At 42.9% G+C, this 144179-nt stretch overlaps 1 protein-coding gene, 1 long non-coding RNA gene and 1 pseudogene across 7 annotated transcripts; 1 reads left to right on the forward strand and 2 right to left on the reverse strand.

Annotated features, from left to right (window-relative positions):
* Positions 1-25383: 25383 nt before the first annotated feature.
* LOC125459038 (zinc finger protein 229-like) lies at positions 25384-54608 on the reverse strand. 5 transcript variants are annotated; one of them, XM_059651521.1, is made up of 4 exons: positions 54013-54521; positions 53738-53780; positions 47006-47247; positions 25384-28165 (listed from the first exon to the last, which is right to left on the reverse strand). In XM_059651521.1, the coding sequence occupies exon 4, from the start codon at positions 28055-28057 to the stop codon at positions 26933-26935; it is 1125 nt and encodes a 374-aa protein (XP_059507504.1). In that variant the 5' UTR covers positions 28058-28165; positions 47006-47247; positions 53738-53780; positions 54013-54521; the 3' UTR covers positions 25384-26932. The 5 variants fall into 5 exon arrangements, with proteins under 5 accessions (XP_059507504.1, XP_048400903.1, XP_048400906.1 ...); XM_048544946.2 differs by lacking the exons at positions 47006-47247; positions 54013-54521 and adding an exon at positions 54540-54608; XM_048544949.2 differs by lacking the exons at positions 47006-47247; positions 54013-54521 and adding an exon at positions 54534-54558.
* Positions 54212-64692, forward strand: LOC125459039 (uncharacterized). Of its 2 annotated transcripts, none has more exons than XR_007248943.2 (4): positions 54212-54441; positions 54552-54805; positions 56914-57088; positions 59972-64692. It is a non-coding gene; the product is annotated as an uncharacterized LOC125459039 (long non-coding RNA). The 2 variants fall into 2 exon arrangements; XR_007248944.2 differs by having other exon boundaries at positions 56914-57082.
* A 1454-nt stretch (positions 64693-66146) lies between these two features.
* On the reverse strand, positions 66147-79152 carry LOC132210556 (NACHT, LRR and PYD domains-containing protein 3-like; annotated as a pseudogene).
* Between the last annotated feature and the right edge of the window lie 65027 nt (positions 79153-144179).

A 144179-nucleotide genomic window follows, 5' to 3' on the forward strand; every position in this document is an offset into this window, starting at 1 on the left:
CTTGGGTGGTTGGGTCGGATTGTAGACGGCGGAAGTGTCGGAAGATGATGCGTTGTATCCGGAGGTTGGTGGAGTGGTGTGTGAGAACGAGGGGGATCCTCTTAGGGCGGTTGTGGCGGGGGCGAGGTGTGAGGGATGTGTTGCAGGAAATGCGGAAGACGCGGTCAAGGGTGTTCTCGATCACTGTGGGGGGAAAGTTGCGGTCCTTGAAGAACTTGGACATCTGGGATGTGTGGGAGTGGAATGTCTTATCGTGGGAGCAGATGCGGCGGAGGCGGAGGAATTGGGAATTGGGAATAGGGGATGGAATTTTTGCAGGAGGGTGGGTGGGAGGAGGTGTATTCTAGGTAGCTGTGGGAGTCGGTGGGCTTGAAATGGACATCAGTTACAAGCTGGTTGCCTGAGATGGAGACTGAGAGGTCCAGGAAGGCGAGGGATGTGCTGGAGATGGCCCAGGTGAACTGAAGGTTGGGGTTGAAGGTGTTGGTGAAGTGGATGAACTGTTCAAGCTCCTCTGGGGAGCAAGAGGCGGCGCCGATACAGTCATCAATGTACCGGAGGAAGAGTTGGGGTTTGGGGCCTGTGTAGGTGCGGAAGAGGGACTGTTCCACGTAACCTACAAAGAGGCAGGCATAGCTGGGGCCCATGCAGGTGCCCATGGCCACCCCCTTAGTCTGTAGGAAGTGGGAGGAGTCAAAAGAGAAGTTGTTGAGGGTGAGGACGAGTTCGGCTAGGCGGATGAGGGTGTCGGTGGAGGGGGACTGGTCGGGCCTGCGGGACAGGAAGAAGCAGAGGGCCTTGAGGCCATCTGCATGCGGAATGCAGGTGTATAGGGACTGGACGTCCATGGTGAAGATGAGGTGTTGGGTCCAGGGAATTGGAAGTCCTGGAGGAGGTGGAGGGCGTGGGTGGTGTCACGGAAGTAGGTAGGGAGATCCTGGACCAAAGGGGAGAAGATGGAGTCCAGGTAGGTGGAGATGAGTTCGGTGGGGCAGGGGCAGGCTGAGACGATGGGTCGACCAAGGCAGGCAGGTTTGTGGATTTTGGGAAGGAGATAGAAACGGGCCGTGTGGGGTTGGGGAACAATGAGGTTGGAGGCTGTGGGTGGGAGGTGCCCTGAGGTGATGAGGTCATGAATGGTGTTGGAGATGATGGTTTGGTGCTCGGGTGTGGGGTCATGATCGATGGGGCGGTAGGAGGTGGTGTCGGAGAGTTGGCATCTGGCCTCGGCGATGTAGAGGTCAGTGCGCCATACTACCACTGCGCCACCCTTGTCTGCGCGTTTGATGGTGAGGTTGGGGTTGGAGCGGAGGGCTGCCCATTCTGCAGGGGAGAGGTTGGAGTGGGTGAGAGGGGTGGAGAGGTTGAGGCGGTTAATGTCTCGACGGCAGTTAGAGATGAAGAGTTCGAGGGAGGGTAGGAGGCCTGGGGGTGGTGTCCAGGAGGAGGACTTATGTTGGAAGCGGGTGAAGGGGTCAGTGGAGGGAGGGTTGGGCTCCCGGTTGAAGAAGTAGGCATGAAGGCAAAGGCGGCGGAAGAACTGTTCTATGTCTAATCGTGACTGGTATTCGTTGATGTGTAGTTGTAGGGGGACAAAGGTGAGCCCCTTACTAAGGACTGACCGTTCGTCCTCAGTCAGTGGGAGGTCTGGGGGGATGGTGAAGATGCGGCAGGGTTCAGTGTGGCTGTCTGTGTACAGGGGTTTTCTCAGTCGGGAGATCAGGAAGGCAAGGACAAGATGTGAGATAACCTTATCTGCATAAGCTAAGGATAATCTACTGAGATCCTCCAAGTGCATATACAGCAATATAGCAACTAGAGAGAGAGCTGGATAACGTAAAGATCAAGGAAGTCATCTTTGTGTTGAAACTCAGGAAGTAGGCTTGAAATGAAATGAATATTTCAATTATATTTTACTGTGGAGAAAGCTAGCTCAAATGTTCACTCTCCATGTATGCTGGATAGTTCCTGTTGCCAAACTATTTGACCAAGGGCCAAAGAAGTAGAGTCTAGCTGATGTTTCTCGTGGCTGGATTGGCTTTCTACTGTGTGTGGCTTCATACTACACTTAGAGTCTAGAGGCTACCAGGACTGGAGGGTTTTGAGTTATGAGGAGACATTGGAACTTTTTTTCGCTGGAGCAAAGGAGGCTGAGAGGTGACTTTATAGAAATGTATGAAGTCATGAGGGGTGTAGATAACCTGAACTGCAAAGGTCTTTTCCCTTGGATAGTGGAGTCCAAAACAAGAGGATATATTTTCAAGATGAGAGGAGAAAGATTTAAAAGTGAATGAAGAGTCAACCATTTGAAACAGAGAGTGGCTTGTATATGGAACGAACTGCCAAAGGAAGTGGTAGATGCAGGTACACTTACAACATTTAAAAGACGTTTGGACATGGACGTGAATAGGAATGTTTTTGAAGGATATGGACCAAATGCAAACAAATGGGACTAGTTAAGTGTGGGAAATGTAGTGATTAGAACCAGGTGGACCTCTTTGAAAAAGATGTCCTTGATTGGTCCAGATTAAAAACCCCAATCAGGAAAGCCCTGGCTGACTATTACAAACGGGAGATGTGGAATCCCCTGTGTTTAGGGGACTAACACCAAGCTGGCTGGCGAACACAAGGAAATAAATATTCATTGCAAGAGAGGATGAGCTTGAAATCGTAAAAAAAAAGATAGATAAATCTCTGGTACCTAATCAAGTGTATCCCAGGACATTGTGAGAAGTAAGGGAGAAAATTGCCAGGTTCCTCACAGAAATATTTGTATCATCCATAAACATAAGTGAGGTGCCTGGTAACTGGAGAGTGACTAATGTTATGCTTTTGTTTAAGAAGGGATGTAGGGATGTAGGGAGTAGCCTGGAACTATAGAACTGTGAGTCTGACTTTGGTGGTGGATACATTGTTGGAATTGATCCTGAAAGATAGCATTAAGAGAGGTAAGGAATGATTGGAGATAGTCAGTATGGCTTTGTGTGAGGGAAATGATGACTCACAAATTTGATTGAGTTTTTTTGTAAAGTAACCAAGAAGATTGATGAAGCCAGAATAGTAGACATTATCTACTTGGACTTTAGTAAAGCCTTTGACAATGTTCCACAAGGTAGACTTATTAGTAAAGTTAGTTCACATGGGATTCTGAGTGATCTTGCCAATTGGATTTGCCAATCTGACAGGAGACAGAGTGTAATGGTAGAGGGTTGTTTTTCTGACTGGAGGCCTGTGGCCAGTGGTGTTCTTCAGGAATTGGTGTTGATCCATTTTTATTTGTCATTTATACAAATGATTTCGATCAGAATACAGAAGGCATGGTTAGTAAGTCTGCGGATGACACCAAAATTAGTCATATAGCGGGTGGTGAAGAAGGTTGTCTAAGATTACATTGAGATCTTGATCAATTGGGTTAATGGTCCGAGGAGTGGCCGATGAAGTTTAATTTGGATAAATGCAGAGAATTCTATTTCAGTAAAACAAACAGGACTCATACAACTAAAAGTAGGGCCTTTGGTAGTGCTGCAGAACAGAGATGCTTCAGGGTTCAGTTGCCTAATTCTTTGATGACTGCATCACCTGTAGACAGAGTGGTTAAGAAGGCATTTAGTGTGCTTACTTTCATTACTCAAATTCCTATCCTCCAGTAAAAAACAAGTCCCAGACTACCTACCCTCTGCTTATAACTCAAACTCTCCATTCCTGGCAACAGTCTGGTAAATCTCTTCTGAACTCTCTCCAGCTTAAAACAGAGACCAGAAAGGACACAGTACTCCAAAAAAGGCTTCACCAAAAGTCTTGTACAATCTCTTTACAGCATACTCAATGGGAAGCATTTCCAGATGATCAATTCCAACCAGCTATCACAGCAAGATCTAACAGAGTTTTCTCATTTATCAGCACCTCACTCTCATCAGCTGTTCACAGTACAAGGTAAAACTTTATCTCTTGTGCCTGTGGGAAAAGATTTCTGAGATCAGTGTCACTGGAAAAGCTCTCAGATTTTCAAAAACATGTGCAGCCCTGGAGAATGATCCTGGGTACCACAGTCAAGGAAGAAAAAACTGTAGCTTTCTGGGGGAGCAACACAGATTTATCTCATTGATTCCTGGACTCAAGCGTTATGAGTAGAGGTTGCAGAAATCAGTCTGAGGTGCATTATGGCACAGAAAGAAGTAATTTGGCTTGTTTCATCAATGGCAACTTTCCCTTGAATTGCCCTGCTCCCTCCCCAAAGCCCTGCAAGTTCATTTCATGTAAATACTTATCTAATTTCCTTCTTAATGTCCTTGATTATCTTCATTTCCACCTGTAAGCTGAGAGGGCTGTGTAGTAACACTCATTCTGGGGAAGAGAGCTTTATTCCCACGTATCTATCATTGCTGAAATAGCTCAGTTCAGAGTAGCTTAGCCTGACGATATAAAGGTTCCTATTTCAAATTCAGGTTTCAACAGTCAATTTTGGGCAGCACAGTGGCTCACTGTTTCACGCTGCTGCCCCATAGCACCAGGAAGCTGGATTGATTCCAGCCATGGAATTTGTACATTCTCCCCGTGACTGAGTGTGTTTTCTCTGGATGCTTGGGTTTCCTCCCATGGTCCAAAGATGCGCAAGTTAAGTGAATTGGCCATGCTAAAAAATGCCCCATAGTGTCTAGGGATGTGCAGGAAGGTGGATTAGCCATTGTAAAAACTCTGTGCAGGGCTACTGGCCTGGAATTGGTGGTGGTGTAGTGCAGAGTCCGAATGTCATGGTCTTTGGAGGGTCAGTGCACACTTGATGGGCTGAATGGCCTCTTTCTGCACCATAGGGATTCTATGATTCTAGCTTTTGCCCATATTGAAAGTGATTGGGCCTGATGCACTAACCAAAATTTAGAACTTACATAAATTACTTGGTTGAGGGCATTGAAGATAAGGTAGCTAAAAGATAGATAGAAAACTATGTTGTGGTGAAGACATGAGGTAGCAGGCAGCTATAGATAGGTTTAGTGTGTAGGCAAATGTAGTCACATGTAGACCAAGTAAGGACAGTAGTTTGACTCTCTAAAGGACATTCGTAAACCAGGTAGCTTTCTCCTAATGTTCAAAAATGGTTTCATGGTCATCATTAAACTCGTAATTCAAGATTGATGGTGAGAATTTAGGAAAGATAAATTTAGGGTCTCCTGCAATCAGAAACAGGGGAATATATCACAGAGTACAAAGAGATGTCTTCATGTCTTCGAAAGGACACAAATAAATTCTCAAAAAATAAGGAGGTTGACAGACTCGAATGGGGAGGAGGAACTGAAAGAAATTAGGATTAGTCAGAAAATGATATTGGGAAAATATTGGGATTAAAGGAAGATAAATCCCCAGAGTCTGATAACTTTCATCCTAGTGTACCTCAGGAAGTGTCCCTAGAAATAGCAGATGCACTACTGGTTATCTTCCAAAATTCTGCGAAGAAAGTTCCTTTGGATTGGACAGTTGTTAATACAACTTCAGTATAAAGAAGAGAGGCAGAGAGAAAATAAGGAATTTGCATGACATTGGTCATGGGGGGAAATCGCTACAGTCTGCAATAAAATGTGTAATGACAGAGTACTTGGAAGATAATGACAAGATCAGAGTCAGCAGAGCCTTTTCCTGTGCAGCAGATCTCTGAGATTCCTGTAGGGCATGAATTTCCCTCCAAGCTAACCCCACCCTGACTTGGAAATATATTGTCATTCCTTCAATGTTTTTGGGTCAAAATTCTGAATTCCCTCCCAAGCAGTATTGTGGGTTTACCTACAGGGTATGAACTGCATTGTTTCAAGAAGGCAGCTCACAACCACGTTCACAAAGGCAACTAGAGCCATCCAGCGTCGCCTGCATTGCATTAGTAACTTCTTTTTTAAAGGGAAGCATTTTAAGGCATTTTTCATGAGGTATTGAAGCATAAATCAATCAGTTATGACATTTTTGAGACTCAAGGGGCCAGATGGACTGCTTCTGTTCGTATTTCATATGTTCTCTGCCACTTCTACCAAAAATGCATCATCTCATCAGCCATGTTGTATATGCTGAAATTTAGATGATTGAAGTTTAAACAATGTCAAATGAAGCTGGTCAAGTAAGATAGAGAGGAACTGTTTCCACTGGGTGAGCAAAGTGGAAGCTCAAACACCCTCTTCAACCACAGTAATCAGACAATACTTGAGGTTTTTTGTTCAACGATTTATTCAAATATACGAACAAGAAACAAAAGTAGGCCATTCAGTCCTTCAAGCCTGCTTTGCTATTCAATAAGTTCATGGTTGGTCTAATTTCAACCTCAACTCTATGGGCCTACATACCCCTGATAATTTTTCATCATCTTCATCATCAAAAATCTGTCTGCCTCTGCTCTAAAAAATTCTGCATCCACTGCCTTTTGAGGTAGCAGATTTTAAAGACTCTCAACCCTACAGAAAAGAAATGTTTCTTCATCATTTTAAGTGGCTCCCCTTTATTTTTAAACAATTAACCCAATATGATCTCCCACAAGAGAAAACATTTTTTTCAACATTCACTTGGTTGGATCCTATCAGGATATTTTATGTTTCAACTTAGTCAACTTAATGTGTCTGTGCGGGTGGGGGACAGTTGGGAGGTGAAGGTCAAAATGGTGGTGACGGGGTTTAAAGAATCAAAACTGGCATTGTGATTCCGAGTAACTACACATTTTCTCTCTCTCTCGCTCTCTCTCTCTCACACACACACACACACACACACACACACACACACAGGCAAAACACTCTGATACCTTCATCCACATGCAAAAGAAACTGCGGCTGTCACAGTCTACTTTCAATACCATTAGGTCTGTCACTCAAAGATTCCTCTCCACCTAAATCCCAGCTCATCTCGTCAACCTCCAGCTCCCTCTGTCCGGAACACTCTCTCCAGGTATGGAACAGTCCAAAAGGCATTGTCATGAGATTAGAGGAAGGAAGTGTAAGAGAAAGCAGCAGCTTTGTCCATTCCTCTCCTCCCCCACCTCTTTGCCTCACACATACTGGTTGCAGATTTAAAATTCACAAAGCTGCAGTTTCAAAACAGCAACAGCCACAATACATTTAAACAATGGGACACAGGCTTCTGCAACCAATGGACACAAATTTATTTTACAAGTGAATACAGGATTTTCATACAAATCAACATAAGATGTATGTGGGACTAAAATGTACAAATAAAGTCAGCAGGTTTACTTTTAATGAATTTCTAAGAATTCTAAAACTGAATCAATCTATTTTACAAATGAACAGCGTTTACTGTACACACCAACTTGAGTTTATTAGACAGATCAACCTTGACAATATACCAAGGGACATTATGGGCATGTGTGTATCTCCATATGGATGTGTTTGAGAGAGTATATCTTTCTCCGCATAGGTCTGTTTTTGTCTGCAATGAGACACACTGTCTGGAAGGAAGTTAGAGTGTGGCTGTGTTTGCCTGTCTACATGTGCATCTATGAGTCTGAATTTATGCCTCTCCGAGTGTCAGAGAGTGTGTGTGTGTTTGTGTGTGCATGTGCATGCACATGCACACTCAGCTCTGCCTGCAATGGGACACACCGAATGACTGAATAAAACATGATGAATCAACATCACACAGTCTCTCTGCCTGTCTCTTTAGCAATTAAAGTCCTATGATGCCACATCTGCTGGCCTTCCCCCATGACATCACAAGCACCACATATTTCCCTGTGCCACTGCATTTGCTTCCTGGTCCTCTGGCGAATGGATCAATCCTCCATCATATCAATCAATCATAAACAAAAACAGAAATTGCTGGAAAACCTCAGCAGGTCTGGCAGCATCTGTGGAGAGAAATCAGAGTTAGTGTTTCAGGTCCAGTGACTCTTCCTCATGAATGGAGAGACGGATCAATCCCCCATCACATTGATCAACCAGTCCTCCAGTGGGGTTGTGCGCAAGAGAGTCTAAAAACGGTTGAATTCTGTTTTCTAAATTTCTATCTCGGACCTACAGTGACACCTTTGACAAACTCTTTTTCTCCCCCAGTTACTATGAGGGGAGGATTGATAGACATGAAACCCAACCCAAACTTCATGCCAAGATCAGACAGTCACTCTTTACAACCTTCATATTATTCGCATTTGGATGACGAAGGACAAATGTTTGTCAGCAGAAGATTTCAGATATGAACCTCACTGGAATGGCATAGCATGACACATGGAACCAACTGACAGTGTTCTGGTGCACTGACTGTGCAGAGAATTTGAACTGGGTTGGATGACCTAAAGAAACATCACAATGTTTCCAGCAGAGAGAAACAGTGTATGTGTTATACTGATTAGGTAAGTGTGAGTACATAAGTTCACCCTCCCCTACTGCTGAATTGGATGATTAAGACTTGATACAGTGCATTTAACACAAAGTGTATTTCGTTCACTGTCATCCAGAATGGTAGTCCCTTTAACTGAGCTGGAGTTCATTAACTTCAGCAGAAACAGGCCCCAATGGACATCGTTCATTCAATGATTAAGAAGTATGAAAAAAAATCAAATCGCTCCAACACTGCTCCATAACAGGTGGGACTTGGAACCAGAGCTTCTGGCTGACAGTTAAGGGCACTATACAGAAGACAGGACACATCCAGAGAGCAGTGATCAAACGATATAGAACCTTGAACTTCATAAAATTGAGATATTGAGGAGTAAATCGGGAAAAGATAAAAAAAGGTTTTCTTTCAGAAACAACTAGAGTCCAGTTGTGGTCACCATGCTTCAAGTGTACGAGTTTTTGACAGGTTTATTTGAGGCCAAGGAATAAAACATTGCTTCTATTCTGTGATGGTGCAAGGATTAGTGGGGCGAGAGACAAGAGTTTGGGAAAAGAGATGCAGGGGTGATGCGAGGAAAAGTTTCATTAAGAACAACAGAACTGATAACTGCCCTGAAGTCACTGGTGAACTTTCTGGTATCTAAGTAGGTGGAATGACTGAGTAAATCCTTTCCTACAGAGGGAGCAGGTAACAGCTTCTCACAAGTGTGCACTTGCTGGTGTATCAGAAGGTCTTTTGAACAGACAAATCATGTCCCACACACAGAAGAGGAGAATGGCCTCTCCCCAGAGTGAATGCATTGGTGTATCAACACTTCACATCTGTGTTTAAAGGTGCTCTCACAGTGCGAACATTTGAAAGGTTTCTCATCAATGTAAAACAGTTGATGTTTCTTGATGTTGCATAACTTGAGAGAACACACACAGCAAATGAATGATCTCCCTCCAGTGTGAACTTCCTGGTGTCTCAGTAGGTTGGATGAGTTCCCGAATCCCTTGTCACTCCTGGGGCAACTGAACATCCTTGCCCCAGCGTGAGTGCGTTCATGTTTCAGAAGATCAGATGACCAAGTCAATCCCTTCTCACAAACAGAGCAGTATAACGGTATTGATGAGGTTCCAGCAGGGATGGGTATTTGAATCCCTTTCCACAGTTACCACATTTCCATTGTTTCTCTACAGTGCAGGTGTCATCAAGTCTCTCCATATTGGATGATCAGCTGACTCCTCACCCATATACAACGGATATAGTTTCTTCCCACTGAGAATGGTGTGATGTTATTCAGGCTGGTTCAAGATCTGTTCACAGGAACACTGACATGGGTGGATGTGTCTTGGTACATTTCCAGTCATGATGATATTTGAAATCTTTTCCCACAGGCAGAACCAAAGTTTTTCAAGGCCTGATGAATTGAATCACTTTCTGATCTTGATGGGATGCTTGTTTGAAATTCTTGCTGATAAATGTGCCTATGTGATTCTGTGTAAAACAAATTTAACTCAGGAAAGGGTGGGTATGAGAAAGACAGCTGTTTAAGACACTAAAGGACATTATGAAAGGGAGTTCATTGAATCATGTAATTGTTGGAAAAGACATTCAGAAACAGTGACCATGAAAATTTACTGGATTGTCATTAAAAACTCAATTAGTTCAATAATGTCCGCAGGGAAGGGGGCCCAATGCCTGTCCTGGACCTCTACAAAACTCAGCCCTCAAATGGGAGAAGACAGTGAGAGTAGTGGGATACTTAAGGGCATGGTTTCCTCCATCTACATCACAGGAATAACTTTAACTAATCCTACCTCCCAGAAAATCTGACAATCCTGTAACTCCTCACTGAACAGCACTGTGGCAGAACTTTCACAGCAGTGATTGCTGGCCTCTTTAGCCTTGCTCTTGTTACAGTAATAAAATTAGATGTAAAAATTAGATGTATTATGATTCTCTTTACTAACTCACTCACAAGCGCTCTATGTTTATTATACCATGTCTTTTAATCACTCATGCATAAAACCACATTTTATAGTACATTTTGCTCTTACAAGATAAACTTAAGTTAAACATCCCTTCTAACCCATTACTGTTTCTTTACACCTTTCAATTATATCGACCCCATGCTGCAAGCAGTGTTTAGACTTGTTTCCATATCAAAGGCTACCACTGAATGTGTTAATACTGTAACCTACTCAGAACAATGCCATCTCTGCCATCGTATCTCCATAACTCACTCGAAACTATGGAAAAATTATAATATTAATTAGCTCGCAGCAACCATCTCACAGGACCTGAATAGGTTGCAGAACATCAAACAGTTTCCTCCACTAATAAGTACTCTATAAATACATACTAAATGGGGCCGCAACCCCCTTTAAGAAACTTACTATCAAAACAGCGCCTCTGTGAAACTGCATGAATGAATGTGTAAGAACTGTCAAAACTGGCAGTAATAAATGAAATCTCATGGCCCAACTGTGGGAGATCAGTTTAATATCTTTTACACTTTTATTTAGTTCTCACATATCTTGATCATATAGGTCTAGTATTTTGACTAACATTGCTAACATTAAAGGCAAAAGGATTAACATTTCTTAATTATGCCAGCTTGGATCGGACAGACATTCTAATCCATCTGGAGTAAGGGCCAGCATTTAACAAGTGCTTAAACCTTCTCCTGCTTCCCCAGGACAGATGTCATGCAAAAGTTTTTGAACAAAAGCTACAACTATGTAACACCATAGAGCATTTTTTTTACTGTGTATAAAGAAGCTATTGTGAAAGTGTACTTTGAAATCTATCACCATCTCAAATTGTGCTACTGCAGTTGCTCAATAAAGAGGCTATTTTTACCATGCACCAATCTCAGTCAATTATCAAACATGATCCCGTTACTTGGAACAGTCGGCAGGATTGCTGGGGAAACAGTTGAAACTGCTCAGGTCACTAACACTACTCTGAAGGTAAGGGACCTTCCAATGGTGACCTCATCCCTGAATGCAATCCTGAACCTCCCATGAGTTGGCCATTTTTTGAATCCCCAGTGTCCAGAACTTAAGCACTCCAAATCAGTTGAAATTACCTCCGACATGAGTATTTGGGTGGCAACGAGTGACCCCAGGACGCTGCAACTGACCTCCAAAGGCAGGCTGGCCCCTCCTGACATAACTGAGGAAGAAATGCTGTGGCAGTTACAAAACTACCTTGCAGTACAGTTCTCATTAATGAAAACACTGAACAAAATCAGGCAAAAATACAATATTCTCAAAAGACAGTGGGCCCTGGATGACACAAAATGGGTCTGGGAGAAAACCACCTGTCAGAAAGATAAGGACAGAACTAAATGGTCCCTTCCGTTCATGGAAAAAATCCATCAAAGGAATGAAACTATGTCTCAATCAGCCCATGGTCGTGAATTAAACCATCTCAAAGAGCAATTAAAAGCAATGCTTGAAAAACTGCAAAAGGAGAGATCAAAACAGGAAAAAGTTGCACTTAGAAATCAGGAGCTTGAGAAAGAAAACAAGAAACTGAACGGCAAGATAACACTCCTGTCAGTTTCTTCCCTGGTTCCCAAGTCCATACAGAATTTATATTCCACTACCTGTGACATCCAGGAATTGTTTCTGCAAAACCAAGCTGTCGCCCTTGGGAAACAGAGGGATGAAAGTGATGGGTCCTGTAGCAGTGAAAGCGATGGAGGACTGTATATCAGCGGCACTATTTTTACAACCCATCAAAACCAAGGAAGTAAAAATAGGGAAAGTGCTAAGACGATGGAGCTGAGATGCATGTTCCCATAAAACGGATTGAAATGCACATTGTGCATGGACCTGCAATCCCTAAAACATAAATAGGTGGTCTAAAGAGATGCCTCGCCCAAACAAGGGGCCAATGAAGACAGGCAAAAGCCGAGTCTGGTTAAGTGATATATTTATGCTCTATCCCTGAGACGAGATACAGATTCTTAACATCATTGTTACTGAAAGAGAAGGATGGCTTCTTCACTAGGCAGTTAAAGTTGCTCTTAGAGAGTATGACCAGGAGCTGCAAGCTGGCTGGACAGCAATAAAACATTGGTTACAGGGGTTTAGTCTACCGAGCACCAATTGGACGAAAGTCACAGCTTGCGTGTCAAAAAGCAACAAAGGAAGTCCCAGAATGTGAGGAAAGATTTAGGAAAGAATATGTGGGTGCCCCAAATGTGCAGAATGATAGGGATTTTGAAGGTTGCGATTACAGCCCGCTGAGGTTTGCTTTTGTGGCCGGTCTTAAACCTGAGCTTGCTAGGATGATAAACCTCACAAAACCAGACTGGGACCAAGTCCACCAGCTTGATTGGGAAACGGGCACCAAATTGCAAGCCCTACAGACAGGACAAATGGGACGGATCCCAGAAAGACCCAGGACAAATGTCCAAGGAAGTGTTACATCTGTGGGAAGGAAGGCCAGTAGGCCAAGGGTGCTGGCAAAGTGGAAAGTTGCCCAATAAGCAATAAGGAAGAAGAGATCCCAAAAATTGGGAGTAAGACTGATCTCCTAGAACAGTTTAAAGAACTAACCACCCAGTAGCAGGAGGAGCTGCTGAAGATGACAAAAAAAAAGACCCTCACCACGTGCCCCTCTAATCTCCTTCTGGCTGTATGCCAGTAGAGGGGAGACAGACTGTATGTGACGATGAGAGTAGGTGGCCTGGACATTGAGTGTCCATTGATGTGCCTACCGCAGACGCTATAAGGGGCAATGAGAACAGCTTGTGGAGATGATGGTAGGATTGAAATTAAAAGGACCAAACTCATGCACATTGCTTTTGGCCCCCATGAGCTAATAACCTTTGTATGAGTAGTAACTGTAGGCCAGCCGTTCCTCGGAATGGATATCCTCATCCAACTAAATTCATCTTTACATTTCGATCATGGATAGATAATGTTGCCCATCAGAACTCTACAAAGGGAAGAAGTCAAAGAACACCCCACCTGGGCTAAAGAGAAAGACTGTGGGTTACTGCAAATGGAACCCATGACTTTTACAGGAACACCTCCACCTTGCACTAACAGCCCAATGTATATTGTAAGAATTTAAGGTTAGAGAAAAAAAAGGACTTTGGTTAAAAACCACAACACCCCTAACAGCCCCGTGTGGTCTGTGCAGAAGGCAAATCAGGATAGGAGACTAACTATAGATTGCAGGAAAACCAACCAATGTATCTATCAAAAGGTCCCACTGGTAGCTGGCCCCTCTACTATATTCAGTGCTTATCACCAGACCACAAGTGGTTCTCAGTCAAACATATAGCTAATGGCTTCTGGTCAGTACATTTAGCACCTGAAGCACAGTTGAGGTTTGCCTTTATTGTACGGCAACAGTAGACATGGACTTAATTCCCACAGGGATTCTACAACACCCCAACTATATACTGTTTGGCACTAAAAAAACACCTCCATGAAATACCATGCTAACCTCAGAAACAGAAAAGTGACATGAGGTAGGCCTTAAGACCGTCCTAAAGCACCTGCAACGAAATGGTCATAAGGCCACGATTGAAAGAGGCTTAGATTGCCCAAAAAGAGGTAGTCTTTTAATGACATTAAATATCCCACAGGAAAAGGGAGATCATCCAAAGTTGGGCTGCTGCCATACAGGATGCCAAACAGCCTACGACAATTGAAGAATTGAGGGCTTTCCTGGGTCTGTGTAATTTTAACCGGTACATAGCCCGTGATAGGCATCCCTAAGAGGACACAGGACTCAAAAGAATAAATTGCATTGACAAAGTAACGAAAAAGAAGCCTTCCAAGATCTAACGAGAGCACTTTGATCCAACACTGGGGATCCCCAATAAGGGAAAACCCTTTACATTATTTGTCTACTAGAAGGAGGACTAAATGACTGTGCTGCTGCCCAGAATCATGGGGACAGGTTGAGAACTGTTGGATATTACTCAGGGATATTGGACAGTGTAGCCCTCAGATGGGGGTGCTGTTTGACAGTGGTGTAAGCTACATGTATGGCGAATCTGGTACTGGATCAGAGATTAATATGTAAATGCCCACATGCCATACACACTTTGCTCTCTACAGAGTATCCCAGGTAATGCTGCTCAGCACATCCGAAGGACAGCAGTCCTAGAAACCCCTAATCTACAAATAGCTAATGCCAGTCTGGTCAATCCAGCCACATTATTACTGGTGCCTGGAGAAGGGCAAGGAGATGATCATGATTGTGCTGGAATCCTGAAGGAATTGGAGGACAATAACCAAACAATGATTGAGGCTGTGTAAAGGCTGAGGGCTGATCGACAGATCCTCTTTCGTGGAAAATGGTATAAGGTAAGCCGGATGGCCTGTCATGACTTTGGGAAGCCTACCTCTGGGGCATCGGCACAGCAAGCAGAATTATGGGCTCTGACTGAAGCCTGCAGAATAGCAGCAGATCAGTCTGCCAACATATAAACAGACTTTCGCTGTGCTTTTGGAATTGCCCTCAATTTTGGCCATCTATAGAAACAGCATGGATTCCTAACAGCTGCAGGTACCCCTACGAGAAATGGAAATAAAGTCAAGGACTTGCTAAAGGCTCTCCAGCTGGCAAAGAATTGGACATATTAAAGTGAACACTAAGTGCTCCTGAGATGCTGCTTGGCCTGCTGTGTTCATCCAGCCTCACATTTTATTAACTAAAAATAACACTGATAATGGGAACTGCAGATGCTGGAGAATCCAAGATAATAAAATGTGAGGCTGGATGAACACAGCAGGCCCAGCAGCATGCTCCTGAGATGCTACTGGGCCTGCTGTGTTCATCCAGCCTCACATTTTATTAGCTAAAAATAACACGATGGAATCCCAGAGTAATGCCCTGGCAGATCAGGCAGCCAAAACAGCCGGCTCCAATCATTCCTGCAAAGATACTCAAGCACACGTCTGCTGTCTCGACACTGAGACAGCAAATTGAAATCTGAAAACAATGCAGAATGAATATTCCCAAGAGGAGAAATGGGAATGGATTAATAATGGACACAGGCTCTGCAGGGATGGAGATTGGAGACATCAAGAATCAAATCAACTAGTCGCACCACTGCCTTGATGCTAGCACAACAAATTCACTCGTGGTACATTTGGGTCCTGAACAGCTGGCAGCCCGGTTCCAGTGCAGGTGGTGGGGATGAGGTTTTAAAAGATATGCTCAAGCGGTATTGGACTGTTGCCTTACTTACCAGAAAACAACCAAAAGAATGAGTCAAACCCTGAAACTGCAGCTGGCCAAAATACCAGAAGGAGCTAAAGTTTAAGTTCTCCAACTGAAAGCACCAGTGCCTTCAAGACCATACCAGCTGTTGCAAGTTGATTATTTCCCAATCTCATGCTGTCAAGGTTACTCAGATGCCCTTGTAACTGTGGACAGTTTTTTCCAGATAGACAGAAGCTGCTCCTGTGAGAAAGGCTACAGCCAATCACACAGCCGAAATGCTTTGTAACGATTACATACCTCATAAGATCATAAGACATAGGAGCACAAATTAGGCCATTCAGCCCATCGAGTCTACTCCCCCATTCAATTATAGCTGATAGGTTTCTCACCTCCATTCTCCCGTTTTCTCCCTGTAACCTTTGATCCCCTTGACAATCAAGAACCTATCTATCTCTGTTTTAAACATACTCAATGACCTGACCTCCACAGCCTCCTGTGGCACTGAATTCCATAGATTCTCCTTATCTCTGTTCTAAAAGGTCTTCTCTTCACTCAAAGGTTGAACCCTCAGGTCCTAGTCTCTCCTATCAATGGAAACATCTTCCCAACATCCATTCTGTCTGGGCCATTCAGTATTCTGTAAGTTTCAATTAGATGCCCCCTCATCCTTCTGAACTCTATTGAGTATAGATCCAGAGTTCTCAAACGTCCCTCATATGTTTAGCTTTTCAGTCCAGGGATCATTCTTGTGAATCTCCTCTGAACCCAATCCAGAGCCAATACATCTTTCCTGAGATATGGGTCCCAAAACTGAACACAATATTCCAAATATGGCCTGGCCTGAGCTTTATAGAGCCTCAGTAATACATCCTTGATTTTATATTCAAGCCCTCTCAAAATAAATGCCAAAGTTGCATCTGGCTTCCTAACTACTGGCTCAACTTGCAAGTTTTTCTTGAGCGAATCTTGGACTAGAACTCATAAGTCTCTTTGTACTTCAGATTTCTGAATTTTCTCCCCACTTACAAAATAGTCCATACCTCTATTCTTCTTATCAAAATGCATGACCTCACACTTTTTCACATTGTACTCCATCTGCCACTTCCTAACTTGTCCAAATCCTTCTGCTGTCTCCCCGCATCCTCAATACTACCTGTCCCTCTACCTATCTTTGCATCATGTACATAATTAGGCAGAATGCCCTCAGTTCCTCCATCGAGATTATTAATGTATAAAATGAAAAGTTGTGGCTCCAACACCTGTGGAACACTACTTGTCACCGTGTGCCATCCTGAGGCCCTTTTAACCCCACTCTCTTGCTCTCTGGCAGACAGCCAGTCTTCTATCCATGCTGGTACCTTGCCTCTAACACCATGGGTCCTCGTCTTACTCAGCAGCCTCCTGTGCGGCATCTTGTCAAAGGCCTTCTTGATGCCCAGGAAGATAACATCTATTAGCTCATCTTGGTCTAACTTGCTCATTATTTCCTCAAAGAATTCTAACAGATTCGTCAGGCATGGCCTCCCTTCGATGAAGCCATGCTGATTTTGCCATATTTTCCCTTGCACTTGAGTATTTAAAAATCTCATCCTTCACAATGGACTCTAATATCTTACCCACAACTGAGGTTAGGCTAATCGGCCTGTAATTTTCAGTCTTTTGCCTTACTCTCTTTTTAAACAGGGGTGTCACATTAGCAATGTACCAATCCTCTAGGACCTCCCTGACTCCTGCGATTCCTGAAAGATCACCACTATCACCTCCACTATCTCTTCAGCTATCTCGTTAAAAGTACATCTGGTCCTAATGATTTCTAAACTTTCAGGCCATTCAGTTTTTCTAGCACCTTCTCCTTGGTGATGGCCACCATGCTGAGCTCTATCCCTTACGCTATCAAATTTCTGGGATATTACTGGTGTCTTCCACCGTGAAGACTGATGCAAAGTAATTATTCAGTTCCTCAACCATTTCCTTGTTCCTCACTATTATCTTTCCAGCATCATTTTCCAGTGGTCCAATGTCTACTTTTGCCTCTCTTTGTCCTTTACGTATCAAAAGAAACTCTTACCGTCCTCCTTTATATTACTGGGTGGCTTACCCTCATAGTTAATCTTCTCCCTCCTGATTTCTGTTTGGCAGCCCTCCGTTAGTCTTTGTAAGATTCCCAATCCTCTGGTTTCCCACTGCCCTTCATCACATTATATGCTTTCCCTTTTCCTTTTAAGCTATCCCTGACTTCCCTCGTCAGCCATGGTTGCCTGATCGTCCTTGTACCATGCTTCTTTTTCCTAGAGATGAATTTTTGCTGTGTCTCCTGAATTACTCCTAGAAACTCCTGCCATTGTTATTGCCCATCTTTCTGGCTATACTGATCTCCCAGTCAATTCTGCTCAGCTCCTCCCTCATGCCTGTGTAGTTGCCTTTATTCAGCTGTCATACCAATACCTCTGATTCTACATTCACCCTCTCAAACTGCAGAGTAAATTCGATCACATTACGATTACTGCTTCCAAAGGATTCCTTCAGCTTAAGTTCCCCTGTCAAGTCTGCCTCATTGCAAACACTAAATCCATAGAACATAGAACATAGAACATAGAACAGTACAGCACAGAACAGGCCCTTCAGCCCACAATGTTGTGCCGACCATTGATCCTCATGGATGCACCCTCAAATTTCTGTGACCATATGCATGTCCAGCAGTCTCTTAAATGACCCCAATGACCTTGCTTCCACAACTGCTGCCGGCAACGCATTCCATGCTCTCACAACTCTCTGCGTAAAGAACCTGCCTCTGACATCCCCTCTATACTCCTAGTATAGTAGTTAGGACCTCCTGAGATGCTGCTTGGCCTGCTGTGTTCATCCAGCCTCACATTTTATTATCTTGGATTCTCCAGCATCTGCAGTTCCCATTATCTCTGATACTAAATCCAGTATGCCTGTTTCCTAGTGCCTCTACCACAAGCTGCTCCAAAATGCCATCTCATAGATATTCCACAAATTCCTTTTTTCAATCCACTACCAAGCTAATTTTCTAAGTCCATCTGCATATTGACATCCCCCCATGATTATTGTAACTTTACCTTTCTGACACACCTTTTCTACTTTCTGGTGTATTTTGTACCCCAGCTCCTGACTACTGTTTGGAGGCCTATACATAATTCCAACTATGTTTGTTTTTTAACTTCTACAGTTCCTCAACTCTATCCACACAGATTCTACACCATCTGACCCTACTTCGTTTCTCACTAGTGATTTAACTTCATTTCTTACGAATAAGACAATCCCACCCCCTCTGCCTATATTTTCCATAAGGCGTATATCTGCGGATATTAAGCTCCCAATCCTGATCCTTTTGCAGCCACATCTTGTGGTGCCCACCACGTTATAACTGCTAGTTTTGATCTGTGCCACAAGCTCATTTACCGTCTTTCTTAAACTGCATGCATTCAGATATAAGTAATATCTTCAGTCCTGTATTAACTGTCCCACATTTCATTGTCACTCGTTTATCCAGTGTGCTTGAGGTTTGATTTCTAACTCTTTCCAAACACTCTGTCCTATTTGTGTCTGTGCTGTAGTCTTTAGTAACCTCTCCTCGAGTCCTCCTTTCCTGTCATTCTTTTCATATGTTTCCACACAGTGGCATCTATCCCTACAGATGTTGGCCTGTTGCTTTGTTTCCTGCTGGGTAAAGTTTCACTCTTCCATACACCCCATCCCCATTTTCTAGTTTAAAGGTCTTTTGACCAGCCTATTCACACTTTTTGCTAGAACGTTGGTCCCAGCTTGGTTCAGGTGGAGACCATCCCAATGGTACAGATCCCTCCTGTTCTAAATCTGATGCCAGTGCCCCATGAAAAAGAACCCCTCTTTCCCGTACTAGTCTTTTAGCCACTTGTTTACTTCCCTTAATCTCATGGCCCCATGGCAATTTGCACATGGCTTGGGCAGTAATCTGGAGTTTATAACCCTTGAGGACCAGTTGTTTAATTTTGATCCTAGCTCCTGATGATGCCTGAACAGGTCGTCTTTCCTAATCTTGCTTATGTTGTTTCTTCTGAAATGGATCACAACAGCTAGCTTCTCCCCCTGCCTCTTAAAAATCTTCTCAAGCTGTCCAGAGATATTCCTTACCCTGGAAGGCAACACAACATGCAGGATTCACCAACACCTTCCACCCCAACCTTCAGTTCACCTAGGCCATCTCCAGCACATCCCTCACCTTCCTGGACCTCTCAGTCTCCATCTCAGGCAACCAGCTTGTAACTGATGTCCATTTCAAGCCCACCGACTCCCACAGCTACCTAGAATACACCTCCTCCCACCCACCCTCCTGCAAAAATTCCATCCCCTATTCCCAATTCCTCTGCCTTCGCCGCATCTGCTCCCACAATAAGACATTCCACTCACGCACATCCCAGATTTCCAAGTTCTTTAAGGACCGCAAGTTTCCCCCCACAGTGATCAAGAATGCCCTTGACCGCGTCTCCCGTATTTTCTGCAACACATCCCTCACACCCCGCCCCCACCACAACCGCCCTAAGAGGATCCCCCTCGTTCTCACACACCACCCCACCAACCTCCGGATACAACGCATCATCCTCCGACACGTCCGCCATTTACAATCCGACCCCACCACCCAAGACATTTTTCCATCCCCTCCCCTGTCTGTTTTCCGGAGAGACCACTCTCTCCGTGACTCCCTTGTTCGCTCCACACTGCCCTCCAACCCCACCACACCCGGCACCTTCCCCTGCAACCGCAGGAAATGCTACACTTGTCCCCACACCTCCCCCCTCACCCCTATCCCAGGCCCCAAGATGACATTCCACATTAAGCAGAGGTTCACCTGCACATCTGCCAATGTGGTATACTGCATCCACTGTACCCGGTGCGGCTTCCTCTACATTGGGGAAACCAAGCGGAGGCTTGGGGACCGCTTTGCAGAACACCTCCGCTCAGTTCGCAACAAACAACTGCACCTCCCAGTTGCAAACCATTTTCACTCCCCCTCCCATTCTCTAGATGACATGTCCATCATGGGCCTCCTGCACTGCCACAATGATGCCACCCGAAGGTTGCAGGAACAGCAACTCATATTCCGCCTGGGAACCCTGCAGCCATATGGTATCAATGTGGACTTCACCAGTTTCAAAATCTCCCCTTCCCCTACTGCATCCCTAAACCAGCCCAGTTCGTCCCCTCCTCACACTACACCACACAACCAGCCCAGCTCTTCCCCCCCACCCACTGCATCCCAAAACCAGTCCAACCTGTCTCTGCCTCCCTAACCGGTTCTTCCTCTCACCCATCCCTTCCTCCCACCCCAAGCCGCACCCCCAGCTACCTACTAACCTCATCCCACCTCCTTGACCTGTCCGTCTTCCCTGGACTGACCTATCCCCTCCCTACCTCCCCACCTACACTCTCTCCACCTATCTTCTTTCCTCTCCATCTTCGGTCCGCCTCCCCCTCTCTCCCTATTTATTCCAGTTCCCTCTCCCCATCCCCCTCTCTGATGAAGGGTCTAGGCCCGAAACGTCAGCTTTTGTGCTCCTGAGATGCTGCTTGGCCTGCTATGTTCATCCAGCCTCACATTTTATTATTATGCAGGACTCTCAATCTTGTTTACACAGGATTAGTAATAATAGAATCTCCTTCAACTACCACTTGTCTATTTGCTTCTCCCTCTTGAATGGCCTTCCGCACCACAGTGCAGTGGTTAGTTGGCTCATCCTCCCTGTAGCCCTTTTCCTCATCCACACGGGGAGCAATTCAAAAGCTGAGGCTCCTCTGTTCCTGAATGCAAGATCCCTCCACCTGCTGGATTGCAGTCACCCCCTGCTGTCCCTGGCCACTGACCAAATTTGATGGACTTAATCTACCAGGTGTGACAGCTTCCTGAAACACAGCATCCAGGTACTTCTCCATCTCCCAGATGTGCCGCAGCGTTTGAAGTTCATATTCCAGCTCATCAACTCTAAGCCAAAGTTTCTCGAGCAACCAACACTTGCTGCAGGTGTGGTCACCATTGTTCGCAATGGGATCAGCACATTTTTTTTGTTGATCAGAGGAGGAGGGAGGGAGGGAAGCGCTGAAGTAGCGCCCCTTGACAACACTTCCTCCACAAACTCATTTGGTCATGGCGACTGCGCCAACGTAAATGTTCATCCCAATTGCCAACCTGCACCATCGCCACCCTCTGCTGAACCCCACCCACCCCCACTGCCTCGGACCAGGGAACCCATTTCACAGGGACAGTATATCAAGAAGTCTGCCGGTTATTGACGATTGACTGGAACTTTCACTGTCCCTATAATCCACAGGTGGAAAGAACGAGTCAGACCCTGAAACTGGCTAAATACCACCAGAAGGGAATGCCCTGGCCTCAGGCTTTGCTAATAGTTCTGTGCAGTGTCAGGGCTATCCCCAACAAAATGACAAGTCTGAGTCCATTTGAAGTCGTGATAGGAAGGCCAATGTCATCTTACGAAGGATGCCCTGTTGTCTTACTGCCAAGCACTAAACAGATACTGTAAGTTCCATCTGCTCACATGTACTGGCTGCCTGGAAGGACCTACTGCTGGGGTGAAAGGGTCACAACATTGTACTAGGTGAGTGGAAACTTGTAAAAAAGATCCACAAGGAACCCTTAGGCATGAAGTCAAAGGACCATATCAGGTGCTGCGAATCACCCAGTCGGCTATCAAGGTCTGAGGAAAGAAAGCCTGGATTCATGCCTCCCACAAACAGTCATTCTGTTTTAATTTTGATCCTAGCTCCTGATGATCCCTGAACAGGTCCTCTTTCCGAGTCTTGCTTATGTTGTTTCTTCTGAAATGGATCACAACAGCTAGGGGAACCAGAAACTGACTGACCACCATTGGCGCCTACGGTCATTTTTTCCAAAGATGGTGACTGCAGTTTTCATACTACTAGGATATTCAGACTTACATGCAAATACTTATCGCTATATGTCTTACACATATTACAAAGCTTCTAATCTGTCCAAGTGTTGGATATGTTTCCACATTCCCACTTACTGTAAAGGGGGAATCCCACTCTACCCTATTCTCTTGACTGAACCTGAAATGGTAGGGTGATAGGTTTATCAAAATTTCATATCTCGTCCTTGACTAGGCCCTGAGATGCTTGCCAATGCTTACAACCCAAAGGGAGGGTAACTCAGTTCTCTCATAAACATGACAGTGAATACTGAAACCCGGAGGTCTGCAAACCAACCCTGACCCGCCTTCTCTGGGTGGTACCAGTTCAGATATGATCGTACCCATAATCCTTCATTTCTGGCCCTCACTAATACCTCAAAGAGGTGAAGACCACAAGGGTGTGTGTTTTGTCAACTCCCTCAAAGCGGGACAAGAGATGGGAGAGAGTAATTGCTCTCAGTATTTCAATGTCACAGCGTTATCCATTCTGTTGACTGATTTTGTTAGGGGTACAAGTGGAGGTTCCATCTCCATGCAATGTATCCTGAGGTTATCGCCCATTTCACCTCTTGTAATGGCGCATATTTCACCTGTGGCCATACAGCATACCTGTGGCTGCACAGCCGCTGGATAGGTTCATTGTTGCCTTGGGTATGTAGTACCCTACATATATCACTCGCCAAACCACCTAGAGAGCCAATTCTGAAACCCCCAGCATTTCTTTGCTGTTACATTTCCTTTCAATGGTAAGACCAAACTGGCCAGAGAAGCTATAACCCTGGCTTTGGTTCTGGAAAAGGTGGGACTACATTCTCCAACCTTAGCAGAATAAATTATGAAATGGTCACTATTCATCACAGGAGGCGATAGCCTAGTGGTATCATTGCTGGACTGTTATTTCAGAGGCACAGATAATGTTCTAGGGACTCGGGTTTAAATCCCGCCATGGCAGATGGTGGAATTTGAATTCAATTTTAAAAAAATCTGTAATTAAGAATTTAATGATGACCATGATCACTTGTCAATTGTGGGTAAAAACCCATCTGGTTCACAAATATCCTTTGGGGAAGGAAACTACCACCCTTACCTGACCTGGCCGACATGTGACTCCAGACCCAAAGCAATGTGGTTGACTCTGAAGTGCCCTTTGGGCAATAAGAGATGGGCAATAAACCCTGCCTAACCAGTGAAACCCTCATCCCATTAATGATTAAAAAGAAAAATTCACATGGTAGCACACCAGAACTGAATGGTCCTTGATTTTGTTTTCGTCGGGGCAAGGGAAGGGACACCTATGCTCAGACTGGCTCCAAATATTGCATTCCAAACAATTCTGCAAGTATTACTGATCTGGGTGGCCATAGGAGATCCAAAACATCAGACAACCTCCTCCCTCTACCCTGTGGAGTTGGGCTATAGGATGGCTGGGATGCTTAGGAACCTCCATTGTACAGGGACTCAAGATGTTCATTGTTGTTATTCTAGCTGTGTATGTTGTTTTCTCTTTTTATAAGGAGCAGTTGCCAACAAGCTTTTAAGAGTTGGAACTATCCCCGACTACTAATGAACACTGACACAAAGTATTCATTTTGAACCAAGCTTACATCCTCTGGTTCCACACACTCATTACCGCTGTGCTCCTTAATGGGCCTTACTCATTCCCTGGTTATCCTTTAACTATTAATGTACTGTAAAACAACATAGCATTTTCCTTTATTTTACTTGCCCGTATCAATGTATGTTCCCCCTAAAGCTCTCCTCAACTTCCCTTAAAGTTCCCTCTTGCACATTTACCTGAAAATATTCACTCCCTGAGCACTCTGGCCAAATTATACCTGGTCTTATTAAAATCAACTAATTTGGAACTTTGATTGCATGCCCATTCTTATCATTTTGCCATAACAATCCTGAATCTTTTCAAAAGAGTTCTGATAACTGTCTGCAAAATGCTCCCCCACTGATACTTCGACCACTTTGGTTACCTGAAGTGAAGTCCAGGACCTCCCTCTTCCCTTGGGGACTTCAACATCCTGGCTTCAAAAGCTTTCTGTATCTATTTTAAATTTTCTTCTAAATGAGTTTTAAGATTTGTAGCTCAGGTTGAGGTTCTGGATGCGAGTTTGCTCGCTGAGCTGAAGGTTCATTTTCAGACGTTTCGTCACCATTCTGGGTAACGTCATCAGTGAGACTCCAACGAAGCACTGGTGTTATGTCCCGCTTGCTAGTTATCTGGTTAGATTTCCTTGGGTTGGTGATGTCATTTCCTGTTTTTTTTTCCCCCTCAAGGGATGGTAGATTGGCTCCAAATCAATGTGTTTGTTGATGGAGTTCCGGTTGGAATGCCATGCTTCTAGGAATTCTCGTGCATGTCTCTGTTTGGGACAACACATCCGTCCTAGGACAAGCCAATCAAAGTGGTGTCCTTCCTTATCTGTATGTAAGGATACGAGTGATAGTGGGTCATGTCGTTTTGTGGCTAGTTAATGTTCATGTTGATGAACTCCATCAACAAACACAGTGGCTCCAAATCAATGTGTTTGTTGATGGAGTTCATCAACATGAACATCAACTAGCCACAAAACGACATGACCCACTATCACTCGCATCCTTACATACAGATAAGGAAGGACACCACTTTGATTGGGACAACACATCCGTCCTAGGACAAGCCAAAACAGAGACATGCACGAGAATTCCTAGAAGCATGGCATTCCAACCGGAACTCCATCAACAAACACATTGGCTCCAAATCAATCTACCATCCCCTGAGAAAAAACAGGAAATGACATCACCAATGCAGGAAACGACATCGCCCACCCAAGGAAACCTAACCAGGTAAATAGAAAGCGGGACATAACACCAGTGCTTCGTTGGAGGCTCACTGATGATGTTACCTAGAATGGTGACGAAACGTCTGAAAACGAACCTTCCAGCTCAGCGAGCAAACTCATATCCAGTTCTTCTAAACGTTTCACACTATGATAACCAGAGTTAGAGTTAATGTTGAGAAAGTTGAAATTCCCCACTATCATGAACCTATTACTTTTACACTTCCCTGAAATTTGCCTCCTTACTTGCTCTGCTAGTTCTACCCATATGGGTTTATTTAAAGGAATATTCCAAGTTGTAATAAATTCCCTGAGCATAACTGTGACACCACCTCCGCTTCCTCACATGAAGACCTTGTATACTAAAGTATCGAGCCTCCAATTCTGCCGTTCTCTCAAACATGTCTCAGTGACAGCCATGTCATCATGCTCTCCTGTTTTAATTTGTATTCTAAACTCATCTACCTCGTCGTTGAACTAATAGCATTAAAATCAATGGCTTTCAACCATGTCAAATTCCCTTGTACTTTAACCGGCCTGTAATGTTGATGTCTTACTTAGTCACTTGTTGATTCTTTCCTTTCTTACCCTTTTGGACATTCTCTCTGGATTACCTCCCATTGCCAAGTTAGGTTACACCATGCCTCATAGCACTTGTAACAAAATTTCTACCATTACAAGCTATATCACACTCTGGATGTGCCTTTTTCCAACTGCTCACATGAAGGCTACGCATGGTTACCTTATCTCTATGGCACTCAGAATGAGGCAGATCTGATGCAATGTAGTTTTAATGAAAAGCTGATTTGTGTATCTTTATCCCAAATAAGTCAATGAACCAGTGGTGTTCACAAACATCATCAGAAATAGGCCCAGGAAATGGTGTCTGGATACAGGCAACATCATCAAAACTCAAAACTGACAATCACTGGAGAACTCATTGCTGTTTAAGCAGGCTTGATGAACCACTAATTCATTTTACAAACAAAGGGCGGCATGATGGCTCAGTGGTTAGCACTGCAGCCTCACAGCAACAGGGACCCGGGTTCAATTCCCACCTCAGGTGACTGTCTGTGTGGAGTTTGCACATTCTCCCCGTGTCTGCGTGGGTTTCCTCCGGGTGCTCCGGTTTCCTCCCACAGTCCAAAGATGTGCAGGTTAGGTGGATGGACCATGGTGTGGACTTGTTGGGCCAAAGGGCCTGTTTCCACACTGTAGGGAAGCTATCTAATCTAATCTATACAGGTGGACAGTCTTTACTCAGTATAAATATGTTGATGCATAGCGATATTGTGATCATTTTCAAAACTTACCATACAGATACACAATTGTATCAACATTTTACTGACAATATCGGAACTTTAAATAGAGCAAGGTTTTAATAATATCAATACAAATGGTCCAATAATGATGGTTCACTGCCTGCTGTAAGTAAAAGCAGAACCCTTCACCTGGGGGTCTTCGTGAATTTTCTAGTGTATTTGCAAAAAACAAATCCTTCTACACAACAGATGCACCTTATATCATTTCACTGCTGTGTTAGCAGTTTGGATTGCAGAGTGAATGCCTTCCCACTTATGGAACAAGTGAATGGTCTCTCCCCAGTCTGAACATGCTGGTGCATCAGTAGGTGAGTTGGCTGAGTGAATGCTACTCCCCAATGTGAACTCGCTGGTGTTTCAGCAAGTGGGATGACTGGTTAAATCCTTTCCCACAATCGGAGCAGGTGAATGGCTTCTCCCCCGTGTGAACTCGCTGGTGTCTTTGGAGGTTTGATGACCGACTGAACCCTCTCCCACACAGGGGGCAAGTGAATGGTTTCTCTCTAGTGTGAACTCGCTGGTGTATGTGCAGGCTGGATGACTGAGTGAATCCCATCCCACACCGGGAGCAAGTGAATGGTCTCTCCCCTGTGTGGACTCGCTGGTGGATCAGCAGGCTGGATGACTGCACAAATCCTTTCCCACATTCAGAACAGGTGAATGGTCTCTCATCAGCGTGAACTCGCAGGTGTTTCTGTAAGCTGGATGACTGAATGAATCCCTTTCCACACACAGAGCAAGTCAATAATCTCACCCCAGTGTGAACTCGCTGGTGTTTCCGCAGGCTGGATGACTGAGTGAATCCTTTCCCACATTCAGAACAGGTGAACGGTCTCTCAGTGTGCACTTGCTGGTGTTTCCGCAGTTTGGGTGACAAAGTGAATCCCGTCTCACAATCAGAACAAGCAAACTGTTTCTCCCCAGTGTCACTGCATTGGTGAATCTGCAGACTGGACGACTGAGTGAATCGCATCCCACACTGGGAGCAAGTGAACAGTCTACCCCCAGTGTGAACTTGCTGATGTCTCAGTAGGCTGGATGACAGGGCAAATCCCTTCCCACAAGCAGAACAGGTGAATGGTCTCTCTCCAGTGTGAATCCACTGGTGGGACCGCAGGTGGGATGACTGAGTGAATCCCATCCCACACTGGGAGCAGGTAAATGGTTTCTCCCCAGTGTGAATTCGCTGATGGATCCGCAGGTTGGATGACCGAGTGAATCCCATACCACACAGGGAGCAGGTGAATGGTTTCTCCCCAGTGTGAACTCGCTGGTGTGTCTGCAGGTTGGATGACCGAGTGAATCCCATCCCACAATCAGAGCAGATGAATGGCTTCTCCCCAGTGTGACTGCGTTGGTGCATTTCCAGGTGGGACGGGTAAAGACATCCCATCCCACAGTCATCACATTTCCACAGTCTCTCCTTCCTGTGACTGCGCTGGCGTTTGGGCATGTCAGATGAATTTTTGTCAGATGAATTTTCATAGACTATTGAACATATAACAACGATATGCGTTTCTCCCCAGTGTGAATTGCGCTGTTTCCTTCAATGTTCAAAATCCTGAGAAAGTGAGGTTGTGATAAAAAGTGACTGTTAGATCTGGATGTGGTTTCATTTGAAAGCTCTCATTGCAAAACAACCTTTCAAACAAAAAACAAATGCTTCAGAAGAAACCGGAAGAACCGGTGAAACTGACAGAAATTAATCTGGTCACTTCTGGAGACGATATTGAGAAAAAATGCTGGATTATCTTTAAAACTGACTGATTCATAAATGTCCTCAGGCAAGGGAACCAGTCAGTGTTTGCTCAAAACTACAGAGAGAGATATAGGTCGGAGAGACAGGCATAAAACAGTGATAGTGTATAGATCTACAACTGAATCCTGTTCCTGTTTTCCCCCTATACCCTCCGAATGACTAAAAACAAGCGTATAGTTCCTGGTAAGTGTAGTTTCACGTGGATTGGGTGCTTAAGACAGTGTTTAGCATGCTTATCTTTATTGGTCAGTGCACTGATCAATAAAGAGACCCAGGTTCGATTCAACTCTGTGGAGTTTACACATTTCCCCGAATCTGTGTGGGGTTCTTTGGTCTGCTCCAGTTTCCTTCCACATCCAAAGATATGCGGGTTAGGCGGAGTAGCCATGGGAAATGCAAAAGTTAAAGGGAAAGAGTGGGATGCTGTTTGGATGGTTGGTGTGGAATCGTGGGCCAAATGGCCTGCTTCCATATTGTAGGGATTCTTGGGATTCTATTGTAGGGAGGTCATGTAACGGCTGACAGGACATTGGTGCGGCCAATTTAAGAATACTCGTTCAATTCTAGTCTCCCTGATTTTGGAAAAATGTTATCACGGCAGGATTTGTACACTTAATGTTAAGTTCCTGGGAGGTGTCGTTGAACGAAGAGACCTGGGAGTACAGGTTCATCGTTCCTTGAAAGTGGAGTCGCAGATAGACAAGACAATGAAGGAGGCATTTGGTATGCTAGCTGTTATTGGTCAGTGCATCGAGTCTTTTGAGTTGAGAGGTCATTTGGCAGCTGGACAGGACATTGGTCAGGACACTTTTGGAATACTACTTTCTGTTCTGGTCTCTCTGCTATTAGAAAGACATGAAATTTGAAAGAGTTCAGAGAAGATTTACAAGAATGTTGCTAGGGTTGGCATAATTGAACTGTAGACAGAGACTGAATATGCTGTGCCTATTTTCACTGGAGCTTTGGAGACTATGGGGTGACCTTACAGATGTTTATGAAATTGTGAGGAACATTGGTAGGGTGAATAGTCAAGGTCTTTTTCCCAGGGTAGGGGAGTCTAATTTGAGACGGCATAGGCTTAACGTGAGAGGAGAAAGATTTAAAAGAGACCAAAAGGGGAAACTTTCTTTACGCAGAGGGTGGTGCACGTGCAGAATGAGCTGATTGGCATGGATAAGTCAGACTGAAGGATCTATTTTCATGCTGTGCATCTCAATAACTCTACGCTGTTAAACTTGAAAGGTTTCAGAAAAGATCTACGAGATTATTGCTAGGATTGGAGAGTTTGAGATAAAGTGAGAGGCTGAACAGGCTAGGGCTTTTTCTGTGGAATGTCAGAGGCTAAGGGGTTATCTTATATGGGAGTATGGATAGGGCAAATAGCCAAGGTCTTTTTTCCCCAGGCTCAGTGAGTTCAAAGCTATAGGGCATTGGTTTAAGGTGATAGAGGAAAGATTTAAAAAGAACCTGAGGGGCAATTTTTTCACTTAGAGGTTGATGTGCGTATGGAAAGAGCTGCCAGTAGAGGTTGTGGACACAGGTATAATTACAACATTTAAAAGGCATCTGGATGAGTACACGAATTGGAAGTGTTCAGAGCCACACGCTCGCAAATGGGACTAGATCAGTTTAGGATATCAGGTCGAGATGGACAAGTTGAACTGAAAGATCTGTTTCGTGCTGTCTAACTCTCACTCCAAGTGCTTAAGTAAAATGGCGGAAATATGAAAGAAAAACAAATGTGCTGCGCAGCAGGTTTGGCAGTAGTGGTGACAGATTGCAACCTTGAAGTGTTCAGATGATCATACAAGGCACTACAATATAAGTTATACGCAGAGTGCCAGAAAATGGGACAACAGTAAGTAGGTGCTTGATGAATTCAATGGATATGATGGGGTCATTATGTTCAACAACTTTGAGACTCAGGTAGGAGTGGCAAGCAGTGAAGAATGCAAATGATACATTGCGCTTCATAGTGAGAGGATTCAAGTTACAGGGGCAGGGATATCTTTCTGTAAGGGCTTTAGTGAGACCACACCTGGAATACTGTGCGCACCTTTGTTTTCCTTTCCAAAGGATGGATGCCCTGGCTATTCAGAGTGTGAAAAGAAGATTCACCAGACTGATTCCTGGGATGTCGGGATTATGTACAAAGAGTGTCTTGATCTTTGTTTCACCCTTCTTACTTTTGTCTTTCTGAGCTGCTGACTGCATCACTAACTAACATTATACCTTGCACTTCCTGATCGGAACATGACCTATCCAAGCTACACTTTGGTTCCCATTCCCTTGCTATACTCATTTAAAACCTTACCAACAGAACCAACAAAGGTCCCAAAAGAAGATTTATCTCAGCTTTGCCCAGGGGCAATTGTTCTGGCTTGTACAGTTCCCATCTAACTCAGAAATGGCCCTAATGCTTAAGAATCTAAACGCTTCTCTGATATACCTTTCTCTAACCACACATTCATCTCATCTATTCTCTTATTCCTACTTTGGCAAGCACATGGCACTGGGAGTAACTCTGACATTATTACAATTGAGGACCCACATTTTAAAAGTATCTTGCATCTTCCTATATCCAGCCTTCATAGAATCCCTTTGGCCCAATCCTCAGATCATCCCACCCAGACCCATCCGCTATAACTCACCTAATCTACACAACCCTGAACACTACAGGCAATTTAGCACGGCCAATCCACCTATCCTGCACATCTTTGGACTGTGGGAGGAAACCGGAGCACCTGGAGAAAACCCAGGCAGACATGGGGAGAATATGCAAACTCCACGTAGAATCACCCAAAGATGGAATCGAACTCGGATCCCTGGTGCTGTGAGGCAGCAGTACTAACCACTGAGCCTATGATCCACCCTCTCTCTATCTCTCTGCAAATTAAATATTTTGGAAACAAATCTGCGCCTGGATTAAATCACTGCTTAACCTCAGAGACAGTCAGACTGCAGATTTTGGGAGCTAGAGTCAATATATCTGGAGCTGGAAAAGCACAGCAAGTCAGACAACATCCATCAAGCCCGGAAGTTAATGTTTCGAGCTGAAACCCTTTGTCACCGAAATGTTGACTTCCCTACTCCTCGGGTGCAGTCTGACCCACTGCTTAACCTTCTCAGCTCCGAGGATAATTATCTGACCTTCTGCTACCTCTCCACAAAAGAGAAACTCATCTTAATTTTAGCTTATTAGAGTCATAGAGCTGCACCACACAGAAACAGACTCTTTGGTCCAACTTGTCCAAGCCAAGTAGATATCCTAAATAAATCTATCTCGTCTACCCTACCCATGGCCCTCATGATTTTATAAACTTTCATGAAATCACTTCTCAGTCTCCAATGCTCCAGTGAAAATAGCCTGGCTTTTCAGACTCTCCTTATAGCTCAAACCCTCCAACCCTGGAAACATCTTTGCAAGCCTTTTGTGAACCTTTTCAAGTTTCAAAACATCTTTCCTAGAGCAGGGAGACCAGAACTGAATGCAGAATTCCAGAAGAGGCCTAAGCAATGTCCCGTTTTGCTGCAACATGATTTTACAACTTCAATATGCAATGCACTGACCAACAAAGGCAAGGGTACCAAAAGCATTCTTCACTACCCTGCCTACGTGTGACTCCACTTTCAAGGAACCATGAACTTGCACCCCAAGGTCTTTGTTCTGCAACACTCCCCAGGACCACTTACCATTAAGTGTACAAGTCCTGCCCTGATTTGCCTTTCCAAAATGCAGCACTTCATATTTATCTAAATTAAATTCCATCTGCCACTGCTCACCCATTTGATCAAGGTCCCATTGTACTCTGAGGTAACCTTCTCCACTGCAAACTCAGCTTCCAGTTTTAGTGTCGTCGGTAAACTTACTAACCATACATCATATTCACATCAAAATCGTTTATACAAAATGACAAAAAGCAATGGTCCCAGCGTAGATCATTATAGCACACTGCCGACCACAGGGCTCCAGTCTGAAAAGCAACCCTCCACCTCTAGCCGATGAAGGGTCTAGGCCCAAAACGTCAGTTTTTGTGCTCCCGAGATGCTGCTTGGCCTGCTGTGTTCATCCAGCTTTGCACTTTGTTATCTTGGATCCTCCAGCATCTGCAGTTCCCATTATCTCTCTCCACCTCTAGCCTCTGTCTCCCACCCTCAAGCCGATTTTATATCCAAATGGCTAGTTCTCCCTGTCTCCCATGTTATCCAACCTTGCTAACCAGTCTATTAAGTGGAACCTTGTTGCGTGTCTTTCTGAAGTTCATATTGACAACATCCACAGCTCTGCCTTCATTAATCTTCTTTGTCAGTTCTTCAAAAAACTCAATCCAAGTTAGTGAGATACTACTTCAAAGCACAAAGCCATGTTGACGATCCCTAATCATGCCTTGCCTTTCCAAATACATGTAAATCCTGTCCCTCAGCAAACTTTCTAACAAATTGCCCACAATTGACTTCAGGCTCAAGTAGTCTATTGTTCCCTGGCTTTTCCTTGCTTTCTTTCTTAAATAATGGCACCTATTTCATCTGTGGCTATTGATGATACAAATATCTCAGCAAGGCTCGAGGAATCACTTAAATAGCTTCCCAAAATATTCCGGGATTCACCTCATCAGGTGCCAGGGATTTAGCCATCTTTATGCAATTTAAGACATGTAACACCTGCTCCTGTGTAATATGGGCACTTTTCAAGTTATCACTATTTATTTCTCCAAATTCTCTAGCTTCCACATCCTTTTCCAGTAAAAACTGACATGAAGTAGTCATACAGTATCTCTCCCACCTCTTGCAGTTCCATCGACGGCCTTCTTGATTTTTAAGGGCCCCTATTCTCTGTCTAGTTACTCTTTTATCCTTGATGTATTTGTAGACTCTCTTTGGATTCTCCTTAAACCTATTTCTCAAAATTTATCTCATGACCCCTTTTTTGCTCTCCTGATTACCCTCAAGTATACTCCTACTGCACTTATACTGCTCTAGGGATTCATTCAAACCCACTTGTCCATACCTGACGTATGTCTTCTTTGTTTTCTTGACCAGAGCATCAATTTGTCTAGTCATCCAGCATTGGCCTTACCTAATAGTCTTGCCCTTCATAGGACATACTGTCTCCGTACTCTCGTCTCATTTTTGAAAGTGTATGGAGGCAATAGCAGGTGAGGACATTGAAATGATCATTATCACTAAAGAGGTATTGTTGGGCAAGCTAATGGGCTAAAGGTAGACAGGTCCCCTGGCCCTGACTGAACACATCCCGGGGGCAAAAAGAGGCAGCTAGGGGAACAGCAAATATGCCTGTGACGATTCACTAAAATTTCCTGGAGTCTAGCAGCAAAGCAGCAAATGTGATGTGACTATTTTGAAAAAAGGTGGGTAACTATGGGCCCATTAACTTAACTTCTGCACTGGGGAAAATGCTTGAATCTATCAAGGTAGAAACAGCGAGGTATCTGGATTGAAATTGTCCCATCACACAGGTGCAGCACAGAATCATTAGAAGCAGGTCATGTTTAAAATTATTGATTGGAATTCTTTGAGGATATTACAAGTGTGGTGGACAATGGGGAGCCAGAAAATGTGGTGTATTTGGATTTCAAGAAGGTATTGACAAACTGCTACACAAAAGGCTGCTGCATAGCACTACCTGTAATTTATTAGTACAGATAGGGGATTGGTTAACATACATCTAGCAAAGAGTGGGGATAAACAGATGTTTGAATTACTGTTGGGACCGCAATTATCTACCATTTACACAGATGGTTTGGAGTTGGGACCAAGTGGAGTGAGTCAGAGTTCACAGATGATATTAAGATGATTGGTAGAGCAAAGTATGCAGAGGCCACTCTAAATCTGCAGAGGGATATAGGTAGGTTAAGTGCGTGGGCAAGAGTCTGGTGGATGGAGTACAATGTTGGTAAATGTGAGGTCATTCATTTTGGTCAGAACTGCAACAAACTGGACTATTATGAATATGGTGAAAAGTTGAAGCATGTTGCTGTGTCCTTGTGCAGGAATCACAAAATGTTGGTTTGCAAATGCAGCAGGTAATTATGACAGCAAATGAAATATTGTCCTTTGTTGCTAGAGGGATGGAGTTTACAAACAGGGAGGTTATGCTGCAGTATAGGGTGCTCATGAGGTTATGCCTGGAGTACTATGTGCCGTTGTGGTCTCCTTACTTCAGCAAGGATGTACTGGCACTGGGTGGAGTGCAGAGGAGGTTTACTAGGTTGGCTTTGAAATTAAGAAGGTTGGCTTATGAAAAGAGAATCAGTAGTAACAGTACTATACTCGTTGGAATTTAGAAGAATGAGGTAGGAGGATCTTACAGAAAGCTGTAATATTATGAGGGGAATCGACAAGATAGAAGAAGAGAGGTTGATTCCACTGGTGGGAGAAATAGAGAGCAAAGCCTCAAAATAAGGGGGAGCACAGCTGAAGAGGAACTTCTTCAAGCTAAAGGCTTGTGAATCTATAGAATTCCCTGCTGAGTGAATGAAGCAGTTGAGGCTACCTTCTTGAATGTTTTTAAGGCAAAGGTAGATTTTTGAACAGTAAAGGAATTAACGGTTATGGTGAGTGGGCAGGAAAGTGGAGTCGAGTCCATGAAAAGAATCAGTCACAATCTTACTGAGTGGCTCGACAGGCCAGATGGCCAACTCCTGCTATTTCTTATGTTGCCACTTTCCAGCCATTCCCTTACATGTGAACAGGCTCCCCCAATCAAATTTTGAAAGTTCTTGCCTTGTCCCATCAAACTGGTCTTCACCTAATTTAAAACTTTGACGTTAGATCTGGTCTAGCCTTTCTCTCTACAAGCTTAGAAGCAGGCTGTTCTGCCTATAAGTCTGCATCAACGCTCTGAATGGCCTCTTATGCAATCCCAGTAACCCTGCATTTCCCATGGCTAATCCACCTAGCCTGCACATACCTGGACACTGCGGGCAATTGAGCCTGACTAATCCACATAACCTGCAAGTCTTTGGTCTGTGGAAGGAAACCAGAGCACCTGGAGGAAACGATGCAAACAGGGGAGAATGTGTGAACTCCACACAGGTAGTCGCCAGAAATTAGATTAGATTAGATTACCAACAGTGTGAAAACAGGCCCTTCGGCCCAACAAGTCCTCACCGCCCTTGAAGCATCCCACCCAGACCCATCCCCCTATAACCCACACACCCCTGAACACCATGGGCAATTTAGCATGGCCAATCCAACTAGCCTGCACATCTTTGGACTGTGGGAGGAAACCTGAGCACCCGGAGGAAACCCACACAGACACGGGGAGAATGTGCAAACTCCACACAGACAGTCATCTGACGCTGGACTTGAACCCGGGTCCCTGGTGCTGTGAGGCTGCAGTGCTAACCACTGAGCCACGATGCCGCCCTAAGGGTGGAATCAAACCCAGGTCTCTGGTGCTGAGGCAGTAGTGCTAACCACTGAGCCATATACCGTGAGATCTCTGGTGCTGAAGTGCCAACCCCTCTGATAAGCCAGTCAATTGCCCTGCCTTATTTCCCAAGAGGTGGTCACATTTTCGTCCTTCTCTAGTAGGTACATTCTACAACCTCAATCAGAAAATTTTCCTGTACGCACTGAACAAATAACTCTCCATCCAACCCCCTAACAATTTGACAGCTCCAACCTATGTTTGTATAGTTAAAAACACCTATCATTATTCTTACAGATAACTGTGATCTCCCCAAAAACTTGCTTCTCAATTTCCCCACTGACTATTATGGGGTGTCTACAGTACAATTCCAATAAAGTGATCATCCATTTCTTCTTTCTCAGCTCCACTCAAATAACTTCTCTGGGGGTACTCCCAGTAATATCCTCCCTAAGTACACCCATAATATTATCCCTAATCAAAAACACCACTTTCCCCCCCCCGCCTCATCTCCAGTCCCCCGTTGTATCTTTTTTTTAATAACCTGGAACATTAAGCTGCGAGTCCTATCCATCCCTGAGTCACATTTCTGTAAAAGCTAAGATATCCAAGTCCCACGTTCCCAACCATGCCCTGGGCTTATCTGCCTTACCAGTCAAACCTCTTGCATTGAAAAAAATGCAGTCTAACTTGTCAGTCCTACCTCGTTCTCTGCCTTGACTGTTTGACTTCTCAGTTGTACCAGCTTCAGATGTATCTCTTTTCTCACTATCTTTTTGGGTTTACCCTCACTCCCTTACAGGTTTAACACCTCCCGAGTAGCACTCTCTCTGCCTCGTTATTTTTCCCCTTCCAATTTAGGTACAATCCATCCTTCTTAAACAGGTCAATCCTACCCCAGAAGAGATTCCTATGATCCAAAAATGTGAATCCTTCTCCGTGCACCTCTGCTACACATTCATCTATCTGCTCTATCCTGCTATTCTTAGTCTCAATTGAATGTGGCACTGGGAGTAATCCAGATAATACTATCCATGAGGACTTACTTGTTAACCTCCAGCCTAATTTCCTACATTCTCTCATTAGGACCTCTTCCTTTTCTCTTCCTATGTCACTGGTACCAATGTATAATAACCTCCTATTGGTTACTCTCCCCTTTAAGAATATTCTGCACCCTCTCTGACACATCCTTGATCCTGGCACCAGGGAGGGAACACACCATTCTTATGTGTCTCTGATGGCTGCACAAACAGCAGTCTGTGCCTCTGACTACTGAGTCCCCTATCACATTCAATCACTTGGAACTTCAAGTACCCTTTGTTACAGTCAAGCTAATCTTGGTACCAGTAACCTGGCTGTCAGTGCTACATTCCCCTGAAAATCTATCACACCTGCAGTCGAAAACAGCATACTTGTTCAAGATGGTGAAAGCCACAGGAGACTCCTGCACTACCTGGCAGCCTCTCCTATCTTTCCTAAAAAAACCAATCTACCTGACTGTACATGCAATTTTTCTACGTTCTTCAAACAACCATCTATCACACCCATGGCTCCTGTAAATTGCTCATTGCCTTTAACTGCTGCTCCAACCGATCCAATAGGATTTGCAACCACACTTCCCGCTGACTTGATCGTCAGGATCACTAAAATTCTCCCTAATCTCCCAAATCTGACAGGAGGAGTACATGGTTCTATGAATGACCATCTCTGCACCTTAACAACCTACAAACTCAGAAAAAGGGACAGTCTTATTCTTCGAAACACACTACTCTGGAATAGCTTAGTACCTGTGATTTATGTTTAAAAAATGTCACTAAGCGACAGTAAGACACATCTTAAAAACAAACCTTGACCTTATTCAATGTTGTAGATTTACTGACAAAAATAAAATTAAGATTTATGTTTTAAGAGGCATAAAAATCACTGAGCTGAACCCTGGTGTGGGTAATTCTGATAATAAGATCTCTCCAAGGTCAGCAATGAAATGTTAGTTTGTTTTTCTTTTGTCCCAGTGCCATTTCCACAGAGGCATGCAACTTCAGAGCCAGTCAACGGGAAGAGTTCACCCCTCGGTTTTATTCATCAGATGTGGTCTTTGCTGACCAGATAGGTATTTATTGGGCATCATTATTTGGTTTGGAGAAAAACAGGTAGTGAACTGCCTTCTTGAAATGCTGCAGTCCACATGCTGCAAGTGCACCCACTGTGCTATTTTGATAATCTCCTGTGGTCTCACACAACCCTCCTCATCTCTGTAATGCCTGTTCAGCCTCACAGCCCTCCCCATCTCTGCGTTCCACTTCCAGCCTCTCAGCCCTCCCCAACATTGTAATCCTCTTCAGCCTCAGAAGTTACATTTCCATGGTATAACATTTTTATTTTCATTCATTTTTGGTTCTTTTGTATCAAAAACAGAAATAAAAACCCCAAAAATGTGGGTGGTATTGTTTTCAGAGTTCTGGTAACGCATGTTTTGGAGAGGACTACACATGGACGGCCGAGATCTTTTTTCAAATTATACGCATAAAAGGACAGTTTTTTTTTAAAACAAACATCGCTGCAAGGGAAGGCGATAGCCTAATAGTATTTTGACTAGACTAGTAATCTGGAGACCCTAGTAATCTTCTGGGGGCCTGGGTTTGAATCCTACCATGGCAGACAGTGGGATTTATATTCAATAGAATCTGAAATTAAAAGTCTAATGATAACCATGAAGCACTTGTTTATTGTCAGAAAGAGCCCATTTGGTTCACTAATATCCTTTTAAAAAGGAAACTGCCATTTTTACCTGACCTGACCTACATGTGACTCCAAACTCACAGCAATGTGATTGTTAATTGCTTAGAGGGCAGTTGAGAGTCAATGAGTAATGACTGTTGGCCCAGCCACTAATGTCCACATCATCTGAACAAATAAAGAAAAAGATCTTTCTAAATCACTGGGTGGAGTTTTTTTTAACGTTTTGTTTACAGAGTTTGTCAAATAAAAGGAATGATTATCTTGATGGGATTGTACCATACACCTCTAAAAAACTAGTCAGTGCAAAACTGATGAGCAAATGTGAAGAGAGATTTCAGATATGTGTCAGAGTAATAATGTTGTAATAGCAGGTGATTTCAATTTTCCAAACATTGGCTGGGACTACCATAGCGTTAAAGGTTTGGATGGTAAAGAATTTGTTAAATGAGTTCAAGAAACTTTTCTTTATCAAGATGTAAACTGTCCTAGCAGAGAAGGAGCAAAACTTGACATTCTTCTGGGTAATAGGCAGGGGCAAGTGACTAGAGATAGTAGGAGAACACTTTTAGGTCTAGTTATCAAAATTCTACCTGTTTTACAACAGTAATGGAAAATGATAAGCCTTCCATAAACATTAATTGGAATAACACATTTTAATACTATGAGACAAGAACTTTGAGAAGTTGATTGCGGTAGATTGTTTGTAGGTAAAGGAACATCTGATAAGTGGGAGGCTTTCAAAAGTGTGACAACAAGAGTTTAGAGTCACTATGTGTTAGAGTGAACGGTCAGGCTGTTAGGATTAGAAAACAATGGATGAATAAAAATATTGAGGCTGTAGTCAAGATTAAAGAGAGTCATACATTAGGTACAGACAACTGGGTTCAAATAAATCACTTGAACAGTATCGAGAGAGTAGGGGCATTCTTAAGAGGGAAACCAGGAAGGCAAAGACAGAATATGCGATAGCCTTGGCAAGTGAGGTTAAAGATAATCCAAAGAGATTCAACAACTACATTAAGAGCAAGATAGCAGCTAGAGAGAGTAGAATCCCCGTAAAGATCAAAAAGGTCATCTTTGTGTTAATTCTCAGGAGATGGGAGAGATATTAAATAAATATTATGCAAAGTTTTACTGCGGAGAAAGAAATGGAGGCTAGAGAACTCAGAATTAAATATTGAAGTTTTGGAAACAGTTCACACATTACAGAAAAGAGTGTGCTGAAAGTCTTAGAAAACTAAAGGTGCATGAATCTCCAGGACCTGATCTAGTGTATCCTCGGACATTAGGAGAAGCAAGGGAGGAAACTGGAAAATATTTGTATGATCTACAATTACGGGTGAGGTGCGGATGACTGCAGAGTGACTAATGAGGCCCCTTTGTTTAACACCAAATGCAAGGAGAAGCCTGGGAACTAAAGACCTGAGAACCTGACTTTTTTGGTGGGTAAGTTGTTAGAGGTGATTCTGAAAGATAGGATTTACATGCATATGGAGAGACATGAAATGATGAGGGATAGTCATTATGGCTTTGTGAGAGGGTGTTTCACAAACTTGATTGAGTTTTTTGAGGGAGTAACCGAGAAGACTGACAAGGGCGAAGTGGTAGATATTGAATAAATAGACTTGCATAAAGCTTTGGACAACATTCTGCATGGAAGACTAATTCATAAAGTTAGATCACTTGTGATTCAGGAGGAGCTTGTCAACTGGATACAAATTTAGTTTAACAGTAGGAGACAGAGAATGATGAAGAGTTGTTTTGCCAACTGAAGGCCTGTGACAGTGGTGCTCCACAGGGATTGGTGCTGGGTCCACTTTTGTTTGTCATTTATATGAATCAGTGAGATGAGAATATAGAGGGCATAGTTATTAAGCTTGTGGTTGACACCAAAATTGGTGGCATAGTGGACATTAACAGTAATCTCTTTGTAAGATTACAAAGAAATCTTGATCAATTGAGTCAAATAGCTGAAGAGTGGCAGATGGAGTTTAACTTGAGTAACTGCAAGAATTGTGTTTTGGTAAAACGAATAAGGGCAGGACTTACATAATTAGAAGTAGGGCTTTGGTTAGCGTTAGAAAACAGATACCTAGGGGTTCAGATCTTTGAAGTTTGTGTCACATATACATAGGGTAGTTAAGATGATGTTTAGCACATTGCCTTCATTGCGCAGACCCTGGAGAACAGGGGCTGGGACATTATGTTGAGGGTATACAGGGTGTTGGTGAGGCTTCTTCTGGAGTACTGTGGCCAGTTCTGGTTGCCCTGTTGTTGGAAGGATATTATTAAGCTGGAGAGGACTCAAAACTGACTTACTAAGCTGTTGCAGGGAATGGAGGGTTTGAGTTTAAGGAGACGTTCAATGGACTGGCCCTGTTTTCACTGTAGCTGAGGAGTAATCTTAATAGAAGTTGATAAAATCACAAAAGGGTATAGATAAGGAGAATGGCAGGTGTCCTTTCCCTAGGTTGGGGGATTTCAAGAGGAAGATACATATTCTTTAAAGTGAGAGGAAAAAGATTTTTTTAAAAAGGTATTAGGGGATCTTTATTTTTTTTTTTTTACACAGAGTGGCTCAGGTGTGTACTGGACTTTCAAAGGAAGTGGTGGGTATTGATATACTTAATGTTTAAAAGACATTTGAACAAGTTCATGAATACGAAATGTTTGGAAGGATACGGGAAAAGTGCAGGCAGGCGGGACTAGTTTAGTTTGAAATTATGGTCGACATGGTCTGGTTGGAACAAAGTTTGTTTCCGAGCTACAAAACCCAATGATTCTAACTCTTGATATCGCTTGCAAATTCCTCCAAACTCACATCCCTCCCTTGTCACCATCATCTCATCCAGCCTTACATCCCTCCCTTGTCGATGTCACCTGCCAGGGGAAAGTCATTGTGGCCAGGCCTCTGGCACTGAGCCTGGCTCTATGGCTCAGAAGGGAATGGGGGAAGAATAGGAGAGCGATAGTGATAGGAGACTCAATGATTAGGGGAACAGGCAGAAGATTCTGCGGTCCCGAGAGAAACTTCTGTGTGGTATGTTGACTCTCGGGTGCCAGGGTCAGGCACTTCCCAGATCGAGTCTACAGGATTCTTAAGGGGGAGGGTGAGCAGCCAGAAGTTGTGGTACACATTGGCACCAATGACATAGCTAGGAAAAGGGATGAGGTCCTGAAAAGTGAATACAGGAAGTTAGGTTGCAAACTAAAGACAGGACAAGCAGAGTAGTAATCTCAGGATTACTACCGGTGCCACAGGGTAGTGAGTCTAGGAATAGAGAGCAAGTGCAGCTGAACATGCAACTGCAGAGCTGGTGTAGGAGGGGGGGCTTCAGATATGTGGATAATTGGGATACCTTCTGGGGAAGATGGGTCCTGTACAAGTAGTAGGTGTTGCACCTAAACTGGAGGGCACCAATATCCTGGACAGGTGGTCTGCTAGAACTCTTCAGGAGGGTTTAAACTAGTTTGGTAGGGGGATGGAAACCAGAGCTAGGGATCAGAGAATGGGGTAGATGGTGTACTAGCAGATATAGTGTGCAGAAAGTCTGTGAGGAAGGATAGACAGTTGTAGGGCAAAGTTGTCATCAGTGCGACAGGTTAACGTGTGTCTATTTTAACGCAAGAAGTGTTAAGAATAAGGGTGACGAACTTAGAGTGTGGTTCAGTACTTGGAGCTACGATGTTGTGGCCATTATGGAGACTTAGATAACACAAGGGCAGGAATGGTTGTTGGATGTTCAGGGGTTTAGATATTGCAAAAGAAATAGGGAAGGAGGTAAGACATGGAGGAGTGGCATTGCTAATCAGGGATGGTATCACAGCTGCCGAAAGGGAGATTGTCAAGGAGGGTTTGTCTACTAGTCAATAGGGGTGGAAGTCGGAAACAGGAAAGGAGCAGCCACTTTATTGGGAGTTTTCTATAGAACCCCCAGTAGCAACAGACACTGAGGAACAGACTGAGAGACAGATTTTGGAGAAGTGCAGAAGTAATAGGATTACTGTCACAGGTGACTGTAACTTCCTGAATATTGACTGGAACCTCCTAAGTGCAAATAGTTTGGATGGAGCAGATTTTGTCAGGTGTGTCCAGGAAAGATTTCAGACTCAATAGGTAGGTAGGCCGACTAGAGGGGAGGCCATATTGGATTTAGTGCCAGGCAACAAACCAGGCCAGCTGTCAGATCTCTTGGTGGGACAGCGTTCCAGTGATAGTGGTCACAACTCCCTGACCTTTACTATAGTCATGGAGAGGGATAGGAGGAGAGAGTATGGGAAAGTATTCAATTGGGGGAGGGGGAAATTATCATGCTATTAGGCAAGAACTGTGGAGCATATTTTGGGAACAGATGTTCTCGAGGAAATGCACAACAGAAAGGTGGAGGTTGTTTAGGGAGCACTTGCTGCAAGTTCTGTATTGGTTTGTTTCAACGTGGCAAGGAAGTGATGGTAAAGTGATGAAACTTGGGACGACAATACATGTGGAACATCTAGTCAAGAGGAAGAAGGAAGCTTACTTAAGGTTGAGGAAGTAAGGATCGAACAGGGTTCTACAGGTCTACAAAAGGCACCCAGCAAGGAATTGAAGAATAGACTTGAGAGAGGTAGAAGGTGGTATGAAAAAACCTTGGCAGGCATGTTTAAAGAAAACCCCAAGGCATTCTATACTTACGTGAGGAACAAAAGCATGTCTAGAATGAAGGTAGGGCCAATCAGGGATAGTGGAGGGAACTTGTGCAATGAATTGGAGGTGGTAGGGGAGGTCCTTAATGAATACTTTGCTTCAGTATTCACCGAGAGAGATCTTGACATTTGAGGACACCATGAAACAGGCTGATATGCTCAACCAGGTTGATGTGAGGAAGGAGGACGTGCTAGAACTTTTGAAAAACATGAGGATAGATAAGTCCCGTGCCAGACGGGTTATGCCCAAGGAACCGAGGAAAGACATCGCTGCGACTTTGGCTTCCTCACTGTCCACTGGAGTAGTACCAGGTGATGGCAAATGTTATTCCACTTATCAAGAGAGGACATAGGGATAATCCTGGGAATTACAGACCAGTCAGTCTTACTTCTATGGTGAGCAAACTGTTGGAGAGGATTCCAAGAGACAGTATTTAAGATTATTTGGAAAAGCATAGTTTGATTAGAAGTAGTCGGCATGGCTTTGAGAGGATCGATAGCGTTACGGTTCATGCCACACAAGCCTTATTGAATTCTTTGAGGATGTGACAAAACACAAAAAAAACTTAGCAGTGGATGTGATGTAAATGGATTTTAGCAAATCATTTGATAAGGTTCCCCATGGTACACTCATACAGAATGAAAAGAGGGGTGGGATTCCAGGAAATTTGGCTGTACAATACAAGACAGAGGATGGTATTATATGGAAAGTATTCAACTTGGAGCTCAGTGACCAGTGGTACTCCACAGGATCTGTTCTGGGACCTCTGCTCTTTGCGTGCAAGAGAGAGAGAGAGTGTAAGTGTGTGTATGTGTAAGAGTGGAAGACAGTGTATGTACAAGAGAATGTGTAAAAAGCATGAGAGTATATGAGACAGACTGTTCTGGAGAGCGAGAGCGAGCTGTAGAGATAGTAAGGAAACACGAAACATCTTTGGTCCAACTCGTCCATGCTGACCAGATATTCTATACAAATCTAGGCCTATTTTCCAGCATTTGGCCCATCTCTCTCCCACCTCTTCCTAATCAAAAACCCACCCAGATGCCTTTTAAGTGTTGTAATTTTACCAGCCTCCTCAACTTCCTCTGATAGCTCATTCCATCAATGCACAACCCTCTATGTGAAAAGGTTGCCCATTAGGTCCCCTTTATAGCTTCACCCTCTCACCTTAAACCTATGCCCTCTAGTTTAGGACTCCCCATCCTAGGAAAAAGATCTTGGCCATTTACCCTAACCATGCCCCTTGTGATTTTATAAACCTTTGTAAGGTCATCTTCAGCCTCCAACACTCAAGGGAGAATAAGCCCAGTCTATTCAGCCTCTCCCTATAGCTCAAAACTTCCAACCCTGGCAACATCCTCATGAACCTTTCCATTTTTGTAACATCCTTCCCATAGCACAGAGACCAGAATTTCATGCAATACAGAAAAAGTGGCTGAACCAATGTCCTGTACAGCTGCAAAATGGCCTTCCAAGTCCTATACTCAGTGCACTGAACAATGGATAGAGGGGTGCAGATTTTTGGGACACTGGGACCAGTTCTGGGGAAGGTGGGACTATTACGAATTGGACAGTCTACACCTGGGCCAGACTGGAACCAATGTCCTTCGGGGTACTTTTGCTAACCCTGTGGGGTAGGGTTTAAACTAATGTGGCAGGGGGATGGGAACTAAATATTGGACAGGTTATTGGACAAAAAGGAGGCAGTAACTAAAGCCTGCAGGGAACTAGATAATGAAGTCAGTGTCACTAAAGGTAAGAGTAGGCAGAGAGCAGATGATGAACGCAAAGGGACAGGTGGTCTGAGGTGCATTTGTTTTAATGCAAGAAGTGTATTAGATGAGGCAGATGAACTTAGGGCTTGGAACAGTACCTGGGAGTATGATGTTATTGCTATTACTGAGACTTGGTTGAAGAAAGGGCATGGCTGGCAACTAGATGTCCCAGGATATTGATGCTTCAGGCGGGATAGACAGGGAGGTAAAAGGGGTGGAGGAGTTGCATAACTGGTCAAAAGACAATATCACAGCTGTACTGAAGGAGGGCACCATGGAGGACTCAAGCAGTGAGGCAATATAGGCAGAACTCAGAAATAGGAAGGGTGCAGTAACAATGTTGGGGCTGTACTACAGGCCTCCCAACAGCGAGCGAGAGATAGAGGTACAAATATGTAAACAGTTTATGGAAAGGTGTAGGAGCAACAGGGTGGTGTTGATGGGAGATTTTAATTTTTCCACCAGTGACTGGGATTCACTTAGTGTTAGAGGTCAAGATGGAGCACAGTTCATAAGGAGCATCCAGGAGGATTTTCTAGAGTAGTATGTACGTAGTCCAACTCATGAAGGGGCCATACTGGACCTGGTGTTGGGGAATGAGCCCAATCAGGTGGTTGAAGTTACAGTTGGGGACCATTTTGGAAATAGTGACCACAATTCCATACGTTTTACAATACTCATGGACAAAGATGAGAGTGGTCCTAAAGGAAGAGTTCTAAACAGGGGGAAGGCCAACTATACCAAAATTCAGCAGTATCTGGGGAATGTAAATTGGAAGAAACTGTTTGAAGGTAAATCCACGTTTGATATGTTGGAGGCTTTTAAAGATGACAAATGACTTGGAGGAGGAAGTGGAAGGGTGGGTTAGTAAGTTTGCTGATGACCCAAAGGTTGTTGAGTTGTGGATAGTGTGGAGGGCTGTTGTTGGTTGCAATGGAACCTTGACAGGATGCACAGCTGGGGAAAGAAGTGCAAGATGGAATCAACCCAGAAAAATGCGAAGTGATTTCTTCTGGAAGATCGAATTTGAATGCAGAATATAGGGTTAATGGCAGATTTTCAACAGTTTGGAAGAACAGAGGGATCTTGGGGTCCATGTCCATAGATCCCTCAAAGTTGCTACCCAAGTTGATACGGTTATTAAGAAGGCATATGATGTGTTGGCTTTCATTGGCAGAGGAACTGAGTTTAAGAGCCGCAAGGTTATGCTGCAGCTCTATAAAACCCTGGTTAGACCACACTTGGAATATTGTGTTCACTTTTAGTTGCCTCATCACAGGAAGGATGTAGAAGCTTTAGACAGGGTGCAGAGGAGATTTACCAGGATGCTGCCTGGACTGAAGGGCAGATCTTATGAGGAAAGGTTGAGGGAACTCGGGGTTTCTCATTGCAGTGAAGAAGGACGAGAGGTGTAAAAGGTGATAACAGGCATGGAGTGGATAGCCAGAGACTTTTCCCCCCCAGAGTGGAAATGAGTGTTACAAGGGGGCATAATTTTAAGGTCATTGGAGGAAGGTATTGTGGAGATGTCAGAGGTAGGTTCTTTACACAGAGAGTGGTTGTGACTGGAAGGTATTGCCGGCAGTGGTAGTGGAGTCAGATACATTTGGGACATTCAAGTGACTCTAGATAGGCGCATGGGTGCTAGTAAAGCTTAGGGTTTGCAGGGTAGTTTGATCTTAGAGTAGGATAAGAGGTCGGCACAACATCGTGGGCTGAAGGGCCTGTACTGTGCTGTACTGTTCTAATGTTCTAATGGGGCAACTTGAGGCAGCATTTTTATACAGCAAGTGGGAAAGTGCTGGAATATAATACTCACATACAATGCCAATATCCTGTTGAATAGAGTAATTCTTCAGAGTTTGGCTTTACAATTATTTTGAGATTCCCACTTGCACTTATAATAACCCCTTATAATAACCCCTTATAATAACCTGTAATACAAGTTCATAAAATCCATCACCCGTCAGCTAGGGTAGAAATTCACAACATCTCCTCCTCTGGAACAGATCTGCGGAAGGGTCACCGGACTCAAAACATTAACTGACTTTTTTCTTTACAGATGCTGCCAGATCTGATGAGTTTTTCCAGATTTCTGTTTTTGTTCCTGAATTACAGCATCCGCAGTCCTTTCGGTTTTCATCTCCTCCTCTGGGCCCAGGATGACTGTGCATTCTCCCTGCTGCATATCACCCTTTGTGGGGATCAGCAGTCCATTCAGGGGAATATTATGTGGGTTTCGATGAATTTCTGTCTTGGGTCTTCATGGGACTGAACAGAGCAGCAGATCCTTGACACATGGGACAATGTTCCAAAAGTTAGTAAGATGCAGAGAGCAGGATTTGCTCACATTTCTTTCCTTCTCTGCGGCCACTCTACCTCAAAAATAAGACATTACGTGTTAAAAGCTAATGCAGCCCAATGGACGATTTGTCTCCATTCTTAACGGGCAGCAAGCTCATTGCAGTCATTCCAAACAATGCCCTCTAAAAAGACAGCGATTACATTAGCCACCTGCTGCCCAGACCTCCCGATAAAGAGTTTAGAAGAATGAGGGAGGATCTCATAGAAAAGACCTAACTGTCAAATTCTGAGAGAGTTACAAACAGTTTAGAGAGATATTGATAGAATAAGTGGACAACAAGTTGGCAGATAAGAGTATAATTTGGGAAAATGTGAAGTTATTCATTTTGGAGGAGACAACAAAAGATCAGAGTAGTATTTAAATGGTGAAAACTGTAGAAAGATGCAACATGAGACTTGAAGGTAATTGTGCAAGAAACACAAAGCCAGGACACAGTTGCAATAGGTAATCAGGAAAGGTAACAGAATGTTGTCCTTTATTTCAAGGTGCTTGCAGTATATGAATTCGGAATTTCGCCTCCAATTTCCACCCTGCCCTCACTGTCATCTGGTCTATCTCTGACTCCTCCCTTCCTCAACATTTCTGGTTCCATTTCTGGGCTAAGACTGGCCACTAATATCCATTACAAACCCACTGACACTCACAGCTACCTGGACTATACATCCTCACACGTCACTTCCTGGAAAGACTCCATCTCTCAGTTCCTCCGTCTCCGTCGCATATATTCAGATGAGGCCAAGTTCGACAAGGGAGCCTCCGAAATGTCCACCTTCTTCCTCAACCGAACTTTCTCCAGCTCCATTGTCAACAGGGCCCTCAACCAAGTCCAAATCATCTCCCGCACTTCCGCCCTCACCCCTTCTCTTCCCTCCTACAACAGCGACAGGGTTCCCGTTATCCTTACCTACCATCCCACCAGCATCCACATCTAGAAGATTATCGGCACCATTTCCGCCATCTCCAGCAAGATGCCACCACCAGACACATACTCTCCTCCCTTCCCTTGTCCGCCTGCCGCGGGGACCGTTCCCTCTGGGACACCCTGGTCCACACTTCCTTCACCCCCAACGCCTCTCCACAGCCCTACTCACCTACCCCAGCGAAGGTGCAACACCTGCCCTTTTATCTCCTCCGTCCCCAGTATCCAAGGGCCCAAACATACCTTTCAGGTGAAACAACACTTCACCTGCACTTCCCAGAATCTAGTCTACTGTATTCACTGCTCACAATATGGTGCTCTCTACATTGGAGAAACGAAACGTAGGCTTGGTGACCGCTTCACGGAACATCTACGTTCTGCTTGCAGAAAAGGCCCTGAACTTGCCGTTGCCTGCCACTTCAATGCACCACCCTGCTTCCTGGTCAACATCTCTGTGTCTGGCTTGCTACACAGTGTTCCAGTGAAGCCCAACGCAAGCTGGAGGAATAACACCTCATTTTCCACTTGGGACCCTACAGCCCTCTAGACTCAATACAAAGTTCAATAATTTTAGGGCCTGAACTCTTCCCCTGTTCCAGCCCCCCACCCAACACCAGGCTTTGTTACCACATAGCCTGCCATTACACACACCCTGTTGTTAGTTACGAACAGTCCTCGTTAACAATTACTCACCCTCCCAGCCTGATCGTTAGAAACTCCTTTGTCTGTCCAACTGTCTTTCTCGCTCTTCAGGCTCTATCCTATCGTTTACTTCCCAACCCATCCACCTTCTTATTTTCTGCATATAAACTGATACTTTCCCAGGCACTATCAGTTCTGAGGAAGGGTCATCGGACCCGAAACATTAACTGTTTTCTCCTTCACACGTGTTGCCAGACCTGCTGAGCTTTTCCAGCAACTTTGTTTTTGTTCCTGATTTATAAAAACCACAGTTCTTTTGGTTTTTATTAAGAATTTGGAATATATGCCTTAGGACAACTGTACAAAGCATGGAGAGACCACATCTGCAGTAATATGGGCAGCTTTGGTCCCTTATTAAGGAAATATATCAATTCATTGGAGTCATTGCACAGAAGATTAACTAGGATGATCCCTGGTTTGGAGGGATTATCTTTTAAGCAAAGGCTAAACAGGTTGAGAATCTACTCAGTGACAGTAGGAACTGCCGATGCTGGAGTCTAAGATAACAAGGTGTAGAGCTGGATGAGCACAGCAGGCCAGACAGCATCAGAGGAGCAGGAAAGCTGACATTTCGGGCCTGGGCCCTCCTTCAGAAATGGAGGAGAGGAAGGGGACTCTGAAATAAATAGCGAGAGGGGGAGGCGATGACGGAAGGTGGATTGGGGAGCAGATAGGTAGAGAGAATCTACTGACTTTGGAAGAACGAGAGGTGAGCTCATTGAAACATATGGGATTTGACAAAGTAAATGCTCAGCGGATGTTTCCCATCGTGGGAGAGTGCAGGACCAGATTTTTGATGAGCCGGGGAATCAAGAGTTGACTTCCGGAGTCAAGTTTAAGGTAACACAGACTCAGGTAAGAGTTTCAGTAGTAAATGAGCTAGGGTGAGGTGGAAAGAAGGGAAGTTTTAGAGACTAAAATTTCTGGTATTTGAGATTGAGGAGACATGAGGTCAGATGCTCAACTTGGGGTCAGATATGAGAGCAATATTTTAAAAAGAGTGTAGTTCAGTCTCAGCCAGTTCGCAAGGGGGAGGGTCTCAGAAGTAAGGGAAAGTAATTTGTAATAACAACTGAAGGCAATGGATTTAACCATCGCAAAGTTTTACTGGTGGAAATATCAGCTAATCAAGTAATGATAAGCAGCTCGATAATTGAGTAACAGTGGAGCAATGGATGGGGATGGTGGCGAAAACAAGCACAATTTTTTCAGACAATGTCACCAACTGACAGTATGCAGGTGAGAAACAGGAGGGGCCAAAAATAGATCTTTGACTAACATCAAATACATGGACTTTAGAGAGCAAAGGGAGAGTGGAGATGGAACAGGTTTTTCCAATGACAGTGAGGTCAAATATTGTTTTAACAGAAAGGGTGAGAAGGGTATAACAAGAAGAGAGACAGACAAAACAAGGAACAAGGAACAGTATCTGTGAACTGGCTTTGGGGAGTGACGAGGAGGAGGAGAAGAGAGAAAGAGTTGAAACGTCTGTTGTTTATCAGGAATAAAGTAAAGGGTCGAGATGAGCTCTGAATAAGGCTTACAAAGCACTGGAGAGAGATGTAAGTTTGGGCTAAAATGAGAAGCAACTCGCGTGGCAGGTTGGCTTGGTGGGCTACAGGAAGGGAGGGAAGCAGCACAGGCAGCTGATCGGATTTTCTGAATATTAGCGACAAAGAAACTCTACGTGCCCCTCATTCTTGTTGGGGATTGGGGGAGGAGCATGGAGGAGACAGTACGATGAACAGTGTTTTGCAAGAAATAAAACCTGTGTTAGAGATATTTAAAATGAGTCAACAAACCCAATGTCTTTAACTTCTATCCAGAATTTTAAAACATATAACTGAAGTCTGGGTTTGAATCCCACCTCGGCAAATGGTGGAATCTGAACTCAAGAAAAAGTTAAGAATCTATTGACTGCTAGACATGGTCAACGGCAGAATAATATCTAATATCCTCCAGGTAAAGACACCTGTCAACCTCACAGTGGCCCAGCAAGCCACTCAGTTGTATTAATCATTGCAAAGTTTCAACAAAGGAATGAAACTGGATGGATAATGTGGCAACTAGCAAGACACCAGAAAACACAGCCAAAGAATCACTACCAACTCTGCAAAGTCTTCCTTACTAACATCTGGGGGCGAGCGTCAAAATTTGGAGAACTGACTTACAGTCTAGTCAAAAAACAGCCTAATGTAGGTATACACACTGAATCATACCTTTCAGGTAATGACCCAGACACCACCACCACCCCCCTAACATGTGCCCTGTCCCGTTATGCCGGCAGGGCAGACCAGGCAGAGGTGGAGGCGCAGGATTGATTTTCCCTGAGAGTACTCAACATTTTCCAAGCATCTGAAGTCAGTCTCATTGCTCCTACTGGTTACCACGTACCACAAATCGGTATTCAAACATGATGAACAATACTTGGAGGAAACACTAAAGGGTGTAAATGGCACCAAATGTATTACGGGTACAGGATTTCAATGTTCACCATTAAGAGTTGGATTACTGATTGAGTTGGTCAGGTCCTAAAGGACAAATCTGCTTGGCTAGATCTGCAGCACGTGGTGAGGGAACCAACAAGAGAGAAAAGCATAATCGGTCTCATCATCACAAATTTGCCAGCTGCAGATGCATCTGTCCATGACAGTATTGGTGACAGCAACCAACAGAGTCCTTGTGGAGACAAAGCCTTATATTCACATTGAGAATAGCCTCCACTGTAGTGAGTGGCACATTACCACCTTGCTAAATGGGACAGACTTGGAACAGATGTAGGAACTCAAAACATGGCATCTATGAGGCTTTGGGCATCATCAACATCAATGGAATTATACTCCAGCACAAGCTGTAATGTCATGGCACAGCATATCCCCCACTCAACCACCGCCATCAACACAGGGAATCTACCCTGGCTCAATGGATAGTACAAGACGGAGCAGCACCAGGCATACCTAAAAATGAGGGGCCAGCCTGGTAAAGCTACCAAAGACCATCTGCATGCCAAACAGCATAAGCAACAAGAGACAGAGCTTCGCAATCCTGCAAACAATGGATCAGATTTAAGCTCTGCAGTTCTGCTACAGCCAGTCGTGAATGGTGATGGACAATTAAGCAATTCACTAGAGGAGCCACCACAAAAAAAAAATCACGACCCTTACTGATGGAGGAGCTCAATACATCGACACAAAAGAGAAGACTACAGCACGTGCAACAATCTTCAACCAGAAGTGCCAAGTGGATAATCCATTTTGGCCTTCTCCAGTGGTCCCCAACATTGCAGGTGCCAGTCTTCAACCAACTGGATTCACTTCACGTAATATCAACAAATGGGCAGATAGTGCAAAGGCTTTGGGCCCTGCCAACATTCTGGCAATAGCACTGACCACCGGTACTCCAGAACTTACCCACTGCCAAACCAAGCTGTTCCAGTACTACAACAGCACTCGCATTTATCGACAACGTGGAACATTGTTCAGGAATGTTTAGCACAAAAACACAAAGTAAATCCAACGTGGCCAATTTCCCATCCTGCAGTCTACTCTTGATCACGGAAGTAATGAAAAGTATCAAAAGTGTTATCCAGCAGCAACTGCTCAGCAATAACTTGCTCAGTGACGCCCAGTTTGATTTCCGCAAGGACCACTCAGCTCCAGATATTGTTACAGACTTGATTCTCAAAATTTACTAACACTGAATTCCGGAGGTTAAATGAGAGTGACCTTCCAGTGCCACACCTAGACCATGTATTTCCAGTTCAGTGACATCACCTGACTCTACCCTAAGTAGCGAGTTGTGAGAAGATTTGTAGCTCAGGTTGAGGTTCTGGATGTGAGTTTGCTCGCTGAGTTGGAAGGTTCGTTTTCAGACGTTTCGTCACCATTCTAGGTAACATCATCAGTGAGACTCCAACGAAGCTTCATCGGCAGCTCACTGATGATGTTACCTAGAATGGTGACGAAACGTCTGAAAACGAGCCTTCCAGCTCAGTGAGCAAACTCACATCTACCCTAAGTCTCAGCTCATTTGCTGAAACTCTCATCCATGTCTATGTCACCTCTGGGCTTAACTAGCCAAAAGTACTCCTAGCCAGCCTCCCAAATTCAACATAACTGTCATCTCAAAAATATCTAAAACTTTGCTGCTCATGTGCTCACTTGTACCAAAACTTGTCAACCCATCAAAAGCCTCCTACGTATAAACATTTTAAAAAATGTCCACACTTCAGTTAATTCCTGGCTGTAATTATCCCCGTCTGCCTACACCACACAACCTTTGCAACATCGACAACAGAATTTGTTCCAGATTCCAACAATGCATCTATTCATTGCTTCACCATTATTAGTTGTTTCTACAGTTGCCAAGATAACACGGACTGGAATTCCCACCCTAAATTCCCCACGTCTGCTTTCCTCTTTTAAGATATTATTTAGCAATGCTTTTGGTCACTTGACCTCATATCTCCATCAGTGGCCTCATGTCAAAAGTTCCTCAACAGTACTTTTGTGAAATTATAAATATGATTAAAAAAACTGTTGTTGATTTTAACATTCTTTGTCAAATTTTCACTAACTGCAGGGTGAATGACCTGTTTCAGAGACAGTAGGATCTGCAGAAGCTGGAGAATCCGAGATAATAAGGTGTAGAGCGGGATGAACACAGCAGGCCAAGGAGCATCATAGGAGCAGGAAAGCTGACATTTCAGGCCTAGGCCACTGTAACTTCTTAGCTAACTACATCATGGAAGCACCGTCGCCACACAAACTGCAGTACATGAAAGTTAAACATCACCTTCTCCAAAGGCATCAAGGATTTTGGCAATGCTCGCTGGTACCTGTGGAGGAAGAAGCATAGTTAATGTTTCAGGAAGTGAAAATGGTGCAGAATTTTATGGCCTGAAATAGAATGGAAATGCACTCTCTTGCTGGAAAAGGAATTCCTGACTGCAAAAGATAGTGTGGGAAAATGAATCTTGTAAGACAGCAGCAGCACAAGATCAGTATAAAATTCATTTCCAAAAGGTCTTTGAAAATAACAGTAAAATACTGAATAGGGCTAAAATGTACCCATTATAAGAAACTGAAGAAGTTGGGTATTGACAAGAAAAAAAATTAGCTGTTATGATTCACATTCTGGGAAAGAAATCCAGAAGAAACAAACACATTCCTTGGTTTGAATCTCATTTACGCAAATCCTCCCCAAACACATCCTGCCTGGAAGGCTGCGCATGCGTCCCGCTGAAACTGACCAAAGTTAGCGACCTCGCATGTGCGCACGGATCATTTCCCTCAACAAAGATGGTGGCAATCAATCAGGTCTAACCCTACAGTTCTGAGGAATAGTCATTAGACCCGAAACATTAACTCTGATTTTCCCTTCACGGATGCTGCCAGGCCTGCTGAGCTTTTGCAGCAACTTCGGTTTTTGTTCCTGCTTTGCAGCATCGCAGTTCTTTTGGTTTGGCGTTTCCCCGGTTGCTCTAAACGCCGGACTAGGTACTTCAAACTTGTGTTTTCTGACGTGCAGAGATAGTGCACCTAGTTTTTGTAAAACATCTCAGCTCATATTAATACTATTTCCCTCCCACCTTTACCGTATTTTGCAGGCGCCCAAGCCTCAGCCACACCGCAGCGCGCAAAGATGATCAAGTGGTTTATTCTACTTCACTCCGATTGGTTGGTTGGAGGTCCAGCCCGGTCTTCCAACCCGCCCCGTCCTCCTATTGGTTCTGCGCTGACATCAATCACTAGGACCTCAAGCGTGTCACGCGCAGTCTTCCGGTATTTGCAGTTGTTCATCGGCGTCAATGCGTGTTCGTTCTGAGTTGGGAAGAAACGTGTAATTCCTGATTCAACGAATGTACGGCAATAACAAATACTGTTTGTATTCTATAGAACCTCACGTTGTCACATCTTCTAAGGTGCTTCACAGATGATCGAAATGTCGATTAGAGAGATCGATTTTAAAATATATCTTAAAGATGGATGAAGGGTATTCGGGAGGGAATTTCAGAGGCTTGTATGCTCGACAGCTCCAATCATGGAGTAATGTGGGTGGGGTGAGTCGGAAAGGGAAAATAGAAAAGTGAATTGCAGAGCGCAAGGAGTCCATAAGATCTTAAAAACAGAGGAGGAGGGTCCAGTCTGTCAGTTAGAGAGTATGGCACTGCAATGCGTCCGTGCAGGTCATGACTACAGCACAACAGGAGATTGCTGCTAGATAATAAAATGTGAGGCTGGATGAACACAGCAGGCCAAGCAGCATCTCAGGAGCACAAAAGCTGACGTTTCGGGCCTAGACCCTTCATCAGAGAGGGCTGATTGCTGCTGCTGTTTTTAAAGACTGACAGGTCTCGTATCTGTGGGCTTACAAAACGTCACCGATCCCCACCAAACAGGTCTGAGGTAGATTTGGGGCAATGATGCTGCAGGAAGGGGGACAATTCTAGTCTCCTGCTGCTATAGAAAAGACGTTAAACCTGAAAGGATACAGATTAAATGTACAAGGATGTTATCGGAGCTAAAGGATTTGAACTATTGGGAAGAGTGAATAGGCTAGGGCTATTTTCCCCTGCAGCACTGGATGTTGAGGGGTGATCTCAGGTTTACAAAATCACCCAGGGGCATAAAAAAAGGTGACTATACAAGGTCTTTTCCCCAGGGTATGGGAATCTGAAATTCAAGGGCATTGTTTAATGTGGGAGGGTAAAAATATAAAAGGGACTGAAGGGGAAGATTTTTCACCCAAAGGTTGGTGTGTGTACGGAATGAGCTGCCAGGGGCAGTGGTGGAGGCTGCTACAATTATAACATTTAAAAAGCATTTGGATGGGTAAATGAATAGGAAGAGTTTAGAGAGAATGTGAGCTAAATGCTGGCAAGTAGGACTAATTAATTAAAGATATCCGATTGGCTTGGACGAGGTGGGCTAAAGGTTCTGTTCCCATGCTGTACAGCTCAATGACTCTATAACTGCTCCACATATGGCAAGCCCTCCATCACTGGGATCATTTGTGTAAATTTCCAGTATCAACACATCTTTTTGTAAATACTGGGCTCAAAACTGCTCACAATATTCCAAATACAGTCTGAACAGAGTCTTATACAACTTAGGCTGTAAATCTCTGTTCTTGTATTGCACCCTCTTGAAATGAATGCTGACATCCCACTTGGCTTCCAAACTGCCAAATGAACTTGCATTTTAACCTTGAGAATCTTGAACTTTCGGTCCCCTTATGCTTCAGATTTCCAAAGCCTTTACCCTTTTAGAAAATAAGCTGTGCCTCTATTCTTCCTGCCAAAGTGCATTTTGTCACATTTTATTTCACCTGCCACGTCTTCACCCAATGCCCCACAGTTCTTTCATTCCAGATCATTAATGTATAATATGAACAGTCGTGGTCCCAACAATGACTTCTGTGGATTACTTAGTCACTCATTGCCAAAGGATAAAGACCCAGTTATCCCCTATCCCTGCCTTCTACAGTCAGCCAATCCTCTATCCATGCTAACATTTTGCCCCATTAAGCCATAGGCTCCTATCTTATTTAGCAGCTTCTTCTATTGCACCTTGTCAAAGGCCTTCTGGAAATCCAAATAGGTGACATCCACTAGAATTCCTTTGTTTAATTTACTTGTTAATTCTTCAAAGAATTCTAACAAATTTGCAGGCATGATCTCTCCTTGCTGAAGCCGTGCTAACTCATCCCTGATTTACCATGCACTTCAAAATACTTCACTATGTCATCCTTAATCATGAACTCTGAAATGTTACTAGCAACTGAGGTCAGGTGAATCAGCCTGCCATTTCCCTCATTTCTTAAAGAGGGATTGTATCAGCAATTTTATAGTTTTCTGGAACCATCCCTCACTTCAGTGATGCCTGAAAGATCACCACCAATGCCCCTGCAACCATCTCAGCTACCTCCCAAATGTTGGGGTTTAATCCATGCAATTTATTCACCTCCAGGCCTTTCAGATTCCCCAGCATCTTCTCCTTTTGATAGCCACGAAAGTGATCTGACTTTCTTGAAGATAGAGATATCAAGATGTACAGCTGGATGAACACAGCAGGCCAAGCAGCAACAAAGGAGCAGGAAAGCTGATGTTTCAGGCCTGGACCCTCCTTCAGAAATAAGGTTCTGGTATGCTTCCACCATGAAGATGGATGTAAAGTCATGATTTATCTCATTTGGCATTTCTTTGTTTTCCATTATTACTTCTCCTGCCTCATTTTCCAGCTGTAGAATGTTTAGTCTTACCTCTTCATATACCAAAAAATCTCTTCTGTGTTGTTCAGTTGTGTAAGTGGCTAGCTTATTCTTATATTTCATTTCCCTTTTCTTAAGTTGTCCTCTGCTGGCATTTAAACTCCTCTGGTTTCTGATTGATCTTCACCATATTGGACATATTTTCTTTTCTTTTCATTAGGTTCCTGCCTTCCCTTATTTTTCCTAATTAACCTGTTCAGATATGTTATTACGCTCCCCTGCTCCAGGTGGAAATAGACCTCAAGCCTCTCAGTCCAAGAGTAGGCACTATCACTGCATCACAAGAGACCGGCCCTGACTTCTCTTGTTAAGAAGGTCTGCATCATTCTCCCTTTAATGTGTTTCCGGTGCAGAGCTGCTGAGTAGCACTTGTTCTGCCTGCAACAGTAGATGTGCCAACTTCAAGGCAATTTTAATGGTCATTGGATAAACATATGGATGATAATGGAATAGTGCAGGTTAGATGGGCTTCAGATTGGTTTCACAGGACAGCGCAACATCGAGGGCCAAAGGTCCTGTACTGCACTGTAATGTTCTATGAGCCAATAGGAGGAAGAAGCGGAACTGGAGGGCAGAGCCGCTGCTGGTCCTTTGACCTGTGTGAGGGGCGGGGCCGGAGTCTTGCAGGGAGGGAAGTGAAAAGGAAACAGCGAAAGATTTTCCAAGATGCCATCGTTCCCTGTACATAGTAAAGTATTAAGCCTCTCTAATAAATCAATGGGAGATTTTAAGAAATAGTTGAGATGCACATCATGAAAATTTACATATTTCCAATTAATTCACAGAACTCGCATAAGAAACTTCGTCACAAGTCTCCAGAGCGAGTGCTAACGGCGGCCTTTTCAGCCAACGTTGTTTGCGGTTACGAATATTCACTTTGCACTAAAAAAAACATGTTGTGACAAACAGTCCCTGCTCACAAATTCAGCCTGAGACAAAGCCTTGGAAACAAGACAATTTTATTCTGTACGATCTTGCAAGAAAGGGTGTCTGCTAGACAGGCACACACTACAAAGCGTGTTAAACATACTTATACAGTTTCCAAGTTCCGGAATCACGCCTCCCTGCTCCCATTGGTCTTATCCTATCATTCCCTGTCCTGTCGGACAGCCCTTGTTTATTGTTCCCTTTTCTGCCGGCCGAAGGCCCCATTCCCTTTTTTTTACTGCAATCCTTATTTGGCTATCCTAAAGAGCACTAGACACGCTGGACGTGCGAATTGTCAGGTTTGCAGAAATAAGCCTCTGCTACAATACCCTTATCTCTACCATGTCCTTGTCTGCAGAAAGAATGTTTCTGGTCGTGCTAACTGCCATCTTTGCAGAACCTAATCTCTGGTTAATGATAAACTTCTGCCACAAAATCTTGTGAATTTCTGCTTTTGCAAGATCCCATCATTCATCCTTACCTGCAGAAACAACACGTTTAATCTCTCACAATGTTGAGATGCAAGCAAAGATAGTAAGAACTGCCGATGCTGGAGTCAGTGATAACAATGTACAGCAGGCCAGAGAGCATGAAAGGAGCAGAAAAGCTGACGTTTCAGGTCGGGACCCAAGACACAAGCGGAGGTTTGGGTTGTATGTGGGCATGCACAGTGTCATTTTGATCAGGACAGTGAGACTTTCTCCAGCGGCAGGTAGGACACCATTGTGTAGGAGACACATTTGGAGAAAGGAGCAGAGACACTTCACAAACACCTTCTGTAGGTCGCAAATTCCGAATTTGACTCTCCAGGCCTGTGTCAGGCGGTCCTTGTTTGTCCAAGGAAGAAGCTCAGCTTTACGGCCGCCATTTTGTTTCAAGAAGGGAGGACGGGATTCAGGGGCAGTGAAAATGGGAACTGCAGATGCTGGAGAATCCAAGATAACAACATGTGCAGCTGGATGAACACAGCAGGCCAAGCAGCATCTCAGGAGCACAAAAGCTGACGTTTCGGGCCTGGACCCTTCATCAGAGAGAATGGAATTCATAAGGTAGCAGAGGATGACGGGTGATCTCAGTTCCAGGGAAGGTGAATGTGGAAGGTGTTTTGATTGATGTCTACAGATAATAATGGAATGGATGAGAATTTCAGAAGCGTATGAGCTGAGGCTGGGGCAAAGTCAATGATGGTATTGAGATGGAAATAGGTGGTTTTACTGATGTATGGTATGGGAATCTCAGTTTGGGGTGAAATATGGCTTCAAGGTCCTGGAAAGCCTGTTTCAGAGCCAGACAGTTCCCAAGGAGAGAGATTCAGTTGGCGGCTGCTGCACGGAATTCATTACAGGGACTGAAGGCACTGACGTTCATCCTCCTAATAACTGATTAAAGCAAGACTCTGTACCTCCAGTATTGGCTGTCAAACAGGCGAGTATAATGCATCTTGGAGGGTAACTTGCTGGTAATGACGTTTACATAGATTTGCTGCCCTCAGTCTTTGAACTGGTGAAAATCCTGTCAAATCTCTGGACAAGTTTAGATATATAGTGTCCTGCTTTTTGCCCCTTACCTCTCTGACTTCCTAACCATGTCTCTCGTTTTTCTCTCTCACTTTGCTTCATAAAGTTCCTACTGTCTTGTGCAGGTTCAGAGCAGACAACAGGCTCCTTCTTTGATAGCTTTAGTTTCTAAGGCAATCCAGCACCTTTCATGGTCACTTGTCCAAAATGCTAGCCCCACGTATTACTAGGTTTACTCAGTATTACACAACCTAAACCTATGTCTTTGTGGCTTCTTTCTCATTCCATTTTTTCTGTTTAAATCAATTAATAGGATATGCAAAGAGGAGGATTTGAAGTCAGGATACTGAAACCGAACACCATGATCTGATGGCGTCACCTAATTTATCACAACCAGACTGTCAACAGATTTTAAACATAGGAAGAAAAAGCACCATTCATGGTGGCGAGAACAGATACACATGTTCTGTGCGCATAAAAGGCTTCACAACAATCAACTGACTGACAGAACCATAAATGCAGTTACATTAGGGAGAAACCATGGAAATGCAGGACTATAAGAAATGATTCAGTTGCCGCTCTGGGCTGAACATTCACCAATGTGTTCACATTGAGAGGCCATTCATCTGCTCCCTTTTTGGGAGGGGATTCACTCAGTTATCCACCCTGTGGAAACACAAGTGAGTGCACACTGAGGAGAGACCTTTTTAAATATACAGACTGTGTGAAGTGCTGTAAAAATTCTAATGAGCTGATATCCCATCAGCATGTTCACACTGACAAGAGACTGTTCAGGTGCTCCCCGTATGGAACTGGGTTCAACAGATCATCCTAACTCACTCTACACCAGTGTCTTCACAGAGATTATTCATCTGTTCTGAATGTGGGCAGGTATTCATTTAGTTCTCCAGCCTGTTGACGCACCAGCCAATTCATTCTGGGGGAGAGACAACTTAGCAACACTTAGTGTGAGAAAGGATGTTGTGAGTCATCCCTGCTCATGGCACACCAGCGAGTTCACACTGAGAACAGACCTTTCAAATGTCCAGACAGAAAGATTTTATAAAAGCTCCTGAGAGCTAAAGTTACACCAATGTGTTCACACTAACAATAGACCATTCAGGTGCTTTCTTTGTTGGCCTAAGTTCAGATGGTCATCTTGTCTCACTGTATTTCAGCACACTCACACTGGAGAGAGACTGTTCACTCCCTCCAGGTGTGCGAAGGGTTTCACTCAGAAAATACACCTCCTGACCCACTAGTGAATTCACCACTTTTAAATGCACAAAATACAGGATGTGCTTTGCAAGATCCTGGCATTTGATACACATCAATGTGTTCACTCTAATGAAGGGCTTTTTAAATGTCCAGACTGATGGAAGTGTTTTCAAAAGCTCTGGGGAACTGATGCTACGTCAATGGTGTTCACACTGATGAGAGACCATTCAGATGCACTCACTGTTGGATTAGGTTCAGATGACCATCTCAAATCACTGTGTACCAGTGAGTTCACACTGGAGAGAAGCCATTCATCTGCACTGAATGTTGTAAAGGATTCACTCAGAAACCCCACCTTGTGGTGCACCTTCAGAGACAGCCACGAGTCCGTAGGTGATTTTAGGAGCTGTAATTTGTTGTTATTTATATTCAGGTCAGAGGCATGTTAATATCTCCAGCCCAGGTTTAGGATGTAAAGCTATGGATAAAGATAATTATTTGGATTTTGCATTGAATGCACAGTCTGCTGAATCTATTTTAACATCCAGAACAATTTCTTGTGAATATAGATCAGAAAAACAAATGTCCCTGTAATACACATACTACAGTGGTAATGGGTAACTTCAATTTCTGTACAGACTGTGAGAACCAAATCAGCATGAATGCTGTGGAGGGTCAATTTTTGCAGTTTGCACTGAAGCATTTTAGATATCAGCTTCAGGTTGAGAATTCTGCAAAGAGAAGGGTCATTAATAACCTTATTGTTAAGGAGCCTTTGTTAAATAGTGACCATAATGTGGAATTTTAATCAAGTTTAAAAGTGCTACAGAGACAAAAATAGAATAAGCAGGAAAAGCTCAGCAGGTTTGGCAGTATCTGTGGAGAGAAATCAGAGTTTGTGTTTCATCTCAAGTGACCCTTTGTCAGTTCTGAGGAGTACTCCCATCTATTTTTGTCTCTGATCTACAGCATCTGCAGTTCTTTCAGCTTTGGAAGTGATATAGTTCGTTCTAGAATTATGGTCTCATCAGAACAATGGAAACTATAGAATGGCAAGTTGTCTGTGATTGGCAAAAAACAGAAAATGATTTGAAAGTACACACGTATTAGCAAATATGTGAATAAGTATTGCATAGTTTACAACAATTATGCATTTGTTGAAGAAATAAATATGCAGCGAGAAAAAAATAAATTAGATGTGGCTGACAGGCTACATTAGATCCAAGGAGGTGGTCTGTAAGATTGCAAGAAAAAGCGATGAACCAGGGGATTGGGAGTAATCTATAATCCAATAAAGGATGACCCCAAACTGATGGAAGGGGAAAAAAGAAGATGCATAGAAACTCTCAACAAATGTAAAGGTGGACTGTTAAAATTGCCATGGTGTTTGAAATGCAAAAACCGGTTGGTTTGGCACCCCCAACTATCAACTTCAACATTCACTCCATCATCACTGATGCACAGTTGCAGAAGTATGTGCCATCTCCAAGATGCATAACAATAATTCCTTCAAAACAACCTTCTGATGATTTTGAAAATTGAGAAATACAGTGGATGCATGGGAACAACACAATGCAACTTCTCTCTCAAAGCATATGCAGTGTGACTTGGAACAAAATCACCTTCTTTCAGGATCACTGGGTCAATAACATGGAACTCTGTTCCAAATAGAACTGTGGGTGCTCCGATACCCAAGGGACATCAAACATTCAAGAAGGCAGCTCCCCACCACTTTCTACTGGGCAATTATGGTTTGGCAATAAATGCTAGCAGTGCCAGCAACACCCCCATCCCGTGAATGAATAAAAATTATACGAGCAATACTTTACTGAAATTGAGTATTGTAAAGAATATTGCTAGGAAAATGGATTCAATAGCTTTTTATGTTAATATCTTTCAAAATTGTCACATACAGATAGAGCCTATTTTCCCTTTACTGCAATAAACTTCCGTTGTTTTCATAAACAAACATTGGCAACCTTACATGAATATATTCAGTGACGCAATTATCTGAACTAAATTTCAAAAATAAAGTGTGTGATTTATCAAGCCAGGTTTCACTGAGATTTAACTTGTGCACTATTACCATTATCTGGGATAATATTATTTGGAGAATGAGCAATGATTTCAATGAAACCTCAGAAATTCTTACAGTATGGATGTTGATTGGATTTCTCTTTTTGATGTTGAGCCTAGAACCAGGAGACATAGTCTCTAAATAAAGTGTATGCCATTTTAGACCAGAATGAGGAGGAACTTTTCACTCAGATGGAATTCATTGAAGATTTTCAGTCATAAAACAATAGATTTCTGAAGGTGAATGACACAATAAGAAATGGGAATACTGCAGGAAAGAAATGGTCAGCTATGATCTAATGGAATGATGGAGCAGGCTCGGGGGCAAAAGGTCCATTCCTGTTCCACGTTGAAGAGCTTTCCCCATCTCCTCCATTCTCAAGACTGAATACAAGTGTGGATCTCATGGACTAAGTCATTCAGAGTGAGTGCACCTGATCAGTTACCTCTGCCCTATCCCTCCCTACCCCGACTTTACCACCCAAAACTGCCTCTGAAGTTCTTCTATGAACATCAACTCATATCATTTTCCATTTCTGTCTTATCTAAATACTGCCATGTCAGTGCTCATCTTCTGATTGCCTGAACTTGATTCCTAGGGTGTCCTTCAAGGATCTATCAATGGTCCCTCATATTTTTCATCCACTGGGCAACATCAGCTGAAAACAGTTCCAGATGCAGATGGAAAAGCAAATGAAAACCTGTGCATCCCAGCCACTCACGATATCAAATACCACCTGCCTCGCTAATGTCAGGGATTGTGGAACCTATATTGAACTATTTAATCACTTCAACACTAGAGTGAAAGAAAATCATCCTCAATCCCCAGTGACTGTTCAAGAGAAGGATAGGATTAAAAAAAAACCATCATTGTAAGTCCAGAAAAGTCATTCAGGTTTCAGAGGGTGTGCGTGGAGTTGCTGGGAGTAGGTCTGGAATCACATCTGCAGAAAAATGAGCAAATTCACAAGTGAATATAGGTGTTTGATCAGAGTTAACCAGCAACAACATCTAGGCTGTTAGACAGCTGTTTCCAAACTCTCAAAGATTTCTTACGTACATATGGAGAAATGTGCCCCACGAAATGGAATGCCTCTTTCCTGCATCACTCCTTTAGCCTCTTGTTTACTTCTCTGCTTTTCTAGATTGCAATGCTAATTTGAACACAGGGTAAGAATGCAGAGATTAAACCTTTGAGATTGTGCTATGTAATAGTCCCCAAACAGAATCTCTTTACTACTGTTGCCATTGTTGTTGGTCCCCACATGGGCAACAACATTGGAATCCCAACCAACCTGACTGTAACATCCTTTCAAACTGGTTTAAGATTTTCCTTACCTTGGAAATAGGCAAATGACACATTATGCCTCTTGACCCTGACCATAATCACTGGCCAAATTTGAACAACTTAACCTGGTGTGTATGACTCTCTCATGGAACACAATATCCAGGTAACACTCCCCTTCCCTGAAGTCATGAGCTCAGGCTCAACTCATCACAGCACACATTGGATAGAGACCATTCACCTGCTGTGTGTGTGGGAAGGGATTCATCAAACCTTTTAACACACCAACAGATTCATGTTTAGATTTTACAGTTATTGCTGGTGTTAAGCAGACTCAGGGTTGATCTTCTGACGATTGTTTCTCCTGAAGTTAACAACCCTATAACTGGCTGGAATTTAATTTCTGGAGACGTGGTTGATTTATGAAGCTGCAATGTCCCCTTTAAAAAGCACCATCTGTGACATTTTTTCCATGATTTAACTGTTCTCAAAATGAAGGCGTTAACAATAAAATATTGAGCTTTCTCTTCTATATTGAATTCATCTTGCTGTAAAATGCAGAACACAGCATCTGAAAGATTTCACTGATTACCATCTCCAATCAAAGACCAACCTTCCAGATGTCTGGGCCCCTAACAGGACATTGGGGAATACAAGAGTGAGTGTGTACATGTGCAAGAGGCTGTGTGTAAGAGTGCATGTGTGCACTATTGTGACAGTGTGAGAGAGACTATGTGAGAGAGAATGCCTGAGAGAATGTATGTCAGAGTGTCCACGAGAGTGCATGTGTACGAGTATGTGTTTGTTTGCTTGTGCAAGTGTGTGTGTGTGAATGCCTAAGAGTGTACAAGTAAGAGTCTCTGAGAGTGTTTGTGTGCGAGAGAGTGAGTGTAAGTGTGTGTGTGTAAGAGTGGAAGAGAGAGTATGTACAAGAGTGTGTAAAAGCATGAGAGTATATGAGAGACAGGCTGTTCTGGAGAGAGAGTGTTTGAAAGAGTTGTAGAGATATACAGCAAGGAAATACGAAACATCTTTGGTCCAACTCGTCCATGCTGACCAGATATTCTATACAAATCTAGGCCCATTTGCCAGCATTTGGCCCATATCTCTGTCAGGCAAGGGCAGAAGTTGAGAAGGAGGGTCTTTCATGCTGACCTCAGTGTAAGCATTGAAACCCACATTGTGCTGTACTTCAAACCAGCCTCCATCAAAACAGTTCCAGCCTGCCATACTATCTCAGGAAGCACTTTGACTCCTTCGTTTAGAAGTAAAGTGCCACATTTTTGGTGTTGAAGAGCACGTTTAAGGGTGCAAAGATTTTCTACATATTTTGGGAGGTGGGTGCTGTGGATTTGTGGAATGGATCAAAGCAAGTTCTTTTTAATTCATTCATTTTTGGACCAAAGTTTACTCCTGTCAGTTGTGGATCAAATGAAACATAATCGCCATTTATGCACATTGGGCTACACATTAGGAACCATGAACAAATATGGAAATCGCTGGAAAAGCTCAGCCAGTCCGGTCGCATCTGTGGAGAGAAATCGGACTCAACGTTTCGGATTGAGCGACCCATACTTAGAACTGTCTGAAGAAGGGTCAGTCAACCTGAAAGGTCAACAGCAATTTCTCTCTACAGATGCTGTGTGATGACCAGAGATTTCCAGCAATTCCTGTTCTTGTCTCTGATTTACAGCACCCTCAGGTCTTTTGCTTTTCATTTATGTTAGGATTAGCAGTTGCATTTTTTTTTATTTTCGCCTTGGAAGACTGTTGGCAAACTTTCTAGTGGTTGTTAATATTCTGAATGCTAGATCTAGAAATTATGCTGTCCTTTCATGGTGGCATCCCTCTATTTTTTGAGTTAGGGTACATAAGTGATGATACTCAACAGAATTGCCCATTTTCAAACTCACTCCAGAATTTGGATTTTGAAATCTGGCCTTCTGATCCAGCCAGCAAGTTCTTTCATGGCTGAGTCTGTCAGATTGTTGGAAAGCAATCTAAAAGTGAAACAAGAAAGTATTTCAAGAAAAGGTATTGACTAGTCTGACAATATTGATATATGGAAATGTCAACAAATTGCAATAAGAACTTTTCTTAATATCACAGCTATGCAGATGTGTAACATTCTAATCATAACGCCTATAGATGGATTGAAGAAAATGATGATCCTTTGCAGACTATGTTTGCATCATGGGACTGTGGAAATGTGGATGAATATACTCTCAACAAGTTCCATCATTCACTCTAAAAAATCAGAAACATGACTAAATTGAGAGACTTTCTTAGGGTCTACAAAATTCTGGTGTGTGACAAATTTTGACAGAAGATTCATGAACACACACTAGGACAATGGAATAATAGCCTGATCGTTGTGGGGCATGGGGAGTAAGCATTTTACGGAGCGTCGTAACAGAAGCATGATTCAGCAACTTCTGAAGGAATTCTGAAATTTGCAGACTAGTCACTGATATTTCTTGACCTTAAGAGATTCCTGGTTACACAGGAGCCAGAAAAGGTGATGATTAGACTTCCCATAGATCCATTCCTTAAATTTTCTGAAGAATTCACTGCTTCAGTTCTTTGAATATCACGTCACTGAACGTGCTGAACTAAGTGAACCACATCAGACTTCATGTTATCTGGAATTTTCTGTGGGTGTTACAACATTTAAGCCATAAGTATGGTTGTATCGACAACGTACCAAAACTGTGATAACTTTCTCCAATTGAATTATATCTGTACTTTGTGTTTGAGGGTATAAAAATGGATCAGGATAATTCAAAAGATCGAACAAATCAATAGATAAAAACGTTAATAAATCACTCATTTGTTCAAGCATGCATTTACAACTCTGGAGAGGATGAGGTGTAATTGGCCAGAGGTAGGGATATTATCCAGCACTGAAGAAATAGCTCTATGTTTACTTCAACAAAGCCATTGGGAGAATGCTTTTTAGTCATAATCATGCGTGCACCTATTTGTTTTGTATTAACTGAGTGAAATGTTAGTTCCAATTTGAACCTTACGCAATCATACCTGAGCACTTTACACTTGTGTAGAATGCGAGAGGGCCGCTGAAGATCTTCAACTTGTATGTAACAATAATTAAGATCAAACTCCTCTATGATGACACAGGGATCCAAAACTGTGGCTAGCATAAAACAGTCCACTGGGGTCTGTCGTAATGCCTCTGATTCTTCGATGCAGCCCAAGTTAATTTTCAACTGCACTCTCCTGCAAACCGCAGCAGTTTATCCTGAGACTCAAACATTTAATGGAAGATGTTCATGAGTTTCCTTCTGTCTTTTTTGGACTTTGTGTTTGTGAACTGGAATTTTACCATCCGTGTCAACCAAGATTTTCCTGGGCAAGAGACTTCTTGTTGGAAATCACCCAAGAAATGTGCCAGTTGCTGGGTTGAGCTCGGCACGGAGAGGCCTGTGAGGAAACGGAAAAGAATATCAAACCATCCATCATCCTGGTGCTTTGATTTCTCTAGCAGCTCATACACATTTGAGAAGCTCTTTCCAGATAAGGTGAAAGTGCTGCCAGGTACTCTTGAATGGCGAGGTGAATGAAAGTGTATACAGCACTGATTATGGAAAAGTCTTTTTCCAGTATTTCCATCATGAAACCAGAGATGGACTTCAAAGGTTCAAGGTTGTGTTGATGGAAATGACTCTGATCGAATACAATCACGTTCCTTGAGACTCCATCAAAAGCCATCTTACCGGTCTTTAGTAACACGTCACAAGCATTGTCCACTTCCCTGGTGTGGTTGTTTAAAATGTTGTAAATGTAATTCGTGAAGAGCTGGGTTCTGGTTGTAGGGAGTTGATCTTCGAATTCAGGGCTTGGAAAGTTGGGGGCCAGTGAAGAACAGAGGATCCAGCAGTAGGCTGGGTTGTAGCACATGGTGTACAGGATATCATTCTGTTGGATCTTCTGGAACACATCTTCAGCAAGTGTTACACTTGCATAGAATTTCCTGAAACATTCCTTTCTTTCTTCAGCAAAGAAACCAAAATTTCAGCCCATAGGTTAATGTCAACCCTTTCCAACGAATCAAGTGCATGTGGTCGGCTTGTGACCAATACCAAGCAGTTCATTAAAAGCTTCTCTTGTACCAGAGATTGAACATTGTCAACAAGTTCACAGCGAGATTCTGGATCGAAGCAGTCCCGTTCTGTTTCTTTCCTTTTCTGGCAATCACTAAAATCAATATTGAATTTGAACACATCCAAACCATTGAAGATGAATAGTAGGTTCTCTGGATGTTCCCACAGGTGCTGGATCATTCCTTCAAAATGAGGGTAAGAAGCCAAGAACAATGCTTTCAGGCTTGTTCTGCCACTGACACCATTCAAGTCTCTGAACTTAAAGTGGAAGACGAAATTGAACTGGGCATATATTTGTCCAACTGCCCAATCATGGACGATCTTCTGTACCATTGTGGTTTTCCCAATGCCCGCCACTCCGCTTATCACTGTGGCACCACTGAGACCACTCTTGCCGAAACAACCTCTGAGCAGCTGGTGAATGCTGATTTTCTCCAGTTCATCCCGAACCAGCCTCTTCTGCCAGTCCTCATGGTCCCTGCCCCTGGCCCACAGTTCATGCTCCAGGAGTCTCTGTTCACGGACATCAGTAATGACTATCAACTCAGTGTAGCAGTCAGGTAGAGAGAATGCCTTCACTTCATTTCTTTGAATGCTGCTAACCGGCAGTTTCTCGTTTTGTGAACAGAGATATTCTCGATGTTCCTCTTGAATATCTTTAATATTAATGTTGAACAAAGTTATTAATGTCACAATAAAATAGTAACACAGACAACAATTTCTCACAATGCCTTCAGAGTTGATTATTTACATTATGCTATGCTTCAGTTAAACATGCACCAAATTTTGAGCATAACAGGCTTGCGAGGTCGAAGGTTCGACATCCAGGCTGCAAAAAGGACCAAATAATCTAATGAAGCACTGCGGGTCAATACTCAAGGAAATTTCTCTGCTGCATGTGCCATCATTTTAATGAGACTTTAAAATGAAATCATATTTTCCGATCTGCTGAGGATTCCTTTCAGAACACTCTGGGATTCAAAGGAATGCATTTAGAGTATAGGCAGCGTGGAAACTGTTAAGTCGGCATATCATTTACTGTATCAGCTGGAAAAGAACAATGTTTTACCACCACATCAGAAGAAAAAAATCGGCCAAAGCAACCGACTTCCCTGCAAGTAGCTTTGGGCTTTTTAATGATGCAAAGTGCACTTTGAAAGAGCTAAGTCGGTGTTACATTCCTTGATTATTCTCAGAGTGGTGTACTGTTAACAGCGCAAAGGTTCTCCTTTGAATGCAAGTTTTGCTTAATCTTCTGGATTTTTTCTGATTAACAAAAGATTACTTACCGTTGTAATATTTAGTTAGTTAACCTGCTAAGACACCAATTTCCATGGTGTATTTTGTTCATAGGTTTGAAATATAACCAAGAATGTAGGTGAACTGAACATTATGGTGACACATCACAAAAATAGAAATCGTATGTTTTTCTTAAAAAAAAATCACTCTGCTTCGCCATGAAATCTATCGACCGAGTTATGAATTTTACATTCATGCTGTTGTTTCGCGGAATGTGCAAGTATTTCTGACCTAACTATTTCAATCGCCCAATCCAAAGAGTCCATTGTTCAGAATGTGCTTTCCTTTACAGAGTATTTCATTCAAGTTATTCGAAAGAAAGAATGAAACAGGTGGGCTCTAATGTAGGTTATAACACGCAAAGTTTACGGAACATCGAATCTGCTCAATTTTTTCTCTGCATTTTCCATGCTTTTATTGTTCAGCGTCTACAGTGTTTTGTTTCTTATTCTACATATTTAGTTGCTGATGCACAGTATAATTCAAAGGACTAGCTTGATCATTCGTTTATAAGAAAAAGTAAACATAGAGCATTGATCGTGACAGAATCATTTCAATGTTTTGACGACTTTTCGAGATACGCATAAATGTTTCTTTCCATCTTTACGTTGTTCCTTCTCCCCGTTTTTCTGAATCTGTTTCCAAGTACTTTCAGGAATGTCATGCTGACCTTTTAGGTTACTGGATACCTTTGGTTCAATGGTTTGGAGCAGGATCTCCCTTGGTAAGTTCATACCTGTAATGATTTTTTTTCCTCGTTAGTGAAGTTTAATCAAAATCTGAGATAGAAATGGTACACTGTATTACATAACATAACAACTAGGAGCAGGAATAGGCCATTTGGCCCTTCGAGCCTACTCCACCATTTAATAAGATCATGGTTGATATTTTTGAGACTCAGCTCCACTTACCCACCCACTCACCAAAACCCTTAATTCCTTTACTGTTCAAATATTTATCTAGCCTTGCCTTAAACGCACTCAGCGAGGTAGCTTCAACTGCTTCATTGGGAATTCCACAGATCCACAACCCTTTGGGTGAAGAAGATCCTCCTGATCTCAGTCCTACATCTGCTTTCCTTTATATTGAGGCAATGCCCTCTCATCCTAGTTTCACCTGCTAGCAGAAACAACCTCCCTGCCTCCACCTTATCTATTCCCTTCATAATCTTATATGTTTCCATAAGATCTCCCCTCATTCTTCTGAATTTCAATGAGTGTAATCCCTGTCCACTCAGTCTCTCCTCATAATCCAACCCTCTCAACTCTGGAATCAACCGAGTGAATCTCCTTTGCATTCCCTCCAGTGCTCGTATATCTCTTCTCAAGTAGGGAGACCAAAACTGCACACAGTACTCCAGGTGTGGCCTCACCAGGAGCCTATATGGCTACAGCATGGCCTCCTTGTTTTAAAACTCCATCCTTCTAGCAATGGTAGACAAAATTCCATTTGCCTTTTTAATTACCTGCTGCACCTGCAATCCCTTCAGTGAGTCATGCACAAGGGCACCCAAGTCCCTCTGCACAGCAGTGTGCTGCAATTTTTCACCATTTAAAACATCGTCCATTTTGCTGTTATTCCTACCATAATGGATGACCTCACATTTATCAACACTGTACTCCATCTGCTAGACCTTTGCCCTATCTAAATCCCTCTGCAGACTTTCCGTGACTTCGGCAAGATTTGCTCTACCATTCATCTTAGAGCCATCTGCAAATTTTGACATACCACCCTTAGTCCCCAACTCCAAATCATCTATGTAAATTGTAAACAATTGCGGCCCCAACACTGATCCCTGAGGCACACCACTAGCCACTGAGCGCCAACCAGAAAAACACCCATTTACCCCTATTTTTTGCTTTCTACTGGTCAACCAAGCCTCTATCCATGCCAATACATTAGCTGTAATACCATGCAACTTTATCTTATGTAGTAGCCTTTGGTGCATCACCTTGTCAAATGCCTTCTGGAAATCTAGAGACACCACATTCACAGGTTCCCCGTTGTCCACCATGCAAGTAATGGCTTCAAAGAATTCCACCAAATTAGCTAAACATGACCTACCCTTCATGAAACCATGCTGGGTGTTCCCACCGGGACAATTTATATCCAGATGTTTTGCTATTTCTTCCCTAATGATAGATTCAAGCATTTTTCCCACTAACAAAGTTAAGCTAACTGGCCTATAGTTACCTGCTTTTTGTCTACTTCCTCTTTTAAATAGTGGCATCACATTGGTTGTCTTCCAGCCTGCGGGAACCACCGCAGAGTCCAGTGAATTTTGGTACATAATCACTAGTGCATTTGGTCTTTCCCCCACCACCTCTTTAAGTACCCTGGGATGCATTTCATCAGGGCCAGGAGACTTGTATTGAACAGTACAGTGTATTGAACACAATTTGAATGTGACCTTTCTCGTAGATTTCACTCAATATGTTCTTCATTTTGAGTTTGACGTCCCCGAATTTCACAAAAATAATCCACAACGCTCTCCCAGTCTCAGCACCGTGCACCATGAAAAGCTATTTGGAAGCTTCTGCTTTTCGGCCTTTCTGTGTGAGTTCCCTGACATTCTGCAAACAAACAGACGTTAAAGTTATTTATTTCTTCCTTTTCTCCTGTGTGAATTGTAAGCATTCTGTTCCATTGATCAGTATTTTTAATTAGATTTTCACAAAATCTTGCATCAGTAATTTAAGTTTGGAATTCCCTATTATCTTCAATGCTATTGACCAGATTTTGGGTGAGACTCACGTTCACGTTGTCTAATTGGCAGAATCATAACTGTACTTTGGATTATATTACAGGAATTTTGAATCTGAGTGTGTTGTTTCAAAAAGATCAGCCAACCTGATTCTCCATGTCAGTGAACATATTTTCATGTAGCAATGCTACACTGACAAATTCCACAAATTGCTCAATTGCTTCTTCCAATCGCTGGCCCATAGATCCCTGAAAGTTGCCATCCAGGTTGATAGTGCTGTTAAGAAGGCTTACGGTGTGTTGGGTGTTATTGGCAGAGGGATTGAGTTCCGGAGCCATGATGTCATGCTGCAACTGTACAAAATGCTAGTGCGGCCTCATTTGGAATATTGCGTGCAGTTCTGGTCGCCCCATTACAGGAAGGATGTGGAAACATTGGAAAAGGTGCAGAGGAGATTTATCAGGATGTTGCCTGGTGTGGAGCACAGGCCCTATGAAGAAAGGCTGAGGGACTTGGGTCTGTTCTCATTGGAGAAAAGGAGGCTAAGAGGGGATTTAATAGAGGCATACAAGATGATCAGAGGATTAGACAGGGTGGGCAGTGAGAGTCTTTTCCGAGGATGATGGTGTCAGTTTGTACAAGAGGGCATAGCTACAAATTGAGGGTTGATAGATTTTAGACAGATGTCAGAGGCAGGTTCTTTACTCAGAGTGTGTTAAGGGCGTGGAACACTCTGCCTGCCAATGTAGTTAATTCAGCCACATTAGGGGCATTTAAACAGTCCTTGGATAAGCATATGGATGATCATGGGATAGTGTAGGGGGATGGGCTTAGATTAGTTCACAGGTGCACGCAACATCAAGGGCTGAAGGGCCTGTCCTGCGCTGTATTGTTCTATGTTCTATATCTGCCTATGTGGTGTACTGCTTCTGCTGTACACATTGCGGCCTCCTCTAAATTGGGGAAATCACGTGGAGGCTTGGGGATCCCTTTGCAGAACACCTACACTCAGTTCGCAATAAACAACTGCACCTCCCAGTCACAAACCATTTCAACTCCCCCTCCCATTCCTCAGAAGTCATGTCCATCATGGGCCTCCTGCAGTGCCACAATGATACCACCCGAATATTGCAGGAACAGCAACTCACTTTCCGCTTGGGAGCCCTGCAGCCCAGTGTTATCAATGTGGATTTCACAAGCTTCAAAATCTCCCCACCCCCTAATGCATCCCAAAACTAGCCCAGCTCGTCCCCGCCTCCCTAATCTGTTCTTCCTCTCACCTATCCCCTCCTCCAACCTCAAGCCGCACTCCCATTTCCTTCCTACTAATCTAATCCCGCCCCCTTGATCTGTCCATCCTCCCCGGACTGAACTATTCCTTCCCTATCTCCCCACCTACACTCACCTCTACCGGCTCCATCCCCACCTCTTTAACTTGTCTGTCTCCTCTCCACCTATCTTCTCCTCTATCCATCTTCGATCCGCCTCCATCTCTCTCCCTATTTATTTCAGAACCCTCTCCCCCTTTACCTATTTCTGATGAAGGCTTTAGGCCTGAAACGTCAGCTTTTGTGCTCCTAAGATGCTGCTTGTCCTGCTGTGTTCATCCAGCTCTACAAGTTGTTATTTCACTGATCAACTGTTTCGTGAGAGGTTGTAGGATTGTCAGACAGCAACTTTTAAGAAACAGCAAAATGTGATTACATGAGGACAGTGTGTATCTGGGTGGGGAGTTTATAGGTGATGGTTCCCGATACATACTGGTCCTGAACTTCTTACAGGGAGGATCTTTCAAAATTATTCCTGTGATGTTGTTGGAGGAAACCATGTCCTTAAGCATCCCATTGATCTCACTTTCTCTTCTCCCATTGAGGGCTGAGTCTCGTGGAGGCCCAGGTTAGGCAATAGGTCCCCTTCCCTGATGGATATTCATGAACTAGTTGAGCTTTTATGATAATCCAGTAACTTTTTATCGCATTATTTTTGATTGTCTTTTACATAAATTACCAGATTCAATTAATTCCATTTCACAACACCTGATAGCTCCCTTCCTCATACTCACCTTTTCATAATTTAAATTGGCTTTACCGATTATCACAGAAGCACATTTATCAGCAAGAATTCCAAACAAACATCCCATCAAAATCTGAGAGTGACTCAATTCATCAGCACTTGAAGACCATTGGATTTTCAATGTTTGTGTGTGGTAAAAAAATTTCAAACATCAATTTGACTGGAAATGCGCCAAGACACATCCATATAAGTGAGGGTTCTAGTGAACTGGCTGTGGATCTAGTTCTTACCGGTTACACAGCCCAAGTGAGAGTGTAACAATGAACTGACTGGGCAGATGTTGAACCAGTTACACAGCCTGAATGACATCACACCGTTCCTGTCCTGTGCATGGGTAAGAAGTCAGCTGATTACCCAATACGGAGAGACATGAGAACACCTGCATCACAGAGAAACCATGGAAATGTGTTGACTGTGGGAAGGGATTCAAATGGCCATATTTGCTGGAAACTTACCGACACAATCACACTGGGGAGTGACTGTATGCCTGCTCTTTTTGTAGGAAGTGATTCATTCAGTCATCTGACCTTACGAAACTTGAACACACTTACACAGGGGTGAGGGCATTCATCTGCCCTGAACAGTTTCCCTCAGTCAGCCCATCTGCTAGCACACCAGTGAGTTCACTCTGTGGAGAGGTCCTATGACAAAGCATTGACTCAGTTGTCCAATCTCAGGGCACCACCCACTGGTTCACACAGATGAGAAACCTTTGAAATGTTCACTCTGTGAGAAGAGTTTCAAAAGCAGATAGAAAGTGCTGACATACCAACACATTCACACTGAGGACAGGGACTTTCCCAACTCTATGTGTGGGAAACAATTTGTCCATTCATACAACCTTCTGAGACACCAGTGAACATAGACTGGTAAGTCGTTGTTACCTGCTCCCTCTTTGGAAAAGGATTTACTCGCTCATCCCACCTGCTGAGCCACCAGTGAGTTCAGATCAGACTGCAGGGCATGTATCTGTTGCTGTTGTTGTTCTTAATAAACCATTGATTGATCCAGTCCCCTGGAGGAGTGTTTGATTAATGTGATGGAGGACTTGATCCATCTGCCTGGAAGATGATAGGGCAGATGCAGTGGAAGAGGGCAGGGCAGCAGAGGGTGGCATTGTATCACTCTGAGCACGAAAGAGACAGAGAGAGAGAGAGAGAGAGACGTTGACTTTTGATTCATCATGTGTCCCATGACTGGCAGAGTTGAACGCATACGTACATATAGACCCACAGACACAATGTCCCTTGATATTTTGTCAGGGTTATCATGAACTTATGTTAATTTATAAAATAGGTCTGTGTAATCACCATTTGTTTGTAAAATGGATTGATTCATTTGTAGAATTCTGAAACTCATTAAAAGTAAGATAACAAAATGTGGAAGTGGATGAACACAGCAGGCCAACCAGCATCTTAGGAGCACAAAAGCTGACGTTTCGGGCCGAGACCCTTCATCGAGGGTCTTGGCCAGAAATGTCAGCTTTTGTTCTCCTAAGATGCTGCTTGGCCTGCTGTGTTCATCCAGCTCCACACTTTGTTATCTTGGATTCTCCAGCATCTGCAGTTCCCATTATCTGTCGTTAAAAGTAAATTTGCTGACTTTTTCATTTCAGTCCCAATACACTTTCTGTGGATCTGTGTGAAAATGCTGTGTTCCCCTATAGGATGAATTTGTATCCATTGGTTTTAGAATCCTGTGTTCCATTGTCTAAATGAATCTGTGCAGTGGCTGCTGCTGGTTTGAAACTGCAGGTTTGTCTCTGTGTGGATTTCAAGGCTGGGGCCAATGTGTGAGTTGGGGGAGGGGAGGTTCAGACAAAGGTAGTTTGGACTTAATTATTGAGCTGCTGCTTTCTCTCTCACATCCTCCCTCCCCTCTCTAAAATCATGAAGATCCCTCTCAGTATATTCCATACTGGGTTGTGGGGGGAGGGGGGCAGTAGGCGTGCTCCAGGTAGAGAGAGCTGGGAGCTGACTGGATGAGTTGAAATTTGGCCTGACAAGGGGTTTCAAGGGGTTTCAAGTGACAGACTGGAAGGTATTTAAAATAGATCCTGGCAATCATATTCCTTTTGCCAAATGGACAGAACAGGAGGTGTGTATCAGAGGGTCTCTCTCTGTCTGTGCATGTGTGAGAGATTGTTGGAATCTCAACATCACCACCTTGAACCATCCATGAACCAAACCCAAGGAGCAGGATATGTCCCTCATGGAAGACAGGGAGTGTGAGAAACCATTGAAGTACCTGGGATCCACTAGAACAATGAATATTCCCCTTCTCAGTCTCTCCATATCTTTCCTCAACTCCTGCCTGTACTTGTGACTTTATTTCCCTTTTCCCCTTTCTCTCTCTTTGAGACCCTCTCTCTTATGTTCTGTTTCTGTCTTTTTTCCTTTTTATATTTCTGACTCTTAACTCATCTTTCTGACTTTGTCTTTTGCCACTCTTATTTTTTCTTTCTCCCTACCTCTGTCTTTAGCCCCGCATCTCTCTCTCTTACACACACACACACACACACACACACACACACACACAAAACTTCATTCTCCTTCTTTTATATTTCTGATACTTACCTTGTCTTCCTGCCTTTGGCTCTGTTCTTTCCCCCTTCATTTTGTTGTCACCGCGTTCCCCCAACCTTTGCTGCATCCTCCTGCCTCACCGTGCTCCCCCCGGCCTTGTTTTGCAGCCTCTCTACAAGTTATGCACGGCTAAAATTATGCAGTCCTCCTCCCAGGTTTTGCGTCCCAACAAATTGGTTGTCCCAAAGTATTGTACTCCAAAATATTTTGCACACGCTTAACCTTGTTTCTTCCCCCCACCATGGTTTGTGTGACTCTCTGCAATTTACAAATCCCCAAATCTTGTTGATTCCCCACCCCCATATTTTGCATCACCTCCAAAAATGAACCCCACATTATACCACCCCATTAAACTGTGCCCCAATCCAAATATTGCACCTGCCAAAATTGATGTGTATCCTCCAAATTTTTTACCCCTCACCAAATAATGTGCCCCACCCTGATTTTTCACATCCCCAATTTTAACCTCAGCTTGGTGTCCTCAAACTTTTGCCTATACCTCCAGTTTTGCACCCATGACATTGTTCCCTCTTGGAGACTCCACAATTCCTTTCAAATTATGCACTGCCTCATTTTGACCCCACATGTCTTTATCCACCCCCAATTATATGATACCCACAATTTTGTTGAGCCCCGAAAATGTTTGCTCCTTTTCTCAGGTTTTGCCCACCCTCAAGTTTAGTGTTCCTTCCGAATTTTGCACCTCAAATATTGATCCCAAGATATTACACTCTCCCATTAGTATCCCAGGCCCCACTCAATTATGCAGCCATCCCCCTGATTTTATGACCACTCAAATTATGCACCTTCCCAAATGTTGCATGCTCCCCAGTTATGCAGACTCCCCAATTTTACGTCCCCCATAACTTGTAACCCGTCCAATACTTTGCAAGCCTCAAGTTCCCCCTATTGTCATGCCACCAAATTTTGCCCCTCTCCAAATATTGGTCTTCACCTTCCCCTCAGATTTGGCACTCAGCCACCTCCAAATTTATTGTCCCTGCCCCACATTTGTGCCCATTCCCAATTTACACCTAGCCCATGTTTTGTGCTGCCACTCCGTCCATTGCGCATCCTCCCATTTTTGCCCTCTCCCAATAATACCCCACACAAGTTTCACACATCTCAAATTTGCCCCTCAATTTTTAAAACACCCCAAACCCTTTGATTAGATTCCAGCCTATAACTCACTCCAGTGTATCTGTTATTCTACACTAAAAACCACCCCAAACACCTAAATAAGATTCTAATTGCAACTCACTCTCATATATCTGTAACTCTGGACACAAACCATCTGAACACCATGATTAGATTAAAGATTGTGCTGCACTCCTGGATATCTTTTACTCTATATGTAATCCAATCAGATTCCAGTCTGTAGCTCATTCCTGTGTATCTGTATTCTATATATAAATTACTCCTGATCCACATAGATTCTGTGACTCACTCTGTGGCATCTACTGTTCCACATATAAACTATCCCAAACCCCCTCAATTAGATTCTAGTCTGTAACTCTCTCCTGGGTATCTGTGACACTGGACATAAACCACCTCAAACCCTTCAATTAGATTCCATGTTGTAACTCACTCCCTACTACTTGTTGCTCTGTATGCAAATTACCCAAATCCCTTGATTACATTTCAGAGTGTAACTCATTCCCCATCCTCTATATAAACTCGGTGAGACCATCAATGAGATTGCATTCTCTAACTCAGAAACTAAATGTTTGAATGTTAAATTGGGAGCAGGAAAACAGAAAGCTGCAGTTTAATTTCTGCTACATTCTGTTTCTCCAAAACAAAAGGTTTTTAGAATGCAGCAGTTTAAAAAGGCAGCTCATTGCCACCTTCTCTAGGGCTGATAGGAATGGGGGATAAATAGTGGCCAGCTAGTGATGTACTCATCCTATAACAAATGAAAAATAAACCATCCCCTTACCTTCCTCACCATATCTGCCCCTGCAGACTAACTCGATGTGATTCATATCCCAGGACACTCAGATAGTTCTGTATCTCAGAGTCCTGCAACATCTCCCTATTTAAATTTAAGACTGTTTAATATTTATTCCTGAGAAATATCACACTCTCCACTTTATACAACATTGGACAATGTTTTACCCATGCACTGACCATCTCGAGATCACTCAATTTGAATATCCTTCACATCCTCTTCCAAACTATTTTCACGAAGAAAATTTTTAAATCGTAGCCTGTTGGAGCTCTAAATATCCTTCTGTCCTTTTCTGTCCCTTGTTTGTCTGTCTGCATCTCTTTCCTCTCCCAGAATATCTGTAAATTAGCACATTCATCCATTAGCCTTTTTGAGCTCACGGCGAGCATGTTCCCTCTTTAATCATAGCAAGACTTAATACATTCCCTAGTCCCACCCCTTGGTAATAACTGTCAATGCATTAGTTGTCCTACTATTTGGAAATATCGTTGCATTAGGAATCAGATAAAGTTTCCAAATATCAACATTTGTTACTGCTTTATAATCCCTGAAATGCTGAACTGTTACTACTACCCAAACATTTAATTCAGTTTCATTTTAGTCCATCCTATGGCTGTCAGCAATTTAATTTCATCAAAAAGAAGTGGATCATGAAGATTTATGAAATTCTATCTTTTCATTGCAGACTCTTGGCACATGTTCTCTATAAAAATGAACCTCTGCAGTGTCCTTTGTGTTGTGTGAGCTTGTGTTTAAGGGAATATAGTTCGTTTCCAGATAATAGCTCAGATGTTAACCAGAGTTTGCAACTAATTTTAAGAGTCAGTTTTGTTTTGTAATCAATGGTTTATTTTGAAATTTTGTTTGAAGAAAGTCTGGTGAAACTCTCCTTTATTCTGCATAGTCATACAATCTGGAATTAAGTGGCTGTTTTTGTGAATAAATCAATACAATTCCACAGATAACGCAGAGTGGAGCCGAATGGACACAGCAGGCCAAGCAGCATTAGAGAAAGTTGGCTTTTCGGGTTGGGACCCTTCTTCATTTCTGAGCTGTTCCTCCAGCTACATGCTGAGTTATCCCTGACTCCAGCATCTTCTGCTCTTACTATCTTTGAATACGATTCCACAGTGTCACTGGTGGTGTCATGGGGCTCTCATGTAATTGGTTACCAGCAACATTCATCTAGTCACAGTCTAAACAACAGTTCTAAACTCCTCCCCTAAGAAGGGCTATACTTGGATTGGGAACCATTCAAAAGAGGTTCCAAAGGCCAATGCCTGGGATGACAGGATTATTATTTGAAGAATGATTTGGATGTGTATCTATTGGGGTTTAACAAAATGAGTATTGGTCTCATAACATTCTGATGGGACCTGACAGGTTAGCTGCTGAGAGGATGTTTTCTCTTGTGGGGGAATCAAGAACAGGGAAAATCTGTTTAAGAACTGAGTTTTTGGTTTTAGATAAGGGCAAAGATGAATTTTTTGCTCAAAAGGCTGTGAGTGTTTGATGAGAGATCAGTGTAGGCTGGGCTGTTGAAAATGTTCAACACTGAGGAACAGACCTTTCTTCAAAAAGGGTCAGACAGTGAGCTCAGTCATACACTTATTGGATGGTGGAACATGATTGATGGGCCAGATGGTCTAATCCTACTCCTATTTCTCATGTCCTGACCAGTCCATTGTTAACTTCTATGATGTACAGCTTTCATTCTTAATATCAGGCACTTGCCCATCTTTGGTATCATCTGAAAATTTCTAATTCAGGTTCCTACATCTCAACTGCAGAAGGATATTATTATAGAATGAAGGACCCAGGATTGAGTCCAGCACACCCTCACTGGAAACAACCATCCTGTCACATAAACAAACACCCATTGACTATCATTCATTGCTTCCTGCCATCCAGTCAACTTTGAAGTGAAGTTGTAACTTGTGCTTGGATCTTGTGAACTTTACTTTTATGCTCAGTCTACCATGTGGGCCTGTAGGCCTGGAGATAATGGTTCTACTTGACTGCAAGATCCTAAATGAAGGGCCAAGATCACAAGATTGTTCTTCGTACATCCAACAGGGAAATGAGGAGAAATGCCTTACCTTTGTGTTGTTAGGAAATGGAGCTCATCACTACAAGAAGTGTTTCAAACAATAAGCTGAGTTACTTTCAAAAGGAACTTAGACAATTACATGTGAGAAAAGGAATGGAAAGAGAAAATAAAAGGCTGAAGTGAGGCCAATGAAAAGTGGTGGATAAGCTGATGACGGGTTGGGGGTGGGGAGATGAAGAAGAGATAAAGTGGGAGCAATAGGCAGAGTAAGCAAAAGTTGGACAGTAGAAGGAACAGATGATGGTATGCCCGCGAGAAAAGAAAATGCTGATAATGGGATTATAAGTAGGTGAAAATGGGTTGGTTGTGCTGAAATGACATGGCTTGGGTTGTGGTGATGCCTAAAGGACATCAGACAATAGGAGCAGAAATATTTTCTGAAGAAGGGTTTAGGCCCGAGCCTTTCTGCTCCTCTGATGCTGATCGGCCTGATGTGTTCATCCAGCTATGCACCTTGTTATCTAGGATCAGAAATAGGCCATTTTGCCCGACAAATCTTCCACCATCAAAAGAGATTATGGCTGACCTGATAATCCTCAACTCCACTTTCCTTCCTTGTCCCCGTAATGTCCAATTCCCATTTTGATCAGAAACCTGTGAACACACTACCAAGTGCTCCTAGACAGCAGCGCTTCTAAATGTCTGATTGCAGGATGTGGTGTGAACGTTCTGTACAGCTATGCTGCCATCAATGTGTTAACACTGACAAGAAACCATTCAGGTGCTCTCACTACGTGACTGGCTTCAGAGGATGAGATGAACTCACCTTACACCAGTAAATTCAAACCGGCAAAGAACTGTCATCTTTTCTGTGTGTGACAAAAGATACAAATCAGTCATGCACCTTATTATACAGCTACTTGCTCATTTAGATAGAAAATTTTACAATTTTAAAAGCAAAATGGACTTGCTATCCATTGACGCTGGCGAGAAGCTGTTCACCTGCTTTGTTTATGGGACAAGAGTCACTCAGTTACTTCACAGACTGAGACACTCATGTTCACAAGTGACTGCAGGGGCTTGGATTCTGCTGTTAATCGTCCAGGACTGAATAGTGTCCTGATAGTTGGGTTTTGCATTTGCTGTTATTAACAATCCTTGACATTTTAGAGGCATGGTTAACAATGCAACTTTACTTAAAACGCACTTGTGGGCATTTCTTTCCCATCTGAGTGTTCCAACATCACCTGCTGGAACTCAGAAAGAATAATCTGGAAAGGATCATTGGCAGAAACAACACTTCAGCCTGGACACAGTCCTTCAGGATCACACCATGGGGGTTAAATAGCACTTGGATTTTCCTCATCTCTCTTCTCCAACAGCAAAGTCCCCATATGGGTTAATCCTGAAGTGTGTAAGAAATGTTTCTAGGCTGCGCTTTTCAATGGTTCTGAGTCAGAAACAGAACAGAACCTTCTTCAAAGTCAGGAAGAATATGAGTGAATTCTGGACATTGCCTCAGTGGTTAGCACTGCTGCCTCACAGCACCAGGGACCTGGGTTCAATTCCACTCCTGAACCCAAGTCACCTTGGGCAACTGTCTGTGTGGAGTCTTATTCTCCCCATGTCTGTGTGGATTTTGTCCGGGGGCTCTGGTTTCCTCCTACAGTCCAAAGATGTGTAGCTTAGGTGGATTGGCTATGCTAAATTGCCTGTAGTATTGAGGGATGTGTGGATTTCGTTGGGGGGTGGGTCTGGCTCGGATGCTCTGAGTGTCAGTGTGGACTTGTTGGGCTGAAGGGTCAGTTTCCACATTATAGAGATTCTATGACATTCTATGTGCTGTCAAATCATACTGGTGCCAAATGGTAATTTGTTTCTTATTGAAAGTAAAACAACAGGTTTAAATATCCAATTTGGTACTGATTACAGCCATTACAAAGTTTAAGGTTGGAGCTAATGCTTAAACTGGTTTGAACCAAGTTATTTAAAGTCTGCATGAAAATAATAGATGGAGGAGTTCACAGAAGCCTCTTAGCTTCAGGTACAATCATACATTTGGCACTTAATCTACAGATAAACCAGGGTTTACAGCATCTTTCTGTTCTTTTATGTTAAAGGCCAGAATAAGGACAAAAATTTTTTAAAAACTACAAGTCATAGCAACACAGGAGGAAACCATTCTGACAGTCAGATGTTTCTGCACATAGTTTATAGTGTACAATGGAACTAGTTTTTAATGGCATTGTGCCCTGGCCAGTCAATCCCAAGCTCTTAGAAGCTACTAGTGATATTTAGACCTGGAGGGAGGTGGAGATCACATCCAGAGAAATGGTGATAGCAGCAAGAAAATGTCTGAATCAAAAGATCAGCAGCACAGGGCAGCAATTGAAGGGCTCGGAAGCAAAACCTAGCATTTGGACTGGAGTGAAGGTTACTGTGACGACAGCCCTGAATAGCACAGAGAACGCCACAAGAGAGACAAACCTCAATTCTGGGGAGCAATGGTTTTCGCCCGACTCCACTGGGGAACTTTCCAGAAGATGATGGGCCCAAACAGGACAAATAAGAGCAGAGCACCAGTAACCATGTCAGCTCAGAGACTGCAGGACAGAAACTACACTGTGGCTGCTTAGGGAAGAGCTAATCAGGCACTAACCTCCATTTTACAATGTCCCAACTGAGGCAGCAGTAAAATCCATGGGAAAAAGGAGGCATTGGTACCAGTTAACCACCTGTACTGGGGGGAGGGATGTTTGAATGAGGAATTCATTGTGTGTCAATCTCAGGCCTTAATCCCTCAGTTTCTTCTGTAACTCTTGGGTGGCTGCCTGACTGAGAACTTGACCAAGAGACATTCCACCACCCCCACTTCTGAAGTTGATTTCCTGTTGAATATCTCAATTGAATATGCCTCCACCATCCTCTCAGAAAGCACATTCCAAATATTAAACACTCATTCTGTTCTCAAGCCCCCACTTTCCAAGTACCTTAAAATGTTATCCTAGTTTCCCATGAGTCAATGGAATGTCATTGGGAATGGAATGTTTGATCAGTGTTGTTATGACAACCTGTCTACACTGAAGTGACATTTTAAGGTTTCAAACTTTGCCCACTCCACCACTGTTTCTTCATCAGCCTGAAAGTGCTTTCCTTCAAGAACCTATCCAATTTCCTTTTGAAAGTATCTGTTCCAGCACCAAACCTTCAGACACTGCATTCTAGATTATAACAGCTCAATGTGGAATGAAATGTTTCTCGGGATATCCTGTCTGCTCTGATAGTGCAGTTTGAGATTCTAACTTCACTTACTCATGAGGAGACTGAAAAGAAACTGGGAGTCTTTTAATTAGATAAGGCAGGGTGAGAAGAGATGTGAACAGGGAGTACAAAACTAGACCAAAAAGTCAAGGCGTAAGCTATCACAGATACTTGTTCCTCAGGATCTGACTCCAAGCAAGACATTGATGGGTTGACTTCATCATCGAGGTGATATTCTCCGGTCAGACATAGTCAGATTAGATCCAGAAGAACCGCTTCACTGTCCCCAGGATACAGAGACTGAGGGACTGGAAGTGTCCAGGACAATGACATTTTGGACTCAACAAGATCAAAGCCGAACAAAAACAAAGTTGCTAGAAAAGTTCAGCAGGTCTGGCAGCATCTGTGAAGAAGAAAACAGAATTAACGTTTCGGGTCCGGTGACCCTTCCTCAGAACTGCTGAGCTTTTCCAGCAACTTTGTTTTGGTTCCTGATTTCCAGCACCCCGCAGTTCTTTCGGTTTTTATTTAAGATCAAAGCTGATCATATTTCACTTCCGGTTTATCCTGGGCTCCTTCGCCTATTCCACTTCCTGGAACAAAATGGAGGCCAGTCCTGGCAATAATGAGCAGGGCTCGGGAGAGTGGTTTTCAAGCATTGCGGTGATATCGTAAAGTGGCATCAGGCAGCCCAGCTGATCGCTTCCTTGCCCTTTCCAACGCTGAGAGTTGGGAAACTCTCTTCTCCAAACATATCCCACCCTATTCATAGGGAGATTCCCAGGATGGAGAGATGGGAATCCCTCTGTCAAAATGCATGCAGATTAATGGATACAGTTTGATAAATAATTTTGATGAGCTACAAACACAAATAGTTGCATGAGAATCTAAATGGCACTAATAACACAATTTGTATCTTAAAATTGCTTGGGGAGTGGACAGTTATTATTCAAATATAGGAAAGGAAAGAAAAGCAAACGTCAGTGGCCATACTGATTACAGCTAGTTTGTTGATTTGCACCTGCTGCACCTGCTAATGGAGTGTTTGATTGTACAATCTAAGTGAACGATAGAAGGTTGTTGTTCACATGGTAAATTATCCACCGATTAAATATGCTGTGCTTGATATACATACACATGTACATATACATACAACATCAAGGCTTATTTCTCAACTTACCTCAGAAAAATAAGCCAAAATCAGAAATTTTTGATTGAGAGCAACTGACAGAATAACTGAAGCAAGTTTCCAGTCATAACAAAGTAAAGGCCCGGAGAAGGTCAGGAGGAATGGGATACAGGGGAACTTAGCTGCTTGGATACAGAATTGGCTGGCCAACAGAAGACAGCGAGTGGTAGTAGAAGGAAAATATTCTGCCTGGAAGTCAGTAGTGAGTGGGGTTCCACAGGGCTCTGTCCTTGGGCCTCTACTGTTTGTAATTTTTATTAATGACTTGGATGAGGGGATTGAAGGATGGGTCAGCAAGTTTGCAGACGACACAAAGGTCGGAGGTGTCGTTGACAGTGTAGAGGGCTGTTGTAGGCTGCAGCGGGACATTCACAGGATGCAGAGATGGGCTGAGAGGTGGCAGATGGAGTTCAACCTGGATAAATGCAAGGTGATGCATTTTGGAAGGTCGAATTTGAAAGCTGAGTACAGGATTAAGGATAGGATTCTTGGCAGCGTGGAGGAACAGAGGGATCTTGGTGTGCAGATACATAGATCCCTTAAAATGGCCACCCAAGTGGACAGGGTTGTTAAGAAAGCATATGGTGTTTTGGCTTTCATTAACAGGGGGATTGAGTTTAAGAGTCGTGAGATCTTGTTGCAGCTCTATAAAACTTTGGTTAGACCGCACTTGGAATACTGCGTCCAGTTCTGGGCGCCCTATTATAGGAAAGATGTGGATGCTTTGGATAGGGTTCAGAGGAGGTTTACCAGGATGCTGCCTGGACTGGAGGGCTTATCTTATGAAGAGAGGTTGACTGAGCTCGGTCTCTTTTCATTGGAGAAAAGGAGGAGGAGAGGGGACCTAATTGAGGTATACAAGATAATGAGAGGCATAGATAGAGTTGATAGCCAGAGACTATTTCCCAGGGCAGAAATGGCTAGCACGAGGGGTCATAGTTTTAAGCTGGTTGGTGGAAAGTATAGAGGGGATGTCAGAGGCAGGTTCTTTACGTAGAGAGTTGTGAGAGCATGGAATGCGTTGCCAGCAGCAGTTGTGGAAGCAAGGTCATTGGGGTCATTTAAGAGACTGCTGGACATGTATATGGTCACAGAAATTTGAGGGTGCATACATGAGGATCAATGGTCGGCACAACATTGTGGGCTGAAGGGCCTGTTCTGTGCTGTACTGTTCTATGTTCTATGTTCTAATGTCTAATGGACACAGTATCTATTAAATTAAATTAATATTGAATAGTCACTTGCACTGGGGAGGAGACTAAGAAAAAAAGTGTGCTTACAATGCACATTTCAAACATCAGAGATATGATGAGTACCATAAATATCTTTGATTTTACAAAATTTATCAAGATCTAGGCAACAATAACGGGAAATTCCACCAGAATTTAGACAAATTTATTTATTTTTGTTGATTTGTAGAATTAAGATAATTGTCTCTGGGAAAGTAAAAATAAGAATAAAGTGCAGCATAGATTTTCAAAATAATGAAAGATCTTGACAGAGTTCATGGACAATAACTACTTCCTCATTCGATCGCGCTAATAACCTCAGGTCATAGCAAAAGGAAAAAAATTGGCACTCAGATTTGCAGGGAACTCGAACAGTCTACCTGAAATAATTTTGAGGATGACTTAAACTGTGAATTTAAGTGAAATTAGCTAGGCTGGTATGAATTAAGAGGGCTGTAGAACCTTGTACATGAAGAGGGCATGTTGGACGGAGTATGACTGCACTTCCAAAGACCCTCCATTAAAATTGTGAGTCCCTATAGGCCTCTTGCTGTGCCTCCTTTATGTAGATTATTTATCCTTGAATTCATAAATTTGATAAAGTGAGCTGAAATCCTTGTATTCACTATCATCCTTACCCTATTCTGCTTTACACTAGATCTCAATACCATTATTGCCTATTTGCTTAAGACGCTGGCTCGTTTTTTTTGCAACAAAATCGCATTTATCTCTACAAAATATCATGATTCGATTTTGTTATATTGCGACGTCTCTATTTTTACAGCAGTTATCGTTATTGCTTATGTTATGACAAATCCTCCCTCTGTTCATAAGATGCTGAACAATAATTAAGTTTAGATGGCAGCAGATCCTTACTAAATCAGAAATGCACTGTCCAGGACTTATTTTTGTTTCTTTCATCCTAAAACATGGCTCAGTTCGTCATTTGGCTGTGTCTATTTCGACTATTCCTTACCCTATTCCAGATAGCTCTGCAATGTTCGACCATTTTGAATGCTCTACAAGAGACTGTTTCAATCCTCCACTGAAACTTAATTCATTGTACATTAATGTGGACCTTTTCTTCGGACAACACCGCAGTAGCAATATGAAAATTGACTCCGTCTAGGACGAGAATTATAGATTGCCTGTTAATGTTATCCTTGTCTCTGTAACTACTGAATTAGATTTTGTCTCTGTTGTATTTTGTTTGTTTATTTTATTCATTTTTATTACGGCAGTCTCTGGTTGTTTCAGCTTTCATTGGCCATCCCCAGTTCCTTTTGGGAAGGGATGCTGGGCACCTTTTTGAATCACTGAAGTCCGCTTGGTAGGCGTAGACCAACAGAGTCATTGTGATGGGGATTGCCCTATTTTGACACAGCAACGCTGGAGGAATGGCAGTATATTTACAAACAGCGTGGTGAACGGCTTGAACGGGAGCTTGCAGGTTTTGGTTTCTGATGTGTCCGCTGCCCTTGTCCTTACAGATGGAAATGATCATGGGTTTGGAAGGAGCTGTTGAAGGAGCCTTGATAAGTTCATTTTCAGCATATTAAGATAGCAGACTCTGCAGCCACTGATCGACGACGATGTGAAGAGCAGATGTTTGTGTATATCGTAGCAATTCGGTGGTCTGTCTTGTTCTGAAGAGTGTCAATCTTCTTGAGTATTGCTGGAGTTGTATTCACAGTTGAGCATTCCGTTCGACTCCCAGCATGTGCCTTGTGTTTGGTGGACATGTTTTTAACAGGCAGTTGTGTTTTATTCATTCCAGGCTTCTTAGATTCTGTTCTGCTCTTGTGCCTTCAGTACAAACATGGCTAGTCCATTTCAGGTTCGGATTAATATTTACTTAGGATATTAACAGTAGGGAATATACTGTTGAATGCACATCAGTGACGGTTAGATACTTGTTTTTAGTAGTTGCGGTGCTATGGCAAGAACTAGCTAGGCATCAGAGACGGTTATAGCTAATCGGCAGATTTGGATTGCGTGTGTACGTGTGTGTGTGTGTGTGTGTGTGTAGAACATACTGGTACAATGGTCACAAATTAAATGTTGTTTGGGTCCTGCTGTATACCGGATCACCCTTTACATTGTCCTGTACCCGATGCCAATTCAGACTATATTATTACTTACTTGTTAAAATACAACAAAAGAAAGAACTTAGAATAATGTAACTGTTTTGGAAAACCTAACCGAATGGTACGTACAGTAACAATGAGAAGTTAACTGTTCCAACATAGTAATATCCCATATTCATTGGTAAAAAGGCAAATTCAGGAAAACAAAAACATATTTTGTTTCACAGACAAACCAGCAGCCTGAAACAGAACCCTCAGCTTTTAGCTGTAAGCAAGAGAGGGAATAAATAGCTTTCACTTCTTCAAGTCTGCAACAGCGACTGATAAGTTTCAAAGCTAAAAGAACTAAAAACTAGTAACATTTACTTGTGAGAGTTGACCACACCCATCCAGGCTACTTCCATTGCTTGAACTTTAAAAAACAACAAGGCTTCATTACCACAGACTGCCCTGGCATCGAGTTCAATCTCTCTCCTAATACGAAAGGAAAAAAAAACTTCTTAAAGCCACAGCATCATCACACATTCCCCCTTAAAAAAAATATCCACCAATATGCAAAGATGGCTTCATTTTAAAAAAACCCTTAATCTTACTCAGTTTGAACACTGCAATACATATACATTACATTGATTCTAAGCATGCAAACATTCATGACTATAGTCTATTTTGGTTTGTTTGTTCCCACTACCAAATGCCTCACTCTTTCTTCATTATAGTTGTGACAATAAATTTTCAATTATGTTCTGACATGTGACATGTGTAATTTCAAATTGAATGACTGCAATAATAAGCAGTCTGGAATTTTTGTCCTTAAATTTCTCCTGGCATGTGCAAGTAAAGCTTACCCTTGCAAATAAATGGTTTAAGGAGATCTAGCATTTGTGAGTATGGAAAACACCAGCCAAATTACGAAAACATTGCTGATTGACTTGGAATGCATAAGGATGCAGTTGAATTTTTGCCCGACTTGTCATACACATCAAGTAATGGAAAAATATCAGATAGTGATGGAATCAGCACTTTTCATACGCATTCTTGCATCTGAGGTACCTGAGATATCCATTACTTGATATGTATGACAAGTCGGCCAAAATTCAACTGCATCCTTGTGTAGTCTAAGTCAATCAGCAATGTTTTTGTAATTTGGTTGGTGCTGTCCATACTCCCAAATGACCTCCTATTGGTAATTCATGTGGTCCCTGCAATACCTTCTTTCTATAAGACTGGTAATGCAATTTCTGCCCATTTCTCATCCACCTGAATATGTCATAGTGTCCATTTCCTCATCAAGATGTTATTTTTTAAGATAGTAACATTCTGGAAAGCTTTTAGATTCTTCTTCTGTGTCCACTTTTCAATTCAGCTGTTTCAGTTTTTCATTCTTTGGTTTTAATTCAGTTAATTTCTCTGAACTAAAAATATCTACTTAGTCCTTCACCTGTTCTTGTATTTTTTTTTTGTTTTCTCAACTATTTAATCAAATATAGTCTCTGATAATTGAAATTAAATTTCCTTATCTTTGTTCTCAGATTTCACCTCCTGCTTCAACCTGTTGCCTCGTGACCTTGCTATCACACAGTAAGGAAAATTCCCAGGATATACGTCCTGTAATACCTCAGTTGCCTAATTTTCCATAGGCTTTTCAACTCCATTAGGCATCACTCCCACCCGTGATTCAAATATATAATTGCTGAGTCCAAATTGTATTACTGGAGCCAAGCATTTCTCCAGTGCATTTATAACCACTTTCCAATTTTCACTGGACTCTTCAACCTTGCTTCATTTAATGAAGCACTTCTCATCTACCAGGAATTCAAAATATTACCACCTTTGGCAATTGTCCTTCTGAATTACAACTCTCCTCATCTTATACCATGAAAGATTGACAATGTTCCCGTATCTTTTAAAATTGTAGTTTCTTTACCTGCTCCCCCTGGCGTGTGCGAGTAAAGCTTACTCTTGCAAACAAGTGGTTTAAGGAGATCTAGCATTTTCTTCTCAATGAACCCCTGATCAAGTTGTACATTCTGCTACAGCTTTTTATCCTCCACTGTGCTTTCCTTTACCACTTGAACAAAACTCACTGGCTTATGTTTTTGCTCACATTCATCTTCCCACTTTTCTTTTCTAAACCACCAACACTGCGACTTCATGTAGCCTATTTGCTGCTGTGAAAACACCTGAGCTTTTCTGCTTCTCTTTCCCATCATGGGTTTCCTTTTTACACTGTGTAAACAATATTGACCATCTTCAATGAGATCTCCTCTTTCCTTACCACCTGAGGATTTCTCCTTTCTACAATTGCTATCCCTCACAGACTAAAATTGATGTTGAAAGCCAAACTTTGCTTATGAAACAATTCATAATCATTGGCCATTTCCACTGCTAATCTTGCAGGTTTAGCCCTCTGCTCTTCCATGTGAGTTCTCACTACTTCAGGAAGTGATTTTTTTGAACAACTCCTAAATAATTGTCTCTCGAAGAGCATCAAATGTTTCCAGTGCCCTTTTAAGTTTACTTTCCTCTTTGATTATCATCTTCTGAAATTAAACTCTTTCTGCTTTTCTTCTGCAAAGGCTATCCTTTGCTTTGCTTTTACCTCTGTTTCCATTTCTTTTGCCTCTGACTTTAATTGAAATTCAAACTGTTTCATTTCCCTCTCAAGTTCAACCCGTTTCATTTGCAGTTGAGTTTTAGCCATTTCCTAAATTGTGATGGCATTTATGGCAAACAAGAATGTTGAGCTATTGCTGCAATTACCTCCCCTTTTCACACAGACAAAGGCAACCCCACCTCTACCTGCCCTGCTAATTCCAACACCTTTGCCTTGCCCACTTCCTGTAAAAACAATTGTAAAAATGACTTTTTCCACTCCCAGAAAAACGCTAAGAGATTGAAGAAGACATTACCACACATGGCACACCCTGTTTAAGTCAACTGAATTCAACACCTGAAACAAAAGGTACTAATACCTTATACTCATTGCTTTTGAGTCAAGCAATCTTAAACCCAACCTGCAATTAGAGATTTTGATCTGGACAGGTGCCCTCAATTTGTTTTGAACCACTCTAAACACCCTGGAATTTTAAGAAGGTAGCCATGACCCAAACGTTTTCTTATTTTTAAGGTAAATGTCAGGTGCTCTGTTCCAGATGCAATTCCATTGGCCAAACTAATTTAATGCTAAGCAAAACAATTCATTTAAAACCTGTAGTTAAAATATGACACAAGAAGGAAGACCAGAGAATAACTTAACTCTATTGCAAAACCTAACAGCATATTAAATACAGTAACTGTTACTAATTATCTATTCTAATGTAGTCACATTACAAATGCACACACTTTGGCAAAAAAGACAAATTCAGAAGAGCAGATTTTGTCTCATTGGCAATCTAGCAGCCTCGGAAAAGAACTCCCAGCTTTTGGCTGCAATCGAGAGGGGGAAAAGAATAGCTTCCACTTCTTCAAACTCACATCAGCAGCTGCTGAATCTCAAAGCTAAAAAAAACTATAAGGTAGAAATCCTGGTCGATGAAACTGGCCATACTCACTCAGGCTGCTTATATTGTTCCAATCTTAAAAGTTAAAAAATTGCTAAAAATTTAATAAAAAGACTGCTCGGGACCTCTTGTTCAATCTCACTCTTAAAAAAGAAAACAGGATAACACAACCACTAAAAGCCACAGCGCGTCTCATACTGGACCCATTATGTAAGTGGTGACAATGAAATATTCTCTGTTTATGAAAATTCCACACAGGAAATAAAAGGTGTATGTTTTTGTTGCATTACATGTTGTCTCAGTTGAAAGAAAAAAATTCTGCCTTAAAGTTGTACTTCATCCTGAAATTTTCACCTATCAAATATGCGAAATATTGAAAGCAGCTTGGGTGTAATCAATGGAATGAGTGGGATGCTCGCTGGACCGTCACCGACTACATGACGGGTCAAAATAGCCTCTTCTGCACTGTGGGGATTCATATATTCCTGCTCAATGTATATGCAGATGTACTTGAAAAATCAGATTGATAGAAGATACCAAGAAACTAAATTTGTGGGATATATGTGGGATCTTTTGGAACAGTTTGTGGTAATGTCCACTTGGCAACAGGCAATTTTATGATAAAATTCGCTCCACAGGTTGAGAGAGAGAACCTTGAATAAGATGCAACCAAACCACGTTTGAGTAAGAATAAGTAAAATTACATCAGGAAAGAGCTGGCCAGAGTTTATTGAAAGGTGAGCCGAAGACGATGAAGTAGCAATAGCAGGTGTTCCTAGGCATAATCAGGGAGGCAGAGCGAAATCCATTTGAAAAGTGTTAAGGGTAGGACGATGCAACTACAGTTGACATGGGAAATGAGAAGCAACACAGAAGCAAAAGAAAAAGCAAACAATTTGGTAAAGAATAATCGGGAGCCAGATAGTTGGGAAGGTGTAAGAAAAAGAAGATTATTAAAAATAAAGCAGTTGGGGTTGGGGGAAGATGAAATGTGAGAGCACGTAGCCAGTAATATTAGAGAAGATCACAAGAGATTCTCTTTTAAGATATATGAAAGTTGAGAGGGATAAGAGTGAAAACTGGACTGTCAGAAAGTAGTAAGGGGAAGCAAGGAAATGTTGGAAGAACTGAATACCTGCTTTGCGTCATCTTCATAATGGAAGCCACCAGTAACATTACAGAACTTCAAGAGAAATGGCAGGCAGAGGTGAGTGCAGTGGTCATCACCAAAGAGAAGCTGCTGAAGAAGCTGAAAAGATCTGAAGGTGAATAAATCACTTAGACGAGGTGGAGGACACCCCAGATTCCTGAAGGAGACACCTGGGAAGATCGTAGAAGAATTGATAGTGATCTTTCAAAAATCACTGGAGTCAACAAGTATATTGGGGTGGATTGATCAAAGAATCAAACAATACCCAAATATCCACTTCCAGCATCCTAGACTTTATTGAAATTACACTGTTGTTAAGGGACCCTCCAAAAATTCATAGAGTTCTTCAACAATCAAAGGAAAGACATATTTTGATGCATTTGTTTCAGCCCACCTTTAACAATTTCAGTCCAATCTTAATATTAATTAGTTACATACACTTTCAGTTCAGCTATTCACATGACTGCCATGTGAATGTTACACAACAGTTTAAGAAGTGGGGAAGGTAGAAGGCAAGAAATTATAGGCCAATTAGGCTGACCTCTGTAATTGACAAGATCGCAGAGTCTATTTTCAGGGATGAGTATTTAAGGTACATGGTCAAAGAGGGGAAAGTTAGCATGGCTTCTTCAAGGGAAGGTCATACCTGACAAATCTGGTGGAATTCTTTGAGGAGGTAACTAGCAAGTTAGAAAAAGGAGAGACATTAAATGTGAACTATTCAGATTTGCAGAAGTATTTGACAAAGTTCTGCACAGGAGGCGACTAAGTGAAATGACAGCCCACGGTGTTCAACGCAAGGCACCTTTCATGAAAGGAGAATTGGCTGAATGACAAAAGTCAAAGAATCAGGGTATTTTTTATCCAGGATGGCATTCTAGTAGGCTTCCACAGGGTGCAACGTTGGGAGCCCAACTACTCATGTTATACGCTAATGATCTGGTCAAAAGAACTGAGAACACTGTTGCTACTTTTAGAAATGATATCAAGATGGCATAGGGACAGGGAATGTTGACCAAACCGGTAGGCTATGAAAGGACTTAGACAGACTGGAAGAATGGGCAAAGAAGTGATAGATGCAGTGCAACATGGCAAAATGTGATGTTATGGGTGTGTTCAATTCAGGTGAAATATTGACATCTAGAAATGCTAAGATGGAAGCTTACAGCATCATGAACAGAATTACACAAATTTGGAATTTTTGAGAATTCTAATGTTTTGGAGTAGGTTTGTGGCTCAGGTTGAGGATGTTGTTTGTTGCCTCAGCAAGCTGGTTCGTTGGTCTGCAGATCTTTCATTACTGTACTGGGTATCATCATCAGTGCAGCCTCCGATGAAGCGCTGTTGTGTTTTCCTACCTGTCATTTAAACTCTGGGACAAAAACAAAGTTGCTGGAAAAGCTCAGCAGGTCTGGCAGCTACTATGAAGGAGAAAACAGAGTTAATATTCTGGGTCCAGTGACCTTTCCTCAGAACTGATGGTGGCTGGAAAAAAGTCAGTTGATATGCAGAAAATAGGGAGGCGGGTTGGGTAGGGAGTAAACAATAGGATAGAGCCCAAACAGAGAGAAAGACAGTTGGACAGACAAAGGAGTTGCTAACAATCAGGCTGGGAGGGTGAGTAGTTGTTAATGGGGACTGTTAATGACTAACAACAGGGGATGTGTAGTGGCAGGCAATGTAGTAACTAGGCCTGGTGTGTGGGGTTGATGGCTGGGACATGGGAGAGTTTAGGCCCTAAAATGGTTGAACTCAATATTGAGTCCAGGGGCTGTAGGGTCCCAAGTGGAAAATGAGGTGTTGTTCCTCCAGCTTGCATTGGGCTTCACTGGAACACTGTAGCAAGCCAGAGACAGAGATGTTGGCCATGGAGCAAGGTGGTGCTTTGAAGTGGCAGCCAACAGGTAGTTCAGGTCTTTTCTGTGAGCAGGACATAGATGTTCTGCAAAGCAGTTGCGAAGTCTATAGTTGGTTTCCCCAATGTAGGGGAGACCACATTGTGAGCAGTGAATGCAGTAGATTAGATTCTTGGAAGTACAGGTGGAGTGTTGCTTCACCTGAAAGGTATGTTTGAGCCCTTGGATTCTGGGAAGGGAGGAGGTAAATGTGCAGATGTTGCACCTTTGCCGGTTACAGGGGAAGGTGCTGTTGGGCTGCAGGGAGGTTTTGGGAGCATGGAAGTGTCGACCAGGGTGTTCCAGAGGGAATGGTCCCTGTGGAAGGCAGACAAGGGAGGGGTGGGGAATATGTGTCTGGTGGTACGAGACATCTTGAGGAGGCGATGAAAATGGTGTCTGATGATCTTCTGGATGTGGATGCGGGTGGGATGGTAGGTAAGTTAAGGGAAACCCTATCGCTATTGCAGGAGCGAAGACGGGGGTGAGGACAGAAGTGCTGGAGATGGGTCAGACCTGATTGAGGGCCCTGTTGACAATGGAGGTAGGTAATCCTCAGTTGAGGAAGAAGGTGGACATTTCAGAGGCACCCTTGTCAAAGTTGGCCTCATCTGAACATATGTGACGGAGATGGACGAACTGAGAGAATGGGATGGAGTCTTTATAGGCAGTGGGCCATGACGATGTATAGTCCAGGTGGCTGTGGGAGTCAGTGGGATTAGATATTAGTGGCCAGTCTATCCCCAGAAATGGAAACAGAAATGTCGAGGAAGGAAAGGGAGGAGTTAGAGATAGACCAGGTGAAAGTGAGGGCAGCGTGGAAATTAGAGGCAAAGTTAATGAAGTTTTCCAATTCCAGACAAGGGAGGGAAGCCGCGCCAATGATATTATTGATGTATCAGAGAAAGAAGCCTATAACGTTAACTCTGTTTTCTCCTTCACAGATGCTGCCAGACCTGCTGAGCTTATCCAGCAACTTTGTTTTTGTTCATGATTTACAGAATCCACAATTCTTTTGGTTTTTATTTAAACTCTGGTGTCTGTTGAGCTGGATTACCTCACTTCTGGTTTTCCGTCACAAAGGAGTGTATATGGAGTCTAGCTCTATGTGTTTATTGATGGCTTTCTTATTGGAGAACCAGTCCTCTAGGAATTCCCGTGCTTGTCTCTGTTTCACCTGTATCAGGATCCTGGTGTTGCCCCAATCGAAGTGGATGGAGATGGCTGAGTATTGATAGTGTCTTTTTGTTGCCAGTTGATGTTCAGGTATTCTTCATGTACTGTTCATGTGCTCAGCCTGGTTAATGGTTGCATTTACTTTTGATTGATTTATGATCATTTGTTGTCAGAAGCTCAAAACAAAATATTGTACCACGAAGACAGCTCAGTCGGTGATAGGAATAACTTATACTCTCAACTATCTAAGGAATATGTTTTTGTATTTTATATATGAGCCTTTATATATCATTAATAATGTTCCCTGGCTCTGTGACATAACGTTAATATTTGATACATAGTTACATGGGCCACATTCAACTAGGTTCCTGTTCTTTTTATCCCTTGTCTCCCTTTCATCCTATTATTGTTACTCAACTCTCTGAAGATCAGCCAATAGAGGTCGCAGGTGACACCCAGTTCAAAGAAATGGAAAGAATCAGAATGACACATAAGTGGAGAAGAGGAGAAAATCCATAGTTTTACTTTTTTGCTATAGCTGGCAGTTTCATCTTGTTATATTTGTTATATGCTACAATGATTGTTTATGCTTGGGTTGTCAATATTACTTATTTATCAGCTACTGACTTCAGTGACACAACATTCTTTCTGGGAAAAAGAGGATATATGTTTCAACTTCTGAGTTCATGCGCCAACCTGTTTATTTATGTGGGAACACAGAGTAAATTCGAGGGCAAGTTCAAAAATGGAATAAAATATCCACTCAGTCTATTTGTAAGGTTAATTAATTAATTAAAAAAAACAACAACAAAGTAAAACTTTAATTCTCTATTACTTTCCGGTCCTCATCATTCTTATCCATATCTGAAATGCCTCTACTGCAACACATTTTTAATTCCATTGAGGTCTTTAGCACTCTTGATTTAACAATATAGAACAATAGCCTAATCTTACACACAATTAAGTTTCTTAAATTCAATTCAATCAGTTTCAAGTTCTGACATTTTGATGTATACTTGGTGCACACCCACCAATCCATTAGTGTCCTGTTTTCCACTGAAAGTCTTTGATCAACGCTGGTACAACAAAAAAAGTTGTTAATGAAGAATCCTCAACTTCTGCCTCCACAATCACCTGGTATTATGTTGAATTTTAATTCTATGCCAGACTGTTTTCAAACTACGTGCCCTGTTCAATATGTAACGTCTAAAAGTCACATATCCATCACCATAACTATTGGCCAAGGAGAAGTCATGGGAGGGGTGGCAAGCATTGGGTTAGACACAATGAAATACAAACATAAAGTAATGACCTGTTTGCTTTGGGAGTCAGTGATTTTGGTCAACTAATATTGACAGTGGACGATTTGGAGCAATGTTGTGACAGCTGATTGATTTTCATTAGAAGCTCAAGCTATGAGATAATATTTAACTGGACAAAACACATCATCCTCCGACACTTCCGCCACCTACAATCCAACCCCACTGCCAAAGACATTGTTCCCACCCCAACCTTGTCTGTCTTCTGGAGAGACTACTCTCTCCATGACTCCCTTATCCACTCCACACTCCCCTCCAACCCCACCACACCCGGCACTTTCCCCTGCAACCACAGGAAGTGCTACACCTGCCCCCACCCCACCTCCCTCACCCCCATCCCAGGCTCCAAGATGACTTTCCACATCAAGCAGATGTTCACCTGCACATCCAACAATGTGGTATACTGCATCCTCTGTAAACAGTGTGGCTTCCTCTACATTGGGGAAACCAAGCAGAGACTTGGGGATAATGGGAACTGCAGATGCTGGAGATTCCAAGACAACAAAATGTGAGGCTGGATGAACACAGCAGGCCAAGCAGCACCCCAGGAGCACAAAAGCTGACATTTTGGGCCTAGACCCTTCATCAGAGAGACTTGGGGACAACTTTGCAGAACACCCACACTCGGTTCGCAGTAAACAACTGCACCTCCCAGTTGTGAACCATTTCAACTCCCCCTCCCATTCCTTTGATGATCTGTCCATCCTGGGCCTCCTGCAGTGTCATCATGATGCCACCCATAGGTTGAAGGAACAGCAACTCATATTCCACTGGAGAACCCTGCAGCCCAATGGTATCAATGCAGATTTCAACAGCTTCAAAATCTCCCCTCCCCCCGCTGCATCCCAAAACCAGTCCAGCCCATCCCAGACTGCCTAATCTGTTCTTCCTCTCACCTATCCGCTCCTCCCACCTCAAGCGGCACCTCCATTTCCTACCTACTAACCTCATCCCATCCCCTTGACCTGTCCATCCTTCCCGGACTGACATATCCCCTCCCTACATCCCCAACCATACTCTCCTCTCCACCTATCTTCTCCTCTATCCATATTCAGTCCGCCTCCCCCTCTGTCCCTATTTATTTCAGAATTCTCTCCCCATCCCCCTTTTCTGATGAAGGGTCTAGGCCCGAAACATCAGTTTTTGTGCTCCTAAGATGCTGCTTGGCCTGCTGTGTTCATCCAGCTCCACACTTGTTATCTATAAAGCATACCCATTATATTGGTCAATTTATTATGTCAAAAGTTGGCAAACTAGAATTAAAAATTGGATAATCATTAAAGGATCAAATGCAAAGCATAATCAATCTCTATAATTCTTTTTAACCTTGGTATCAGTTAAAGGGTGCAAGCAATGTCCAGTTCTGGACAACTCTATGAACCAACAGCACGCGATGAATTGCTGGAATGCAACCAAACACACGGCCTGGATTTTCCAATGGCGAGATAATCGTTTCTGAAGCATACATTGGAGTTCTGCTTGGATGGCCTCTTGAAATCCAAATTTAGAAAACTCTGTAGGGATTGTGTAGGAAATTGACCATTCCACAATATGATTCCTGTCCATCTGGAATAATTAAGAAGCCTCCATATAAATCGCAACTCCCAGACAATTCTGTTGAAATAAAGTAAATAATTATTGAGGAAAACATACGCAGTTAGGAACTCCTTAAATTCCTCAGTAGATATGAAACAGTCTCCTAACAAAATTGAAGCGACCAACATACGGGACCAAATGTTATGATTGCTCATGGAATAAAACTGTGACTTGCAAATGCGCTATAGGTCGGTATGCGAGTCACTGAAAAACGAAATGTTCCTCCAACAATGACGATAATTATATCACAGTTCTCTGAACATTATTTAAAATAATTACATATCCATTCATAAATATTTCTATTGCATCACATCAAGTATGCTCGAAGAGATGTAATGCTATAGGAATCATATAAGAAATGTTCAGAAATCCAAACGCCGCACAGCCAATTTTTTTTAGAGCGCATCGATCTCATCTTTCAAACACTGAAAAGTAAGCAGTCATCTTCATTAGCAAGATCCATTTTCTATTTTGAGCATATCATTCTACCCGATGTTTCATGCTCTTAATTTTTAATAAGGGTTCAAATAGCACTCTCCACACCTGTGTTGCAGTTTCATGTTTCGACTTTACATCTGACTTTATTGCCAAATTTCGTCAAACATAAAACACATTTCCATAGTTTGTGCAAGACGTTTTTCAATATTCTTACTTATTCATTTGTTATTTGCAAGGTTGATACCAAGCCATATATATATTGATTGATTTGATATTTTTATTCATAAAAATGTTCATGATGGACGAATAGCATTACTTATAACATCTGAAAAAGAAATTCTCCGGTTTCATTTTCCAAGTATGCTATCTGGTTCACCTTCTGTAAAAGTGGACGCAGAAGTAGTTTGTCGGGACTTTTGCATTCTGTGTAACATTGTTGTCAATCCTCATTTCCAGTATCTGTAATCATGAGTATTTTCTTTTAAATTCATTCAACAGAAAGATTACTCTAAAAAATGCATATTCATGTTCAACTATAATCAACTCTTCAGTTGCGTTTCCTGACTTAATCCATAAAGGACATTTCAGCCATTGATTTTTACTATTGGCTCGATATGCACAGTCCACTGAACCAATAAACGTATTACCAGCAAACATGGGTACGTATTCCAGCAACGTTATCATTCACCGTGCCTTTACTTATTGAATTGTTTTAACTCTGGTATTGTATTTCAGGGCATCTATATTTAATTCAGTTCACTGTACACATAGCTGCAAAGGGTCTCGGAGTCACAGCATCGTTCATGCTTTCACAGTCCATCAACAATCACAAAGAAGATTTGCATTTCTTGCAATAATACATTCCCATACTGTAAGACAATTACTTAATTGGTTCGAAATTGACAAGTAGCGAAATACAAATGCAATTTCAATATGTTTTGATGAAATCGGTGAGAAGTTAAAAATCATTGCAAAGGAATGATGATAGATGGAGTGATCGAGATAGAATGGAAACATTAATTGGTTAATCCGGTGGGTTTTAAATGCTTGACGATTTATTGTTGCAAATAATGATTGGAAGCAAGAATTTTAACTTTCCTTGAATGCATGAAATTTGAGAGAGACTGATATATTTCTAATGTTACACGGCTGTTAATGAAATAAGAAATGGAATTGGAAAATCCAGGAATATAGGTCAACTAGTCTCACATCATAGTTGGGAGATTTGCACTTAACAAAGAAACGGGAAGAAAGAACGTTTGTATTTTTGAGCCACAAGATAACACAATGATGGCCAATAAAATTTTGCAAGATCCATTTTTCCAATGTCCAACTTTCACACCTGCTTAATTAAGCACTTCGGTTCACATGATGTTGAAAGGGGTGTGTAGTTGCTTTCACAGTGGAAACAAAGGTTCCACCAAAGGTTCATCTTTCAACCCTGGCTCTCCTAAGTGTGTCACTATTATTGGCTCGGCTGCGTAGATTTTAATCTCGATTTTAACAGTTGGCTCTCAACTTTGTAATTTATTAATTTGTGCCGAGGAAAGGAACGGAAGTCCAGCAGAACAAAAAAAAACTTTAGTGAAATTTGCAAGCACGTGTGATGCAACTCTGATGAATTGGAAGAGGTTACAGTGTATTTTACAACATTAAGCAGGATCAGTTCTCTTTGAACACAGTAGCACTGAACAAGGTACATTTATCCAGGAAACAAAGTATTTTCTGTCTGAAAATGACATTAAATAAAATGACACTGTTTTAGCTGATAATTCATTGTAAGTAATCAATTAGAGGTCAGATTCTAAGGATGACTATAATGCAAAGTCTCTGACCTCAGTGGTTGCACATGCGAATCCAGTCTATGACAAACAATTTGAGCCAGTTGAATGCATCGGCTGATCACTTGGGCTTAAACAACTTTCATACTCAGAACTAGGTTGCGTTCTCACTTTGTTTGAAAAATAAAACATTTTTGCTTGGCCACTCCAGTCAACATTTACGTGTTGAACCTACGCGTTGTTCTTTGACAGAAATTGAATTCAAGGAAGATGGAACTTATTACTGTCATAAAATCAGGTGGCAAATATTCATTGGTGAGATGACATTATAAAATACAGTCAGTACAATTCCATTCATTTATTAGATCAATTATCTCAAGACAATCCAAAAATAATTTTCAGTGTAACTAAGCATGTGTGTTCCCTATATTCCAAGTGGACCGGATAACACAAAGGTTTCTTCCCGTACAGTTTTAGGTATTCACAATCGTTGTCAAATTAATTACCAACTGCCTTGTTTCTTCTCACCTTTGTTCACCTTTTAGATTTTTTCCCCTGAAAGAATCAATGTAGAGTTTGTTTTCTCCAGGACGTTGTGTGATTATCCTGTCTTTTTTCAAACAATCTTCAGCCTATGTATGCAAGTGCTTCCCTTCACCAACAAATAAGAGTTGATGCGGCTGTTCCTAACATCAAACAATGCACGACGCACATTTCAGTGCATTTTAATGTATTTACACTGAATAATTTCTCATCACGACAGGATTGACATCTGCATTTCATTCCCATTTAAGCAATTTTTCAGTATCTTCAAGCAAACCCTGAAAAACTTAATGGAATTTTTCAATGGTCATTCTGTGTTTGGCATTCTTCAACATGTTACATTGGTAAGATAGTTCTCTTAATAACATAGCATTATAAAAGAAAATTGAGACACATTTAAGTAAACAATAAACGTAGATGTTAGTTTGAGTGGATGCATATGAATGCTAAATGCTAACTTAAGTCAGTACTCTTAACTATCTAATTCTGTTGCATAATCATCATTTTCTTAACTGAAAACCCTTCATAAATTTCCTACCGTCATGATTACAATGAATGGGAACTTAATTTAGTGACTGATTATACAACTGTCAAATTGTGCCACGGCCTTCGAGAAAATGTTTTGTTTCATAAATGCATAAACAAAAGACTTGTAGCAATATCATTGAAATGTTTGGTTTAATTAGTGCAATTCATGTGCATGATGAAACCATCTATTTGTCTCCCTGGAGTCGGGTATCAAACATAAATGAAACAGTCTCATGCTGTATTAGAGTACACTGTCTGACCTTCTGACAGAAATGCATGCAGTACCAGAAGGCCTGGTCTTTGCCATTTACTATCCCATACTTGCAGTAATCGGTGTTCCTGGTAAAGTGTTTTCACTAATAATTAGTTGCAAAGTTGTTGCTCAGGTGTATAATGTTCTTCTTAGGTAGTAATGTTTTTCAATTACACTATTATCATCTGATTCCTTTTCATAAGATTTTCTACCCGATTCAATTGTCTGAACTCCTCATTTTTACTATTCTAATTATTTCCCTTTATGTTATCATGCCACGTAATTAACAATGTTAATTCTGTATTAATGACATAATTTCTTTTAATTATGGACAAAAATCCTTCGTAACCCTAGTGCATTTTCAAATTTTAATGGTACTACTGCTCTCTTTTTTTGGCATAGTTTCGCCTCATAACTGCAATTATTTCATTCAATTAATGGGAGAATGCTTTTCATTGACCCATGGATTACCATTTATTTAACTTTGTTTTCTGGTGTGTGCTTCTACTGTCATAGTATGTTAATTCAATTTTTAACCTACATTACTGGTATTCTTGCTTTGGGTGCATTATCAAATCAAGGTCATCATGTTTTGTGAGTTGATTGTGTCAATTCAGATAAATTATCTTACTATGAATGCAGCTCATTTGTGTTATTGAGGAGTGACTGATTTATGCTTTTTTTCAGAGATCATACGATCATGTATTATGTACGGACTGCATTCTGTTACAATGTGCAAATATGCAATTTTTTAATGTCAAAAGTGCTTGTTTAATGGGTTTAGCCTGAACATGGCAGCTCAGGTAGTTTGGCATTCTTTCAGAGCTGTGCAAAGGCTTGATCCCACAGGCTTTGTATGAGATGCATTTCTGCTGCCAGCTGACAGCAGGAGAAGTGTAAAATGCATGAGTCAATTTGGTTGCTGTCATGTAGTGCTAGGGGGTGTCTTCACATTTTCGGGAGACTTCATCTAATGATTTATAAATCTAAAGTGCTGGAGAAGTTAACCTATTTTCCCTTCCGCAGCAGCTGCCATACATAGCATTGTTTTCCATATTCCCTTCTGTTCACTTATTTGCTCATTGCTCAGTTAACATCCACATTTCTGTCACACAGCTAACTTGGCAGTGGTTGTGATTCTGTCTTGAGGAAGCTGCGGCCTCTCCAGATGCATCACTTACTATCTGATATCCATGGCAGTGACAGATCTCCTGGTAATCATCACATCTATAATATTAAACAGAATTGTTGGTATTTATTTCCCATTCACTATGTTGTCTATCACTCCAGTTTGTAGTCTTAGTTTTGTGATCATTTATGGAGTCAGAGATTGTTCTGTTGGTGTAACTGTTGCCTTTACCATTGATCGATTTGTAGCCATCAGTTGTCAGAAGCTTAGATCCAAATATTGCACCAAGAAAACAGCAGGCCGTGTGATCGGAGCTGTCTGTGTTCTGGGCTGTATGAGAAATATACCCTGGTACTTCATTTATGAGCCTTCGATTAAAATTAACAATACACCCTACTCCTGTAGTGTGAAATTAATATTTTACACGTTACTTATGTGGGCTGCATTTGACTGGATTCTTGCAATTCTCACTCCTTGGCTGCCATTAATTTTAATTTTTCTGCTCAATGCTCTCACCATCAGACACATCCTAGCAGCCAATGGAGCCCGCAGGAGAATTCGGGTGCACAGCAATAGAGAGAATCATAGTGACCCAGAGATTGAAAGGCGGAGAAAGTCTATTATTTTACTATTTACCATCTCAGGGAGTTTCATTCTTTTGTATTTGCTGCACTTTATAAACATCATTTATGTCAGGATTGCAAAAGTTACATATTTCTCAGGTTCAACTTCTGATGAATCAACATTCTTTCTGGAGGAAAGTGGTTACATGCTTCAATTTTTGAGCTCCTGCATCAATCCATTTATTTACACAGGGACCCAGCGTAAGTTTAGACAGAACTTAAAAGATGGTCTGAAATATTCATTGGCTCCAATTATTAGACTATTTAAATATAAATCTTAAAATCCACTATTAATTATGCATTAAATGCAATTTGTTACTTTGTTCTTTTCTCGTTTGTGTTGCACATTGTCATTCCTTTCAGAATCAGTCAATCCTTTCTGAGATCCGTACCCACCATTTTTTTTTTAAAATGCACAATAAAGAACCCTGCATCAGCATACTGTTAATGTTATTATGGATTCTCAATCAGTCTAATGTTACCTATTCTAAGTAAAAGACCACGCGTATCACTAAATTTAAATGGGAAAATGATGTTGACCAATGAACATGCAATTCTAGAACAATATCAATATCTAACGACAGTATGAATTCAATCGGGCATACACTGTCCTTCGACAACGTTTTCTATATAATCAGGAGTTGTCCCACTTGTGCAGCACTGAGATTCTATGGCGTAACTGAAGGAACATAGCAACAAAAACTCATTGTTCGTCTTATGCTATGTCAATTGAGCAGTTAAGTGGACAGCCCTAATGCCATGAAAACATTTTAAAATTGATCTAATATTAGTTTTACATATACACGCACACAGACAGTAAAGAACAGAAGCATTTTGAGTGCGAGCAGCAGCGGAGGCAAGACGGACCTGGAAGACTGCAGCTAAGGTAAAGCAGTTTATTTTTAAAATTACTTACCGGTAGCGGGCAGCGGTGTTTTCCTCTTTCAGAGAAGGAGCGGGAGCACCAGAGGAAGTGACGAGGACCAGAGGGGCAGCCGGGAAGGAAAGCAGTGAGTATAAATACTCACCCTTCGACGCCAACGGCCATTTTGAGTACGAGCAGCAACGGAGGCAAGACGGACCTGGAAGACTGCAGCTAAGGTAAAGCAGTTTATTTTTAAAATTACTTACCGGTAGCGGGCAGCGGTGTTTTTTTTTCCTCTTTCAGAGAAGGAGCGGGAGCACCAGAGGAAGTGACGAAGACCAGAGGGGCAGCCGGGAAGGAAAGCAGTGACCATATATATCAGTAAGGCGGCTAAACCCGAGACTCTACAACTGTAGTGTCTCCCACCTGCCCTCCTCCTCTAACCTAGTTAATAAGGTAAGGTTCATTCTAAACTTTCTCTATTGAATATAAGTTTGTTATTAATTTGTTATTATTACTTGAAGTAAGCTTTCTGGTTTTGTATTGAGTGGGTGTTCAGATAAGTGGGGTATGGATGCTAGGGCAGTTGCTTGCTCCTCCTGCAGAATGTGGCAGTTGGGAGATGTGGCACACGTCTCTGCTGGCTACATCTGTGGGAAGTGCACCCAGCTACAGCTCCTTGAAAACCGTGTTAGGGAAATGGAGCTGGAGCTGGATGAACTACGGATCATTCGGGAGGCAGAGGGGGCAATTGAGAGGAGTTACCGGGAGTTGGTCACTCCTAAGGCTCAGGACAAGGATAGATGGGTTACAGTTAGGGGGAGGAAAGGGGACAGACAGACAGTGCAGAGATCCCCTGTGGGCATTCCCCTCAGCAATAAGTATACCGTTTTGGATACTGCTGGGGGGGGATGACCTACCAGAGGAAAGCCATAGTAGTCAGTTCTCTGGCACTGAGCCTGACACTGTGGCAAAGAAGGGAAGGGGGCAGAATAGAAAAGTACTCGTGGTAGGGGAATCGACAGGAGATTTTGTGGGCAAGATCGGGATTCCCGGAAGGTATGTTGCCTCCCTGGTGCCAGGGTCCGGGATGTCTCCGAACGGGTGTATAAAGTTCTAAAAGGGGAGGGTGAACAGCCAGAAATCGTGTTACATATTGGCACAAATGATATAGCCAGAAATAGGTTTGAGGATATAAAAAGTGATTTCAGGGAGTTAGGATGGAAGCTGCAGAGCAGGACGAACAGAGTAGTGTTCTCTGGTTTAATACCGGTGCCACGAGATAGCGAGGTGAGGAACAGGGAGCGGGTGCAGCTGAACACGTGGCTGTGCAGCTGGTGTAGGAGGGAGGGCTTCAGATATGTTGATAATTGGGATGCCTTCTGGGGGAGGTGGGACCTGTACAAGAAAGACGGGTTGCATCTGAACTGGAAGGGGACCAATGTCCTGGGTGGAAGGTTTGCTCGAGTAGTTCGAGAGGGTTTAAACTAGTATGGCAGGGGGGTGGGAACCTGAGCTGTATACCAGAGGTGAGAGTTGATGCAGGTGAGGCAGTAGCAAGAGGTAGACCAGCTAGTGGGAAGGATTTTCCTGGGAAGGAACCAAGGGATCGGTTAAAGTGTGTTTGCTTTAATGCAAGGAGTATCAGGAATAAAAGTGATGAACTTAGAGCATGGATCAGTACCTGGTGCTATGATGTTGTGGCCATAAGAGACATGGGTTTCTCATGGGCAGGAATGGTTGCTGGATGTTCCAGGGTTTAGAACATTTAAAAAGAATAGGGAGGGGGGGAAAAAGAGGAGGGGGTGTAGCACTACTAATCAGAGAGGGTATCACAGCTACAGAAGCTTCCTTTGTCGAGGAAGATCTGCCTACTGAGTCAGTATGGGTGGAAATTAGGAACAGCAAGGGAGTAGTCACCTCGTTAGGGGTTTACTACAGGCCCCCCAATAGCAGCAGGGAGATGGAAGAAAGCATAGGTCGACAGATTTTGGAAAAGTGTGCACGCAGTAGGGTTGTTGTAATGGGTGACTTTAACTTTCCTAATATTGATTGGAACCTCCTTCGAGCAGATGATTTGAATGGAGCTGTTTTTGTAAGGTGTGTTCAGGAGGGTTTCCTAACGCAGTACGTTGACAGGCCGACGAGGGGAGAGGCCATTCTAGACTTGGTGCTCGGAAACGAGCCGGGGCAGGTATCAGATCTTGTGGTGGGAGAGCATTTTGGTGATAGTGACCATAACTGCCTCACATTCTACATAGCTATGGAGAAGGAGAGGATTAGGCAGAATGGGAGGATATTTAATTGGGGAAGAGGAAACTATGATGCGATTAGACATGAGTTAGGAAGCATGGACTGGGAGTAGTTGTTCCATGGTAAGGGAACTATAGACATGTGGAGACGGTTTAAGGAACAGTTGTTGGGAGTGATGAGTAAATATGTCCCTCTGAGACAGGCAAGAAGGGGTAAGATAAAGGAACCTTGGATGACGAGAGCGGTGGAGCTTCTAGTGAAAAGGAAGAAGGTAGCTTACATAAGGTGGAGGAAGCTAGGGTCAAGTTCAGCTAGACAGGATTACATGCAGGCAAGGAAGGAGCTCACAAATGGTCTGAGGAGAGCCAGGAGGGGGCACGAGAAAGGCTTGGCAGAAGGAATCCGGGAAAACACAAAGGCATTTTACACTTACGTGAGGAATAAGAGAATGGTCAAAGAAAGAGTAGGGCCGATCAGGGATAGCATAGGGAACTTGTGTGTGGAGCCTGAGGAGGTAGGGGAAGCCCTAAATGAGTTTTTTGCTTCTGTCTTTACGAAAGAAACCAACTTTGTAGTGAATGAAACCTTTGAAGAGCAGGTGTGCATGCTGGAATGGATAGAGATAGAGGAATCTGATGTGCTGAAAATTTTGTCAAACATTAAGATTGACAAGTCGCCAGGCCCGGATCAGATTTGTCCTCGGCTGCTTTGGGAAGCGAGAAATGCAATTGCTTCGCCACTTGCGAAGATCTTTGCATCCTCGCTCTCCACTGGAGTCGTACCTGAGGACTGGAGAGAGGCAAATGTAATTCCTCTCTTCAAGAAAGGAAATAGGGAAATCCCCGGCAATTATAGACCGGTAAGTCTCACGTCTGTCGTCTGCAAGGTGTTAGAAAGGATTCTGAGGGATAAGATTTATGACCATCTGGAAGAGCATGGCTTGATCAAATACAGTCAACACGGCTTTGTGAGGGGTAGGTCATGCCTTACAAACCTTATCGAGTTTTTTGAGGATGTGACTAGAAAAGTTGATGAGGGTCGAGCTGTGGATGTGGTGTATATGGACTTCAGTAAGGCATTTGATAAGGTTCCCCATGGTAGGCTCATTCAGAAGGTCAGGAGGAATGGGATACAGGGGAACTTAGCTGCTTGGATACAGAATTGGCTGGCCAAAAGAAGACAGCGAGTGGTAGTAGAAGGAAAATATTCTGCCTGGAAGTCAGTGGTGAGTGGAGTTCCACAGGGCTCTGTCCTTGGGCCTCTACTGTTTGTAATTTTTATTAATGACTTGGACGAGGGAATTGAAGGATGGGAAAAATCTGCAGGCATCTTTGCAGAAAATGTAAAGATTTGAAACAAGGTTGAACACATTTGCCAGTGCTGTGTTTGCAGGTCTGAACAGACTGTACAGATGAAAAGAAAGCGTTGTGTAGAACAAAAGAAAAGTGGAGGGTACTGGGCCTGATCAGTAATTAATTGAGGAACATTCCCTATGACCCAGCCAAAAAAAAGAGAAAGAAACACAGACCTTGGTTGTGCTCAAGTACGTTATAATATGTAATCAGAGATAATGGGAACTGCAGATGCTGGAGAATCCAAGATAACAAAGTATGAAGCTGGATGAACACAGCAGGCCAAGCAGCATCTCAGGAGCACTAAAGCTGACGTTTCAGGCCAAAACCTTTCATCAGAGAGGAATGGCCTGATGAGGGTCTAGGCCCGAAACATCAACTTTTGTGCCCCTGAGATGCTGCTTGGCCTGCTGTGTTCATCCAACTTCACACTTTGTAATCTACATTATAATATGTACATTGTTTTCATGAGAAGAAAGTCATGGAGTTAAAACAAAAGTGTTTCAATATGACAGCAAGGTGAAACAGGTGCAGATGGATTCTGCAGATAACAGCTGCAGATAAGACAGCCTAGAACCCTGTTAATGAAGAGAAGGAGACCACTTTCGTGCATGGTGAATGAAAACAATGATCAGAAAACAATTATTGAATTTGGGAAATGATTAGGCCAGAAAATAGAAAGCACTAAGTCGGATACAACATTAGAAGAACAATAGATAGAGTTGAGAACAGAATGAGTATGAAACTTCCAAATTACATGTACATTGAACTGTTAGACTTGCACAAACATTGGAACATTTAGGAACAAGTTCTTATAAACCTATTTAAATTTTGTGCAAGTCGTGAAGATTTGCTGAACTTGCTTGTGACACTCAAAATATAAAATCAGAATGCAATGGCTGTTGCAAATCTAAAATATAAATAACAAATCAATGAATCTGAAAGTTCAACACTGTTCCAGTGGCAACAGTGCAGTAGATAGTGCCAGTGATTAGTTCAGTTTCCATTTTGTTCTGTATAATTTTAGATGAAGTGCCTCCTCAGCAAAGTGCAACAGCCCTTTCAACCAATTTTTTACATTGAGCTTGGCATGTTTACATAGAAAGCAGTAATGCCAAGTCAAACCTGTAAAGTCAAACTGTTGTGTGTGGACCTGGACCTGTATACATTGAAAGGAGTTGGTTTGTGATGGAGTTCTTAATGCCAACAATAAATATACTGAACTAAATCAGGCCTGTGTTGATTGGAAATCGAAAAACTGAATGTAAGTTCATTGAACTTGCTTTCTTCTACCATAGGTTTATACACACTTACTGTAACATATTTAACTGTGATGTGTTAAATCTCACTATTATTACAAGTGCCTGAACTGCACCTTAATCTGCCTATATTGAATAAGATCTTACTAAAATACGACTAACTGTCCTGATCAAGCCTAATGTGAATCTGTCCCAGGAAATAGGAGAGCATGTTTTAATAATTGTCCAAAACTGGAATGAACCAAGTTAATTTCAATATAGAATATACAAAAGAAAAGTAATCGTCTGAAGCTGAACAATTCACAGATGCTGAGTTGAACACTATCACACCAGTTGTGCCCGTCTTAAACATAATTGCTGGACATGACCAGTGAAGATAACGGCAACGATCAGAACTAGTCTTTAGTGTAAGAGAGATAATGGGAACTGCAGATGCTGGAGAATTCCAAGATAATAAAATGTGAGGCTGGATGAACACAGCAGGCCAAGCAGCATCTCAGGAGCACAAAAGCTGACGTTTTGGGCCTAGACCCTTCATCAGAGAGGGGGATGGGGAGAGGGAACTGGAATAAATAGGGAGAGAGGGGGAGGCGGACCAAAGATGGAGAGTAAAGAAGATAGGTGGAGAGAGTACAGGTAGGGAGGGGATAGGTCAGTCCAGGGAAGACGGACAGGTCAAGGAGGTGGGATGAGGTTAGTAGGTAGATGGGGGTGCGGCTTGGGGTGGGAGGAAGGGGTGGGTGAAAGGAAGAACAGGTTAGGGAGGCAGAGACAGGTTGGACTGGTTTTGGGATGCAGTGGGTGGGGGGGGAAGAGCTGGGCTGGTTGTGTGGTGCAGTGGGGGGCGGGGCCGAACTGGGCTGGTTTAGGGATGCAGTTGGGGAAGGGGAGATTTTGAAACTGGTGCAGTCCACATTGATACCATTAGGCTGCAGGGTTCCCAGGCGGAATATGAGTTGCTGTTCCTGCAACCTTCGGGTGGCATCATTGTGGCACTGCAGGAGGCCCATGATGGACATGTCATCTAAAGAATGGGAGGGGGAGTGGAAATGGTTTGCGACTGGGAGGTGCAGTTGTTTGTTGCGAACTGAGCGGAGGTGTTCTGCAAAGCGGTCTCCAAGCCTCCGCTTGGTTTCCCCAATGTAGAGGAGGCCACACCGGGTACAGTGGATGCAGTATACTGCACCCACCTCCCACCTCCTTGACCTGTCCGTCTTCCCTGGACTGACCTATCCCCTCCCTACCTCCCCACCTGTACTCTCTCTCCACCTATCTTCTTTACTCTCCATCTTCGGTCCACCTCCCCCTCTCTCCCTATTTATTCCAGTTCCCTCTCCCCATCCCCCTCTGATGAAGGGTCTAGGCCCGAAACGTCAGCTTTTGTGCTCCTGAGATGCTGCTTGGCCTGCTGTGTTCATCCAGCCTCTCATTTTATTATCTTAGTCTTTAGTGTAGAACATAGAACAGTACAGCACAGAACAGGCCCTTCAGCCCACAATGTTGTGCCGACCATTGATCCTCATGTATGCACCCTCAAATTTCTGTGACCATATGCATGTCCAGCAGTCTCTTAAATGACCCCAATGACCTTGCTCCCACAACTGCTGCTGGCAACGCATTCCATGCTCTCACCTCTGTGTAAAGAAAGGTGTAGGTGAGTATGAAGATGAACCTATGCACCGCGAAGATAACTGAATGTATTTGGACCAATCCACAATGAGTACACACAATTGATTAAAAGTAGGCACATTGTTTGAAAGAGATTTGAGACTATGTTGCACCAGTACTAATTGCCTGAATGAATAGCCATACCAACTGAAATCTTGGCTGTGTTTTCCTCAGAGTATTCGTATTTCTCTGTAAAGTCGTGAAATCTACTGCTGACTCCTAATACTATAGCTAGATTTTTTTATGGAGTAAATATTGGGATCACTCTCCAGTCTTTGATACTTTTCATTAGGACTGGGCCGCACACTCTAATACAAAACATTTCATTTCAGCAAAGAAAAAAGTCATTTGAACAACAGATGCCTAATAGGTTTATTGCCACAATTGTATGAACCATCTAATTATCACCTTGAAAATTGATTTGAGTATAAATGTGGCCATTTGTCAGTTATTTGCACAGCCTGATCAGAGCATTTGAAGAAAATGCATGAAATGCCAAAAGGGCTAGTTTTGGCTATTTGCTATCTAACCATTGCTGTGATTGGAGTTCCAGGTAAAATGCTGCAGATAGATAAGAGCAGCATGAATTAATGTTTACGTGTGTCTGTTCTCTACTTGACCACTCACACGTCTTCATGTTGCACGTAGCCTTTCCACTATTTAGTAGAATATAACTTTTCTTCTCAGTGAATCATTTTGTATTATTGATGTACATTTTCCTCAGTTTCAATTTTTTCTAGTTTTGTGGAATTGTTTGTAACAATGTGATTTTTAAAAAATTTACTGTCACAATTTTGCACTATTTATGGCAGAATTTATATTTCATAAGCATTGTTATTTCACAGCTTTATCAGCCTTGTCTTTTCATATTACTTGTCTGACATAACAGAATTCAGTCTTCCTGTAACAGCAATAAATATATGTCCACAATTATACAATTTCTCACATTTCTCACTTACAGTTCATAACATAAATCTAATGTGTTGATTTAATGTCAGTGTTGTGTTTGGTGAATTCTCATTCTGTTGTCAGGATTCCATTGATCTATTGGCAAATCGAGAGCCAGTGAATGAACAAGGTGGTGTCTATATATTCCTGTGGTAACTTCAGCACTCATCTTGTGAATGAATACGCTACTTTCATGGCATAAAATGAAATTCTCTTATTTTTCAGATTCACTGCATTAGCTATCCTCTTGTTCATTTATTGGTGTTTATGATTCAGTCATGTTGCCTGTTGAGAAAATGATGCCCATTTTATTCCAGAACATTGCAAAGTCTCAGACAGTTTCTATCTTAGTTATGATATCCACTCTGAGTGAGGCTGTGTAGATGGTAGCCACTAACAATTTTCGTTCACAAGTTTTGTACTTCTGAAACATCTGCAACACCATCAAGTCAATCATTTATCCTGACAGTAGAGCATAGAACAACAGTTTTTGTTTTTAAAAGCAAGTTTTTCCTTCAAATGAGAGTCTGTCTCTTTAAAGTTTCAGTGTTAGGTATCAACAAAATAGCCCAGGTGTTCATTAAGAGAATGGGCCAGCCGTATTATTGCTTTCTGCACAAATTTACCTCAACCTCATGTACTAATTGTCTGTTCAGTTTTCTCTGCTTGAATGTCCTGTTCATCAAATTGACTTCTGACTTATCAAAACAAGTGTTCTTTTTTACTTCATTGGCAGAAACCTGTTTATCTATGTGAATGAAATGAAATCAGCGTTTGTGGCAGTTTCTACATTTCTGCACAGTTAATTTGCTCTGCACACATTTCACTATTTCCCAAAAACATTTCTGAATGGTGTGATTGTCTCTTGCCAGTTTGAAGGGTTTTTCAATTGACACTGGTCTTTTGTTATCTTGCATGACAATTTTGCATTCATGTGAAATCAATAGGCAATAAGAACATAAGAACGTAAGTACTAGGAGCAGGATTAGGCCATCTGGCCGCTCAAGCCTGCCCCGCCATTTAATAAGGTCATAGCTGATCTTTTTGAGACTCAGCTCCAGTTACCCATCCACTCACCATAACCCTTCATTTCTTTACTGTTCAAAAATTTATCTAGCCTTGCCTTAAAAACATTCAGTGAGGTAGCTTCAACCACTTGACTGAGCAGGAAATTCCACAGATTCACAACCCTTTGGGTGAAGAAGTTCCTCCTGACCTCAGTCTTCCATCTGCTTCCCTTTATTTTGAGGCGATGCCCTCTAGTCCTAGTTTCACTTGCTAGTGGAAACAATCTCCCTACCTCCACTTTATCTATTTCCTATATAATCTTATATGTTTCTACAAGATCTCCCCTCATTCTCCTGAATTCCAATGAGTATAATCCCAGTCTACTCAGTATGATCTGAATCTGAATATGAAAGCTTTTGTGGAAATAATTTCCCAAATATAACAGATATGTTCAAATTTATAATCACATAATAAAATTGAAATTCCATGCAAATACTGTAGAATGGATGATCTTATTTGAAGATAAATTTGTACGATTTTACTCATGCTCAGTGTTGAATGCACATTACCTGAATCTTTTCACCTCCCTCTTGTCTCATTTGCAGCAAACTTTGCAATCCTTGTGATCCTGCCTTGAAGATGTGGTCTCTCCAGATCAAATTACCTGGTGTCCATGGTGGTAACAGATTTCCTGGTCATGGTGACAGCTACAATATTAAACTGGATTGCTGGAATTTATTTCACATACAGTTTCCTGTGCATCACACTAGTATATAGCTTTCATTCTGCTTTAATTTATGCAACACCTGATAGTTTCCAGCTGATTAACTATTGCTTTCCCTTTTGATTGATTAATTTCTATTTGTTGCCAGAAATTGAAATATTTTTAAAATATTATACTGAGAAGACTGCAACACGTGTTATAGTAATACTGTCTGCATTGAGGTGTGTAAAAAATTTGCCATCACTTTTCATTTGAACAAATCTATGTAATTAACAATGAACCTTGGTTTTGTAAAATAAAAGCTATGGCTCATATAGACCCTGCATGGGTTGTATTCAGTTGGATCAGGTCAACTTTAAACCCATTTCTCACCTTCATTATGATTTTACTGATCAATACTTTGGCTGTAAATAGAACCCATAGGAGACTCTAGGCCCAGAACAATGGAGAGAACCAAAGTGTCTCTGAGATGGAGAAGGCAAGGAAGTCCATTGTTTTTTTTTCTTCGTTATGTCAGGAAGTTTAATTGTGTTAAATGTGTCACTTTATGCAAAAATTCTCTATATCCAAGATACAATTGTTCCTTATCTGGTTGGTTGTGATTTCTGTAATCCCACGTTTCTTCTTCAGGAAACTGGATATATGCTTCATTCATTGAGTTCCTGCATCAACTTATTTATTTAGGCCGGGACCCAGAACAAACTCAGAAACAAGCTAATGAATGGAGCGAAATATCCATTGAAGCTTTTCAATAAATTGTTTAAAGTTTGAAAACAACATTATTTCTTCAATGAAATTTACATTTATACTGTGGCATCTCCTTGTACATCTTGCATATAGCCCCACTTCAGATAAGCACTTTTTAAAAAAATTTGTCTTTTTCCAATGTATGAAGAAAAAGATAGACAAGAAATACCATATTCTAGCTACTTTGTAATGTGAGATTGCCCAGTTCTGTTCCATTTTACACTACATAATAAAAAAATTGTTCAGGAAATGTGAGAGTAGCTGAGAGAGCTGTATTGTTCTCCATCCCTAATTCCCACAATGCATCCTGACTACTGCCTTTACCCTATCTGGTGGACTCGATTATGCCCAAGGTTGTAAGTTCTCTCTTGCACTGTACCTCATGTGCACATATTACCCACCATGGCTTCCAAGACACGTCAATGACTTTTTATTTGACATTCTGAAGCTGAATATTATTTTGCACTCCCAAAGTATTCCTAATGGTAATGACTGATTCTGTCAGCAGTTGTAGCATGTCTCTGGTCTTCTGTTGAATATGAAGCTAATCATCTTCCCATGCTCCACAATATCTCTAGTGGACTATTGCTGGTAGTGGATATAGGCGGAATTATTTTTCACCTGCCCTCAGCTATTTCTTATCCTCAGAGATGGAGGGATGTTGCACTGATTCTGCATCCGACTGTTCATGATCATGTCCCAAAACACCTGAGATCAATGCATAATTCTGTATGTCATTTTATCTCTATTTAACGTGGGTAACATGCCAACATTATTCGTTGTGACAGGATGACTGATACTATGCTGTGCAATGACCTTGTGAGGGTGAATCATGGCATTGAGCATTTTCAGTAATGGCCAGACTGATTGATGTGACGAACACATAATCTCCTACCTGTGATATTCCCTTCCATTCCTGCACAGTACGGCTACTGATTCTCCTCCAGTTTTCCAGTGGTGCACAAAAAACCTGAACAAATGCAAACAAGAATGCGCAAGAGAGTCTTGGCAAATTTTTTTTCTCTGTCTTCTGCCATATCATGATCTTGACCTGTTCCATTGATGTCATCACATCCCTCATAATTCCTAACTGACTAGCTCACCAAATGATCAGTTTTCGTAGGATCATGGAATTTTACCTTACACAAGGGGGCTATTCAACCATCATGCCTTTGTTACATCCTGAAAGAGGTACCCAGGTTGTCCCATTTTACATCCCTATCTCTGTTGTCATCCCAATTTATCACTTACATAGATATATCCAGTTCTGTTTTAAATCAACCTCTGAAATTGGCCTCCTCCACTCTCCCAGGTGGTCCACTCTAAATCCAAACAACTCTTGGAGTAAACAATTTTCCCACTCTTGCTCCTTGCTGACAATCTTGAAATTGTTACCCCCTGGTTACTAACATACCAGCTTGTGGAAACAAAATCTCCTTTACCCTGTCAAAATTATTCATAATTTTAAACACCTCAATAAGATCACCTCATAATTGTCTCTGTTCCAAGCAGAATAAGCCCAGTTTTTCTAATCTTTTCTCACGTATGAAATCCCTCATTCTTGGTATCATTCTAATAAATCTCTTTTGAACTCTCTTCAAGCTTTAACATCTTTCCTGAACTCAATATTCAAAATGTTTCTTGCCAATGAGTCAGAGAGCTGTAGCATAACTTCCTTACTATTAAAATCTGTGTCTCCATTTAAATATCCAAGGATTCCAAAAGCCTTCTTAACAACTGTTTCAATTTGCCTGATTACCTCCAGAGAATCATCCACATGAGTCCCAATGTCTTTCTGCTCCTATATTCTACTCAAAGTTGATCCTGTATTGTCTCTCTGTGTTTCTTCTTACAAATTATTTTATCTCTCATCTCACTGTATTGAAATTAATCGCCCAAGTGTCCTTGTTGTTCTTTTGTTTTATTTTAATTTGATTGCGACAATCAAAATTCTACATGTCACCTGTACCATCTCATACATTTGTGCCACTGACTTCAGGGCTTCTCACTATGTACACATTGTCCCTTATTTTTTCTGTCACTCTCAATGTCCTCCCCTGTGTTGTGTGCTCCTCTGATTTATTTGCCTGACCCAAATAAAAATCATCACGATTCTCCAGATTGAATTACACCTGTTAATTCTGAGTTCACTCATCCAAGCCATTACTCACTTCTTCAAGACAACAGCTATCTTCTTCACTATAAACTGCTCAGTCAATTTTGGGTGACCTAATTTCCAAATCATTCCTACAACTTTTATGTCTACATCAGTAATGAATACTGCAAATAGTATGGCACCCAAAGCATTACTGCATTAATTCCATGCAGTTATCAGTTCTGTGCAACAAGAATCATTTTGACACTCCTGTACCTTCGTATTTCCATTCATTTGCAAGTATTCAGTAAGTGTCCAATGGGAAATTAAACACAAACAAAGACCAATAACCATGGATAATGGGAACTGCAGATGCTGGAAAATCCAAGATAACAAAGTGTGAAACTGGATGAACACAGCAGGCCAAGTAGTATCTTAGGAGCACAAAAGCTGATGTTTCGGGCCCAGACCCTCTCTGATACTGCTTGGCCTGCTGTGTTCATCCAGCTTCATACTTTGTTATCCAATAACCATGGACATGGATTTAGAAGAAAAGAAATCCTCACATTTACACAGTACCTTTCATCACCACTATAGAAGAAAGTGTTATCTGGTTGATTAATTCTTTAGAAGTAGATTAACTTTTGCAAACCTTTGTCAAAAAAGCTGCAAACTCCCAGAAACAGCATGCTAAAAATGACCAGAATTTAAGTTCCTGCAATTGAGAACATGTGACCCTACCATCTAGAAGAGTAACGGCACAGATTGTTGGAACACCAACATCTTCCAATCCCCACATCATCTGCCCTGAAACTGCAATGGTCTTCCTTCATTGTGGCTGGGCGAAAGCCCTGCAGGTCCCTTTCTAACAGTGGTGTGTGTGTCGGGGGGGTGTGGGCATATGTATACACCCCAAGGATCACTGCAGTTCATGAAGGAAGCTTACCACTACCTTCTCCTCGGCAAATATGGATCGGCTGTAAATACTGGCTGAATTAGCGAGCACCACAGCCCATGAATGAAGAAAAACATTCTTCACTCTCGAAAGTTTTATATCCATCTCAAAGTGTCGCTTTCAAACCTAGTCACAATACTCAGAGGGAGGTGATGGCCTAGTGGTATTATTGCTGGATGGTTAATCCAGAGGCCTGGATAACATTGCGGAGATCCGGGTTCAAATCCCACCATGGCAATAAATATCTGGAATTAAAAATCTAATAATGACCATGAATCCATTTTTCAATTGTCGGGGAAAAAAAACCATGTGACTCATTAATATCCTTTAGGGAAGGACACTGTTATTCTTATCTGGTCTAGCCTCCATGTGACTTCAGACCCATAGCAACGTGGTTGACTCTTAACTGCCCTTTGGGCAATTAGTGATGGGCAATAAATGCTGCCATAACTTAAAATGGAGAAAGTTATCCACGCAGCCCGTCCATCTACTGAACGTTCCTACAACCACTCATCCATCCATTGCACATCCCCCAAGCAGCTCCCAGCCTGGATTGATATTCATTACTGTTTGATTATTGGTTCTTTACCCCGCTTCCGGACAAGAATTGAGTTAGCAGCAGAGCTATGGAGAAGGTGAGCTTTCCTGGTGGAAGTGAGATCAGACAAGTAGATGAAGTGATTCCAGTTTTTTTTTTAATTTGAAGCATCAACATGTGAAAAGGAAGACATACTTTTCCTCAAACCATGTGCACACCTCTTGGTGAAATACAACTTCTCACCAAGACCCTTCCTCTCATATCCACAATGCAGGTACATCCTGCCTTTTTTCAACAGAAGTAGAGACAGGCTGTTCAGATCCCACTACTCTCTGGGTTTCAGAGACCCTAAGGGTTCCAGTGAAGTCTGCTTCATATGTACCTATGCCGTGCGAGGCACAGCTAATGGGGAACCAGGCAGCATTTTGGGGAGATGGACAGAGTGTGTTGCTGAGTGTACGGGGTGTTGGGAGTTAAAGGCCGAAAAGTGAGAGAGTGATAAGTTTAGTTCCCATTTCCAAGCCTACTTTCTCCATCAAAACCCTCCTGGAGCAGTCGCATCACCACCCTCTTTGTGCTGCAGACCAGTTTGCTGCAGATCAGTGAGGTGTTGTCAGAATCACAGAGAGAGTTTTAGGCAGCAGAGATGTCCTGACCTGCAGGGAATCATTTCAGAGCCGTATTTGAAGTTTCTTGGAAGCAGCTACACTCTCCATGACAGACAATCTCTGGACACTTTCCCAGCACCCCCCCCGCCCAATCCTCCGAGACCCATGCTCCTTCAATTTTGACCTTTTCTTATCTTCCACTGACATCACTCTACTTTGGTGGCCATGCTTTCATCTCCTGAGAGTCCAAGCTCAGGTATTCATTCCTTGCCCTGTCTGTCCTCTAAGATAATTCTTAAAATCAATCTCTTCAATCAAGCTTTCAATCATCTGTGAGACCCTTTGCGAGGTTTCATTTGTGCCAAAAGTTTGATATAAGTGCAAGTTGTTATTATTAGCACATATTGGAAAAAATGGAAGATCAGACAAACATTTAAATCCTTGGACTATTGTGACCACAGTTATTGTCAGACTGGAAACATAAACCTGTTGTTTCACTTTCAGTCAGGATCAGATCCCAGTTTAAAGCCAATCTCTGATTTGACAGAACATTTGCAGCATTCCCCGTTATTCTTGCTGATCGTGAAGCCAGTTGTAAAGGAGCTTGTGTTCTGTGTTTAGAAGCTGTGAACTGTGGAGAAGAGTTGCTGGGACAGATTCCTTCCCTTCCTCAGCGTGAACCCTCACCTTCACTCATAGAGCTGAGGAATAGCAGTGATAACAGCAAATTCCAACTCCTGCCATCATTTATGAATTTGATGGTACCAAATGTGATGATAATTTGGTGGATGATGAAATAATCCCTTCTATACTTGGAGCTATCAAATGGCAGCTGTGAACTCGCTGGTGTACAGTGAAGTGAGAGGATCGCTTGAATCCAGTCCGACATTGACAGAACCTGGACTGTCTGTCATCAGTGTGAAGAAGCAATGGGCCCACTTCCTGCAGAGTATGCTTTGAAATTGACTCTTTCCAGGAGAAAGGGCTGTGAATCTGTGGAATTCTTCATCATAGAAGAATTTTGAGTCTGGCTCACTAACTGTATTCAGGCTGAAACAGACAGATTTTAAATCAATATGGGAATGATTGATTATAGAGATAAGGCGGGAGAGTAGAGTTGAGGATTAGATCAGCCATGACCTCACTGAATGGTCCACTTCTCCTCTTAAGTCTTAAGGTCTTATAATCTTTCATTGGGCAGCAAAACAGATGACAGAATGGATTCCTTCCCAGCCTTGGAGCGAGAGAACAGTATCTTCATTGTGAGGGTTTCCTGCTGTACAAATGAGCAAATTCCTTTTCACGCGCAAGGTAAGGTGAAGAGTTTCTTTGCAGTGCCAGTTCCCTTGTGTATGTTAAGCAGGATAACTCTGCAAATTCTCTCCCACCCTCATTGAAGGGAAATATCTCCAAAGTATGAGTCCTCAGTTTTTTATCCCATTGTGGAAAATTGAACAAATTCCTTCACATATTCAGTGCAGGTGATTGGCCTCTCCTGTGTGACGACAATGCTGTATTTCCATTGCAGATGGGAATCACTTCCCTCATCCTGTATGTTCAACTCTGATACTTTAAACTCAAACTATTAATGTGGTCATTTGATGATTTAACAAAGAAGGTAACGGGTGACTGTCCAGCGCAGTAACAGAGGAAATTTTACCAAGATTATTGAAGCAGAGCAGTGGCTTCATAGGTACACTGCAATTTGTAGTGATTGGAACAAGGTCAGACAATTGGACCCCATAGAACGAGTTCCCTGATTGAGGCTGTTAACCTGAGCCAATCAAGGAGTCCTGGCTGAAAATATAAACAGGAGTGGCAGGCATTCTGAGCTAGCTGAGTCAGTGTCATGCGAAAATAAAGGGTGACTTGGTAATGAGAACCCAACCTTCATGGAGGTATTTCAGTAGTGATGAGAGAAAAATATGCAACAGTCACCTTTGAGCTTGGGTAAGCATATCTGGCATAGTGCTGCCATTTGGAAATTTGACTCATTTGATCTTGTTGTTGATGACTGAATCCAGTATGTGGAAAGAATACATTTACTTTTTTCTGGGTAAATGATGTTGTGGCAGATTAAAAAAGGATGAATTCTCCTGACAGTTTGTAGGCCTGAAGCTTTTGCTTATTAGAAACCCAAATTTCCCTCAGGCATGAGACACTGAAACCTTTAAAGAGTTGTTCAATTTCACTTAGGAATATTATGTCAAGGATCCTCTGAATCTGAGATGTCTGCTCAACAGTTCAAGAACTGGGGAATCTATACTGGGATTTTTGAGCTTAAGATGATGGGCAAAGGCTTGTGATTTTGACTTAACCCTAAGTGAGATTCTGAGACCATTTTTTGTATGTGGGATTAAGGATGTGGCCATGCAAAAGCACCAACTAGCTGACTCCCATCAGTTGGGGAGGGAGGAGTGGAATAGAGCTGGGGTGATGGAGGGAGGGGCTGTTGCTGGATGTTGGAGGGAGAAGGAGACAAGTAAAACAGGGAGTAAGGGGAATGGAACAGGGGTAGGTGAGGGAGGAGAAGAATGGAGTGGGGTAGGGGGCTGGCAAACAGGAATGGAGCCAGGATCAGTAAGGGAGGAGAGGAGTGGAACTTAGGCTGGGAAGGGAGAAGAGTGAGTGAGTTGGAGTTGGGTGTCCACCCCTTTCACATTCTGGCCCATCTTACACAATACACCTCTTATTCCTGCTACTCACACTCTGTCCCTCCTGACTTCTTTCTCTCTGATCTGCACTGCCCACCACCATAAATCTATCTTCTCAGCTCTCTTCTCTTTTGCTCTTCCCTCATTCTCTCTTGTTTTCCTTTCTGTCCCTCCTCCAGTGAAGACAAAGTATTGTGTGGTTGACTGTATGACACTTTTGCCTTTTTAATCAGTCAGACAGCTTTGGTGACATTTTCCTAGTGTCTGCCTCAGAAATTACCAGACTCTTCTAACTTCATTTCTCAGTCTCCCTTTTTGTTTTCAGTTCCCTCAAAAACACTGTTCTGTTAGAAAACTTAAAAGGGCATTTGGAAGGGAGGATTTATGGTTGTGAACCTTAAACCAAGCATGATATCAAGATCTTAGTGAGGCAACATATTTGTCATGATCAGAATATGTTCAAATTTTGAACATGCAAGGAAAAAACCCTCTTCACAATGGGAAGAAACCATACATACGTTGTGGGCTTGTCAAGGCTTCAGCCAATCAGCTGGCCTCTCAAACAAAACATGCAGTTGTACTGGGAAGAAACAGTTCTTCTGATCAGACTGTGGGATGGGGTTCATTCAGTAAGCCCATCTCCTGTGAAACAAATGGAGAGTCTGTTAAACTGCTGAGGGTGAGAAGGGATGTTCTTGCTCATCGAGCCTGCTGAGACACTAGTAAGCTTGCATTAAGGAGATCTTTTGAATGTCCAGACAGCAGGAAATGCCATAAGTTCAGGAGAACTGATATCCCATTAATGTGCTCACACTGAGGAGAGACCATTTAAATGCTTAGACTGTGAAATTTTAAGTATTCCAGCAGTCTCTCATCCCATTGACATGTTCACATGGACAAAAGACCATTCCGATGCTGTCACTGTGGGCTGGGGTCAGGCAATCATTTCAACTCACTAAACAGCGAGTCCACACTGGGGAGAGACTGTTCACCTGCAAGGGTGGCTCTCTCGCGCGCTCAATGTTCAGACTCGGGAGTGTTTTAGAAGTTCCAGGGAATGATCCACCCCTACCATGTTCGCAGTGAGCTTTCACGTGTATGGTCTGTGGCAATTGCTTTAAAATTTCTGGAGAACTGACGCTCCATCGCCATGTTCACAGAGGACAGACTGTTCAGGTGCTCTCCTTGCGGTGCTGGGAAGGGATTCACTCAGTCATCTAAGCTTGTGGAGACACCAGCAACTTCACAAATGACTGTTGAATTTTGCTGTTAACCACATCCTGGAAACAACTTATCGTTCTGTTAGTTCAATAACTTCAGTATAGTTTTAGATGCATTGCCTGAACTAAAGTCAAATAAATCAGATTTGTCAGTCTGCTAGTTTCTTTTACAATAGTTTATTTTGAATGGCTGTCTCCTCCATCCAAATTTCCAACAAGGGTGGAGCTCAGGTGGTTTGTCAGTAAATTGAGACAATCCAAACATCAGCCTCTGCTGATTAGGTTTATTTAAATGTTGTCACACTTATTTTATAAACGCAGTGAAAAGTGTTGTATATTCTTGCCATTCTCCAGTGCCATTTTAAAACACAAAACAACCATAGCAAATGTAGAAGATAAAGGCAGAAAATGAAGAAATAAAGTTCAGCTTTACAGACCTCCTTGCTCAGTGATCAGCCATGGCCAGGATCCAGGGTCCTCCACACCTATGATGAGACCATCACCAGTAATGAGGCAGTCTGCCAGCTTCAAATTTCTTCAATGTCACCAGAACAGGAGTTGCCACTCTCTGGTAGCATCTTACCTCCATCCACACCTGCCACCTTGAGTCCTAGCTGGACTGCCATTGCCAATGCTGCTAGGTCCCATACTGGGCCCAAACTCGCTGCTGCCACTGACATGAGCACACACTAAGCATACCTTGCTGCTGGGAACCAAGGTTTTTGCAGGCAGTATGTCAAAAGACATAAAAACAAGGTGGAGGGTGGGGGTGGCACAGCTAGTCAATTATTAGCATTGCTGCCTCACAGCACCAGAAACTTAGGTTTGATTCCAGCCTTGGGTGACTACCTGTGTGGAGTTTGTACATTCGCCCTGTGTCTGCATGGGTTTCCTCCATCTGCTCTGGTTTCCTTCCACAAGCCAAAGGTGGCAAGCTAGGTAAATTGGCCATGCTAAGTTGCCCATAGTGTTCAGGGATGTGTAGATTAGGTGGTTTATAGGGCAATGGGTCTTGGTGGGATACTCTGAGTCAGTGTGGACTTGTTGGGGCAAAGGACCTGTTCTCACACTGTAGGGGTTCTATAATCTCTAAAAAGAAAAGTTGACACAGGACCAACCTCAAGCACAGGAGCCTGCTTACTCTGCAGTGGCCATCTAAACTAACAATTTTACCACATTTCCCTCTGGCAACACCCTACAAAATGCCTCCAGACTTGGCTTGAGCCAACTAGGCTAGTGACATTGCTACACAGCCAGCTGGTAAAGCAATGGCATAACTTAGAAATTTGTCTTTGGTTTCCTGTCCCATCTTCTTTGTCATCTCCAGTCCTCATTTCCATTTCTTTCTCCTCATTCTGGTCTCTGAAGTCTCTCTGATTTTTAGTTTCTCCACCAGCAGTGGATCGTATGTGTAGGAGCATGTAAAATTTTCTTCATAAACCTTGCTGCTACTGTCATGATTAAAACATGAATTAAAATTTGCCTCTGCACACAAGCTTTTGGATTCCTAATTTACTATTGCCTGACATGACCAAGTGCCAAATGTGGCTTTCAGGCATTTCTCTGTGCCTTCAAATATTTTATGTTGTGACTGTTTGACAACATGCACTTTGCACAAACTCATTCCAAACACAGTAGGAGTGTCTGCTGATACTTCATCCTGAGCTGTCTTTTTATTGTCAGGTGGGGATTGCCATTGTCTTCCCCTCAGGAGGGGACGGAGCCCAAGTCTGCCTTAACCACAACAGGAATCAAATCCACAATGCTGATATTAAACTTAATCACACTCCAGCCATTAGCCAACTGGCTCCCTTGTGGAGAGGAAGATTCTACAAACTGCAATCAGATGGGTAAAACTTTGGTGCTAGTTAAAAGATCAAATATTGATCCCATGGCAGTGTAGTGGGAATGTCATTGGACTAGGAATATAGAAGACCAAATCTGAAGAGATAGTAGACCACAACATCCCCTGCCCAACCCCAACCCCAACCCCCCCCCCCCGCCCCCCCCCCCCCCCCAACTAGTGGTCTAGAATGCCCTCGACTGTGTCTCCCACATTTCCTACAACTCATCCTTCACATCCCTTCCCTGCAATAACAACCAAAACCGAATCCCCCTCATCCTCACGTACCAGCCCACCAAACTCCAGATCTAACGCATCATCCTCCAACACTTCTGCCATCTGCAATCAGATCCTACCACCACAGACATTTTTTTTCCCTCCCCACCCTTATCTGCTTTCTGGAGGGACCACTCTCTGTGACTCCCTTGTCTGCTCCACACTCCCCTCCAGCCCACCACACCTGGCACTTGTCCCTGCAACAGCAGGAAGTGCTACACTTGCCCCCACACCTATCCCAGGCCCCAAGAAGACCTTTCACATCAAGCAGATGTTCACCTGCACATCTGCTGTTCCCATTGTGGCCGCAGCCTCTTCTACATCAGGGAAACCAAGCAGAGGTTTTGTGGAACTGCTATGTTCAGTTTCCACTAAACAAATGCACCTCCCAGTCATGAACCATTTCAACTTCCCCTCCCATTCCACAGATGGTGTTTTCATCCTGGGCCTCCTGCAGTGCCACAACAATGCCACCCGAAGGTTGCAGGAACAACAACTCATTTCAGTTGGGAACCCTACAGCCCAATGGTATCAATGTGGACTTCACAAGCTTTAAAATCTCCCCTCCACCTTCCACATCCCAAAACCAGCCCAGCTTGTCCCCTTGTCCCACCTCAAGCCCAACCCCCATCTCCTACCTATTAGCCTCATCCTGCCCATCCTCCCTGGACTGACCTATTCCCTCCTTAACTCCCCACCTACACTCACCTTTACTGGCTTCATCCCTGCCTCTCTGACCTGTGTGTCTCCTCTCCACCTATCTTCTCCTTTAATCCATCTACTATCTGGCTCCCCCTCTCTCTCAATTTATTTTAGTTGTCCTTCCCCCTCCCCCATTTCTGAAGAAGGGTCTAGGACCAAAATGCCTGCTTTCCTGCTCCTTTCATGCTGCTTAGCCTGCTGTGTTCATCCAGCTCTACATCTTGTTTCACTAAATCTGAGGAGTTGAGTTCAAATGGTTAGTTTGTTAGCAAATTAGAATATTTGTGAATGATGGATCCTTGACAATGTGGATTAGAAGTTGGCCAAAAAAGTAGGAACAGAAGGTATGTATAGATGAGCATTTCTCACATCCAACATGAGTTGAAATTCCTGTTCCCCAGACATCAGTGCTGGGACCCTTGCATTCTCTGACTTATACAAATTGTTTGGAGATGAATGTTGAGGGTAAAATTTGCAGATGGTGCTAAGCTAGAGAGAATAGCAAATTGTGAGGATGATGCTACTTCAGAGAAACATTGACAATTTGGCCAAATGGGCAGACACGGGGCAGATGAATTTCAATGAAGAGAAACGTGAGGTAATGCATTTTTTGTAAAAGAAACACTGACAGACAAACTAGGCTCTGTGACACAACATTGAGAGGACTACAGGAGTAAAGGGCATATAGTGTTCAAGTGCATAATTTTCTGAAGTTGGCCAGGCAAGGTGAAACAGTTTAAAAAGGCTTACAGGACCCTTGGGTTTATCAATACATACATGAGTACAAACGGAAGGAAATGATGCAACATCTCTACAAATTATTTGACAGACAACTTTTGGAGTATTGTGTTCAGTTCTGGGCACCTTTGTTAGGAAGGATTTGAAAGTCTGGAAAGAATGAAAAGGAAATTTTCTGGGATGCTAATAGCAATGAGGGATACCAGGGTGAAGGAGGACATTTTGTTTCAACTTGATTGTATGTCACTAACTGGGGTTCACTATTTCAAGAGAGCTACAATTGAGCTGATGTTAAATTTCTTTAACTCAAATGGTAAGGTTTGGTATGCACTGTTTAGGAGGGTGGTGGAAGTGGACTTCATACGTGGTTTCAAAGCAGAAATGGATATATTTCAAAGTGATTAAGTTAGAAAGCCATGAAGATAGATCTGGAGAATGGGACTAGCTGGGTCACTCTTTCAGAAGCTAGTGCAACAAGATGGACAAAAAAGACTTGTATTGCAAAATTCTACATCAGCCAATTTTCTGACCTGTGACACAAGTCCAGTCACACTGGGGAGAAAGTGTAGCTATATAGGACCTGTAGGAAAGGATTCACTTCACCATTTGAGCTAAAAGGTCATCTCCATATGCAGCCACCAGGGAGATGTGATTCACCTGTTCCACGTGTAGGAAGGGATTCACTCAGTTATCCAGCTCCCAAACATGGTGGGCAGTTCATACTGAACAGAAAGCATTCCAACGCATCAGCAACAACAGTGAAACACACTTTCCCTCCTCACAGTCTCAGCAAGACTCATAGCTTCCAAAATGGTGAGCCTCTCCTAGACAGATTAAGAGACCAGACTTTGAAGGCTTAGCTGCCCAGGGCTGCTGTGGAATTCAGACTGATGTCTAACAGCCTGGTTCCTTTATATCACCAAGTATTTTTTTATTGCTTTCTATTCAGCTGTCAGATGTGGGCATCACTGGCTGGCCAGCATTTCCCAGTTGCCCTTGAAGTTGGTGGGGGTGAGTTGCCTTCTTGAAGCAATGCAGTCAACCAGTGGTAGATTGACCCCGCAATGCCATTGCGGATGGCTTCCAAGATTTTGACCCAGCGACAGTGAAGGAATAGTGATATATTTCCAAGTTATAATGGTGAGTGACTTGGACGGCGTCTTGGAGGTGGTGGTGTTCCCATGTATCTGTTGCCCTTGTGCTTCGACATGGAAGTGGTCATGGGTTTGGAAGGTGCTGTCTTGAAGATCTTTGAATTTTTGCAGTGCTTCTTGGATATAATACACAATGCTGCCAATGACTATCAGTGGTGGGGGGCGTCAATGCTTGTGGATGTAGTGCCAATAAAGTAGGCTGTTTTGCCCTGGATGGGTGGCAAGCTTGCTGGGGTTGGACTTATCCAGACAAGAGGGAAGTATTCCATCATACTCTAGAATTGTGCCTTGTAGATGGTGGACAGGCTTTGAAGAGCCAGGGTGAATTACTCACAGCAGTATTCCTAGCTTCTGACCTACTCTTGTACCCACTGTGTTTGTGGTGATTCTCATGATTTTCCTGTCGATGATAACCCCAGGACGTTGATAGTGGGGGATTCAGTGATGGTAACACCAGTGAATGTCAAAAGATGGCAGTTAGAATTTCTCCTTTTGGTAATGATCATAGCCTGGCATTTGTGTGGCATAGATGTTAGTTGCCACTTGTCAGCCCAAGCCTGGATATTGTCCACACCTTGTTGTATCTGAACACAGACTGCTTCAGTATCTGAGGAGTCACCAATGGTCCTGAACACTGCACAATCATCAGTGATCATCACTACTTCTGAGTTATGATGGAGGGAAGGTCATTGAAGCAGCTGAAGATGACTGGACTGAGGAAACTACCCTGAAAAACACCTATAGAGATATATTGGGCCTGAGATGATTGACTTCTAACAACCATGACCATCTTCCTATGTGTCAGGTATGACTCCAGCCACCAGAGCATTTGCGCTCTGCCCTTTGATGCCACACTGGGCCAAATGCAGCCTTGATGTCAAAGGCTGTCACTCTCGCATCACCTCTGGAATTCAGCACTTTTGTCCATGTTTGAACCAAGGCTGTAATGATGTCAGGAGCTGAGTGGCCTTGGCAGGATGTAAATTAGGCATCACTGAGCTGGTCATTGCTGAGCAGGTGAAGCCTGGTAGCCTTTGCAGTATCCAGTGTCTCCAATCACTTCTTGATATCACATTGAATGAATCAAATTGGCTGAAGACTGGTATCTCTAATGCTGGGGACCACTAGAGGAGGCCGAGATGGATCATTACTCGACACTTCTGCCTGAAGATTTCTGCAAATGCTTCAGTCTTTTGCACTGATGTGCTGGGCCATTCCATCATTTGAGATTGGGGATATTTGTGGAGCCTCCTCCTCCAGTGAGTTGTTTAATTGTCCACCAATAGTCATGACTGGATGTGGCAGGACAGCAGAACTTAGATATGATCTGTTGGTTGTGAGATCACTTAGTTCTGTCTGTCACTTGTTGCTTTCACTGTTTGCTGTGGTCCTGGCATGCTCTCCTGCACTCATCATTGAACCAGGGTTGATCCCCTGGCTTGATGGTAATGGTTGAGTGGGGGTTATATTGGGCCATAAGGTTACAGATTGTGCTGGTGTACAGTTCTGCTGTTCTTGATGGCCTACAGCATATCATGGATGCCCAGTCTTGAGTTACTAGATCTGTACAAATTCAGTCTCATTTAGCATGGTGATAGTGCCACACAACACAATGCAAGTTATTCTCAAAGTGAAGGTGGGACTTCATCTCCACAAGGCCTGTTCAATGGTCACTCTTACCAATACTGTCATGGACAGATGCTACTGAGCTGGCAGATTGCTAAGGATGAGGACAAATGTTTTTCCCTCTTGTTCATTCCCTCACCACCTGCTGCAGACTCAGTCTAGCGGCTATGTCACTTAGGAGCCAACCAGCCCAATCTGTAGTACTGCTGCTGAGCCACTCTTGGTGGTGGACATTGAAACCCCCCACCAGATTACATTTCATGCCTTTGTCTACCAAAGTGCTTGCCCCAAGTGTTGTTTGACATGGAGTACTGATTTGTCAGCCTAGGAATGACAGCATGTGGCAATCAGCAGGAGGTTTCTTTGCCCATGTTTAACCTGAAGCCATGAGACAATGTTGAGGACGTGCTAGATCAACACGCTCTTGACTGTAGACCACTGCGCCACCACCTCTGCTGGGCCTGTCCTGCCGGTGGGACAGGACATATCCAGAGATGGTGATGGTAATGTCTAGGACATTGCCTGTAAGATATGATTCTGAGTATGTCAGGATGTTGCTAAACTAGTCTGAGATAGCTCTCCCAGGTTTGGCACTACTACCCCCCCCCCCCCCCCCCCCCCCCCCCCCCAGATATTAGTGAAGAAGACTTAGCAGAAACAGTCCTGTCGACTCTGCAGTTGTCTTCTCCAATGTCTACATCCATGCCAGGTGATCCATCTGATTTCAGGTCATAGTGATTGAGACAACTGAATGGCTTGCTAGGCCATTTCAGAAGGCAATTGAGCATCAACAACATTGCTGTGCATCTAGAGTCACATGTAGGCCAGATCAGGTAAGGGTGACAGATTTCCTTCCCTGAAGGACATTAGTGAACTAGATGATGGGTTTCTCCTGACAATCGGCAATGACTTCATAATGATCAATTGATGCTTAATGCCAGAACTCTTTTAAAATTACTGAATTCAAATTCCACAATCTGCTGTGGTGGGATTCAATTCTGGGTCCCTATAACATTTAGCTGTGTTTCTGGATTAATACTAATACTACCACTTGACCATCGTCTACACCTTTATTGATGGACGTGATCTCGAAGACTGCTCTCTGGGGCCCTACTGCTCCTGCAAAGACAAAAATCTGCAAGAGAAAGGTATTTGTTTCTTTTTGTAAAGCGATTCTTCAATTATCATAACCTTGCATCAATAACCAGCATCCAACCTGATGTTTAGTAGCAGCAGTATGCACCATCTACAAGATGTTCTGCAGAAATTTACCAAACCTCTTTGCATAGCTCCTTTCAAATACATGACCACTACCATAAAGAAGGGCAAGAGCAATAAATACTTAGGACACTGTCACCTTGAATATCTGTTCCAAGCCACTTACCATACAGACTTGGAAATATATCGCTGTTCCTTCAACATTATTGAGCCAAAATCCTGGCATCCTCCATAGCAGCAGTATGGGTGTCCTTTCAACAAATGGACTGCAATTGTCCAGAAGACAGCTCATTACCCATCCTATGCCCTTGAGAAGGTGGTAATAAATGCTGACTTAGCCAATGACACCCAAATCCCATTGTTGAAAAACGAGTGTCTGTTCAGTGAACCTTTTAAAGCAAGTAATAATGATCTAGAGATAGCAGGAACTGAAGATGCTGGAGAATCTGAGATAACGAGGTGTAGAGCTGGATGAACACAGCAGGCCAAGCAGCAGAGGAGCAGGAAGGCTGATGTTTCGGGCCTCGACCCTTCTGAACTTGTTTCCTGGACAGGTGGAAGAAGCAAAGACTTTGGAATAGTGTAAAAAGGGAAATGAGATGGACACTTGAGAGAAATAAAACTTCAGAGATATGGGGACAGAATAGAGAAATGAGAGCTTGCTGTATGGAGAGCTGGCACGGGCTGAATAGCCTCCAACTCAATCTCTCTTTAACTGATCTTGGCTTTCCCTGGTGTCATCCTTGGAAATCATCTCTCCTGCTTCAACAAACTTCATATCAGTCGTCAAAATAAAGCCGCAATTATAGGGTTCCCTTCCAGATGGATAGAGGTGAAAAGCACACGTAGTTGCTTTCAAACAATAGTTAGACTACATTCACAGTGTCAACTTTTGTTACCTCCATGTAGAAAAATAAATAGTTACTGGAGAAGGTGCTACACTTATTCACAAGGATAACACCAGATTGAGAGCGTATAAACTGAAAGAAAAGTGGGGGGGGGGGGGGGGTTCTCATTGTTAAATGGGAAGGCTGAGCTGATTGAAATCTTTAAGATGAAGAAGGACTTTACAGCAAGCATGGAAAAATTTAAAGGGAAGCCAGATAGCTATACAAGGGGGGGGGGGGGGGGGGGGAGGAGGAATGAATGGATGTGCTGATGATGGGGAGAAAGGAAATGCAATGGGTGACAAGGGGAAATAGTGAGAGAGACCCAACTCAGCTGTTTGGCCTGGACATGTGTTGTAGATTTTAGTAGGACCAAGAGACACATACTTACTTACTTTTTTAAATAAAACTTGAGTGGTGGGGAAAACAAATTTCCTTCATCAGATTTTGAAGTCATTTCAGCAGGAATGTGCACTTCCAGGATCAGAGATCATCAGCCTCATTGGAAGCAAGCAAACTGGTGAGAGCTGCCAATAAAGCAAAGGAACTCTCTGACAATCTTCCTTCACTCACAGTCAGAATGAACATGGCTCAGTCCTAGAATAGATTAACAGCAGCTGTAAAAGCTAAAAACAAGCCCTGCAGTCACTTTATAAGCTTGTTGGAATGACCTGGATAATTTCTTACCACAGATCTAGTGAATGGCCTATCTGTGGTATAAATTCATTGGTGCACCTGCAGATTGGATAACTGAATTTGTTCCCACACTCAGAGCAGATGAATGGCCATTTCTCAGTGTAAACTTGCTGGAGTTTCACTAGACATGATGAATAAATAAAGCCCTTCCCACATGTCACACAAGTGGATAGCCCCTCTCTGGTGTGAAATGGTTATCTGCAGTTTGGATGAATCAGTGAATTCCTTTCCATACTCAATACACTTAAATGGTCTTATCCTGACTGTCTTGCCTGTCAGCAGACTAGATGAATCAGTGAATCAGTTCTCACGTTCAGAGCAAGTGAATAGTCTCTCCCTAGTGTGAACTCACTGGTATATCTGCAATGGAGATGAATTGGTGAATCCCTTCCCACACTGACAACAGCTGAATGGTCTTTCCATGGTGTGACTGCATCAATTAATTTCCAGCTCTTGTGGTTAATTGAATCCCTTTGAGTCCCCACATTTCCACAGTTTCTCCGTGGCACAGGAGAGTGTGTGTATGTTGAATAATCATTTAAGATTTCATGCACCAAACATGAGAACAGCCCCTGTTGTACGCGAAGTGAATAGTATGCTTTTTCCCTGGTTGATGCTCATTCCACTGATAATAAACTGGAACAATCACCTGGGTCGTGATGCTTTTTCCAGTCACACTAATGTTTAAGACCATTTCAAGCAGACAGAACAGGCAAACCATTCTCCTTTGGGCTGATGACATTCAATTCCTGATGAATTAAATGACTGTCAGACTTCAACATGATATTCAGTCTGAGATTTCCATCTGCAAATCCTTCCCACTGGTATCCTGTAAAATGAGTTTGCAAAAATCATCACCAGTGGTCAATAGCAAATGTAACTCACACAATCACTTATATGGGTGAAACTGTATTATTCTTTTGAGTCAGTACAGGATAGAAATTAAGAAAAGACACTTCCACTTTTGAAAGCTGTGCATATCCATTGCACAAATTTTCCCTCCATTCTCCATCTCCTGTAATGAATAACAAGTAGATTGCACTAACAAATGTGTACAATCTATTTAATTTCATTACATTAAAGACACACTGGGGACAAGATTATAATAATTTAGAAGTCAAGTTCACAGACCCATAAGTAATATTGGTTGTCTAGCATTCCAAAATTCCTGGACATGCCTCTGTACCATATTAATGTATTGCCCCAAAATGTTGACTGTACAGTGGTGAAATGAATCTCCTGACAGTGAGTGAAGGATAGCATTGCAGTTCCCATTATCACTGATAAAAGTGTTCATCCAGCTTTTCAGCTTCACACTTTGTTATCTTGGATTCTCCGGCATCTGCAGTCCCGGTTATCACTGATAAAACTAGAATACACCTCCTTCCACCCACCCTCCTGCAAAAAATTCCATCCCCTATTCCCAATTCCTCCGCCCCTGCCGCATCTGCTCCCAGGATGAGGCTTCCCCCTCCTGCACATGCCAGATGTCTAAGTTCTTCAAGGACCGCAACTTTCCCCCCCACAGTGGTCGAGAATGCCCTTGACCACGTCTCCCGCATTTCTCACAATGCATCCCTCACACCCTGCCTCCGCCACAACTGTCCCAAGAGAATCCCCCTCGTTCCCACACACCACCCCACCAACCTCCGGATACAACCCATCATCCTCCGACACTTCCGTCATCTACAATCTGACCCCACCACCCAAGACATTTTTCCATCCCCACCCTTGTCTGCTTTCTGGAGAGACCACTCTCTTTGTGACTCCCTTGTTCACTCCACACCCCTCAAAACCCACCACACCCAGCACCTTCCCCCCCCACACCCCACACCTCCTCCCTCACCCCCATCCCAGGCCCCAAGATGACTTTCCATATTAGGCAGATGTTCACCTGCACATCTGCCGCTGTGGTATACTGTATCCATTGTACCCAGTGTGGCTTCCTCTACGTTGGGGAAACCAAGCGGTGGCTTGGGGACCACTTTGCAGAACACCTCTGGTTCGCAATAAACAGCTACACCTCCCAGTCGCGAACCATTTCAATTCCCCCTCCCATTCCACAGATGACACGTCCATCATAGGCCTCCTGCAGTGCCACAATGATGCCACCCGAAGGTTGCAGGAACAGCAACTCATATTCCGCTTGGGAACCCTGCAGCCCAATGGTATCAATGTGGACTTCACAAGCTTCAAAATCTCCCCTTCCCCCACTGCATCCCAAAACCAGCCCAGTTTGTCCCCTCCCCCCACTGCATCACAAAACCAGCCCAGCCTGTCTCCGCCTCCCTAACCTATTCTTCCGCTCACCCATCCCTTCCTCCCACCTCAAGCCGCACCTCCATTTCCTACCTACTAACCTCATCCCACCTCTTTGACCCGTCCGTCTTCCCTGGACTGACCTATCCCCTCCATACCTCCCCACCTATACTCTCCTTTCCACCTATATTCTTTTCTCTCCATCTTCAGTCCGCCTCCCCCTCTCTTCCTATTTATTCCTGGACCCTCTCTCCATCCCCCTCTCTGATGAAGGGTCTAGGCCCGAAATGTCAGCTTTTGTGCTCCTAAGATGCTGCTTAGCCTGCTGTGTTCATCCAGCTTCACACTTTCTTATCCATGACTCCCTTATCTGCTCCACACTCCCCTCCAGCCTCACCTCACCAGGCACTTTTCCCCACAACCGCCGGAATTGCTACCCCTGTGCCTGCACCTCCTCCCTCAGCCCCATCCCAGGCTCCAAGAAGACTTTCCACTTCAAGAAGATGCTCATCTGCACATCTGCCACTGTGGTATACTGCATCCGCTGTTCCCGTTGTGGCCTCTTTGACATCAGTGAAACCAAGTGATGGCTTGGGGACTGCTTTGCAAAACACCTACGCTCGTTTCACACTAAACAACTGCACCTCCCAGTCATGAACCATTTCAACTCCCCCTCCCATTCCGCAGATGACATGTCCATCCTGGGCCTCCTACAGTGCCAAAACGATGCTACCCGAAGGTTGCAGGAACAGCAACTCATATTCCGCTTGGGAACCCTGCAGCTCAATGGTATCAATGTGGACTTCACAAGCTTCAAAATCTTCCCTCTCCCTACCGTGTCCCAAAACCAGCCCAGCCCATCTCCGCCTCCCTAACCTGTCCTTCCTCCCACCTATCCCCTCCTCCAACTTCAAGCTCCACCCCCATCTACCTCCTAACATCATCCTGCCCCCTTGAACTGTCCATCCCCCTTGGGCTAACCTATCTCCTCCCTACCTCCCCACCTACACTCACCTTTACTGGCTCCATCCCCGTATCTTTGTCTCCTCTCCACCTATCTTCTCCTCTATCCATCTCCTATCCGCCTCCCCCTCTCTCCCTATTTATTTTGGTTTCCCCTTCCCCGCCCCCATTTCTGAAGAAGGGTCTAGGCCCAAAACGTCAGCCTTCCTGCTCATCTGATGCTGCTTGGCCTGCTGTGTCCATTCAGTTCCACACCTTGTTATCTCAATTATTTGTTTAGCTTCTCTAACATGATAAAACGTCCCAAGGCAGTTCACAGAAATGTTATAAAGCAAAATTTGACACTGAGCCATATTAAGAAATTTTAGATCGCATGACCAAGCGTTTGGTCAAAGAGGTAGTTTTTCAAGAGTATTTGAAATGAGGAAAGTGAGAACAATACAGAAATAGGAGCAGAAGTAGGCCATTTGATCCTTCAGGTTGCTCCATCGTTCATCACGATCATGGCTGATAATCCGACTCACTGTCCTGTTCCCCCTTTCTCCTCATTTCCTTTGATTCCTTTAGCCTGAAGAACTATATTCTAATCCTTCTTGAAAATATTCAACATGATGGTCTCAACTAATTTCTTCAGCCAAGAATGCAACAGACTTGCGCCTTGTATCTTCAGACTGTGACTGCTGGTTCTAGACTGTCTAGTCACTGGGCACAATTTAGTCTTATCGTTATATAGCATGGAAACTGACTTTTTGGTCTCACTCATCCATGCTGCTTGGGTATCCTAAACTGAATGAGTCCCATTTGCCTGTGTTTGCTTTATATCCCTCTTAAACTTTTCCTATTACTGTACACATCCAAATATTTTTTAATTGTTGTAATTATACCCATCTACTTTACTGAATTTGGTGACTCATTCCTTCAGTGCACCACCCTCTGTGTGGTAAAAGTTGCCCCTCATGTATTTTTAAATCTTGCACCTTTCACCATAAGCCTATTCTGTCCAGGTTTGGGCTCCCCTACCCTTGGAAAAACATCTCAGATCTTCATCTTATTTTTGCCTCTCATGATTTTATAAGGCTCTACATGATCACACCTTAGCCTCTGATGCCTCAAGGGAAGAAAGTCCTAGCCTATTTAACCCCTCCTTACAACTCAAACCCTTCAATTCTGGCAACATCCTTGTCAATCTTTTCTGCACCCTCTCAAGTTTGACAATATCTTTCTTATAGCAGGGCGACCAGAATTGTATGTAGTATTCTAAAAATGGCCCCACATAAGTCTTGTATAGCTGAAGTAAGATGTCCCAACTCTTATACCCAATGCCCTGATCAATGAAGGCAAGCAGCACCCTGTCACCTCTGATGTCCTAACTTTCCAATTACTAATCTGTCTTCATTTATTTCCCTGGTAACCTCTTTACAGAACTGAATCATATTTGTAAGATAAGATTTTCCATGCACAAAGCCATGTTGACTATCCCTAAAAAGTCCTTAACTTTTCAAACGCATGTAAATCACATCTTGCAGAATCCCCTCCCAACAATTTAGCCACCACTGACATCAGACTCCTTGCTCTATAGTTCCCTGGCTTTCTAGTACAGCCTTTCTTACACAATGACAAAACATTAGCTGCCCTCCAGTCTTCCAGCGTCTCACCTGTGCCTGTCAATTATGCAAATATCTCTGCCTGGGATCCTGCATCCTTTCCCTAGATTCCCACAATATTCTGGCAAATGTCTGATCAGGTGCTGAGGATTTATCTACCTTCATGTGTTTTAAGACCTACAGCACCTCCTCTTCTATAATGTGGGCTCATTACGAGGCTGTACTATTTATTTCTGTAATTTTCCTTTCTTCCATGACTTTCTCCAAGTCAATACTGAAGCAAAATATTTATTTACTATCTCACCCATCTCCTGTGGTTCCACATATTGACAGTCTCGTTGGGCTTTAAGTGGCACTATTGTCTCCCTCGTTTTCCCTTAATGTACTTGGAGAATCTCTTCAGATTGTCCTTAACCTTATTCGCCAAAGCTTTCTCACGACCGCTTTTCGCCCTCCTGATTTCCCTCTTAAATGTACTCCTACTCCCCAGATTCATTTGATCCCAAATGTCTAGACCTGACACATGTCCTTCTTTTTCTTGACCAGAAATTCAATTTCTCTAGACATCCAGTGTTCCCTACACCTACCAGCCTTGCACTTCAAATTGACAGGAATAAACTATCACTAAACTATTGTTATCTCGTTTTTGAAAGCCTTCCATGTGCCAGACATCCATTTACCTGCAAGCAGCCTCCCCTAATCTTTAGTAGGTTCATAAACACTCTTGACAAATTCCTCCTCATTTGTTCACAACAATGGCGGTTCCAGTCTATGTTTGGAAAGTTAAAATCCTCCGCCTTTAGAACTGTATTATTCTTACAGATATCTGAGATTTCTCTACATAATTACTCCTCAATTTCCCGCTGACTATTGACGCACCTATACTATAATCCCATCAAGGTGATCATCCCTTTCTTATTTCTCAGTTAGCACCCAAGTAATTTCAGAGGATGATCCCTCAGGAATTCCCTCTCGTAATGCTGCCCCTAATCAAACATGCCACCCCCCTCTCCTTCCTCCATTTCCATCCTTCCTATTAACTTCTATGCCGCAGAATGTAAAAGAGGTCAGGTATGGAGTCAGGGACCTGTAGCTCTGCAAGTAGCCAGAGACTGGGTTGGGGGCCTAGTGCAGCAAAAGAGCAAACCGTATTCCATTGGCGCGTTTATAGCGAAAAAGCACTGGGGTTAAACACCATTCTGGGCATTAAATTGCTCAAAGTATTTGCATTTAAATAATGCACCAAAAGAATGTGAGACATGGTTTACGTTGATCCACGAACTTGCTGCGATAGTCGGTTCTGCCGGGGATTACTCTCACACTTCCTTGGAGGGTCCAAGGGCCTAAGTTGTCTAATATCATCCAGCAAGGAAAAGCAGGAGACCATACAAGACGCTTAAGTGAAATTGAGCAATTAAAAGCCGCAGCTAAAAGCAAAGCGGGGCATAGTTGGGGTTTTTTCAGCAAAAGAGGCAAGAATAAACTTGACTGGGGGCGGACCTCAATGAGATAGTCTGGCAGTGCATGGGTCACCGAGATTGCTACGAGCCACTGGATGTAGACCCAAGTCCAGGATGTGAGTCTAGCATTCCAATCACAGACCATGAAAGTGCACTGTCCCCGATAGCTTGCCAATGAACCCTGTAGTTACCATTAGATCCAGCACAGAAGGGAATGCTGAAAATTCCCGCTGATCCCTACATTGTAGCACACTATTTAAATCTCAGCCGGTTGAGCGCCTTGCAGAAGGGGCAGGCACTTCTTCATCGAGTGGAGGATTATTTTTCCACCAAAGTCATCAGCTCTGCCTAAGAACAGGAATCGGATGATGAGGAGGAAAATAAACTTGCATTGCAAGCCTGCAACAGTAGTGTCAGATCAGTTCTCCCTGCAGAGACTCCAAAGACTGGTACAGGGACTTTAGAGGATTTGATACTGGCTGCTAAAGATGGAGTGGGGTATGGTTGGGGCGGTCTGGCTGAGACTCTTCATGAAACCTGACAGAGGAAGGGAGAACACCCTGTTACTTCTGCAGCTCATTTATTTGCTATTTCCATTGCTCTCCATGGGTCAACTCTAAAATAGGAGAACCTAGAGCAAGGAAAATCCATTTGGCTCATAACAGCGTGACCATTTTGATGCGAATTATAACACGCACAAAGAAACATGGCTCCTATGTCAGATGGCTAGGAAGTGGGAAAGGGAAATGCAGGAGATATCCGGATCGAAACCAACCCCACAGATGATCCCCATGGCCTGGAGGAAGGACAGGTAGGGCGGAGGAAGAGATCTGTCCATAGCAGCTCAGTGCTAAGAAGGAGGCACATTTCAAGGTGATAATTCCTGCTTTGCAATGTGGTCAGGTAGGGCAATTTGGCTAGGATTGTCCTCAACGGGACACTTACCCTGGAATAATATATTGCATCCGTCTGGCCCTGGAAGCGAGCACCCGTAAACAGTTTTAATAGGCAATCTGAAGATCCGAGCTCCCACTGCGCCATCCAGCCTCATGACTGGCTATTTTTGTTACCGAGAGTCTTCATGAGTTCTTTCAAATTGAAGTTAAGACGGGTGGGCATGAAATGGACAGGGAGATTCTTAACATCAGCAGGGTTGACCAGGAAATTTTAAATAAATGTCAGCTCCTTTTCTGTAACTGGGGCCAAGAGTACACATGGATTGGCGTTCATCTACAGGACGTAAAGGGGATATGCGAGAGACAACAGTCACACTATGTTCAAATGTGGAGGCACAAGGTGTGGAATTGGTATCCATGGCCTTTGTGATAGAACAACCAGAGGCTTTTTTTGGGGAAACAAAAACAATGGTCTGTTGAGACAGTATATTCAAAGCAGCTTTAGGTGGACAAGCATTCAAGAGAAAGTTAAAGCTCACTGTTAAGACCACATCAGCCGGAAATAAAAGAGCAGAAGCACTGGTTGGGGAAGAAGCACGTGGTGCGATGACATGGCAAATAGCGAGAGGACATACAGAAGAAGTTATGTCTAGAAGATTTTAGGGCTCATCTTGTGGCAGCACTCGGTTTGGGAAAGCAGAACAAACTCTGAAACTGTTTCAGAGATAGTAGGAACTGCAGATGCTGGAGAATCTGAGATAACAAGGTGTGGAGCTGGATGAACACAACAGGAAAAGCACCATCATGGGAGCAGGAAAGCTGATGTTTCGGACCAAGGCCCAAGGGTCTAGGCCCAAAATTCAGCTTTTCTACTCCTATAATGCTACTTGGCCTGCTGTGTTCAATCAATTCTACACCAAACTTGAAGTTTCTGTGCAACGAATACTTGAACCCCGTGAACTGTAATGTAGGGGACATGATGATGTTTAGTGTTGCAACCAGAAGCTTCCTGTCTCAACAGTATGCTGTGCCCTACCCAATTGTTGAAATATTGTGTACTCCAATCTATAGATTACAGCTGGAAATGAGCAAACAGGAAGGGTATCATATAGACAAGCTAAACCTGTTCAAGGGGCAACCCACACATTGCCTATCAGTCCATATACAGACTGTTGCACTATATTAGAACACTCGAGCTGAAGGCAACCTGAGAATCGAATCACTGGACACTTCCTCCCCCAACTGACAGGGCACCCTGCCCATCCTTCCCTCAGAGTGCTGCTCTCATACCTGATCACAGCGAGGTGGAAACACCTCCCCCAACTATTGCCCCTAAAGAGTTCCCCATGAAACAGGAAGAGTAAACAGGGGATGGGGTTGGGACATTGATATCAAACGACCCCTCTTGGCAGGCAGGCTTGTGACCCAGCAGGGAGCACGAGACCTTTGACGGGATGAATTTTAGAATGAGATGGATAATGGTATTTGGAGGGTCAAACTTAATGGGATTTTAGCGCTTTTCACAGAAAACGAAAAAACTAGGCCTGCAGCAAAAATGGCCAGCTCTTTTCTTTGTTTAAATGTTCTACTCATTACAATGACCTGAGGTCTCAGATTAAACCATGACACACACAGCAACTACATTTGATTTTCTTTCAGGTAGTCTACATCAAGGAAATTTACAAGTGCGCAGATGGACTGTTAATCATATTCTTCTACTTATGTACAGTTATTAGTGTATGTACAACTGTTGTACTGCACAGTCATGGGGGAGTCTCAGGGACCCAGGGGATTTGTGGCTTGATCCACCCAATACAGTATTAATGCCAGGGTAGGATACTGTGATTTTACCCACCACAAATGGTCACTTCAATTGCAATAACCAACTCAATGTACACCAGAATTTCAACTGCCAGAGTGGTGCCCTTCCCTATAGAAGTTGTGGTTGCTTTTGAATTGGAGGCTCCTGGAATTATGAACGGGAAAGTATGAAGCAAACCTGGGTAGTTGCATGAAAATCGAGTGGGTATTTGCATGACTTAACTACTCCTGAAGAGGCAGGACTGAATGTAAGATGGACATTTTATCAAATACAATCGAAAGGAAGGAGAGACTGGTGTGGACCACTCTAAGAAACTGTGTAGAAACTAATCAGATCACCATATCTGGTCCATTCGAATTAACATACCATCTGTGGATTCAGGGCCAACATTAATTGTAGCTGTACCCTCGAGTCTCAAAGCCTGAAAACTGACACCACTTGAGTTGCCTATAAGGAGGTTAAACATTGGGTAACAATGGCATTCGAGGAATACCAATATGGGCAGTGATGTGTAATACTCCCAGCACCACCTTCTATACTAATTCTTACATCCCCACATGAGCAAGTTGAATCAAACTGACAAGACTTTCACAGAAGGGAAGTGACTCTCATTGATGCGAGTGACAAATTAAAGATACACTTGGAAATTACTTAGAAAAACATGACACAGGATTACAATTGGCTAGTGCCCATAAAACATTTACTTGAATATGTGAGATAGCTGAAATTAGAGGATTTCAGGGACTGAAGCTAAATAACCCACATAGTTGGGGATGACAAAGGAAGTCCAAGAGATGTTAGTTATTGAAACTGGGGATTTCTACTGCGGGTGTAATGTGAACTATAGATTTGCTCAAAGCCACACGGGTCTTAGATTTACTCTTCTGATGTAACCAATTATTTATGTCTGATTGTTTGATTTATTGTCAAGTATACAGAAGTACAGTGAAAAGCTTTGATTACGAGCAATACATGCAGATCATAGCAAGCAAGATTGTACGCATCAAAAAGACTTAGACAAAGGCATACAGGTTACATTGCACAGGGCATGAGCTAGGTAAGGTCAACATTAACAAGATCAACTTTATTTGAGGCTAGAGAGTTCATTCATCAGTCTCATATCAGCTGTGAAAAAGCTTTTCCTGAACTTGCTGGTACGTGTCTTCAGGCTTCTGTACCTTCTGCCTGACAGAAGAAATTGTGAGAGATCATTACCAGAGTGTGACGGATCTGATGATGTTGGCAGCCATTTTGCGGCAATGAGCATGGAGTCCATGAATGGAAGGTTGGCTTCCGAGATGGTCTGGGCTGTGCACTCCACCTTTTGTAGCTTCTTAAGGTTCCGGGCAGAACTGTTGCCATACCAGGTCATTATGCACCTCAACAGTATGCTTTCAGTGTTGCATCCATAAAAGTTGGTGGGGATCCTTATGGGCATGTCAAATTTAGGGCCCTGCCTGAAGAAGAGGCACTTTTGTGCCTCCATGACTGTCACACTTACGTGGGAAGTCTAGGGCAGGTTATTGGCTATCATCACTCCAAAATACTTGATACTTTCCACCCTCTCAACCTCAGTTTGATTGATTTAGATGGAAGTACGTTCTCCTCCTTACTTTCTGAAGTCAATGATCAGTTCTTTAGTGTTGCCAACATTGAGAGAGGTTGTTCTCATTGCAGCACGTCAACTAGCCGCTATCTTCTTTCGGTATTTGACTTGTCATTGTTAGATACTTGCTCCACTATGGGACTGTTATCAGCGAACTTGTAAATGGTGTTCATTTAGAATTTGGCAACAGTCAAGGAAGAGGTGGAATTGTGGAAGAGGTGCAGTTTTCTATCTTCACTGATAGCAGTCTATGGGTGAGGAAGTTGAGGAGCCAGTTGCAGAGGGCAGAGCCAAGAACAAGGTCACAGAGTTTTGAGATCATGCGGAGGGGATAATGGTGTTGAAGTTGGAGCTGTAGTCAATGTGCAGGAAGCTGATGTTGGGGTCTTTGTTGTCCTGATGTTCCAGGGATGAGCGCAGGGCCACAGATATAGCATCCACTGTGGACCTATTATGTCAGCAGGCAAATTGTAGGGAATCAAGGCAAGCTGGGTGACTGAAGTTGATGTAAGCTATGGCCAGCTTCTCCAAGCACTTCATGATTATTGAGGTCAGAGCCACTAGGCAGTGGTCATAAAAGTACATTACATGTGCGTTCTTTGGTAGGGGGATGATGGTGGTCTTATTGAAATAGGTGATGACTTCGGCTTGTAAGAGGGAGAGGTTCAAGATCTTTTATGACACAGTTTGATGTAACAGTTACAGTTGTGGTCACCTCATGCTGCTAGCCAACTAAATTGTGAACCAAATTCATAAAAATTCATTAGCTCAAAGATGGGGGGAGGGAGACGGAATTAAGTGAATGTAACTTTTGGAAT

The sequence above is a fragment of the Stegostoma tigrinum genome, chromosome 15 (assembly GCF_030684315.1).
Source record: "Stegostoma tigrinum isolate sSteTig4 chromosome 15, sSteTig4.hap1, whole genome shotgun sequence".
Lineage (NCBI taxonomy): Eukaryota > Metazoa > Chordata > Chondrichthyes > Orectolobiformes > Stegostomatidae > Stegostoma > Stegostoma tigrinum.

Coding starts and splice junctions, on each gene's coding strand:
- LOC125459038 (XM_048544946.2), bottom strand. CDS start 28,057: ATGCCCAAACGCCAGCGCAGTCACAGGAAGGAGAGACTGTGGAAATGT.